The sequence below is a fragment of the Medicago sativa genome, chromosome 2 (assembly GCF_051527215.1).
Source record: "Medicago sativa cultivar Bolivia chromosome 2, Bolivia_mono, whole genome shotgun sequence".
NCBI classification, from domain to species: domain Eukaryota; kingdom Viridiplantae; phylum Streptophyta; class Magnoliopsida; order Fabales; family Fabaceae; genus Medicago; species Medicago sativa.
Window position 1 is genome coordinate 4,908,293 of NC_140750.1, and position 144,179 is coordinate 5,052,471.

At 33.1% G+C, this 144,179-nt stretch overlaps 11 protein-coding genes, 1 long non-coding RNA gene and 1 pseudogene across 15 annotated transcripts; 5 read left to right on the top strand and 8 right to left on the bottom strand.

The window, feature by feature from the left end:
* Positions 1-5,092: 5,092 nt before the first annotated feature.
* On the bottom strand, positions 5,093-15,887 carry LOC146943841 (uncharacterized). Its single transcript, XM_085742140.1, has 6 exons — positions 15,532-15,887; positions 15,233-15,384; positions 10,319-10,368; positions 9,918-9,998; positions 7,497-9,204; positions 5,093-5,849 (listed from the first exon to the last, which is right to left on the bottom strand). Exons 2-6 carry the CDS (start codon positions 15,362-15,364, stop codon positions 5,313-5,315), a joined length of 2,508 nt encoding a protein of 835 aa, XP_085598266.1. The 5' UTR covers positions 15,365-15,384; positions 15,532-15,887; the 3' UTR covers positions 5,093-5,312.
* A 22,979-nt stretch (positions 15,888-38,866) lies between these two features.
* On the bottom strand, positions 38,867-49,992 carry LOC146943842 (katanin p80 WD40 repeat-containing subunit B1 homolog KTN80.1-like). Its single transcript, XM_085742141.1, has 18 exons — positions 49,672-49,992; positions 48,996-49,126; positions 48,786-48,903; positions 48,282-48,508; positions 48,085-48,187; positions 47,143-47,213; positions 46,466-46,540; positions 46,215-46,358; positions 45,865-46,039; positions 44,183-44,686; positions 43,698-43,754; positions 42,394-43,601; positions 40,832-40,957; positions 40,508-40,582; positions 40,250-40,362; positions 39,884-40,000; positions 39,722-39,790; positions 38,867-39,399 (listed from the first exon to the last, which is right to left on the bottom strand). Exons 1-18 carry the CDS (start codon positions 49,694-49,696, stop codon positions 39,339-39,341), a joined length of 3,399 nt encoding a protein of 1,132 aa, XP_085598267.1. The 5' UTR covers positions 49,697-49,992; the 3' UTR covers positions 38,867-39,338.
* Positions 49,993-57,997: 8,005 nt separating this feature from the next.
* On the bottom strand, positions 57,998-63,916 carry LOC146943843 (protein STRUBBELIG-RECEPTOR FAMILY 1-like). 3 transcript variants are annotated; one of them, XM_085742143.1, is made up of 15 exons: positions 63,387-63,916; positions 62,916-63,045; positions 62,711-62,779; positions 62,031-62,096; positions 61,853-61,924; positions 61,491-61,562; positions 61,329-61,394; positions 61,137-61,202; positions 60,278-60,648; positions 59,819-60,150; positions 59,467-59,738; positions 59,241-59,379; positions 58,844-58,980; positions 58,574-58,730; positions 57,998-58,484 (listed from the first exon to the last, which is right to left on the bottom strand). In XM_085742143.1, the coding sequence occupies exons 1-15, from the start codon at positions 63,487-63,489 to the stop codon at positions 58,422-58,424; spliced, it is 2,115 nt and encodes a 704-aa protein (XP_085598269.1). In that variant the 5' UTR covers positions 63,490-63,916; the 3' UTR covers positions 57,998-58,421. The 3 variants fall into 3 exon arrangements, with proteins under 3 accessions (XP_085598269.1, XP_085598268.1, XP_085598270.1); XM_085742142.1 differs by having other exon boundaries at positions 59,819-60,177; XM_085742144.1 differs by lacking the exons at positions 61,137-61,202; positions 61,329-61,394; positions 61,491-61,562; ... (1 more) ...; positions 62,031-62,096; positions 62,711-62,779 and having other exon boundaries at positions 59,819-60,177.
* Positions 63,917-68,242: 4,326 nt separating this feature from the next.
* LOC146943844 (protein NUCLEOLAR FACTOR 1-like) lies at positions 68,243-76,272 on the bottom strand. Its single transcript, XM_085742145.1, has 10 exons — positions 76,130-76,272; positions 74,990-75,075; positions 74,500-74,532; positions 73,730-73,910; positions 73,247-73,385; positions 69,747-69,870; positions 69,417-69,514; positions 69,224-69,340; positions 68,962-69,042; positions 68,243-68,866 (listed from the first exon to the last, which is right to left on the bottom strand). The coding sequence occupies exons 1-10, from the start codon at positions 76,177-76,179 to the stop codon at positions 68,837-68,839; spliced, it is 939 nt and encodes a 312-aa protein (XP_085598271.1). The 5' UTR covers positions 76,180-76,272; the 3' UTR covers positions 68,243-68,836.
* Positions 76,273-80,449: 4,177 nt separating this feature from the next.
* LOC146943845 (NDR1/HIN1-like protein 10) lies at positions 80,450-82,527 on the bottom strand. The gene is made up of 2 exons (XM_085747738.1): positions 82,254-82,527; positions 80,450-80,971 (listed from the first exon to the last, which is right to left on the bottom strand). The coding sequence occupies exons 1-2, from the start codon at positions 82,525-82,527 to the stop codon at positions 80,592-80,594; spliced, it is 654 nt and encodes a 217-aa protein (XP_085603864.1). The 3' UTR covers positions 80,450-80,591.
* Positions 82,528-93,053: 10,526 nt separating this feature from the next.
* On the bottom strand, positions 93,054-94,285 carry LOC146943846 (uncharacterized). Its single transcript, XM_085747739.1, has 4 exons — positions 94,136-94,285; positions 93,482-93,746; positions 93,320-93,393; positions 93,054-93,125 (listed from the first exon to the last, which is right to left on the bottom strand). Exons 1-4 carry the CDS (start codon positions 94,283-94,285, stop codon positions 93,054-93,056), a joined length of 561 nt encoding a protein of 186 aa, XP_085603865.1.
* Positions 94,286-103,039: 8,754 nt separating this feature from the next.
* LOC146943847 (uncharacterized) lies at positions 103,040-104,715 on the top strand. The gene is made up of 2 exons (XR_015028117.1): positions 103,040-103,125; positions 104,526-104,715. It is a non-coding gene; the product is annotated as an uncharacterized LOC146943847 (long non-coding RNA).
* A 2,534-nt stretch (positions 104,716-107,249) lies between these two features.
* LOC146943848 (uncharacterized) lies at positions 107,250-108,071 on the bottom strand. Its single transcript, XM_085747740.1, has one exon. It carries the CDS (start codon positions 108,069-108,071, stop codon positions 107,250-107,252), a length of 822 nt encoding a protein of 273 aa, XP_085603866.1.
* A 9,504-nt stretch (positions 108,072-117,575) lies between these two features.
* Positions 117,576-121,235, top strand: LOC146943849 (uncharacterized). Its single transcript, XM_085747741.1, has one exon. It carries the CDS (start codon positions 117,576-117,578, stop codon positions 121,233-121,235), a length of 3,660 nt encoding a protein of 1,219 aa, XP_085603867.1.
* Positions 121,236-123,402: 2,167 nt separating this feature from the next.
* On the top strand, positions 123,403-124,917 carry LOC146943850 (uncharacterized). The gene has a single exon (XM_085742146.1). It carries the CDS (start codon positions 123,561-123,563, stop codon positions 124,383-124,385), a length of 825 nt encoding a protein of 274 aa, XP_085598272.1. The 5' UTR covers positions 123,403-123,560; the 3' UTR covers positions 124,386-124,917.
* A 4,406-nt stretch (positions 124,918-129,323) lies between these two features.
* LOC146943851 (disease resistance protein Roq1-like) lies at positions 129,324-132,692 on the top strand. 2 transcript variants are annotated; one of them, XM_085742149.1, is made up of 4 exons: positions 129,324-130,053; positions 130,242-131,349; positions 131,531-131,815; positions 131,903-132,692. In XM_085742149.1, exons 1-4 carry the CDS (start codon positions 129,539-129,541, stop codon positions 132,548-132,550), a joined length of 2,556 nt encoding a protein of 851 aa, XP_085598275.1. In that variant the 5' UTR covers positions 129,324-129,538; the 3' UTR covers positions 132,551-132,692. The 2 variants fall into 2 exon arrangements, with proteins under 2 accessions (XP_085598275.1, XP_085598273.1); XM_085742147.1 differs by having other exon boundaries at positions 131,531-132,692.
* A 560-nt stretch (positions 132,693-133,252) lies between these two features.
* On the top strand, positions 133,253-134,134 carry LOC146943852 (uncharacterized; annotated as a pseudogene).
* Positions 134,135-134,465: 331 nt separating this feature from the next.
* On the bottom strand, positions 134,466-138,118 carry LOC146943853 (uncharacterized). The gene is made up of 2 exons (XM_085742150.1): positions 137,404-138,118; positions 134,466-134,866 (listed from the first exon to the last, which is right to left on the bottom strand). The coding sequence occupies exons 1-2, from the start codon at positions 137,725-137,727 to the stop codon at positions 134,681-134,683; spliced, it is 510 nt and encodes a 169-aa protein (XP_085598276.1). The 5' UTR covers positions 137,728-138,118; the 3' UTR covers positions 134,466-134,680.
* Positions 138,119-144,179: the final 6,061 nt, after the last annotated feature.

The window sequence follows — 144,179 nt, forward strand, 5'->3', positions numbered from 1 at the left end:
ATGGTTCTGGCCATTTCTTGTAAGGTTCTATTCTTTCTCTCTACAACCCCATTTTGTTGTGGTGTTCTAGGAGAAGAGAACTCATGGAAAATTCCATGTTTTTCACAAAAAGCTTCAAATGGCTCATTTTCAAATTCTCCACCATGATCACTTCTGACTTTCAAAATTTTTGATTCTTTTTCAGATTGAATTTGAGTGCAGAAGCTACTGAATACATCACACGCAACATCTTTACTCTTTATGAATTTCACCCAAGTCCATCTGCTGTAATCATCAACAATGACTAATCCATATCTACTTCCATATAGGGATGCAGTACTCACTGGTCCAAATAAATCAATATGGAGTAATTCTAAAGGTCTTGAGGTTGAAACAATGTCTTTGGTTTTAAAAGATGATTTCACAATTTTCCCTCTCTGACATGCACCACAGAGTGCATCTGAATGATAGTCAATGTCTGGTAGCCCTTTCACAAGTTGTAACTTACTAAGCTTAGAGATTAACCTCCAGTTAGCATGTCCCAACCTTCTGTGCCACATCCATTTCTTATCATTCACTGATAGTAGGCACATCACCTTCTGATCAGCCAGTTCAGAAAAATTGATTTTATAGACATTGTCAACTCTCTTTCCTTTGAACACAATGGATTTGTCTTCCTTGTTGATTACTGTACAGTTGGGTTTTTCAAAAAGCACATCATAACCATTATCACAAAATTGACTAATGCTCAAAAGGTTATGTTCAAGACCATCTACCAACCATACATTATTAATTGAGGTAGAGGAGTTACCAATAGTTCCTGTACCTATGATCTTGCCTGACCGGTTGCCTCCAAATTTCACATTTCCTCCCTCTTTCATTGTTAGGCTGAGGAACATGGACTTGTCTCCTGTCATGTGTCTTGAGCAACAACTGTCTAGGTACCATGATCTTTGCTTTGGCACTGCTCTTAGACATACCTGCATCATTGACATTTTTAGATTTAGGTACCCATTGTTCTATGGGTCCTGGAAGGTTAGTACTTAAGGCTTTACTCTTCACTTCTTGTACCTTGTGCTGTGAGTTGGGTTGCTTCTGATTAACCATCACCTTAGGTTTTGGTACTTCAGAAGCAGTAACTGTCTTCTTCTGAAACTTAGACTTCAGAACCCCAGATTTTGGTTTCACCAGACTCTGAGGAATAGGTTCTGATCTTTTCAGGATCCTAACCTTTGAAGTTTTGGAATCAGATTTGATCATAGCCTTTGACTTAGAGTTCTTTGGCTTTGAAGTAATCTTAGCCTTAGAACTAGAAGCTTCAGGTTCTGATTGAACAACAGTTTCCAACTCAGCCCCTTCTGGTACAAAGAATGTTTTCAGACCTTCCTTGATGCATTCACAACAAGACTTTAGATTGGTTTTCTCCAGTTTCACTTCTGGAAAGCCAATTCCTCTGCCATTGTTCTTGTAAATGCTATAAATCATAGAAGCCACTCTGCTTCTGTCAATGCCAGATATAATAAAATCTTCAAGAGCAATTTCATGGTTACTTAAAGGTTTTTCATTACACTTTTCTTGTAGCTTCTGACATAAGAACCTGAGCTGATCTTCATATGTTTTACACATGAAGTCAAAGCCCCTAAGTCCTTGTTCAGAAGCTTTCAGATCCAATAAAGTTGATTTTTGCTGTTGTACCAAATCAGCATATTTTTCTTTTAAATCCTTCAACTCATTGGTTCTTACTTCAAAATGTGTAAGAAGTTCTTTAAGTGACTCAACAAGTTCATCTCTGGGAATTTTGGAATATACCTCGTTTTCATCTTCTGAGTCTGAATCTGACCCAGCTTCTGAAGTTGCTGTTGCTACCAACCCAACAGCTACCTTTGCATCTTCATCAGCTTCCTCTTTATCAGATCCAGATTCACTACCCAAATCATCCCAGGTTGCCATTAAACTCTGCTTAATCTGCTTCTTGAATTTGCTTGGTTTGAATGTAGACCTCTTTGACTTGTCCTTTGACTTTTCTCTTTGAAGATCAGGGCATTCAGCAATGAAGTGACCTGGCTTCTTACAGTTGAAGCATCCCTTCTGATCTTCTTTCCTTGAGCTTCTGGAGTTACCCCTTCTGGAGAGAAACTTTCTGTTCTTCTTGGCCAGATATTGAAGTCTGTTTGAGAGCATGGCCATTTCTGCAGCATCTGGTTCAGAATCTGAACTTGACTGTTCTTCCTCTTCAGATTCAACCACTTTGAGAGCTTTTGATGACTTGCCTTTGGATGGAAGAGCTATTGATTTACTCTTCTTAGTAGACTCATGTTCATTAAGACTTAACTCATGAACTTTGAGAGAACTAACAAGATCTTCGACACTTAAAGTGTTTAAATCTTTAGCTTCCTCAATGGCAGTCACCTTCGGTCTCCATCTGGCAGGTAAGCTTCTGAGAATCTTGCTTACATGATCAGAAGCAACATAGCTCTTCTTTAGAATCTGTAGACCAGAAACTAAGGTTTGAAACCTTGAGTACATCTCCTCAATAGTTTCATCATCCTTCATTTTGAATAACTCATACTGATGTACAAGCAGGAGAGCCTTTGCTTCTTTGACCTTCTTGCTCCCTTCATAATTTGAACAGAGAGAAGCAAACATAGCTTTAGCAGTGGATTTGTGATTCATCTTCATGTATTCTGCTTTGGGTATGGCAGTGACAAGAGCTCCTCTGATAATATGATGCTTCTTGTAAAGTTTCCTCAGTTCTGGAGTATGTTTCTTTCTATCCACAGCAGCTCCTTCTTCATCAAGGACTAAATCACCAACACCATCTTCCAGAATATCCCATAATTCTTCATCTAGGCTCATGATGTAACTGTAAAAGTTGGTCTTCCACCAAGAGAACTCTTCAGCATCTCCATTGAACTTTGGAACTTTTCCAATACTGGTTTTCTTACTATCACTATAATCATGTGAAACATTTTTATAGCTAGTATCACTAGAACCAGAACCATTAGGAGGAGGAGTAGTCATGTTTTTCTCAGATCTTTGACTGTTGCACGGTTAAGTGTTACACAACAGACCAAGGCTCTGATACCAATTGAAGGTGAGAAAAACACAAGAAGGGGGGTTGAATTGTGTTTTAGAAAAATTCTTCTTTTCTCCTAAAAACTGAACACACTGATCAGAAGCTAAGTGAGACAGCTTCTGAAGTGATAATCAGAATCTAAATGCAGCGGAATAAAACAGAGAGAGAGAGAAGAAGAACGACACAAAGCAATTATACTGGTTCCTTCCACAATCCGGAAGTAGTCCAGTCCCCCTTGCACTTCCAAGGAGATTTCACTATGAGTAATATCTGATTACAAATGCTCAAGCACACAAGCAAGAGACTTCCAATGCTCAAGCACACAAGCAAGAGACTTCCTTTGCTCAAGAACACAATCAAGAGACTTCCTGCTCAAGCACAACTGCAAGAGACTTCTTAACTAAACAAAATTACACAGAAAATTGTTTAAGGTTGAACACTTGATATACAATCAGAGGTGCTCACAATACAAATCAGATACAGACTCAATGGACTTAAGAATTTCTAAGATATGACTTGAGACACAGAAATTCTAAGTGAATGCAGAACAATTTCAGCAGAGGTTTGGTACTTGTGAAAATCTTGTGAGTCTTTCGTTCAGCGTTCTTGCATTGCCAAATCTCTAGGTCTTCACTCCTTTATATAGAGGTGTGAAAGAGACGTTGTGAAATTGTCAGCGCACCAAAGAGTCGTTGTTGAAGCTTGATCTTTCACCAATGATATATTGCCTGATTTGGTTGTTGTCCTATGAAGAACAAATTTGAAATCCATTCCTTATCCAAAGGAACATCTATGCAGGCGAAACCGTATTCTGGAGCTGTTTTCTTGTCCTGTAGCGTGGACACAAAACAGAGTAGTGGAGAACGTGGTTGTACAATTCGTACAAAGTACAATGTCAACGCTTTCGTCCAAATTGCAAACACACGCCTTCAAACACCTTTGAAATGACCGTTGCAAACTCCACTAATCCTTTGTTTGTGTTTTCGAATCCAATAGACAGCTTTTGCATTGATAATTCTTCAATTCTTGATTCTTTGCAAATCCAGTTGATATTCAGCTTCTGGTGAAATGGCTTCTGATGAGGCAGCTTCTGATGATGCAGCTTCTGATGATATGACTTCTGCAGCTTCTGATGACGCAGCTTCTGATGATGTGGCTTCTGGACCTCTTGTCTTCAGAAGCACTATTCTTCAGGAGCAGCTTACTTCAGGAGCGCTATTTCTTCAGGAGCAGCTTGACTTCAGGAGCGCTTTTTCTCTTCAGTAGCAAGTTGCCTTCAGGAGCGTCCAAGCTTCAAATTTTTGTTGTTTCCATAGCTCTTTATTTGCTCATTCAGAACCAATGATGATGTAACTTTATAATTATGGTCCTGTACACTTGAACAAATATTAGCTAGTCCAATTTACAATTTTTAATACCTTGTTATCATCAAAACCCTTTAAGGTTCATTGTTAAACACATTTTGTTCCAACAATTTCAACTGTAGTTCTATTATTGTATCCCATCGCCTTGATTTTATTAAAATAAATTATAAATATTTCTTGGCAAAAGAACACACACAACTCCTGAGAAAAAATGTATTTACCTTCAACATTTTGTTGTCTATAAAAAGTTTATCAACAAATCTATTTTGGTTTACAAAAAAACAATAGTTTCCTCTCATTTTCCTTCAAATAGTTTCCACTCTATAATATACTATGATATGATATGATTTTCAGAGAGAACAACCATTCGACTAATCATATATCCACCTAAAATTCATACATTTTATATTTCATTGTCTTAGGTTCATTAGTAACATTTGAGTAAAAAAAGGTTCATTAGTAACACTTTCCACCAAACGTACGCTGACATAAAATTTTAATCAAAAGTGAAATTATTATGCTCATCGATCACTTCCTATCACACTTTTGCAACAAAAGTAAAAGACTAAATTAGTTGATAGCAAGTCATAACCATTGCTAAAAAAAACCTTGCCTACAATTTACATCAAAGTGTAATCCCTTTGATGCTAGCAAAAACAAAACATGTGACCACTTTGATAATAAACTTATCCATATTGGTTAACTATAACTTTTCAGAACTATTTCTCATATACTTTGAAGTTAGTTTCCCTCCTGCATCTAACTCAAGTTCATTTTGTTGGTTGCATGAACCTTCCTCCTTCAATAAACTACACCAAAAAACACCTAACCAAAACGGAGAAAATCTTTGTACAAAAAAAAAAAGTACCTATTCGTTAAACCTAAAATCACTACTACTTTGTTCTAACTCTTTTCCTTCCTTTCACTGGTGTTGCAGTCTTTTGACTTGAAGTCACAGGTCCGACTTTTTTCTGTCTACCAAAAGCTTTCTTCATGACATTTAAGGATTCCACAGAATGTGAAGAATCGGCTTTAATGGGCTTCTTAGCTCCTTGTGAAGATGCAGAGTTGTCGCCACCAACAGCCTTTGCAATGATTTTTCTGTTGCCTGGTCTTACACTTCTTGGTTTCACATGAAGATTATGATGCACTGGTAATTTCGTAGACTCATTAGGCTCAGTGACTTTGTTGCTGCTACTAGTACTACCCTTGAAACTCTCCCTCATTTTTTTGGCGACTATGCCTCTTAGAAGGAGAGCAGTTTTATATTCACGAGTGATCTTCGAGTAGAAGACTAGGGCATTGTTGGTGAGTAGCAGCAAGTCTCGGTATAGTTCTCTGGTTGATTCAATTGTTCGGCTGCTAATTCTTGACCTTATAGTGTCGAAGTCCATGTGCTGCTGGATCATTTTCTTGTACTTTCCTCTTTTCTGTTGTCAAATAGGAATGCACTAGTTATTCTGTGAATGAATAGTGCCTTGTATGCATACTCTTCATTGCTGAACAGTTTCAAAATTAATAAAATGCAAAGATGCAAATTCTACATTGGCAACTTAATGGTGTGCTTGGTAAATGGACTAATGGTAGGACAGATGAAAATCGATTTAAAGAAAAAAAAAAACAAAAGAGATCAGTGAATATGGTTGTTTGAGGTTCAAACCTCAGACCTTGCATATATTATGCATTGTCCTTACCAACTAAGTTAAGCTCACAAGGACAAAAAAAAAATTAGCAGTACCATACCATACACTAAGTTAATAATGAGAACGCGACATTTAGAAAGACTTTATAATATTCAAAATATACAATAGCTCTTTGACGAAAAAAACATAGGTGAACTTTGTTTTATTTGCCGTTAGTCTACTAGTGGTTGTGGATCATATGGAGAAGTGGGAAGTCAGAAGTTCAAACCCCGACCCTTACGTAAGTTCTTCGAGAAAGAAGTTCAAGAATAAGGTCGGTGAAATTTATATACATTCTTCCTCACAGCCTATATAGTATTTAACAAAACTAAAGAATGAAATGTAGAATTCTAATAACTATTATTGATAATACATCTTCCAGTCCTTTAACTTGTTAAGTTGTTTAATTGTACCTGGTTGGGTCTTTAAGGTTTTTTTGTCCAACAACTCTTTTAAGCTGTATTACGTGTGCACTGTTACCATTTTTCACACACATTTCATTACAAAAATACATAGGTGTCTGTTATGTTACCAACATGGTAGGAACAAAGTTAGCCACTTACTGTATGTGCACGCCATTTCCATCTTCTATGGGTACCTCTAGCCCATTTTAGAATTAGGTTAAATGGTTTGGTGCAAATACTGTGCGAAAGAGAATAGAAATTGATTGTGTAGCCCCAGAGGTATTCACCTCCCAATGTACAAATTCTCAGAGGGCAATATTTGTTCCAAGTCATATAGCCTAATTCTAAAATGGTTAGAAGTTACACCTAGGAGATGAGAAAGGGGTACACGTAGAATAAACTCTGTTCATGACACATTAACATAACAAACACATGTATATTTTTGTAACGGAATGTGTGAAAAGGGTAACGGTTAAAAGGACCTATGTGGAAAAAAAAAAACTTAAAAGTACTTGTTATAAATATTAATATGTAGTTAAAGCATAAAATATTTTCTTTGAAGACTAGTCTTAAACATTGAATCTCACTTATGTTTTACTCACGGTAAGATCAAAATTATTTGATAGGACTCGAGGTGGTCAAATATTTTCTTTGAAGACTACTCACGGTAAGATCAAAATTATTTGATAGGACTTGAGGTGGTCAAATATAGTATGCTAATCACTTCATTTTCATTTTATTATGTTAATTATGTTGATTCATATTTTATCATCCGCCTACACCTCTTTTAAGGACCCTCATATTTTGACCATAACAAGCACACCCTAGAGAACATCAAACAACTATCTCTAACAAAGTAACCATCATAGGTAAAAATCAAAATCTTTTTTCATCTAAGAAACTAATAGAGCTAGCATCAAAAGCTTTATGGAGAGAAGAAAACTCAGAAACTAACTACAAATGAACAAGATGAGACTCTAATTACACATACCTGACCATCAAGTCTTCGACGGAAGGCAGATGCACCTTCAGTTTCAAAAATAGAATCTAAAATCTTAATCATATCTTCCGTGCTATGCTTTTTCAGGTTCTTACTTTTTTTATTGTCTACATGAGCAGAAGATTTGGCAACTTCACAACAGTTACTAGTAGAACTTTCTTTACGCCAGGACATAACATCAGCTGAATCTAATACATCACTTTCTTCTAGACTTGCCACTTCCATAATATTTCTTCCACAATCCTTCCTTTTTCTCTTCCCTCTCCGTTTTTTACGACATCCTACTTGTATATCATATAAAGTAAGTTCCAAATTATCTCCATTCAAAACTTTAGCCTGCTTAGTAGAATGTGAAACTTCTGGCTTAGTTTCATTATCATCGGAAGATGCAGCTGGAACCTGGGATTCAGGAGACCAGTTTGTCCTTGTTTCGTGTGTGAAACTCCCGACAGATAATCCTTCCTTTGATGTCTCTTTAGCGGAAGATTCAACTCTCACCAATTTCTGGGATGGTAAATGTGATACTGGACTTTCTAAGCCATTTTGACAATCATCTTTTTTCTCATTCTTCTCATCCATGAGGAATTCAAGCTTTGGTCGCGAAACTTTATCCTGCTCAGTAGATTGTGAAACTTCAGGCTTAGTCTCGTTATCATCGGCAGACGCAGCTGGAACCTGGGATTCAGGAGACCAGTTTGTCCTTGTTTCGTGTGTGAAACTTCCGGCAGATAGGCCATCCTTTGATGTTTCTTTAGTGGAAGTTTTAACTCTCTCCAATTTCTGGGATGGTAAATGTGATACTGGACTTTCTAAGCCATTTTCACAATCATCTTTTTTCTCATTCTGCTCGGCCTTGAGGACTTCAAGCTTTGATTGCGAAACTTTAGCCTGCTCGGTAGATTGCAAAACTTCAGGCTTAGTCTCGTTATCATCGGCAGATGCCGCTGGAACCTGGGATCCAGGAGACCAGTTTGTCCTCGTTTTGTGAGTGAAACTTCCGGCAGATAGGCCATCCTTTGATGTTTCTTTAGTGCAAGATTTAACTCTCTCCAATTTCTGCGAAGGTACATGTGATATGGGACTTTCTAAGCCATTTTCACAACCATGTTTTTTCTCGTTCTTCTCAGCTTTGAGGACTTCAAGCTTTGATTGCAAAACTTCAGCCTGCTCAGTAGATTGCAAAACTTCAAGCTTAGTTTCGTTATTATCGGCAGATGGCGTTGAAACCTGGGATTCAGGAGACCAGTTTGTCCTCATTTCGTGAGTGAAACTTCCGGCAGATAGGCCATCCTTCGATGTTTCCTTGGTGGAAGATTTAACTCTCTCCAATTTCTGGGAAGGTAAATGTGATACGGGACTTTCTAAGCCATTTTCACAGTCATGATTTTTATCCTTCTTCTCAACCTTGAGGACTTCAAGCTTTGATTGCGAAACTTTATCCTGCTCAGTAGATTGTGAAACTTCAGGCTTAGTCTCGTTATCATCGGCAGACGCAGCTGGAACCTGGGATTCAGGAAACCAGTTTGTCCTCGTTTCATGAGTGAAACTTCCGGCAGATAGGCCTTCCTTGGTGGAAGATTTAACTCTCTCCAATTTCTGTGAAGGTAAATGTGATGCTGGAATTTCTAAGCCATTTTCACAATCATCTTTTTCCTCATTCTTCTCAGCCTCAAGGTCTTCAATCTTTGATTTAAGAGACCTGAAACATACAAGTAACCACACTTTTATATAATTTTAATAAGAATGTGTTGAATTATACGGGTGGTCATCAAATGATAAAATGTTATCATGTTTATGTCATTTTCTACTCTTACTCAACTCTCTTATCCTATCGTGATGAAACGGACACAAGATGTCCTTACAGTGCACACTACACACTGTAAAAGGATTTACAAGTGTTGGTTTAGAGTTCACAGTTCTGGTTTTTGAGTTTGGTTTACAATTACCTTTGTTTTAGGTCTCTTCAATCTATTGAATTATAAACTATATCCATATAGAAATGAGTATTGAAAAATTTAAAAAAATTGTTACATCAAAAATATGTAAGTGCCAAAATTAATTTATATATGAGAAGCAGTTACAAAATAGGCTTATGTGGCGATCCAATGAGTTTTCATTGGAAGTCGGTGTAAAACTAACTTACACCACTCTGGCAATACATCACTAGTAAATTCAAAATATATTAGTTGGCTAATATTTTTTGTTTTTGTTTTGACGCAGCCAATAAAATATATTAAAGTGATAAAAGATTATAACATTATAACAATAAACTAAAGTATAAAAGATTATCCTATCATTCCTAAATTTTTAAGAACAAACGGAGAAATGTTGTAGAATTTAAGAACAAGTACGTATACTTATTGTCAACTCACAAATACTAAGCTTGAAGAGAAAGTTAACCATGAAACTAACCCAATTGAATCTCCAGAGCGCTCAATAGCTTTCTTTAGCTCTTCTACTCTTCTTTTCCTAAGCTCCTCATACAAAAAATCCCTGGCATTGCAATTTTACCATCATGCAATGAGACATAACATACAACTTCTACGAAATTTTCAAAGGGTATTCCACTGAATATAAAGCTTATATATAAATGCTGAGTAAAATCTTATAGTCTCTATGAGCATAGCTCAATTGGTAGAAACTTGCGATATGCAGGGGTCAGAGTTTAACCTCAAATTCCCCAATTATTCACCTCAAAGGGTGGATTTTTAGCCACTAGGCTACTGGATTAAAAAAAAAACTTATATAAATGTACTAACAAGTAACCAGGAAAAGTTTATAACAAAAATATAAAAAAAAAAAAATATACTCACGTGCTCCCAGAATACCGTTGTTGCAAATCTTCATACTTAGCTTTACAGACCTACAAAAGTAATATCTCTAAGTTAATTAACAGACACAAACTAACTTTCCTTCTATTATTTTTGTACAAAAGTGAGATTACAATCATACACATCATTTTTGAGTATGTAAGTCATATCCTACGCCAAAACTAGGAAACAATAAATTTCATCAGCACTTTTAGCATATGCATCATTAACAAAACATGCTCAATTTCAACAACAGAAAAACTTAAGCTGTTGTTTGATTTGTTTTTTCTATTTTTCTTTTTTAGTTGATATGTTTTTGAGAATGACAAGAAAACACAAAAGGTTTAACCATCTACATAAATTTACCAATTAAACAACACAATTTTTTTTTAATCCTATGCTTACTAGGATTCATCTAAGCCATGTGCCATTTCTGATTACCAATTTTATAAAAGAGAGGTTGGGCATTATCATTTATCATTAGAACAAACAAAGCAAAAGGAAGTGTGCCACCTAATTGACCATGTGCAAGTGATCATGTCTTAGACATTGTGACATATTTCAACTAAGTAAGTGGTCAGCACCTGTGAATAACAATTGCCAGGTGGATGCCAACATTAGTGTATATGACACATGGCATCCACTGAATCGTCGCTCTAAAATCCCTTTTTAGTTTAGTTAATAATAATATAATAATAGAGGATAAAGGGACATACACATATAATCAAAAAAGAACAAAAACATATACATATAGTAAAAATTAGTTTGATACGTCCTGTAATTGCAACTCGGTTGGTAAGATCCATGGACGTTGATATGGGGATTGGGGTTCGAACCCTAGATTTTCCACTTCTTCGCACTTATAGTGCGTGAGTCTAGCTATTAGACAACTTGACAAAAAAAAGTGGTATGATACACATTCAATGATTGTCTTTATTTTGCCATTTCATAAGCACTTATTTTAAGATTAAGTTACAAGAGCAAGGTGACGTGTCCAATGATGGATTTTCATTGGACGCACGTGTAAATTGGTTTACACTGACGTTGCATCTTCACTAGACCCTTTTGGTGTGTAGGATAAGAATATGATATGATAGTGACATGATAAACACGTATCTTAACATATGTTTGGTACACACATGATAAAAAAAAATGATTATGTTATTTACAACTTTTTTACTCAACTATTTTAAACTAATGGTTAGGAAGTTGGAGGTCCTAAATTCAAATCCGGACAAGGGAGTAAATATTAATCTAACGATAAACTACTAACTTTTGTCATTAAAAAAATTATTTACTACTTTTTTAGGTATAAATTTTTGTTTTTATCTATGACAATGATAAGATATAGATCATATTTAAATAACAAAATTACCCTAGCGAAACAATTAAATATATTTTTTGAAATCAATTTTTTATATTTTAAATTTTTTATAAATTACAAAAAAAAGATAAAAAATAAATAAGTAATTAAATAATTTTACTATTAAATTTAAAAAAAATAATTGACACTACTAAATAAACAATTTAAATCTTTTTAAAAATCATGAATAAATAAATAGTTCTTTGCATATGCTAGATGAACTAAATAAAGATATGTTATATATAAATATAAATGACAGAACTAACTTTACAAGAAAATAATATATAATTTATTAAAAAAATAAATTAAATTAATATTTTTGCAATTTATAATAATGATTTTATTAGATTTATATATCTTTTTTTTCTTTTGCTTCGGTTTGTTCATTCTTGTTTTGGATAACTTTGTAACTTTCTGATGTATCCTAAGGCCCAACTTGTACCGAAGACCTTTTGGTTTGGTAATATAATTCATTTTAGTCTATTAAAAAAAAGATTTAGGCATCTTTTTAATAATAATTCCTAAATTTTAATATTTTAATTTCAATAGATTAATTATTAATATTTAATATAATTTTTTATATATTTTTATTTTATTAGATTTCAATTTTTATATTTTAAATTATTTTTGTAGGAATAAATCAATAATTTACTTTCTTATCGTATTCTACAAGTTTCTAACTTCTAACCCAATTCATATTTTATATGAATATCCTTTAAAAAAAATATTTAGGATAAATACTTTGACAAAGAGATAAAACATGATAAGTTTAGGATTAAAACAGGGACAATTTTTATTAACTTCAATCGGTCTCAATTCAAACATTTGTTGACTAATCAGTAGACTGATAGCTACCGCGTGATGATTATGCAAAAAAAGTTTTTTATTGAAGGAGATTATGCAAAAATAGTTAAGGAACTTTATAAAATAAAATGCTATTTTTTGTCAAAAAAAATAAAATAAAATGCTATTTGTGAAAGAAAAAAAAAAAGTTATTTATTGTCCCGCTTAGCTCAGTTGCTCGGACATCATTAGGGTTACGGTTCGAAAAAAAAAGTCGGTTGACTTTTATATTTTTAAACATACCATTTATACAACAAAACATTGTTTCATTGTTTATAAAAATAATACTGATTTTTTTACATTATATCGTAAAAAAATCAATATTTACAACCATGAGTATTAATAAATTCAGAAAATTCGTCTAAAAAGTTTTCAGACAAATAAAATTTTATTTTGCCAATATTTTCAATAAATAATATTTAATTATCATAATTTGTGATAGATAATATTTTTTAAAAAAACAAAAGCTCATTTAACTATTAATTTAAAAACTGTGTGCACTAGAACATTCGAATTTTAGAGTGTACCAAAGAAATTGTCAAAAATTAAAGTATGCCTCGGAATTATTAAAAGCAAATCTTATAAAAAAAGTATCTTGTAAAAAAAATTATTTAAAGCAAAAAAAAAAAAACTAGATAATATGAATGGTTTATTTTCTTAAGCATCTCCTTTTAGTTTTGATCCTTTTTTTTTTTTTATGTATTTATATTGAAGGTCGTGAGTAACCAAAAAATATATATTGAAGGTCATGTAGGTTTCCTTTTATACCCCTTTATATGAAGCATTACCTTAAAAATATGTCTTTGACTTACTTTGTGACGCTTCAATATATAAAAATTGCGCAGAAGCTTCCGAGACTTTGCGGGCAGATTAAAAATAAGTAGGATTTAGTTTTTTCTAAGTGAACATATTTTATTCTTCCTCTCAAAAACATATTTAATTCTTATACATAGGTACGAGCAGAGATTTGTTTTTTTAATCAAATAGTCTAATAACTAGAAATTTATCAATCAAAGTGAATAAGTGTGATGTTTGAGATTCGAACCTCAACCTCTATATATGTTATGCAATGACCTAATCAATTGAGTTAAGCTCACCAGAACGTGTAAAGATTTGTTAAGGAATGTAAATTGTGTCTATGTTATGCAATGACCCAACCAATTGAGTTAAAGCTCACCGGAACGTATAAAGATTTGTTTTAGGAATGTAAATTGTGTCAGCAATGTCAATGGATTATATCGGAAAATCATTAACTATATTTAACTTTTATATATTTTCTAAAGTCTTACATTAACATTGAATTAAACCCTAATGTAGTTATTTTACATTAACATTGCATTAAACCCTAAAGAGAAAAGTTAAAGTCTTAAACAAAATTAATTTTCTCCTTTTGTGGGTTGTAAATTGTCACATTGCCGAAATCAACTACTACAAAAAACTGAAAAAGCACACAATGAATTTTTTTGACTAAACCATTAAATTGATCCATGTGTAGGCAGTTTTTAAATTAGTGTCTGACATTGTTAATATTTTAAATTAGTCTCTGAACTAATTTAAGAGTTGTTTACAAAAACATTCATCAATTTTCCTTCAAAAAAAAACATTCATCAATTTGATTGTTTACTCAAATCAATTAATCAAATAAAATACAAATCTTTCTCATCAATCCTTGTAATGATTCTTTAATCTACGAAAATCCTTGTAATGATTCTTGTAATTTTTAGAAAATTACTACTCCGTCCCACAATATATATTATTCTAGCCAAAACAAATTTAGAATAGGGTTCCATGCTCTCAAAAGTTTATATTATTCTAGCCAAAACAAATTTAGAATAGGATTCCATGCTCTCAAAGGATTGTGTATTTACGCATTTGACATATTTTTGGTCGTTGGATCAGGCTCGGATGATTCATATTTAAATTCAATATATATTTTTATTTTAAAACTGCATTAATTTTTCGATCTTAATCCAACGATCTAGATTGGTCAAACGTGTGAATGCGGCAAAATCTTGACTAGAATCTTATTTTAACAATTTTTTCCCAATTCAACAATAAAGCATTAATTTTGTCAAAAAAAAAAAACAATAAAGCATTAATATTTATTTCTTTAGTACACTTTATTATTTAGGAAAATGCTAACTTGTGCCCTAAGGGCACAATATAAGGATCTTAAAATAGAATTAAACAATAAATATTGTATTGAAAAGATAAATTTTCAAGATTTTAAGATTATGAATGCACAATTTTCAAGGTTAAATTTCTTTAATTAGTTTCTTATCTTGTGCCCTTATAGCATAAGTTAACAAGACCCTATTATTTAATACCCTCTCTTTTTCCTATTCTTTTATGCTCTCTTACCATAACACTAATCATTAAAAAAAAAAATTGTACACAAAATCATAATTTATTTTTTATACGAAATAACCATATTTTTAATTCGTAATTTGTGGGAAATCGATGATGTATTATTTTAATATTAAATATCCCAAAAAAACATTATACATGATGGTTAGGAAACAAAAGTAGAAAACACATTGGTGATATAACCACTACAAACAAAACAATAAACAATTAACGAATTTTAAAAGAGAAATCTTTTTTGAACTTTTTCATTATGGGAAAAAACAAAAAGGACAATAAAATAAAATCCAAAATCCTTCAAAAAAAAAAAATCCAAATTATTTAATTTAATTAATTAATAATAGTACCTCAGGGGTAAAAGGGATAGGACAATCAATGCGTTCTCGGAGTTCACCGGCGACGACGTTCCAGTCTCGTGTCCCGTACCGGAAAACCGCCCCACCAAGGAGGAGCTCCTCCCATGTCCCCCATCTACCCATCACCGTCCACGTGTACGTCCCTGATTATTTATAATAACATACGCACACGGCTCACGTTAGCATACGCCGCCATGTTTGAAATAAGAATATAAAAAAAATCATAAAATAAATCAACCACCATCTTCTCCGGTCACCGGAAAAGACAGAAAAAATAAAATAAGGCTTACCGGTGTCGGAAAACCGGTTTCTCTGACGTGGGTATGTCTATTTTCCGGCGAGAATTTCGGGAATGGTAGTTTTTGTTGGTTTAAGGTGGTTTTAAAGAGGTTGTTTTTTTGCTGTCGAAAAAAATAAGGTTGTCTTTTTTGTTGTCGGAAAAAAAAAAGAACAGAATGTGAAAATTAGTTAATAGAGTAAGCGTGAGAAGAGGGGGTGAGGGATTCTATTTGTAAGGTTTTGAAGAGTGAGAAAAAAAAACGATATAAACATTACCAACATGAAAATGAAAATGAAAATCAAAAGCAAATTGGAAAAAACAATGAATGGATGATGAACCAATTGACAATTGGATTTTCCTAATTACGGGTTCTTTGTTTCTCTCTCTGGAAATTTATATGAGTAATTTTTTGTGAAATGACGGTTTTGTCCTTCAGCACTTTTGGTAATATTCTTGAATTAAATAATGATTTGATTTGGTTATGGTTTTATAGATTTGGGGGCCTTTTTGGGAATGGGAAGGGTTATGGACAAATATACTTGAACATGTTGTGGTCTCATCCTCACTAGCCTCCACCATTAAGCCTTTGTATATGTTCATTCTCTCGTATTTTGGTTTACCTTAGGATGTTTGGGACACTATTCGGTTTTGTTTTAAGACTAAAAATTACTCCCTCCATTCCTTAATGTAACCACCCATTTGATTTTATTTTTGTCCCTAAATGTAATCCCCTTTTCAAATTACTAGATACATTTATTACTTTTTTCCTAAACATATCCCTAATTAATACTACTAACTTGTCTTGAAATATGAATAGTCAAATTTAATACACATACAAACAAAGGACAATTTGGTAATATTAATACACAAAACAGACACATTAATTACACTGACAACTTTTCTTAAGCAATGTGAAAAATGCAGGGGGGGGGTTACATTAAGGGACGGAGGGAGTATCTAAATTATAATACAAAAAATATTTAGGTTAGTTTGATTCACGGTTTTTTATTGGGTTTTATCGGTTTTGAACACCCTTGATCTAGCCCTTCAAATATTTTTTATCAATATTCTTTGTTTCTGTTTTTCAAAGCAGCTCATGTATATCGTTCATATTTTTCGATCAGTTTTTAGAAACATGTTTAGAATATTATACGAATTTCACGAACAGAGTTTTTAAATTTTTTTAACATAATTAAATATAAATTTTTAAGCAGCAGAAATTTAAAAATTCGTATTTTATTTATATTTTGTTAAAAAATTATAAGTTTTTACAAGTGAGATTTTTATAATGTATTAAACATGACTGCAAAAATAATTCAAATTTTCTAAGATTACACATAATTTGGTCCACAATCTGAAATATATTTTGGTCCATAATATAATACTCCCTCCGGTCTCAAATGTAAGAAACAAAAAAAATGCACACATATTAAGAAAGTGGATTGACCACATTTAAGTCATTATAAAAAGTGATATTTTTCTAATTTTACCCTTGTCTTGGAGTAGTAAAGACATTAATGAGGTGGATTTAATGAAGATAAACTTGAAATTGTGGCATTTAATAGGTTCATTTTACTATACTTTTTCTTATATTTGAGACCGTCAATTTTATTTTTTTGTTTCTTACATTTGAGACCGGAGGGAGTATATTTTTGTAGTTAATATGATATATTTTGGTAGTCAACTTGAGATATATTTGTACTCCCAAAATAATATTTGATTTACTTGTTTCTTGTAACACCCCGTTTTCCCAACATAAAAATTTCATAATAAAAATCAGAGTAATTCAACTTAAACGGAATGTCACATTCTTTTTCTAAAAACATAAACTGAATAAATAAATATTTATCCTTCAAAATCCAACAACATAATAATTAAAACTTCGCAGCGGAATTAATTCAACATCTTAAATAGTATTTGGCACAAGGGCCTCAACATAAAATCTCATAATATCTTAGTTCAACAACAATTCTTAAAAGTTTCATAAGGTAATACGTAAGGAATAGAAAACAATAGCAAAGTCCCCATCCCGTTACGTATCAGAGCACCTAAAGACACACTGTGAGGAGTCCACTCACGACCACGCCTAATCTTGATTACCTACAAGTTACCCATACGAAGAGCAACATTTTCAAGCAAAGGGGTGAGATTTCTCAAACAATAATATTAAGCTTATAAATCATAAATTACATTTAACAACTTAAATATCATCACATATCTTAACAATAATCATGTAACATCATTGGATTATCTAAACACAACATTATCATAAACATAGCATTATCATAATCAACTTCATAATCAAATTCATAAACAACTTCATATTCAAATTCATAATCAATTTCATATTCGTTCAGCAACATCACTTGATAAATCGACTTAGCACTTGACTCGACAATGCAACTCAACTCGACTATGCAACTCAACTCGACTATGCAACTCTTAATCATCTTAAATCATCTTGATATGCAAATGCATGTGGTACCAATCCAGGGCATCAAGCCCTCAACATAATTGAGCGTAAAAAGGCTCCAGGGAATCAAGCCCTCAACGTAATTGAGCAAAAGCTCCAGGGCATCAAGCCCCCAACATAATTGAGCAAAAGCTCCAGGGCATCAAGCCCTCAACTTGAATGAGTATGCAATGGACTCAACATCTTACAACTTGAACTTCTTAAACAACTTATATGATTCCAATAATTTGGACGACATCTTACAACTTTACAACTTAGACCGACATTTACAACTTTATGACATTAATGGTCAACGACAGCAAAACAGCAACATATGCAGAATATAAACAATTCTTATATCATATTGTTATACCCTAATTTTGGACCTAAAAATACTTGTTCAAATTTTTCTTTCATCTTTGATATATGTCTATTATTCTTGAACATTTACCAATTTGCTATTGTTTACACTGACATTTTACTCTGCTTTATCTCTCAATTTGGCTTTAAAAAATCTTTTCAATTGTGTATTTGTCCATGTTTTCTTGCATTTCAAGTCATCCAAAAATACTTTTCTTGCATTTTTAAGTCATTCGAATTTGTCTCTGATCAATTGCATCTTTCTCTGCATGTTATTTCAATATTGTTTGCAAAATTCATGAAAAAGGGCATTTTAGTCGTTTCCTATGTTAAAATTTCTTTCAATCTTTGAAAAATTGTTTGAGTCTTTTCAACTGGTTTGAATAAGTCCTTATTTCAATTCTATGTCAAAATCCATTTCAAAAATTGCATTTGAAGTCATTTTGAGTCAGTTTAGCTCTTAGGGGCATTTTAGTCTTTTCATGTGTTAAAATTCTGTTTAAATTCTAAAATTTGTCTCTGAGTCTTTTAATTTGCTTGTATAAAGCTCTTGCTTTAATTCCTTGTTAAAAAAATCATTTTAAAATTGCATCTGAGTCATTTTGAGTCGTTTTAGTCCCCAGGGGCATTTTGGTCATTTCACATAAAATTTCTGATTCATTTTAATCTGCTTTGTTGCTTTTAATCGTCTCACTTTACGTTAATTTTCAATTTACTTTTTCAATTCAATTTTAGTTTTAATTTTCATTTTGGTCCTTGTACTTTTGTTATTTGCATTTTAACCCTTTTTCAAGTTTGTTAGAGTCAAAGTCAAGGTTTGTTAAGTCCAAGTGCCACATGGCATCACGTCATTGGGCAAGCATCCCTTTCACCACCTATAAAAGTCAAGGTCATGGTCAATGTCAACCTCACCAATTATTTTTCAATCATTTTCACAAAAAATCACAAAGTTTTTTTCCCTCATTTTTTTTTCTTTTCCACTTTCTCTCTCCTCTAACCAACTTCATCTTCAACCTCTAATAACCACCATAACAACCTTCCTCCACCACCTATAACCACAATCTTCATCCATAACCACCATAACAACCTCCATAACTTCCAAAAAACCAACACAAACCTCACAAATTCCAAACCGGTGCGGAAGAACAACGTTCATCGTTCACGCAAGGTCACTGTTCACGCGAATTCACTGTTCACGCGAATTCACTGTTCACACAGAAGAAGAAAAATCACGAAAAAATACCGGAACCGCGTGAGGGAAGGGCATTACGGCTAGAAACGCGGCGGTTTGGAGCAAATCGGACTGGAATCACGAGGTAACCGTCTTCTCTTTTCCTCTCTTCATATATTGTGTTCAAATTGTTTCTCAAACTTCAAAGTTAGATCTACTCCGATTGGCACCTTATTTCAAAAAACTAAGCTCGGATCCGTAACAAGCACGAAAATGGATGTTTGAAACTATAAAAAAAAATTTGAATCCGAGCCGAAAAAAAATTCCGACGCGGTGGTGCCGCCACCTCACGGTGGTCGGCCACCGCGCCGGAGAAGAGGAGCCCGCCGGAGAAGAAAGAGAGGAGAAGGGAGCTTCTCACTCTAGAAAATATTAGAGAGAGAAGGATTGGGGGAAATGAACCAAAAACCGGTTCAGGCCTATATATATGGCCATGAACCGGGTCGACCCGCCCCAAGACCAGCCCATTCTCTCCCTAAGCCTTTCTGCACGTTTTTGCTGTACGCACCCCCCCCCCCTTTCTGCATGTTTTACTAATTTCTTGCTAATTGCACCCCTGCATGTTCAAAAATCCTTTAAAAATTCCTAAAAAAATTCCTATGTGTTCTTGATCATTTTCTTGATATTTTTGTGATGTTATCATGTGTTAAATCTTGATTAAAAAATGTGTGGTATTTTCTTGTCAATTGTTTACTATTTTTGTTAAAAATTGTGAAGTTTTTATATGTTTTTGTGTCTAAAAATTCTTTAAAAATTCTAAAAATTTTCATACACATTTCTTGATAGTTTTGTGGTATTTTTGTGATGATTTTTGCATATTAAAACTTGGGAAAAATAATGTGTTGATTTTCTTGCTATTTTGTGATGTTTTGTATTAAAAAATTTGTGAAAATTTGCTTGATTCTAGTTCCAATTTCTTGATAAATGTTTGTGACCCATACCATATGATTTTGTGAGGTTTTAGCTACTGTTTGTATGTGTTTCTTGCTGCATGTGAATATGGGTAATTAGTTTCTTGTTTTACAAGTCATGTAAATGTGTGTATGTGAAAATAAAGTGCTAAGTGTACCTAAAAATATGTCATGATCCTTGACTTGAATATGCCCTATAATTCTCACACTCATAAATACAATGAAGTCTTTAAAAATTGCTTATGATGGGAGAATTATAGGTCATGTACTTATTGAGAGGTTATGGTGAATTTTTACCACATTTTGACACTTTATTCTTGTCATTTTTACTACTCTTTGTTTAGTATTTCCTTGCCTATCTTTCTATCATTTCATGCCTTATTTTTACTAACCACTCTACTTCATGTTTCATACATCATGAGCATTTCATCCTCCATCCCACATTCTCATCCTTTTATTTCTTGCACTTTAAAATTCATGCAAGGCTTAGAATGTAAAGACTTAGGAATTTTGTAATATTTTTCTTATGTTTTAATTTCTTGCAAAGACCATAGAATGTATCTAGGCCAATGATGTAAAGGACAATGGACTCTAATGATGTACACCGACACAAGCACCGACACATGCACACACATCACATAGATATGTTTAGATGTATGGCTAGGATATGCATGTTTAGATGTATGTTTAGGATTGAATGTTTAGATGAATGCTTAGGCTTTACACCTAGAAAAATCATTTGTCCAAATAAACATGAACAAAATCACCCAAATCATTTTCTTAATAAACCTTGGGGCCCAAAACCCTATTGATTTTCTCTTTTATTTTCTTAATCAAAATTTCAATGAATTTTAATCATACTTGACTTTTTTTTTTCCAAAATAACTAATCAAACCTCACTTTTTTCTTCAATCTCATGCCTTTAAGGCCTCTCAATCTCCATTCTTCAAATTCTATTTTCAAACTTAAAATCAACCAACAAAAACAAAAACATTTTTTGGAAGAGAACTACGGTGGATTTGATCCCTTAAACGGGTACGTAGGCAAGGAATCAAAATTCCTTCAATTCAAATAAAATAAAAATCCAAACACTTTCTTCTCCCTCCAATTCTTCACTTAGAAAACTCTTAGGTACAAATATCACTTTTCAAATAGCATTTAAAAATAAAGCGCGCGCGTAGAAAGTAAAGACGGTTCCTATAGGATACTATAGTCGTTATGGGTGCCTAACACCTTCCCATAGCGAAAACAACTCCCGGACCTCGATTCTCAAGGGTTTTGCTTATTTTTTCCCTTCCCAAGAAAAAATGAGATATCCACGGTTAAAAAGGTTCAAACGTAATCAATGTTTGACACCCGAAAACCAATATAAAACACATATCAGCATCATGGTACAACAGCATCAAACGATAAACATCAACATCTTAAACATCGCATCAACATAAGCATCATAAATAACACATATAGTGCATATATAACAATATCACATCATTAATAATCTTAGTCATCTTAACTTAGGCTTCATGGACAGCTTCTAATAACCTAGACATCCTTCCTTTCCTACTCCAAGTTCATCTTAAAACTACACGATCTTTAAATAGTAACACATCTTTATATAACACATTTTTTAGTCACACATCTTCAAAATATCACATCTTTATATAATACATCTTTAAATCACACATCTTCAAATAACACATCAATACACATCTAAAAATAGGAGGAATAATTTCATTATAACAATTATCTATATAAAATCACTTTAAAAAAATATATTATTTTAACTAATGTAATAGAAATTCTTCATTGCACATATATACACACATTTTATTAACCTCGACAGTACCTATAAAACCAATCTAAAATTAGGATATATTATTTCGGTCCAAGAACAACAACAAAGGGTAATAAGATCAAGGAAGCAAACAAAAGCATGTCTATCATACTTAAACCAATTTCAAATTCACGTGATATTATTATTAGAAGATAAGTTACCTATTGATTTTAAATCATAACAAAATATCCTAAATTTGACTTTACAAGGATTAGATTAGCCGTGAACTCAATGAGCAATATAGATGATAGCAGCTCGGCAACAGTGAAAATAGGCAACATGAATTAAATTTGGCTTGGCAACATGGAGAGTAAACAAGCAGCAGTCGTGAATGATAGAAACATGGTACCAGCAAGCAGCAAACAATTATTTAAGTGGATTTAAATTAGAGAGATGTAGCAACAAGGAAATCGATTTGAATTAAATAGTACGTAACAAAATCACATCCAAAATAATATAAAACTAGATGAATATTTAATCATCATGAATTTATCACATCTACATCATGAAATTAGAAATAATCACATATTTATAATCGCAACAACAAATTAGAGCAAAAACTTAACATGAATTCATTAAAAGATCATGAAAAACAATGGAAAACGAAACCTTCACTACCCATATATGTTCATACAACCTTATGGTGAATAAAGACTCCCCCTTACATCAATTCAACGGTTTTTCATCACCTAATCATCAATTCTCACTCAAACCCTAATTCTCATAATCTTACAAAAGTCATCCTAAAACACGTTAGATGCAATCTAATGATCTACAGACTTAATATTAGTGAAAGATAGTCTTACCCTTACCTTAGGTTGTTTTTCTGAAATCAAAAGCAGCGTTCTTCGTTCCTAGGGTTCTCTCTCTCTCTCTGAGTTCTTCTCTTTCTCCTCTTTCTCCAAAAAACCTAAGCTTCCTTATTTATAATATTAATCACTCTCCCTAAATTTATTTAGGCCCAATAACTTATTCTTCTTTCTATTCTAACCTCCAATTCTACTTACACTAACAATTCTCATATTCTAATAAATAATAGAATAATGCCACATAATAACTCACAAGTGTGTGTCTTAGGTGCTCTGATACGTAACGAGATGGGAATTTAGTTGTTGTTTTCTATTCCTTACGTATTATTTTTGAAGTTTTCAAGAATTATTGTTGAACTAAGATTTTATGAGATTTTTTGTTGAGGCCCTTGTGCCAAAGATTATTTAAGATGTTGAAATAATTTCCGCTGCGAAGTTTTAGATATTACATTGTTGGATTTTGAAGGATAAATTATTATTTATTCCATTTATGATTTTTAAGAAATGTAGCATTTCGTTTAAGTTGTTAAACTCTGATTTTTATTAAGAAATTTTTACGTTGGGAAAACGGGGTGTTACATTTCTCACATATTAGTTGTGAATTTTCTCTAATGCATTCCGCACACCGAAAAGTATTATGAAACTTCAAATTATTTTCTTCTCTCTCTCTCTCTCTCTCTCTCTCTCTCTTTGACTTGTGTTGATGAGTCTTTCTTCTCTGTATAGTCCTTTCGATAATTTATTTTCCTTCGGAATAAATAATATTTTGAGATCATAGTACATTTTTCAGTATAATAAGAATGATCTTAAAAATATATTCTTCTTCAATTATTGAAGAAGTTAGATGTTAGAATGGTGGTAGCACCGTATTTGAATGATTGCAATACCATATTAGAGTAGTCATAATATAGTACCATAATTGATTGGTTTCAGTATTAAAATATGAGTGGTCTTAGTACCATATTATATGTGTAATTCTCGAACGATTTTCTACAGTGTAGTAGTTAATCGCACAATTGTAGCTGAACTTATGTTATTTTGGAAGCGACGTGGTTGATAGTCTGTCTTACACAATTTTTGAGCAGTGTCACAAAACGTCTTAAAAAGAGCAACCTAGTCGTGACAAATTCGGTAGATGAAAATTCTTTTTCAGAATAGATTTTGTAAATCCAAATACAACAGTTTAGAAACCTAAAACAACAATTTTAAGACGACAATTGCAAAAACAACAGATAATGACAAACTTTATTCATTGCATAAGAGATATCAATGCTTGCGGTTGCGACCTAATCGTGACAATATCGGTAGATGAAAATTCTTTTTCAAAATAGATTTTGTAAATCCAAATACAACAGTTTGAAGGTGAGAAAAACACAAGAAGGGGGGGTTGAATTGTGTTTTAGAAAAATTCTTCGTTTCTCCTAAAAACTGAACACACTGATCAGAAGCTAAGTGAGACAGCTTCTGAAGTGATAATCAGAATCTAAATGCAGCGGAATAAAACAGAGAGAGAGAAGAAGAACGACACAAAGCAATTATACTGGTTCCTTCCACAATCCGGAAGTAGTCCAGTCCCCCTTGCACTTCCAAGGAGATTTCACTATGAGTAATATCTGATTACAAATGCTCAAGCACACAAGCAAGAGACTTCCAATGCTCAAGCACACAAGCAAGAGACTTCCTTTGCTCAAGAACACAATCAAGAGACTTCCTGCTCAAGCACAACTGCAAGAGACTTCCTAACTAAACAAAATTACACAGAAAATTGTTTAAGGTTGAACACTTGATATACAATCAGAGGTGCTCACAATACAAATCAGATACAGACTCAATGGACTTAAGAATTTCTAAGATATGACTTTGAGACACAGAAATTCTAAGTGAATGCAGAACAATTTCAGCAGAGGTTTGGTACTTGTGAAAATCTTTGTGAGTCTTTCGTTCAGCGTTCTTGCATTACCAATTCTCTAGGTCTTCACTCCTTTATATAGAGGTGTGAAAGAGACGTTGTGAAATTGCCAGCACACCAAAGAGTCGTTGTTGAAGCTTGATCTTTCACCAATGATCTTTTGCCTGATTTGGTTGTTGTCCTATGAAGAACAAATTTGAAATCCATTCCTTATCCAAAGGAACATCTATGCAGGCGAGACCGTATTCTGGAGCTGTTTTCTTGTCTTGAAGTGCAGACACAAAACAGAGTAGTGGAGAACGTGGTTGTACAATTCGTACAAAGTACAATGTCAACGCTTTTGTCCAAATTGCAAACACATGCCTTCAAACACCTTTGAAATGACCGTTGCAAACTCCACTAATCCTTTGTTTGTGTTTTCGAATCCAATAGACAGCTTTTGCATTGATAATTCTTCAATTCTTGATTCTTTGCAAATCCAGTTGATATTCAGCTTCTGGTGAAATGGCTTCTGATGAGGCAGCTTCTGATGATGCAGCTTCTGATGATGCAGCTTCTGATGAGATGACTTCTGCAGCTTCTGATGATGCAGCTTCTGATGATGTGACTTCTGGACCTCTTGTCTTCAGGAGCACTATTCTTCAGGAGCAGCTTACTTCAGGAGCGCTATTTCTTCAGGAGCAGCTTGACTTCAGGAGCGCTTTTTCTTCAGGAGCAAGTTGCCTTCAGGAGCGTCCAAGCTTCAAATTTTTGTTGTTTCCATAGCTCTTTATTTGCTCATTCAGAACCAATGATGATGTAACTTTATAATTATGGTCCTGTACACTTGAACAAATATTAGCTAATCCAATTTACAATTTTTAATACCTTGTTATCATCAAAACTCTTTAAGGTTTATTGTTAAACACATTTTGTTCCAACAATCTCCCCCTTTTTGATGATGACAAACAAAAGTATTTAAAATTGATCAATTGTTGTTAATCTAATTAACAAGTTGACTTTGGGGTTCTGAGGTTTGTAAGCTCAGAATCTGAGGTTTGTAAGCTCAAACTCCCCCTGAGTCTGATAGTCTTTAAGGTGAGGTTTGTAAGCTCCCCCTAAGTTCTATCCAGGTTAATTAAATTCATTTTGCGCGCAATAATTATTATCAGAGCTTAAAAGCAAAATTGAATCATTGAAAGAATTAACTTATAGATAAGAAGAATGGTTCAATTAACTTTACTTGAATTTTGATACTCCTTCGTTCATTCATAGCTTATACCAATAAGGTAAAAAGATAGAAGTTTTTCAAAAATTTCAAATGCCATTAATGGGGCTCAGAGCCTTTAAATACTTGTCACATATACTCCCCCTTTTGTCATTATCAAAAAAAATTAAAATAAATCTAAGCACAAAAGACAAAAAGATATGAGAAAAACTCAAACGTGAGAGAGTATACTAAGCAATGAACTAAATAAATCAGAGCAAAAAATCATGTATATTCAATTGTCAGAAGCAGCTAAACAATCAGAATCAGTAAGCATTCAGAAGCAAAAGAAATAAGACAAGATGATTTCAGAAGCAAGGACTAAGAAAATAAAACAAACAACAAACAAAGAAAAACACAAGGGTGTGCAACTAAGGGTTGGTTTGTTGTTGTTTCTTCATCTCTTCCATTTCTTCAATCTTCTTCTTCAACAATTCTTCAAGTTGTTGTTTCCTCTGAAGAAGAGCTTGTTCCCTTTCTTTAGCTTCTTGCTGCTGCTGTGCCATCTGTTTCTTCAGAAGCTTACACAGCCTTGCTTCTCTGGTCAAGTAATCCGTTTCAAAGAAGAAAGGCTGGTTTGCCAGGAGCAGTGTAGAACTTCTTACTCTAAGACTCTGATTCAGATTTTCCATTAGCCTTCTGACTGAAGCTTGCTTGACTCTGATGCATTTAGCCTTGATCTCTTCAATAAGCTCAGCTGCCCTGTTCTGAAGTGATGCCCAGGAGTCTTCATATGCACCTGTGAGATCAATCGTCCTTCTTTGATCCACCAGATTGTGCATCTGACTCAAGATTGTCAGAAACTCAGAATCGATATATCCAGATTCCAGGATGTTTGTGGGTGGATGTTCAAGGATTTCAAGATCAGAATCACTGATTTCTAAATCTTGAATAGGGTTAGGAACTGGAATGGTAAGGTGTGTTTGTGTGTTAGAAGATGAGGGCTGGTCAGAATCAATGTGTGTGGTGGAGGTTGAGGCTTGAACATTGACTAGAGAGATGTCAACATCCATGGGAGTTGGTTCAGGAGAGTGTTCAGGTAAAGGTTGAAATTCAGTTTCAGATGGTGGTTGTTGTGGTGAAGTTGTTGTTTGAGTGTTGAGTTGGGGGTCAGTGATGGCTATTGGTGATTGTGGGGGTGTTGTGGGTTTATGTGGTTCAGGTGTTTGTTGATGAGGGTTTTCTGAAACAACATTTTCAGAAGCAGCTGCTTCTGGAGTTGTTTCAGAGGCTTTTTCTGAGGTGGACTCAACATTTTCAGGAGGAATCATGTTGAGAGGTTGAATGTTAAGAGGTTGAGGGTGAAGGCGAAAAATAGTGTCAATGACTCTTTCTCTCTGCTCAGCCAGTTCAGCCAACTTCTCAATAATTATGTGACCAACTGGTTCATAAGTAGTTGACTGAGAGGGCTTATCGTTGGTTTTGGATGATGTTGATTGGCTTTTTACTGGTTTTCGAAACAGTTGAGCTAAGGGTATATCATCATCAGAATCATCAGAATCTGATAATGATGCGGATGCGGAATCTGAAGATATATTAATTACCTTTTCTGGTTCAGGATCAGAATCCTCTTTAGCAGATTCACTGGACACCTGCAACAGTTGCTTGGCTTCTGAAACTACAGACTCTCGTAGCTCAGCAGCAATTTCCAGAACCTTTTCAGCGGCTGCTTTCTTCTCTTGTAACTCGTTTAACTTCAAATCAGAAGCAGCTTGAGCTCTTAAGGTGATATGAGGAAAATCCTTGGTTCTCCTCAAGGCTGGCTTTCTCTTCCTCTTTGGTATAGCAGGTTGATCAAGAGAAATGTCAACACCCATGATCATCCTGGAGTCCATGTCTTCAATGGCTTCTTCAATAGAAGGTACTGATGAACTTCCAATTTTGAGCTTGTCAGCAGCAACTTTTGCCTTTTTAGTAGGTTGTTCAACCTCTAGATATTGCTCTGCAGTCATCTTCCTTTTTGACTTTCTGCCTCTGGCTCGTGGCAGAGCACCACCATACATTTCCTCTGGAATATCTTCCAATCTGATTCTCTCATTGGTTGCCTCAAAATGTTCCTTGATATAGTACATCTGCACTTCAATGGGATCCTTCTTGCAGATGGGTGGAAAGTCCTTCATAAGATCAGACTTAACAAATGATTCACTTAAATCAGTTTGAAGTTTGGTGACTTCACTGACTAGCTTCATATTCAAGAGAGTATGAGCATTAATGAATTTTCCAGTTTTTGTGTCAAGTAGCTGATCTGTGAAGCCTTGAGATTGACTGAGACTGTCCAAGATACCTCCTTGATAGAATATCTCTGAGAGGAGTCTTCCATAAGGAACCAAGGGTTTATCCAGTAGCTGACTCTGTTTCAAACACTCTACCAAGTACTTGAACATGTATTTGGGCACATTCACCTTTTCCTTCTTGATGAAGTGCTGGAGAAGGACCTTCTGAGCTAGATTTGGCTTCACACAGTCACCACTTGGAAACAGGGTCTCATTCTGAATCTTCAGAAGCATCTTGGTTTCCATGCTCAATTCAGCATATTTCTTCTCCTTCTCAGAATTGTAAATCACCAAGTTGGCTTGCTTTTTCCAAATGCGTTTTTCAGCAGCATCTGAAAGATCAATTCCAGAGTAGTATCCAGAGGCTGCAGCCTTGAGAACATACTCTATGTGCCATTGTGCAATTCTTATTGGAATGCCACAGATGCTGGACCTGATTTCATCTTCAACAAATGGCGCAAGACCCATTTCTTCTCTTGTTTTCCCTTCTAATTCAGGATACATTAGCACTATTTGACTTTCCTCAGATAAGGATGCCGCTTTGTTGTAAAATTTTGCTCTTACCCAGAAGTGTCTAACCAGAGCTTCATATGTTGGTCCATTCAACATTCTGAAATAATCCATGAGTCCTTGCTCTTCATAGTAGCTTCTGATAGAACACCTATGAAAATTCAGAGAATCAAAGTCCACTGGATTCTCTATCTGAACTTGCAAATCCCATTCTTCCAATTTCATGCTTCTTCCTCTGTAGTCATATTCAGGGACCATTCTTGAAGTAGATACTGAATCTTTTCGTTGCGAGCTTGATGATGCCATTTGATGATTGACGAAGATTTGAAGAAGATGAAGATTTTTAGGGTTCTAAGGTTGAGAGAATGCGCTTACTTCGCAAACGGTTTGAGAGCAAATGTGTTTGTTGTGAGTGAGTAGTGTGTGAATTGACAAAGTGTTAAAAGTAAAACGATTGCAATTCAAAAGAGACAAACAAACATAACATTAATGACAAAATTGGGGGCGCGTGAAAAGTACTTTCATAGCTATTAAATCATCATTGCCCTTTTTAGTTATACGCCAACACATACAGGCCACGTAAGAAGTTCACAGAGTAACTACCAAGTTAGTGGGCCAGAAGTTACTTTAAAAAGTAACTCCCAACGTTTCCACTAATCCAACTATTCAGAAGCAACAAATCCAGCTTCTGGACTTCAGATGCTGATGTCATCATCAGAAGCGAGTTTTCCTCAGAACCTCAATAAAGAGCTTCTGATGGACTACTGCTTCTGAACTAACTTCAGAACCTAAAATCCTATTCAGGAGCAAGCAAACATTTAATCAGACACGAAGTGCATGTTCAAATTTTTCTTTATAAAATCAAATCTTTCAACAGTTAAAGGCTTAGTAAATATATCAGCCCATTGATTTTCAGTATCAATGAATTGTATATCTAAAATTCCTTTTTGAACATAATCTCTGATAAAATGGTGTTTGATTTCAATGTGCTTAGCTCTTGAATGCAAAATTGGATTTTTAGACAAACAAATAGCAGCAGTATTATCACAATAAATGGGAATACTGTTAGCAGTTATCTGATAATCTTCCAACTGATGTTTCATCCAAAGTAGTTGTGTACAACAACTTGCAGCTGAAATGTATTCTGCTTCTGCTGTAGACATAGCAATAGTTGTCTGTCTTTTGCTAGCCCAGGATATAAGATTATCACCCAGAAATTGACAATTGCCACTGGTTGATTTTCTTTCAATCCTATCACCAGCATAATCAGCATCACAGAATCCAATTAGCTTATAATCTAAGGATTTCCTATAAAGGAGTCCAAGATTAGTTGTTCCCTTCAAATACCTGAAGATTCTCTTGACAGCAGTCATATGAGATTCTCTAGGATCTGATTGGAATCTTGCACACAAGCATACACTGAATAAAATATCTGGCCTAGATGCAGTGAGGTATAACAAAGAACCAATCATACCTCTATACAGCTTCTGATCTACTTTAGCTCTTTCATCTTCTTTGCTCAGGTTGCACGTAGGATGCATTGGAGTGTTCATCACTTTACAATCTTCAAGTTTGAACTTCTTCAGAAGCTCCTTTGTGTACTTTGATTGATGAACATAGACTCCATCTTTGCATTGATTGATTTGAATGCCAAGGAAGAACTTCAGCTCTCCCATCATGCTCATTTCAAATTCATCCTGCATTAACTCAGAGAATTCCTTGCAAAGAGATGCACTAGTAGAACCAAATATTATATCATCAACATATATTTGCACAACAAGAATATCTTTCCCAAGGGTCCTTCTGAAGAGTGTAGTGTCAACCTGTCCTCTCTTAAAATCATTTTTGATTAAGAAATTACTTAGTCTATCATACCAAGCTCTGGGAGCTTGTTTCAAGCCATATAGTGATTTCTTCAGTTTAAAAACATGGTCAGGATATTTAATATCCTCAAATCCAGGAGGTTGCTTAACATACACTTCTTCTTCTATGACACCATTGAGAAATGCACTCTTGACATCCATCTGATATAATATTATGCCATGATTAACTGCATAGGAAAGAAGTAACCTGATTGCTTCCAATCTTGCAACTGGAGCAAACGTTTCAGTGTAATCAATGCCTTCTTGTTGACTATACCCTTGTGCAACAAGCCTTGCTTTGTTTCTTGTTACTTCACCTTGCTCATTCAGCTTGTTTCTGAATACCCATTTTGTTCCAATAATGTTCTTGTGCTGAGGTTTGGGTACCAGATCCCACACATCATTTCTTTGAAATTGATTCAACTCTTCTTGCATAGCTAGGATCCATCCATCATCTGAAAGTGCTTCATCAACTGTTGTAGGTTCAATCATTGAGATTAGTCCAATCATTGACTCTTCTTGTCTGAAATGTGATCTTGTTCTTCTTGGACTATCTTTGTTTCCAATGATTAGCTCCTCAGGATGTGAAGACTTGTGTTTGAATGTGTTTCTGGGAGGATCTTCTTGATGTGAGCCATCTTGTGCTTCATCAGAAGCAGTTTCATTTTGCGCTTCTGATGTGGGTTCAGCTTCTGGACTATCTTCAGACTCAGCTATCTGATCAGGTTCTGGAGTAGCTTCAGGAACCTGTATCTCTGCAAAACTTTCACCTTGCTTTGAAGTTTTATCTTCAAGCTCCTTGTCATCAAATTTAACGTGCATAGATTCTTCAACACAGAGTGTTTCTGAATTATACACTCTGTATGCCTTTGACCTTTCAGAGTAACCTAAAAAGATTCCTCTTTGGGCCTTGGCATCAAATTTCTTTAGGTAGAGCTTGTTGTTCAGAATGTAACAAGTACATCCAAATTGATGAAAGTAAGAGATATTGGGTTTTCTTCCTTTAAAGAGTTCATATGCTGTTTTCTCCAAAATAGGTCTAATATAGATCCTGTTTTGAACATAGCATGCTGTATTCACTGCTTCTGCCCAAAAATGTTTTGGTAAATTGTTTTCATGAATCATGGTTCTGGCCATTTCTTGTAAAGTTCTATTCTTTCTCTCTACAACTCCATTTTGTTGTGGTGTTCTAGGAGAAGAGAATTCATGGAAAATTCCATGTTTTTCACAAAAAGCTTCAAATGGCTCATTTTCAAATTCTCCACCATGATCACTTCTGACTTTCAAAATTTTTGATTCTTTTTCAGATTGAATTTGAGTGCAGAAGCTACTGAATACATCACACGCAACATCTTTACTCTTTATGAATTTCACCCAAGTCCATCTGCTGTAATCATCAACAATGACTAATCCATATCTACTTCCATATAAGGATGCAGTACTCACTGGTCCAAATAAATCAATATGGAGTAATTCTAAAGGTCTTGAGGTTGAGACAATGTCTTTGGTTTTAAAAGATGACTTCACAATTTTCCCTCTCTGACATGCACCACAAAGTGCATCTGAATGATAGTCAATGTCTGGTAGCCCTTTCACAAGTTGTAACTTACTAAGCTTAGAGATTAACCTCCAGTTAGCATGTCCCAACCTTCTGTGCCACATCCATTTCTTATCATTCACTGATAGTAGGCAAATCACCTTCTGATCAGCCAGTTCAGAAAAATTGATTTTATAGACATTGTCAACTCTCTTTCCCTTGAACACAATGGATTTGTCTTCCTTGTTGATTACTGTACAGTTGGGTTTTTCAAAAAGCACATCATAACCATTATCACAAAATTGACTAATGCTCAAAAGGTTATGTTCAAGACCATCTACCAACCATACATTATTAATTGAGGTAGAGGAATTACCAATAGTTCCTGTACCTATGATCCTGCCTGACTGGTTCCCTCCAAATTTCACATTTCCTCCCTCTTTCATTGTTAGGCTGAGGAACATGGACTTGTCTCCTGTCATGTGTCTTGAGCAACCGCTGTCTAGGTACCATGATCTTTGCTTTGGCACTGCTCTTAGACATACCTGCATCATTGACATTTTTAGATTTAGGTACCCATTGTTCTATGGGTCCTGGAAGGTTAGTACTTAAGGCTTTACTCTTCACTTCTTGTACCTTGTGCTGTGAGTTGGGTTGCTTCTGATTAGCCATCACCTTAGGTTTTGGTACTTCAGAAGCAGTAACTGTCTTCTTCTGAAACTTAGACTTCAGAACCCCAGATTTTGGTTTCACCAGACTCTGAGGAATAGGTTCTGATCTTTTCAGGATCCTAACCTTTGAAGTTTTGGAATCAGATTTGATCATAGCCTTTGACTTAGAGTTCTTTGGCTTTGAAGTAATCTTAGCCTTAGAACTAGAAGCTTCAGGTTCTGATTGAACAACAGTTTCCAACTCAGCCCCTTCTGGTACAAAGAATGTTTTCAGACCTTCCTTGATGCATTCACAACAAGACTTTAGATTGGTTTTCTCCAGTTTCACTTCTGGAAAACCAATTCCTCTGCCATTGTTCTTGTAAATGCTATAAATCATAGAAGCCACTCTGCTTCTGTCAATGCCAGATATAATGAAGTCTTCAAGAGCAATTTCATGATTACTTAAAGGTTTTTCATTACACTTTTCTTGTAGCTTCTGACATAAGAACCTGAGCTGGTCTTCATATGTTTTACACATGAAGTCAAAGCCCCTAAGTCCCTGTTCAGAAGCTTTCAGATCCAATAGAGTTGATTTTTGCTGTTGTACCAAATCAGCATATTTTTCTTTTAAATCCTTCAACTCATTGGTTCTTACTTCAAAATGTGTAAGAAGTTCTTTAAGTGACTCAACAAGTTCATCTCTGGGAATTTTGGAATATACCTCATTTTCATCTTCTGAGTCTGAATCTGATCCAGCTTCTGAAGTTGCTGTTGCTACCAACCCAACAGCTACCTTTGCATCTTCATCAGCTTCCTCTTTATCAGATCCAGATTCACTACCCAAATCATCCCAGGTTGCCATTAAACTCTGCTTAATCTGCTTCTTGAATTTGCTTGGTTTGAATGTAGACCTCTTTGACTTGTCCTTTGACTTTTCTCTTTGAAGATCAGGGCATTCAGCAATGAAGTGACCTGGCTTCTTACAGTTGAAGCATCCCTTCTGATCTTCTTTCCTTGAGCTTCTGGAGTTACCCCTTCTGGAGAGAAACTTTCTGTTCTTCTTGGCCAGATATTGAAGTCTGTTTGAGAGCATGGCCATTTCTGCAGCATCTGGTTCAGAGTCTGAACTTGACTGTTCTTCCTCTTCAGATTCAACCACTTTGAGAGCTTTTGATGACTTGCCTTTGGATGGAAGAGCTATTGATTTACTCTTCTTAGTAGACTCATGTTCATTAAGACTTAACTCATGAACTTTGAGAGAACTAACAAGATCTTCGACACTTAAAGTGTTTAAATCTTTAGCTTCCTCAATGGCAGTCACTTTTGGTCTCCATCTGGCAGGTAAGCTTCTGAGTATCTTGCTTACATGATCAGAAGCAACATAGCTCTTCTTTAGAATCTGTAGACCAGAAACTAAGGTTTGAAACCTTGAGTACATCTCCTCAATAGTTTCATCATCCTTCATTTTGAATAACTCATACTGATGTACAAGCAGGAGAGCCTTTGCTTCTTTGACCTTCTTGCTCCCTTCATAATTTGAACAGAGAGAAGCAAACATAGCTTTAGCAGTGGATTTGTCACTCATCTTCATGTATTCTGCTTTGGGTATGGCAGTGACAAGAGCTCCTCTGATAATATGATGCTTCTTGTAAAGTTTCCTCAGTTCTGGAGTATGTTTCTTTCTATCCACAGCAGCTCCTTCTTCATCAAGGACTAAACCACCAACGCCGTCTTCCAGAATATCCCACAATTCTTCATCTAGGCTCATGATGTAACTGTAAAAATTGGTCTTCCACCAAGAGAACTCTTCAGCATCTCCATTGAACTTTGGAACTTTTCCAACACTGGTTTTCTTACTATCACTATAATCATGTGAGACATTTTTATAGCTAGTATCACCATCAGGAGGAGGAGTAGTCATGTTTTTCTCAGATCTTTGACTGTTGCACGGTTAAGTGATACACAACAAACCAGGCTCTGATACCAATTGAAGGTGAGAAAAACACAAGAAGGGGGGGGTTGAATTGTGTTTTAGAAAAATTTTTCGTTTCTCCTAAAAACTGAACACACTGATCAGAAGCTAAGTGAGACAGCTTCTGAAGTGATAATCAGAATCTAAATGCAGCGGAATAAAACAGAGAGAGAGAAGAAGAACGACACAAAGCAATTATACTGGTTCCTTCCACAATCCGGAAGTAGTCCAGTCCCCCTTGCACTTCCAAGGAGATTTCACTATGAGTAATATCTGATTACAAATGCTCAAGCACACAAGCAAGAGACTTCCAATGCTCAAGCACACAAGCAAGAGACTTCCTTTGCTCAAGAACACAATCAAGAGACTTCCTGCTCAAGCACAACTGCAAGAGACTTCCTAACTAAACAAAATTACACAGAAAATTGTTTAAGGTTGAACACTTGATATACAATCAGAGGTGCTCACAATACAAATCAGATACAGACTCAATGGACTTAAGAATTTCTAAGATATGACTTTGAGACACAGAAATTCTAAGTGAATGCAGAACAATTTCAGCAGAGGTTTGGTACTTGTGAAAATCTTTGTGAGTCTTTCGTTCAGCGTTCTTGCATTACCAATTCTCTAGGTCTTCACTCCTTTATATAGAGGTGTGAAAGAGACGTTGTGAAATTGCCAGCACACCAAAGAGTCGTTGTTGAAGCTTGATCTTTCACCAATGATCTTTTGCCTGATTTGGTTGTTGTCCTATGAAGAACAAATTTGAAATCCATTCCTTATCCAAAGGAACATCTATGCAGGCGAGACCGTATTCTGGAGCTGTTTTCTTGTCTTGAAGTGCAGACACAAAACAGAGTAGTGGAGAACGTGGTTGTACAATTCGTACAAAGTACAATGTCAACGCTTTTGTCCAAATTGCAAACACATGCCTTCAAACACCTTTGAAATGACCGTTGCAAACTCCACTAATCCTTTGTTTGTGTTTTCGAATCCAATAGACAGCTTTTGCATTGATAATTCTTCAATTCTTGATTCTTTGCAAATCCAGTTGATATTCAGCTTCTGGTGAAATGGCTTCTGATGAGGCAGCTTCTGATGATGCAGCTTCTGATGATGCAGCTTCTGATGAGATGACTTCTGCAGCTTCTGATGATGCAGCTTCTGATGATGTGACTTCTGGACCTCTTGTCTTCAGGAGCACTATTCTTCAGGAGCAGCTTACTTCAGGAGCGCTATTTCTTCAGGAGCAGCTTGACTTCAGGAGCGCTTTTTCTTCAGGAGCAAGTTGCCTTCAGGAGCGTCCAAGCTTCAAATTTTTGTTGTTTCCATAGCTCTTTATTTGCTCATTCAGAACCAATGATGATGTAACTTTATAATTATGGTCCTGTACACTTGAACAAATATTAGCTAATCCAATTTACAATTTTTAATACCTTGTTATCATCAAAACTCTTTAAGGTTTATTGTTAAACACATTTTGTTCCAACACAGTTTACAAACCTAAAACAATAATTTTAAGACAAAGCAATTGCAAAAACATAAGATCTGACAAACCTTTCATTGCATAGAAGATATCAATTCTTGGAGTTATATTGTAGCATACTAGAAAGCACCAAATATGGAACGCAAAAATGTTCGGGATCATGGACATTATTGGAGCCAAATTTTGATAAATATGAGCCCATGGGTGACACAATGCCTTTGGCTGGCATTTGCCATATTTTACCTAGTTAAGAGACCCTGTATGCACTTTAATTGAGACAAGTAGAACCATTGGAGACGTGTTGTACTTCAATCTCCAAAAGATAATCCACATAATAACAATGATTCTTTAAATAAAAAGTAGAGTTAAGTTTAGTGTACAATTGTTGAATTCAATACTTTAGAGATGCTAGTAACAATGATGTATCAACATAAATATGGACAAAGATGCACTGATTTTAGTCTCTTAAACATGGCACTTGGATCTTATTTTAATCCCTATAGAGCTTTATCGAGATTTAAAACAAGTGAAGAATTGAAATTCTCAAATCCAAGGGGTTGTTAAGGAATTGTTAATGTTCAATTTTGAATCACCTAATAGTGAAATACAATAATGTTAATGAATTGTTAATGTTCAATTTTTGGTATTTGAGTGAAGAGAGGGTATTTCCAAGCTACGTGAAATTGGAATGACCTTTTTTTTATAAATTAAATCATGTTTTTGACAGATGAAAATATCTTTTTATATAAATATCCTATTTTTAAATTATGGACATGTCTTTTTTTATAAAGTGAAAAAATTTAAATGAGTTGGATTCAAGAGACGAATTCACCATGACAAAGATATGCAAAAAGACTCGAATGACATCAATAAAAATACTTATAAATTGTTCACTAAAGACTAAATAAGTCTGCACGTTCATAATGAAAGTTGATTTCATTCCTTTAAAATATGAATCAACTTCTTATTAGTTGCATCAATCTTTATTAAAATACCATCGAGCATAAAACAAACCAAATATTAGGCAAAGAAAATGTTATGATGTGACTTTATTTTACGGGCCACATCCCATGCCACAATGGAACGTACTCATGTGTTACGTGGCCTCACATATTCAGCAGCATCCATATAGGATTTTAGCCTAAGGAGTAAGTATCATATTGTGTCATTTTCTTTTCCTAATGAGAACAACATTAGAAGCAATCTTGACCAAGAAATAAAATGAATTGGCTATCACTATCAAATGTAAACAAAAGTTCTTTTGCTTGGCTTTTGCAACTCACGCAATTCTTAGGGAACTACGTAGACTCATACTTATCCAACCAGCTCCAAGTCAGTGGCTAGTACTTACTTTACTTACAAAGACCAAACCATAAACCTAAGACCAAACATGCTTTTCTCACTACTAACACCAGATTCTTCCAATAAATATTAGTTAGAGTTTGTTTCCTTTCGTAGGGCTTTTGTTTTTTACTTTCTCTTATATTTTTTATTTTCTATACTTACCTTCTACTTAAAATGATATTAAAACATAAATAAAGGTGCTGGTAGAAGACATAAATTTTTTATTTATTAGGTTAATTTATGAAATTTATCCATACTTTAAAAATTTTAATATGCTAATTCATGTAACTAATTTATACTGCAAAAAATTATGTACTTTAAATATTTCATTAGTGTGCGTTGATTTGTAATAAAATTAGAGCTTTTAGCTTAATAATTGCTAAACAATTTTAGCTTAATTTCCGAAACTATTAATTTTAACTTCAATTATAAAATAGTAACTTTTATGCCTAAAAAAAGTTGGGCCAAACACTCAATTACTTTACAAATTATCTTTTTCCCACTTCAGCCTTTGCTATGAAACATCAGGAAATTACATATTTACCCCCATCAGCAGTTAATTGCCGCCAGATATACAAAAAAAAAAAAATGCTACTTCGACAGTTAACTGCCGCAGAACAAGAAATTTCGACAGTTAACTGCCGTCGGGTGAGTTTTTAAACAAACTCATAAGTGGAAACAACAATATCAACAAATCACACTATAAGTTTAACCAAAGTTCTCACTAGTTAAGAAACACTCGATTGTTAAAAAAAAAAATTATTACATTCGTATTGTTAATTCAAACATAGATTTGAAAACATAATTATTCATTTAAAAATGCATAACCGAGTCTCGGATGCAAAGATATTTGATGTGCTGGGACGTGGGTACGAACCCATTAATAAAATAAAAAACATATTCGACAAAGTAACCCTACATGTATGTAAATAAAAAATAATCATAACACAGAGTAGTTTAAACAAAAAAATCGAAAATCCATTTCATTGAACAAAATATGAGATACACATTGAAATAAGCAAGCTACTACATACATCTAATATATTTGTTGAAAGCCAAGCCCCCACTTGGCGTAATCCAATACATAGGGGTCAGCATCACTACCACTAATAACAAGAAGCAACAACAAATTGAAGAGAAACAAGATTTACATACAAACAATAACCATTGATCAGTGAATTGAAGTTAGGACCACAAGCCTTCAGAATTGTTGAAGACAAAGATCCTTGGATGACTGATTCCACCTTCAAAAGAACTCGTTCAACTCTCATAAATGTCTCATTCCATCAACAAAGCCGATGATGACAACAACTAACAGAGAAAATCACCAAGACAAAATTGTAGGTTATACGCTACGATAATAACAATCTGACATGAAAGCAAATTGCTCTTTCACAAATTGAATGGTCATCAAATAAACATCTTCTGTTATGATCGTTGAAGAACAAGATTTAGTTCCATGGAAGATTTAGCCAATATACCACCCCTCCTGCATCAAATAATCAAGAGAAAAAATAGAAGCTAAATATCAATTTCTGCATCAACACGTAAGCGAATTAAAATTTTGTTCGAAGGTTTACTAAGCATCATTTTACTCAGCTCATTCACAGGCCAAATAAGTTGTTGAATTAACCAAAAGAAGATAAGAGGCAACAAAGAATGAGTCCCTTGATGGGATGGATATAATACTTTGTTTCTTAAAACTTGCATAAAAAAATCATAGGAAATTTATGCGAGAGACATGAAGGGAAATGCAAATATATGATTCTATGTTACATATTAGTTGGCAACACCAAAGACTACAAGATTACCGTATCAGCATTGGAAGAATCGCTTGGACTTTTTGTAGTTCCATAAAGCACTCATTGCAGCATTCCCTCCTGTCCTCAAGATTTCAAACAAGTTAGATTTGTTGACATATAAATAAACTACATAAAATAGAGAATGGAAAATTATGTGAAAATGGGGCGCACCTTTGCTCCCGATGCAGATCAACCCCAACAGAGGGAGGTGCTGAAATGGTTGCAGTTATTGTTGAACCAAAGACTGCCACAAACTTTAACAACATATCCAGTGACACCTTTACATGTCTGCACAGTATGAATAGAGTAAATGGACTCGCAAGCACAACTTTTTTTTTTACGATGGTGGCCTTCACATTTTTATTTTATTAAAACCACAACTAACAATTATGTAATTATAATAATTATTTGTGAAATATTGATCTACATCTGATTGAATGATGTTTGTATGTCATCAACACTGTTGGCGTAAAACAGTTCCCACCACATTCAATTCCTATCATGAGTTTCAAAGTCATCGTATTAACGAAAAATTACCTTTCTGTCTTGCTATCCAGCATGCCTGTGAGCACAGGAAGTAAGGAAGCAAGTAAATCTAATGTAAGAATCTCCATCTTTTCCATAAGGACACTAATAACATCTGCTTGAACCTGCATCAAGATGAAATTATTATCAAGATTATATTCAATAAGAAAGCCATTAATTTCTAGTTAGAAAATAGGAAGCACTCATACAGAACAAAAACAAGCCAACAACTGGCACACAACAAATACAACAACTTCAAGAAATACTCACAGATTGATCTGGCAGCTTTCTCAAAGCATTGATAGCACCTTTGATATCATTGCGTTCCCAAAAATGTCGTACCACCTACAAATCCACATTACAATCACTAACCAGTAAGTGATATTAATTGCAAACAGTTTCAATTTCTATCATTTTTTTTTTCTTTTAGTAATGCCAAAGAGAAAATAATAATAGTTACACATCAGCTTATAGCCAAACACAACACAGAAAGTTCCATGGCTAAGGATTATAGAGACTGAAACAGTTTGAGTATATTAAATAAAAAAGACATGCAAACGAAAAATATTAATATTAATGACTTGCTAAAACTACCTGTAATTTTGTCAACCGTGAACGGAGATTACTTAATGTTGCATCATGAGTTTCCATCAGACCTTCAATTATTGCCATTTCATTTGGACTGCTTGAATCCCTTTGAGAAACTTGAGATTCAACTTTCTGAAAAAATTATGCAACAGAATAAACACGACTAGTTGAACCCAAAGCAAAAATGTGTGAAAATGAGAGAACCTGATTGTGTCACATCTCTCACATTCTCTCAAATTGATATTTCATTTTCTAGTTTGTACATTATAGATGAAAAAACAGTGAAATTCAGAGAAATAAAAAAAGAAAAGCAAGACAATTGAGCAATTATCTAAATCCCACTAGGATGTTTCATGCAAGGATTCAAGAGAAAAGACCTAAGAGGCTAATTCCTAAAATAGAGGTATCATGTAAAATTATAGAGCTTGTTTTAGTAAATAATATTTTTATGTGTAAGAAATTAAATTTGAAGTACCAACTTAAGCAATTACTTTTTATTTGGCTATGTATAATCAATTAGGAATTGCTCAAAAGTGTATACTGGCAAAATATAGTATTTAAACTGCAGTTCAATCTGGATGCACAAAGTAAACTTGTTTGTTGCCAAAATCCATTTCTGGATAGGTCTAGTTTTTAAGCGAACCCCAAAAATAATCTCTAAATTGTATGGTGTAATAAGATTAGTCCCAGAAACACTATAAATTTTAAAAAGTCCTAGAAATTGTAATCTCTAAATTGTATGGTGTAATAATATTAGTCCTAGAAACACTATAAATTTTAAGAAGTCCTATTGTAACTAAGCTTCCAGCTTGAGGAGTGTTACGGAGTAAAGGAGTGTTAAGAAGTAAAAAGTAATGATGAAAGTCTCCAGGAGTAAGAGGTGATTCATTGTACTATACTTTCAACTAAAAAGCATGATTTCTCAGGCTTGTATGAATGGTAAATACAGAGAGGTTTAGAGTTGCTATATATAACCCAACAACTCTGAGGAATGTGACCACATACAAAGAATCTTCAACATCCTCTCTGTTTAGATTTCAACCTTTCCATTGCTTCCTATCTTTTTAACATGGTGCCTGACCAGCACCATAGGCCTAAAAGCTTAAGCCCCAAATTTGAAGGAAAATAATTGGTAAAACATGTCCTATCACCTTAGAGGAGGCTAATCTCATAATTCCATTCCACTTTCTTTCTTTGTTTAAACAAATAACATGAATTTCATTTCTGTTGCAAGACAAGAAACCCCTCTCTTAAACATTTAAGACCATCCTAAATACTTATACTATGCAACAGAACAAAAGCAACCAATAATATATGCACAAGAAACCTAAAGAACCAAGAAAGATACATATTTTATTGATATCATGTTAAATTACAGAATTTAAATCTTTTGGGGTAAAATAAACAAATGACCAAAATTATATATATTATTATATCAAATTATCAAGCCTGCCAAAATCTCAATTGGATAGTTGCAGGCTAGAAGCTATAAACTTGGATCTACATATAGTATACAGATTTTTAACTAAAACGTACAAGCTACAGTGAAAAGTGAGATAAAAATTTACCGGTATGTTAGGGCTAGGAGATTCATCAATGTCAGATGGTGTGTTAGGAATGGAGGGAAAATTGTTTCGATCTTCATTGCGGGGAATTCTTTCTTTCCTCTCAGATACCATGGCAAGGGATGCGTTAGTTTGAACTCCATTGCGGGAAATTCTTTCTTTCCTCTCAGATACCAAGGTGAGGGATGCGTTAGTTTGAACTACATTGCGGGGAATTCTTTCTTTCCTTTCCAAGGATAGGGGTGCATTAGTTTGAACTTCATTGCGGGGAATTCTTTCTTTCCTCTCAAATACCGTGGAGGGGGATGCATTAGTTTGAACTTCACTGCGAGGAATTCTTTCTTTCCTCTCAAACACCATGGAGGGGGATGCATTAGTTTGACCTTCACTACGGGGAATTCTTTCTTTCCTCTCAAATACCGTGGAGGGGGGTGCATTAGCTTGAACTTCATTGCGGGGAATTCTTTCTTTCCTCTCAAACACCACGGAGGAGGATGCATTAGTTTGCACTTCAATGCGGGGAATTCTCTCTTTCCTCTCGAATACTGTAGAGGGGGATGCATTAGTTTGAACTTCATCACGGGGGATTCTTTCTTTCCTCTCAAACACCGTGGAAGGGGGTGCATTTGTTTGAACTTCAGTACCGGGAATTCTATCTTTCCGCTCAAATACCACGGAGGGGAGTGCATTAGTTTGAACTTCAATGCGGGGAATTCTTTCTGTCATCTCAAACACTGTAGAGGGGGATGCATTAGTTTTAACTTCATCCCGGGGAATTTTTTCTTTCCTCTCAAAAACCGAGGAGGGAGATTCATTAGTTTGATCTTCATCGCGGGGAAGTTTTTCTTTCCTCTCAAATACCATAGGGGGGTATGCATTAGTTTGAACTTCATTGCGAGGAATTCTTTCTTTCCTCTCAAATGCCGTGGAGGGGGATTCGTTAATTTGATCTTCATTGCGGGGAATTTTTTCTTTCCTCTCAAATACAACAGAAGGAGTTTCACTAGTTTGATCTTTGTTGCAGGGAATTATTTCTTTCCTCTCAAAAACCGAAGTGGGGTATGAATTAGTTTGATCTTCATTATGAATATTTACCCCTGCTTCATTTATTGTGGGAAGGGGTGCATTAATTTCATCTTCATTGACTTGAACTATTTCTCTTCTTTCAAATCTCTCAACCAGAGAACGGGTTCTTCCTCGTACAACAGCAACTGCAATAATAGAATATAAAAAAAATAAAAAAATAAAAAAATCTGTTTTCCTTGGTTCTCTACATTTCAAAACTACATGTTTAAAGAAAAACAAACCTCCATTGACATATTTAACTGGAGTAATTTCTTCATTGCAAGTAGAGGACTCAACACCTGAAACAAATCAGAAGTCAAAGATGCGACAAATCACCGATTGAATGAACTTATGCATTGGCCGTCCAGCTCGTTTACTAAACAAGCTATACTTGTTAGAATATACACTTGTTCACATCTCTAAAAGATCTTATTTTTTAAGAGTCTTGGATAACATTGTGTAAGTTGAAAGATTTCATAAGCAAGGTCTTAGTGTAAATATATGGTATTATAATGAAAGGATGTGAAATAAAATATGATTAGAACTTGGCTATTATGGGAGAAATGATTTCAAATAACAATCTACACATGATATAACTGAGAGAGAACTCATTCTATAAGAGGAAATGTAGACTACATAAAAGAGACAAGAAGTATAGGATAAGGAAATATAATCAGTGGTTACTTGCATTTTTAATCTGCCAAGTTGTTTAACACGAAAAACTTACGTTTTGCCAGGTTGAAAATTTTGTATGGAGACACAGTTTTGTTTGACTTGTCTGTGACATTCTTGATAGGATGTTTATCTTCACAAGATTCTTTGACTTCATTCTGAGATCCAATATCAATTTCAAACTTAGGAAATTTCGCACTGTCTAATTTACTTGCAGTATCACACAAAGTTCTAGAATTCACATCAGAAAACTTATCAACATCAAATCTGCCCGTGGATGCTCTCCGTACATGAGCTGGTTTAAGTAACATCCCGGGTTTTGTCTTTGAAAAAGTGATGGTTTCTTTTACAGGTTTAGCAGAGTCCTTAGAATCGGGAATGTTTGCCACAATTATAGATTTTCTAGTTTCTTGTTCATTTGATTTTACATGAACTTTTGTTGCAGGATTCTGCTTCAACGTTTCCAAGTCATAAATTTCCTTGGAGTCCTCTGCGAGATCTACTTTTGCAGAATGATAAGATGCTGATCTCTGTAAAGAAACAGGCTTTCCACCAGAAGCTTTATACATAAAAAAAAAAATTAAAAAAAAAATAAAAAAATTATTAGATAATCACCTAAGTAATCAGAATCATAAATGCATAGACACCAGAAAAACATGTATTGTACGTATCCCCTTGAAATGCATTCATCATGTCAAGAAATTCATTAGTTTGCTTGCAAGTAAATTTAAGTTTCCAGATTGAGTCACTTCAAGAAAATTGTTTGTACATCGTTCCTTAAAACAACCCATTGATGTAATGGTAGAATCCTACCAAGTCATCTTTGTTAGGAATATCCCATATTCGATAAGGTCTGAAAATGAGTTTATATGTGGGAGGCATCCCTCGCTCTACAAGCCAGTTTTGTAGGAGTTGAGTTAGACTCAACCCAAATTTTAAGATGGTATCAGAGCCTATCCAAAATCCACTTGGGTCATGCTTCAGATGTCCACTCCTGGGCGTGATGGGGTGTTTGTTTTAAGAGTCCCACACTGAGATAAGGCCTGAAAATGACATTATATGTGGGAGACATCCCTCACTCTACAAGTCGGTTTGTAGGGGTTGAATTGGACCCAACCCAAGTTTTAAGATGTTATAAGAGCCTATCCAAGATTAGTTGGGAAGGCCCACGATCGGGCTACTCGGGTCACACTCCAGATGTCCAATCCTGGGCATGAGGCGTGTGCACTAAGAGTCCCACATTGGATGTGATAAGGCGCGAAATTGAATTCCTCGGTGGGAGATATCCCTCACTCTAAAAGCTAGTTTTGTAAAGTTGAGTTAGACTCAACCGAAATTCTAAGAATCTTCATCCGTACTATATGGAGCAGACTCTATTGAACTTCAACAAATCCAAATTTCAACCAAACCTAAATCAACATCATGAGAGGTGGCACATACAGCTTACAACTAAACCATTCAAAAGTCAATACAAGTTAGGCTTATGAAATTAACCAACACCAACATGGAAATTAGAGACTTGCAAAATATAGCAGAACAGTTTCAGTAATGAAATTTAGAAGACAATTTGAGAAATTATTTATTTTTACTGTGACAATTGAGAAATTAATACCTTTAAGTGAAAGAATATAGTGGGATATAATACTCTCACTAAATGCAGCAATAACACAGATAATTAATACTGAACTTCAAATTTGAAAAGCAACTTACGAAAAACAAAAAAAAGCAGTCGCTTACAGTCTATATATATATTCTTTATCTCTTTTGACTCATCAGGAGATATGCTGCGAAACCCAGCAGTTGGTCCTACATCAACCTCTACTTTTTCCAATTTACTGCCCTTAAGAATGTGTTTCTGCTCTGTGCCTATATCTTTCTTCAGATCCAAGCCATCCCCATACGGCTCAATAAGCTGACACATTGAAACTACCACTCAGAATAAGGGATAACAGAGAAGAGCATGTGCATCTCAAAACATTCTTCGTTACAGAATAATATGTATGCCAAATATATAATTATAGCAGAAAGATGATGCTTTAAGTTAAAAACTAAAAGCAAGAACATATCTAAATGATAATGGGTCTCACCGATATATCTGCTACCCAAACTCCAACAGAGTTTCGGTAGTATGAGCACCCTAAAAGTTTGCCATCGTGAATGCAGAGATCGCCAAGTTTTGTCCACCCCATATCAACAGTGTCATGACAAATAACGGGTTCCCATGAAAACACCTGCAATATATGAGTTTTGCAAATGACATCTTCATCTTTATCCTGATACATGTCTGCCATATAGAATATAGAATAAATATAATAAATATTTTGCAACAATTTTTTACCTTCAAACCATCTTCATGTCCGCTAAATAGGGTCCTTCCATCAGGATGAAAAGCCATTGAACGTACACCTGTGGCCTAATAATAAGTAATATAATGTACTTCAGATAAGTAATAAGAACTGTCACACAAAAAAAAAAAAAAAAAGTAATATCAATTAAAAGCAATGCAATTTATATTTATCGATGAAGTTTATTGTTTATGCCTGTAATGCCATGCATTTGGGAGAATAAATGTAAAAGCTTCCATTAGAAGAAAAACCATATAAGCCAATTAAAGCACAACATGGATTCGTGGACAATTTAGCCGGCTTCAAATGCAATTATGTTGATACATCATAATATTTATCGTATATCATAAAATGTAAGAGCATTTTAGGCATCCATATGTTCAAAATTAAGAAAATGTATTGTAGTATCAAAATGTATAAAGGAAAACTTGAACCCTGACAATTTCAGTAAATAGAGTGATGTTCTTGACCATTACGATAGTGTAAAGTGACAAACTGAAAACAAGTGTCAAGAATGGTACGAGTTAGCACTCAGGTTGTACTAATAGTAGTTTCAAATTTGTCTATAGGTGTTGTGGAGAAATAAAAGAGTAGAACAAGCAAAAGATATAGCATACAATATGTGAACATAATAGTTTTCTCAAGAACAAAGATCAGCTGGTTAAAATACCTCACGTCGGGCAGATCCAATCAGTTCAAAGGATTCTAAATCCCAGAATTTTACTGTTCTATCTGCTGAACCTGCAAAACAGTTTGAGAACTTGAATAATAGTTTTTTCAAAAACTTCATAGTTATATGTGTATAGAAAAGATGTTTGTGGCATTTTCAAAGATAGAGAAGGCACAGCTATAAAAAATAACACATTGACATATTACTATGGGAGATAGAGAAGGATCTTTAATGTTTATTTTTACATGAGATCAACCATATTTATCCTCATTCTTTAAGTTTGATTTTTCTATTAATTTCTAGGCAAGATAGGGTTGAGGATTTGATAATTAATTAGGGAGAGAAAGCACAGAAATAATTATAGATAGGTTTTGCATGCATAATTGTTGCGGTTAGATAGTCATAAGATAATCGATATGTGAAAGATATAATCGACCTAGGTGAAGTTAGAATTAATGCAGGTTGATTCGAAATCTCAGGAAGTTCAAAGTTTTAGGTTTAAGTTATAAATACAAGGCTGGAAAGGAGTGAACAAAAAAGTGGTCCTGAATAAAATGAAGAGTGAAACTTTCCCCCATTATTAGATCTTGCTGATATTAAGCTATTTTGAATTAAATTTCCATAAAACTCTTGCTGTTTTTGATGGCCCTAAGCTGAGCCATTGGACCAAAGTTTCCATGGTAATCCTTGATTGAGATGTCGTTTTGTCTCCATAACCCCCCACATGTGAAGCATGCTATATATCACTCATTAAATTTTCATTTAGAGAACTAGAATTTATATTATATATCACTCATTTATAAGAGATTTCTTCTATGTATCAATACTCAATGCTGTTAAAGAAGTATGTGATTATTAAATTATATATGTAGATATTGCACAGACATAAACATCTACCACTCTAGAGCGTCCCAACCAATTGTTCAAAAGTCGCTAAATCACCTGTAGCCAGAAGAAACTCAAGCGGATGAAAATCTAAGGACGTAATGTGTCCGTCATGGAAATTGAAGTCATGCAAGAGCTTTCCAGCAGTTAGATCCCAGACCTGTAAATTTGTGATGTGGTTTATTAATACGAAAACTGTAATAAATCTATTGCAAGGTGTACTACAAAGGACTTATAAATTTATGTAGTATTACCTTTACAACATTATCAAAACCACCAGATACTACCCAACGGCCATCCGGAGTGAATTTGATGGTACTGATACCTTGGCTATGACCCTTGTATGTATGAATACATCCTTTTTTTCGGTTGTCCCAAATCTTTAGATTAGTATCCATGGAACCGGATGCAAAAAACTCACCGAATGGGTGAAACTCAACAGAAGTGCAATTGGATCTGTGCCCGGCAACAGTGCGAACCACTATACTTCAAGAACAATGACAAATATTAAAGCATATTAATAAATTTTGGAAACTGAAACTTAAAATGGTACTTATGGGTTCCCCTTTTAAGGTTATGTATGCAATGTAGATAGCTAAATTCATAGTTCTTGCATCAAATAAATGTCTAAGTTTATGATCGGCAAGTTTTCATTTCTCTAGCTTACACTCCAATGCTCCATAAATAAACATCATTCTAGGCTATTGTACATCCCAAGATCATCATGAAGTCGTAGACTAATTAAACATTTAACTTACTCTTTGATTCTTCCAAATCCCAGAGCCTTATCACACCCGATGTTGATCCAGCAAGAACTAACACTTCTCCTGAATCAAATGCAACCGATTCAACTGGGCTAGTATGACCAGACAAGCTCTGCATATAATCACACTAAGTCAGCATTGTTATTAGGTCACACTAAAAATGATTGAAATGCTCGAAAAAACAAAGGCAGCAATAGCACTGACCGACAGAGAAGTTGGTTTGCCAATAGTCCACAAATTGACCTTGTGATCATCCCCTCCTGTAACGAAAAGACGACACGCCTTCTTCCCAATATTTAAGCAATTTACATTGCTTGAATGAGCCACAAATTCCTCTGAAGTTTATTGGCTCAGGAAATCACATTATCAACAAATACACTCAACAACTTACAAAATCAGATTAACATAAAAAGTCAAAGACTCAAGACCCTCAACAAACTGAAAATCACTCTTTTAAGCTTAACCAACAAAATTCACATCATTGTAAAAAAAATTATGATTTTCAAATTTAAGATGAAAAAAAAAAAGCTGATAAAACCAGAAATCAAAGGCAAAATCTTCAAGCTCCCATTAACTTCTGCAACAATTTCCAGATATTAAAATATAAAAAAAAATTTACAGCATCTTCAAAAAAAATCTTCACTGATTTTCCCAGAAAACAAACAGATTATATCCCCAACTTGTACTTTCAAATCAAAAAGCCAAAATATTTAAAAATAAATAAATAAATAAACTAGATTTCAAAACGAAGTACCTAACTTTATTTGATTTAAACTTTTTCTTTACAAAAAAAATAAAATAAGAGTTGAATCAGTTCCAGATAAGCAATTTCATCAAGCATAACACATTTATTAATCTTTAAGAAAATAAAAAAGGATACGAATTTTGTAGCCACGTTTTGCCATTTTTTGATGGGCACTTATGAAACCAGCTTCTTGAGCTGAAAAAAACCTCCTTTCTGAATCAAATCAGCAATTGATGACTTGGGTCGACTTCAAAAATGAGTTTTGTGGTGCTTATGCTTCTGCTTCTTGAAGAAGCACGTTTGAGAAGCAGTTTTGTTTTGTTAGGTGGATGGAAAATGATGAAATCCGAAGCAGAAGTTAGGAATTGGATTGTATATGTCAGAAGGAAAAATTGTCTGAAAAATATTTTAAAATATTGATTTAAAAAGAGAATAATTCAGATTCAACTCTGAGATGAACTTAGAACTACTTACTCACAAAGAATTTATTTCTCTTTCCTTTTTATTTTTCCAATTGTAAATTATTAAATGTTTTTCTGTCTGTATCAACAAATATTAACTAAATGGTTTTGTTTTCTTTAAACATTTTAAATTAAGTAATTACTTTTTAAATAGGGAAAATTACACTCACCTCCCCTGAGTTCTATCAAAATAACACTGATACCCCCTCTAGTTTTAAAACTTACACTAACCTCCCTTGAGTTTTCATCAATTAGACAAACACTTCCCTTCGTAGTTAACACCGTTAAATCTCCGTTACCTTTAAACAAATTGATACATTATCCCATGGTACAGATCCAACTCTCCAACAAAAAAGGGAGAGGTGTCGATGCCCAACAATCTCTCATAATCCAGTGACACACAATACCAACATCTCAAAATATATATTACGAAAAATTGAATAATTTATCTATTTAGAACCCATATATCTTCCTTCATTATTTGTCTCCAGTGTTGCGCAGTTGTATCCCTTGTGACTCTAATAATTCCAGGCCACCAACAAATGATTTGACTCTAGTCTTATAATCATTTGTTCACATTTGAAGATACACTTAAATTCTATTAAAACCTATGCATTCTCCTTCACAGCCAAAATTGGAGCCATTTGAGACATTCTTGTGTGTATATTTTGACTGGTCATTCTTTAACACCAATTGGATTGGCTTTATTCAATCTCCCTCTCTCTATCATCTATCTATAAATAAACATACATCTCCTTGTTTCCATCGTGACTCTCTCTCTGGAATTAGCAAAGTCTCTCCCATCGTCATCTCCTTGACTCTGTCTCTTTGGAATAAGCAAAGTATGTCCCTTTACACACAATCAAGTTAACATACATATCAGTTTGTAAAAATTAACGGAATATTAACACTGTTAACTCTGTTAGTTTAGAAGGGAGGTGTTTGTATAATTGTTGAAAACTCAAGGGAGGTTAGTGTATGTTTTAAAACTAGAGGGGGTGTCCGTGTCATTTAGATAAAACTCAAGGGAGATGGGTGTAATTTTCCCTTTTAAATATGTTAAACTTTTTAATTTTTGTTGAATTGATTACACAAACTTTTATAAAAATTTATCATTAAAGTCATTAACTAGTGCGCACTAGTTGGCAATTCTCTTATATTTGTCATAAATTAAGTGACGCAGATGACTTTATCACACATACTAATGTATATTTTTTATTTTTAATATCTTTAATTATATATTTGAAAAAAATATATAAAAATCTAATATTTAGAAAATTACCATTGAGACGAATCCATTCAACATCTTATATGAAGCACATTTTGATTTATTTTTTTTTAGATTCATTCAGTTAATGGTGTATGTGATATATATTATAAATCACATACATCATTAATTGAATGAATCTAAAATATCAAAATTTACTTATAATTAACAACAGATGAAATATTATTTATCTTTGTATATTAGTAGAAAAATATGATCAAAGATTAGGTCAGTAATGCATATTGTCGAATAGATCATCTAATATAGGACGGTGGGAGTACATTCATCTTGATTTAAGTTTAGAATTTTATCATATGTGAATTTTAAATGGTCATTATCCATTTAAAAGTTTTAAATGAGATACATATGGATTCGAATTCAACTTTAGACATGCAACGACGTTAAAACTTTTAGACATTGTATATCGTTGATTTAGATCTTACAAAGCTCGAAGGATTAGACACGAAGGACAACCAATTTACACCAAAAAAATATTATAAGAGATTTTTTTCTTAACTTAATTAGATATTGAGGGTTTGAATATAGCTTTGAAAATGTAGATTAATCTATAGTTGCACGCATGGATATTTGATATACACGAAAAAAAAAAAATATGACTGTCACCTTGTCCATAGAGGTAAAAAGAAATTAAATATACTACTTTTTCTCTATGTTTTTATTTTATCATTATCTCTCAAAAACATATTATTATTCTTATTTTCATTTTTCCTTTTATGGATTGAATGTGTGGAGGAACGACACGTTGAGTTGCAATGAATCTCTCTTTCAAGTGATACACAAACCAACGGTAAGTCGGTAAGCAAAGAAAAGAAAAAATTGATTGTGTAAAAAAAGAACAATTTAGAAAAATAATTTTTTATATATAATATTGGAAAAACATAATCTGAATGTATTTTAAAGGTAAAATTGCATTTTTAATCTCTTAACTTAATTTCAGATAACAATTTGATTATTTATCTTTTTTAATTTCAATTTTGTCTTTTTAATCCATTTTTATATGAATTTTCAAACTTCAAATCTAATATTCTTATGCAAACATAGATGAAGACTATAAAAATACTTTGAATTTGTACAACTCAATTGATAATTGTACCACAACCTATTTAGTATTGTTTGGTGGTGCAACTTAGAATTTTGATGCGTGTTTTTCTTAATTTTCAATTTTAATTCTCTTTATTGTTAATTTCGGTAGCCAATTTGATTTCTTAAAAAAAGTTATTGTGCAAGTCAATTCGTAACTATAAGATATTGATATATGTACGTCTGAATTCAAATATGATATAATCTCCTTCTTTGCACTTAAGTGTACGAGTTTACCGGTAAAAAATTGTTTTATTTTTTCTTTGTTTCAAAATTTCAAATTACTTCTTGAATATATTTGTTTTATTGTATTTTTTGTAAATAATTATCTAGTCATTGTAAATCTTTCAATAATTTAAATTATAACTTTAAAATTGTAATTTACTTAATGGATCAAATTCACCTAATGGAAAACTACATATTACCGAAAAATGCAATAAAAAATATTTTTTTTGAAGAATTGCAATAAAAAATATTGACGGACATGCCCTCAATTAAATGTGTTTTAGGTATCGTTTATTTCAGCTCATTGAAATTATTTTTGGGGAATTAATTACTTTAGTCTCTGAATGACAGAGGAGTAGTCACTTTAGTCACTGATTGCAGAGAAATTACAAAACAGTCCTTGAATGTAGACAAAGTTGCTCAATTTCAGGGACTAAAGTGATTAACAGAGTCTACATTCAGGGACTAAATTGACTAACAAAGTCTACATTCAGGGACTATTTTGCAATTTATCTGCATTCAGAGACTAAAATGACGACTCTTTCCAGGGATTAAAGTGACTAATCTCCCATTATTTTTAATACGTTTTTACTTTTGTTAAGGAAATATGTTTTTACTTCTAAAAGTAATATTTTATTATTATTAAAATAAAAAAATAAAAAAAATCGATCGAAAAAGAACTCTCTTCATTTCAGATTTCATGGCTACTGTTTTTCCTGGACCCAAGTACCATTTATTCATTGATGTTGCCATTGTGAATTGCTAAAGTACATAATATATCCGGTCTATTCGTAGGTGACGTGTCATTTCTAGTGGTATTACCTTTTTTCAATGGATTTTCATTTGAAACAATAATAAGGAAAATGTTTTTTTAAAGAATAATAAGGAAAATATTTTTTTTGAAGGAAAATATTAACTAGTGCTTTTAAAACATTTTTTTTAAAGATTATAGATAATAAGTATTTGTAAAAATAGGTGTATTTAATGTATTGAAAATTAAAATATTTAACTTTTTCTAAAGAATGTTAAATTTAAAATGCTTAAAGAATACTCAAAAATACTCATTAGTAAGACCTTAATAATAATAATAATAATAATAATAATTAATATCCCTTCAAAATATAATTAATATTTTGGTCAAAATAATAATACTTCCTCCTCCTTCATAAATTATAAGTTTTCTGACCATTTCACATAAATTAAAGAATTTAATTAATCTTGACCCTAAAAAAATTAATTAGTTACGCATGAGAAATAAAAATTCTGATTTATTTTACATAATTATTTTTCATCGTTAATATGAGAGATAAATTAAATAATTAAAATAAATGAGAGTAATAAACCATTAATGGTATAATAGGAAAATACTAACAGTAATGCTTAATTGATATTGTAAACGACTTATGGTTTAAAGTTATTTTTTTTTTCTTCTTAAAATGATTTATAATTTGAAACCGATAAAGTATTTTAGCATTTGATTACATGAGGAAAGAATAGCTCGGTTGCTTGTGACTTTTCCTAGTTAATTAATGGTGTCTTGTACGTGTTAGTATCAATGGAGTATATAGAAATGGTTGTATATGCATGTCAGCATGTATAAAGGAACTCTATACAAATTAAATCCATAAAACTTACCGTTGAATATTAAACAAATATATTTAGGAATAATCTTAATCTATCCGATATCTACCTAATTATTTAATGAGTAATTTAACTAACAATCGAGCATGGAGTAAATTAAAGAGAATAAAATGCACGAAAATGACTTCTGTCGAACAAAAGGAGATTCCTTGTAATACAATCTTCGTTTATTGGTCTTCAATTATTCATTGGTTCTAGAGAAAAACACTCAACGAGATATCCCAAATTTCAACATCCTTAGAATCATGGATGGAGATATATCAACTGCATTAAAATAGTTAGTTGCATGAACAATCCGACTCTAGTAGATATATTGTTTTTTTATTTTTTATGGAACACCGTTCTTGTTCTTTTGTTGGCTAGCGGGTAAAAAGACAATTTCAAATCATGTGTTCTAAGATGGTAGCTCAAGTAATTGAGTTGGAAGATGAGACACACAAAGGAATACTAGTATGTAGATTTCAAATTATGAATACGAATATAACATATCGGATAATTAATGGTTGTCTACTTAAAGAAGTATATGTGTCTCTATAAAGACATGTATCAATTGAGTTAAGATATTGCAGTTGGTGTCATCAAATTAATCGGTTCAAGGATATATTAAATGTCTTTTTAAATCAAATCCAAACGTTTAAATATTCGTGTCTTCAAATTAATCGGTTCAAGGATTAGGATATATACAATGCTTTTTAGTTAAAAAGTCCATGTTGTTACCGTGAACCATAATGTAGCCTAAATTAAGTACAATTATAGTCCCTTTTTCTCCATCTTAAAAAAAAATAGTCCCTTTTTCTCCCATGTCTAGTGTGGCAAAATAAGAGGTAAAATAAATCTATACAATACCAGGTTTCAATGCACTCAAAAATCGGTGCAGTTATGCGGTAAGCATGCTTGAAGTTGTTCAATTAAGATCGGACAATGTAGATTTAAATCTCAGAAAATTTTTATTTTTAAGAAAAATTGAAAATGTCTTGAAACCCTTGATCAGGCGGTTCCCAAGTGCTCAGTGGATATAATCATGACCGCATCCAATTTAATTCAGATTGCATGATACCTATACACTGAAGGTTGGTAGATTTAGGCTGCATTCACGCACTCAAATGTGTATTTAAAAGAGTGTAAGAAGCATCAACGAGTTATTGATCATAATACCATCGAGAAATTTTGACATCATTTCTTCTTTCAAAACTTTAGAATGCTTAGTATGTATGAGTCATTTTTTTTAGATATCATCCATTTAACTTGATGTGGCACTAACGAGTCGCTTGAATTTCAACTATTTCTCTTTAAATGTGAATATCTCACACATTACTATAAGTGTATTTTCGTTACTAACCAACAAAAAGTGTTTCCTAACTCAACCGTCGAAAATACTTTTGATGCAATTATCTAATATACTTGGATCTAATTTCATTGTACCATCAAACTGAGTTAGGGCACTGATATCACTTGCTGGGTAGCCTGCATTGGGTCATGAGCAGAGTCTGATGGATCATAAGACAAGAGCAACCACACAAATGAGTTTGACACTGCTTGTTAACCCAAAACCTTAATGCATTGGATTCATGGGTTTTCTCACTTATGTTGTTTAACCTCAACTATTTCATCTAATGTGGACTTTAACTCATACTTGACATATCACAACAGACTAGGGAGCCCGAGAGCAATAACATACAAAAGTCACCTATCTTATGTATCATGCATTTTACATTCATCCATTATAACGTGGACAAAACAACACGTACTAGTATAACAAAAACTCTCCAGGTTAATATTTGTTTAGGTATTGGTAAGTACCTTGGCTTTCCTTCCATGATTGTATTAGGAAAAGGGATTAAGCTCAATTCATTAAAGATAGAGTGTAGAAGAAGACCTAGTAGGGAGGGGGGCAAATCATTATCTAAAGCTAGTAAAGAGGTCATGATCAAAGTCATTCATCTCTTGGAGACATATATGATCAATTCCTTTTGGTGGTACAATGATGGGAACAAAAATAAAGGTGTGAAGTGGCTATCTTGGGACAAATTATCCATGAGCAAGAAAGATGGATATGGGGGATTCCGAAACTCTAATACTTTTAATGTGGCACTTCTAGAATAGCAAGATTGGTGTTTAATGTGTAACATGAATTCCCTTGTTGCCAGGTTTTTCAAAGCTATGTCTGGAGGAGTATTTGCGAAACAATCCCAATTTTGAAACGAAGATTAAGGTGGAAGACTAGGTTTAGAAGTGGAATCCGATTGTTCCCAAGATCATTGTTGGTAACGTGTATGGGAATATATGGAATTAGTAGTTGTTTGCAAAATAATGACAAATTAGAAGTAGAGGTAAGATATACTGGTCGTGGTCGGTCTGTTATGTTTAATTTGACCTGCCAAATTTGCACATTAAACGAACCATATTGCTAATGCAAAATAGTCACATGCAAATTGATATAATGTAGTATAATTGTATGTCTTATTTTACATTAAACACGTTATTCTAGTATGACTTTATAATTTTTTAAACAAGTATTAATAGATTATTTGACAATTATACATGATATCAATTGAACATCTTATAATTTAAACTATATTTAATTAATTAAAACAGATATGATATGATTTTAGTTTTTGAATTAAGTGGTTTAAAAGGCACTCGTTAACTATAATTGATTTGAACTTCACCGTAAAAATTAGTTTAGTTCATCTATATTTTTTAGACTGTCTGAAAATTGTAGGACAACTCGTGGCACAGTCATACAAGAAATTGTTTGTCGTTTTCTGTCTTGTATATTTTCACTTTTGTCTTTAACCTTTTTTCGAAAAACACGAACAGAGCACCATACACATACGACAAAAGAAAATAACACGTACGTAAAGAGGGGTGTTAGAAACGACCTTGTTTAGGACATGACCATGTGCACCTACGTACGTAGATAGAATAACGGAGAGAACATTCATCACCTCTGGTTCCAACTACGTTTTTATTTTTATTTTATCTTATTCTATTCATTCTTAAATACAACAAATTGCTACCTTCGCTTTTTTCTTCGAAGAGCTTACCGGAAAAATTTATACACATTAAATATATGTTTGGTTAAGCTTTTATAAGAATTGATATTGAATTTCCACCAAAAAAAAAAAAAAAGAATTGATATTGAACTAATTGATTCTGGATAAAAGTGAGTTAAATGTAGAGAGTTTTATAGATGTAAGTGAATTTGACAATAAATTAAAGTTAAAATTAATTGTAGAAGCCAAAAGCTATGGATTATAACTTCAAGGAAAATCAATCGAACAAGTAAAATATATAGTCAGAGGTAAGCACACTTGGCTGATTTACTTTTCTAACGAGGTTTTTAAATTATTTTCATACATTTGGTTCAGAACGCTACAAAAATAATAATTTTTCATACGTAGATTTTAAAAATAGATAATGAGATTAAAAAACATACTAGTGTGCACCAGTTGTATGCTTAAAAGTGGGAGAGAAAAAAAAAAGACTTTTGTAATAAAAATCTCAAAGTGTTGTCTTTTCCATTCTACATTTAAGTGGGAAAATCTAAAGGTTATGTCTTTTATAATTTTCCATGTACTAATTATTTTTAAAAAAACACAAATGTAAAACAAGAAAAAGTAAAGGATGTCTTTATAATTTAGAAGACTTGAGTGCTTCAGCTTTTTTCACAAAAATAAAACATGCACTTAAATACACAAAAATATAGTATGGTTGATTACAAAAATTAATTAATCAAAACTAAAACTAGCTCATAGCCACATACTAATTGAATAACCAATATCATTAAAAACAATAAAAATCAAACCAATATCTCCAACAACAAAAATGACCAAAAAATCATTTGAAGGGTGGTGACATATTGTTGTTGATTTCTACTCATAGCCCAAAATCATGTGTGTAAAGTACCAATTGTTGCAAAAGATGGATGACATACCCAATATTATGAACTGAGGCATGCCATCTTTGACTTACTAGCATCAATAATGAATAATGATGCATAAAACTACCCCACATAATTCCCGTCAATAATTACATTAGTAAGCAGAATTTCTGCTTAAGTAACCTAATAAAAAAAGATTAAGATATCACACCAAATTAATGAAGAATAGATAGGTAAAGGCCAGAAAAGTTGTGGGAACAAAACTAGGCTAAGGTAAGGTAAAGGAGTTCATGATACGCACATCCTTTTACATCGTTAGCAAGAGATCCTGAACTATTTCAGACATAGCTGGCCGGAATTCGGGTTCACGCTGAAAATAATAAAATCATAAAAATGAATGAAAGGTGAGTAGGTGATATGTAATAAGGCGTTACCCAATATCCATGCATCTTAGATTACCTGAATACATGAAGAAACAATATCTGCAAACCGTGACAAGGATTTCATAGAATAGGATCCATTTAAGCGGGGATCAACCATTTTCGACAAGGCATCAATGTCATGGAGTTGAGGTATTGCCCATCTGACCAAAAACTGCTCTGCACGAGGCCGTGACCTAAAAGCATGTATGTTGCCTTAGTCAAATCCAGTATTTTAAATATGGTTTCGCTTCAGCGGGACTGTAAAAGTAAAAAAAAATAAATGCAATTACAAAATGGGATTGATCACCTGTCGTAGGATTTTCTTCCTGTGAGGAGTTCTAGCATTACAACTCCAAAACTGAAGACATCACTTTGCTGTGTATAGCTTCCCGACTCAAATTCTGGAGCACTGTAACCGTAAGCTGTGAGGAGGCGTCCAGATAACTGAAATTGATGAAATGTTAGTCAGAAATGTAACAGAAACGGAGCAAAAGATAAACATATAATATAACAAAACAAAAAAAACTAGTTTTCTTTTCAGTCTATCAAAAAATAATATGTAATTGTGACTCGGTACTTGCATTTTATTATCATGTTTTTTTAGGTCATATTTCATAACGTTCAATAAAAGCTGAAGATTTATTTTGAGCCAAAACTAAAGATAAGTTGAAAATTTAGAATTTGAGTTAAAATTAAAGACATACCTGACCAGCAGTGCCAGAAGATAGCAAATGACCTAATCCACAATCAGAGACACGTACTTCGAACTTTTCATTCAGGAGAACATTAGCGGATCTAAAATTTCGATGCACAATAGGCGGCCGAAAATTCTCATGCAGATACCTGGTCCATTGAAAGAAAAAAAAAGTAAAAAATTAATCATTGTTAATATAAAATAGCATTAGATATTGAATTGATCACTAAACTCACTCTAAAGCCCTTGCAGCTCCAAGTGCGACCTTAATGCGTACATTCCATGGAAATTTAATACAGTGTTCATCGTCTCCTTGAAGTGCATCATGTAGTGTTCCATTATTACAATACTCATATACAAGTAATCGTTGGTTATACTCAGCACAGTAACCAACAAGTTTTGCAATATTGGCGTGCTTAATTTTCGAGATACTGGATACCAATTGAAGAAACTGTTCGTCATTCTGGTCCTTGAATGCGGTAGCATCCAGCTTCTTCACTGCCAACATCTACAAAGATCATTCAAAAGATATTAAAGAGTTCTTTGTTTATAAATAAAAAACAAACAAATAAACTGGAAGAATACTACCTTTCCATCAGGGAGCTCAGCTCTATAAACGGATCCAAGAGTGCCTTCCCCGATAAGATTTTCTTGGGAAAAGCTATTTGTATATTGCTGAAGTGATGCGACAGTATATATTTTGACCGAACCTGTCATAACTTGTCTTTCAGTTGCTTTGCTAGTTGCAGCTGGATTGACAATGACCTTCTCACCAGAAATGCTCGGCAGAGAATGTGGTGGTGGTTGCAGGAGTGAAGGTTTGGAAACATTATTGTATTCTGAAGTCGCAGATACTTTGTTGACATATACTTCTTGTTGATCTGGAACCTTTGGAATCGAATTTGTTCTTCTATTTGGCACTTCATTTAAACGATATGTTTTCTCAGCTGTGTTATTTGGAATTGCAAATAAAGTTTCACAAAGTAATTTAGAATCGATATATTTTTTTCTAAAACAAAATCTATGACTAAGATGAATCGGAATTACCTTTTCCATCTTGATTAGTAGTTTCGAAAACAGTGTCACCACGTGTAGGTTTATGCAAAGTTTTTGGAAAAGCCTCCACATCAAGCTTCTGAGGATTTTTATTTTTTGGCTTTCTCTTACAGCACCATACCATTAAAAGACAAATTCCCAAAGCGATAAAAATTAATAAACCGGCACCGGCAATCCAAATGACATGCTCAGCTAGGAAAGACTTCTTAACATTTCCAGGCATGGATGCTGTGAAGTCAGCAGGACTATATGCCACATGCCAAGGTGATTCTTCCGGGGATCGACCGATAGCTACAGGCGAAGGGGCTGCAGCAACAGGCGGAGATGGAATAATAGTAGTATTGAACGGATTCCCATTTTTACTGCAAGGGACATGGACATGCTGCTATGTTATAATTTGAATAAAAAATCTTGAAATAAAGTAATGAGTTCATGTAGCCTAAAGCCTTATGGCAAGCAACTCAACCAAGAAAAGTATGCTTATAAGTGTTGTCAATCGCAGATCACGGCGAATAGCAATTTGTTTGAATTTGCTATGCCACAGTGCTATAGCGCCGCTATTGTACAACACTTTGTACTAAATAGTGTATAGGAGAACAATAGCGATTTGTTAAAATTCTGCTTTGCTATTGCGCTATAGTGCCGCTATTTGACAACACTGGCATAAAACATTTGGAATAAAAGACTTCTAGTGTGGTGTTACAGGTTTTAGTGTTTTTTCTCATTTGTGATAAAAATACATTAGGAAATTACCCATGCGACTTCTCCTGGAAGGTTCGCAAAGATCATACTTAAACCGGAAATGAAAGCAAAACAGAAAAACAAAAAATCCATTCAAACCATCGCTCACCTGAAATTAGGGATGCTCAACAAATTAGGAGGAATCGGCCCGGAGAACAAATTATTCTCTATATTCCTACATACCAAAAAATTTGCAAATTTAATCATAAACTATATTTTCTACTTTCTATGAATTGTTGCAAAATATAAATAATATTTAATTATATGTTTGTAAAAAGTATTTGGGTAGTAAGAATCATACAAATCCTGAAGAGGAAGGCCCTGCAAAACAAAAAGTGTCCCTACAAGTTGATTGTTCTGCAACAGTCTGCAAATGCAAATGAAATACATAAATAAATAATAACACATTCTCATTGAATTATGTAGGAAAATTGAAACTATTCTTAGCTAAAAAATTGCTCACAATGTCGTAAGAGATGATAAACTCCCCATTGAGGAAGGCAGCTGACCGGTCAGGTTGTTATTGGCCAAATCCCTGCATCATAGCACAAGAGTTTCATAAAAAGTGTATGCCAAGATATAAGAAATATTAATATAAGTAAACACCATTTATCTTACATGTTAATCAGGCCAGTAAGTTTAAAAATGAAGCAATTAAAAGATTTTTTCTTAATACTCTAAGGAAAATGCTAACAAGTGCGCTTAGGGCATTGTTTAAGCATCCAAAAGTAGCATATTCTATTTCAAAATTGAGAAAAACATATCATGGCAAATAATAACAAGTCAATGAGGTATCACGAAGTGCAGATATATTTTTGCACTCACAAATTTGACAATTGAGTCAATAGGGATAAGGCATCTGGAATACTTCCGTTTAACTTATTTCCTGACAGAGACCTGCATGTTAAAAAGCAATAAAAACAAGGTTTACTCAGTACATATGGATCTGGCAACAGACATATTACGAAATATTACGAATTTAGAGATGATAAAGATAACATACAAGGTCCTCAGCGTAGGGGGTAAAGTGAATGGAATGGCTCCTCCAATGTGGTTGTTGCTAAGATCACTGTGCAATGCAAAATATAAAAATACTATACTATAGTTACACAATTACTAGTCAACAGTTATGTTTTCCCAATTAGTCAAAACAAAATTGACTCCTCTAATCACCGGTCGCTTTGAACAAATACGAGCCAATTTACATATTACATACCTTCAGTATTTCAATTGTTAATGGAAAACAGATGCAATATGGTAAATCAACACATTTTTAAATCATAGTGGACAAAATTATGGCTGAATTTATTAGGGCTTTGTCCTTATTTGAGCATATCTACTAACATAAGCATTCGTGAAATTGTTATGAAGAGCTTATGGAAACAACTAGCGACGGGTTCATAAGCTGATTTCAGCTTATTTCCATAAACTTTTCAAGACAGTATATATGAAAACAGCTTATAGTTTATATGAAAATAGTTTGACTTTATCTTTCATTTGTTATAAAAATAGCTAATACATAAGCAATTATATATGATAATTGATAAGTGTTTATGCTATAAGTGCTCAATTAAGTTTTTTATCCCGACAAGGCCATAGTGATTATGACAGACAATAAATTATTAAAAGTGTATAAAAAACGACGGCAACATGTACCATAACCTTGAAAATTGGCACACTTACATGTCTATAATTGATGGAAAATCCAAATTACTGCCAAGCTCTCCACCCAGATTCAAGCCTCCTAGTCGTCTATCAACAGAAATATAAATTCTAATGAGTATTATTATCCCAATTGCATCATATGTACATTTGAATAAATAAATAATGTAACCAGTAACAAAAATATTAACAAAATTATAATTAAAGAGAGGGAGAATGGATATACATGGCAGTTATGTTGGTGAAGACACAGTCCACACCTTGCCAAAGTTCTAAACATGGATCCCCTCCTACAGGCTTCCACCCTTGAAGAGGTGGTGAGTTCATAGCAACATATAGACTATTGATAGCTGCAACTGTGACCATAACACATATTAAGATACATTAGTTGGTTTGAAGTGAAAAATACTAACATAACAAAAGATGCATTAGTTTACAGAACTTTTGAACTCAAAAAGGTCAGATACAAGCATCAATATTGAAAGAAAAAGACAAAAACATCAATTTTTTAAACTAATCAAAGAATCCATTATACCTGGTCACTGCAAAAATTCAAATACTGGTATATTATAAAATAAAGGGTATCACTGTATCAGCTAAAATAATGAAGAAAAACAAAGGTTTTATTTTATTATTTTATTTTGGTTTTCATAAATTTGAAAACTGAAATAAAAGGAGAAAGAAGTGTATAGTATACCATCAACAGGGTCAGTGTCTGCAACACAGGAAGTCGCCATTAGAATCAGGATCATGGAAGTGACGAAGATTTGCACATGCAACCCCAAATTCAAAAACCCCATTTTCTCAAAAAGGAAAAAGCTTCAACCTTTGAACCCACAACAACTATACACAATCAAGTGAAGCTCAAAACTCAGAAAATAACAGAACAAGACAAAGGTAGAATCTTTCACAAGAATCTGAGATAATTCTAAGAAAGGAAACAAACCCAAATACAAGAAAAAATGCAAAACGGCGGAGAAAATTTGACCAAGAAAAAAAAAGGGTTTATGTGTAATATGAAGAAAGAAAATCAGAAAGAATGGAAGTTTGAATAGGTATAAGAAAATTAAGGAAATACAGTTAGAAAACCTCAACACAAAGCTCTCTCTAAAGTGTGTTATAGTGTTGTAGTGCTAAGTACATTCACCAAAGTACATAGATAGTGTTACAAACTCTCTCTCTAGTGTTTTTGCTTTTCTCTCTCTCTCTATTGTTAAGTGTGTTCTCAAAAGAAGAGAGAGAGTGAGGGGCCATAGATGTTATTTATATGCAATCAATGGTTGATGTGGATTGTGGGGTCCACATAACAGAAGTTGGTCAGGAACAGAATGATGGGGAGGGGAGTGTGTTGTACAGATTCTTGCTTCTTGATTTCCATGTATATATTTCTTTCAATTTTGTCATTGGTTGATAGAGTTTATATCCTTAATATCTAGCAATATTTGTTTCAATTTTATCATTGGTTTTAAATCTAAATCAAATCAAATTTGATATGATCTTATTTTAAATTAGATATAATCATTAATCACTCTTTAAGTTGCAAATTCGTTAAAAATCAGTTACAAAAATTAAATCTAAACTAATTCCTAATTCAAATTCAAATTTAGATTAAAAAGATACTAATTAAAATTAAAATAATAATACTAAATACTATAATTCCCTACTAAATTTCAAATCTAATTTCGTTGTAATAGAAATTGAATATGATCCTCGTTAGTGAAAAGCGGATAAAAACACGTTTGCATGGTAGTATATGCTAGTTGGAACAAACGTGAAATTTTGAAGATTGAAAACTAAATATTGAGTGTCGCATCCAGTAGAATTATTGTTGTGCGAATTGAAATTTTGTGTAAGTTTCATATCCAGATAAATCACACATATTGATAGTGTTTATATAATATGGAATATACATCAAAGGGGTGCATAATTTCGTGAACGAAATAAGCACCCGTGATATATATATATATTCAAAAATGTTAAGTTAAGTAATCTGGAAGTGCTTTCTTAATTCCCAAATTTTGCTCAAATATTTTGAAACTGAAATATTTTGATATGCAATCTAAAATATCTTGATACTTTGATATGAAATATTTTGATACTCAATCTAAAATATTTTGGAGATATTTGGATACTCGGTCTGAATTTTTCTGCTGCTAGATCTAATAAGTGGGTTACTTGTTCTCAAATTTCTTACATATTACTTGTGAATTTTCTCTATAAGTAGGTCACATAGTTCTTTTCCACAACCAAAAAGGATTTTTGAGTTATCAATCTTCTTTCTTCTCTTATTTGATAGCTTATGTTGACAAATTGTTCTTCTATTCATCTCCTTCTTTTCAGTCCAATAATAAGTTCGGTGGTTGAAGTTATTATAGGTTGAATAAAAGGTGATAAATTTTATTTAAAAAAAATAATAATTCAGCGACCGAAGTTATTACCACCAAAACGACTCAACCCAATAATAACTTCAGTGGCTGAAAATTTATTTTTCAAAAATAGAATTTGAAAATCCGAAATAGAACAATTTGAAAATTCAAAACAAATAATGCTCCATCTGAATCAAAATAAAGTTTTGCTTTAATAAATGTTTTTATACTTTCTCTATGCAATATTAATTAATTTTAATTTTACCCTAAATTAATATTTTGAACACAACTTTCAAGACATTTTCCTAAAAAATACTTCCAATACAGTATATTTCACTATACGTTTATGACAATTGTTAATAGTCGATAGTTAGTGGAAACAATTTTGTAAAATTGTTAAACTTATTCCTTCATTTTTTTTAAGGAAAACTTATTCATTCATTCATTATTTTTTCTTAATCTATGCGAATAAAAATTAAACGATACTTATTTTGAAATTGGGAGAGTATATATTGTAGTGTTTGTAAAAAAATTGGTCAAACATACTCTTTTAGACTCGTAAAATTATGAATTTTTCAAGTTTAATTTCTAACATAAGCCAGTTTTACTCTTTTAGATTGTGAATTATGCTCTTTCACACAATGTCAAACGATTAGGACTACATTTCAATGGTGACATTGCTCAACTTCCGTCAACCATGTTTTCATGTCAAGCTTTAACACATCTTAAGCTTTCTATTTACAATGGTGGTAGAGATCACAAAACACAAGTTGGATAGTTTGCTCATGTGCAATTGTGTTGTAAGGGGTGGAAAAACACTTCGCATATCAAGTGTAACACTTTGGAAGTTTGTTTTTGCCGGTACTCCTTATCTGGGTCTATCTGGGAGCAGTATTTCTTCTCTTAAACTGGCTGGTAGTGTTTGCTAATATAAAATCATTGCAACTACTCTTCAGGTACCTTACCTTGACATGTTTTGAGGAATGTAATTTTTACTTTCTTCTTACAATGCTTTATTATTTTGCCAAGCTTTTTACTAACTAAAGTGGCACTATGGTTCAGTGGTTGTATCCTTTCAAAAAGCTAAGGGACTATGGCCGTGGGTGGGTTCAACTCTGAGGCGTGATGTTTAATAGTTTATGATAGAACATTATGACGTAATTTGATCCATGTAACCTACTTCAATTAGTGGGATAAGGCTTGGTTGTTGTTGGTGTATTAAAGTGCCACAGATGACTGCTTTACAACAGTCTCCGTGGAGATTCGACTAATTCACTTGCATCCCCCATTGCCTAGGTTCTCTCCTTATATCCTGATGTTTTGAAGATTAGATTACCTTCCTTGCATAACTTGAAGTCATTGAAAGTGAGAATGGAAGAACTTTTGTATGGATTTCGCATGACACTGAGGGATATCAAGTTACAGAAAGCCAAGTCAAAGAGAGAAGCTGCTAGGATACGAAAAGCATTTAAAGAAGGGTTAACAGCATCTTTGCCCGTACCTGATGGAATAGTGGACTTCTTGTGTCAAAATTCACCCTTGGCAGAAGTTGACTACATAAAATGCAGAGGGAGACAAAGATACTTATAATTGGTTTGTTTCTGATTTCCGAGGTCTATTGGGTCATAACTAATTATTAGTAGATAAATTACAAGTCTCTTTGGTAAAGAATTTAACTGGACATACATTATGGCATGATTGTATCTAGTCTCAACTTAAGTGGTTGCTCTATTGCTACGATTATATTGCTTGTTGATATTATGCAAAAATGTATTTGTATGCATGTGTGCATGTGCGCATTTCTTTTTTACTCATTTGTAGCAACAATTTGAATTAACTTCTAGCGGATAAACATTAGCTATTGACATGTAAAAAAAGCTTGTGCATTTGGATCACATATATGACCATTTTGAATTAGTATTTAGCTTGCAGGAACATTGTGATAGAAACTGGTACCAAAATTCGAGAGTCTTGGATCTATCCCTTCCCGAATGTTCGAGTGAAGTTTATATACGTTTATTGATGCTCACAGAGAAGTTAAAGGACAGAACTTCTGAAATATTTAAGGTGCACAACTGACGTAAGTGTTGTTGCATTGTGCGTAGAAGTTATTCAAAATTTCAGTCATTTAAAAGACGACTTATTCTAACATGCAGAAGTAACATAAGCGTTGCACTGTGCACAACCTTTCCCTACCATTAGATCAATTTGACACTAGATCTTTCTCATGCACTTTTTGGTTCCCTCATATCTTTCCTCCCACGCTGCATCTTCTCATGCAATGAACCTGTTTTAGGATCCAATAAATCCATGTGCCATTGTCATTAGGAGGCGAGGTGGATTTGGTGGAAAGGTAGAGTTAGGTATTTCTTGGAAGAACGATTCTTTGGACATTTGCAAGGTAGATGCAGACGTTTGTGTTGATCCCATAGTGTTGAGATTTTAACCTGACACAATTGAATGACCATGGAAGTCATGGGGAAGTCTCAATAACCGCCAAAGTTGCAAGAATCTCAACTTAAGAAGATCATCCCTCTGCCGTGTCATTCATTAAATTCAATTTCTATTACCAATGCCACCTATGAAATGATATCTAGCCATGGTAGTTTGTCTACCGATTGTGCCTCCTTGAGCCGTCCACAAGATCCAAAACCCCTTACTGAAGTTTTGCTTCATGCAATAAGATGGATAACGGTAACATGACTCAACCCCTTAGTTTTGAAATTTTAGGCAAATAACTAGTGTGCAGGCTTAACAAAGCTATGTATGGGATCAAACAGGACCCTCATACTTGGTTTGGATGTCTGTTCTACATTACTTCAGTTTGGTTTCGAAGCTAATGTGGTCCGTCTCTTTTCATCTATTCCAAATTATCTGTTGTGGTTTATTTTGTAGTTTACGTTGATGACATTATTATCTCGGGAAACCCTTCACTAATTCAGCAAGTTATATCATAATAACTTCAGTCTGCTTTAAAACTGCTCAGGACCTATAACTTTAATATTTCATTTGATTTATGGTTAGATCTTCCCCTCATGCTCAATGCTACTTCGCAAAAAATGTATTCGAGATCGCTTGGCGAAAGCCAACAGTCCAACATGATTGAAGCAAAACCAATATCCTATGGTTGCAAGATGTAAACTGTCAATAGCAGGGGTTGATTATGTTCAGGATTATTTCTTATATAGGTCTACTGTTGTGCTTTGCATTTATGCTACCATCATCAAATATGAAATTAGCTTCTCAGTAACTGTCACAGGCTCACAGCTTCTTGACTCTCATTGGAAGGCTGTTCAACCGGCTCCTGCTCTACTTCAGTGGCCTACAAATCTTAGTGTTATGTTGTGGGCGGGGATAGAACCCTCAACTTCCTTATCAATCCACTCCTTAACTCCCTCACCCAAACCACCGAGCCAATCTTATATCCCCACAGTGTGCAACAGTTATATACTGCTAGAACTGTTGTAAGAATATAACTAACTCTAATTGTCTTGTAACAGTTCAGTAGGTAGATTAATCTGAACCAGGACACCTATATATATTCATATTGGTGAATTGTACTCTTTTAAATAATAAAAATTAAACTTGAGTTAACTCCTCTCTTTCTCTCACAACTACAATATTTCATTACAATAACAAGCAGGGAAAAACATTTTGTATCCCGAAAGAGATGCACAAATAAGGATAACTGACTGAATTCTATAGCATATCTAACCAGTGTGACATTTCATTGAAAAACATGATGCGCGGAAAAAGGTCAACCAAATGTCCAGCTTAAGGGCTAAGGCAACACCTCGGAGTCCAGTACAAACTACAAGTATTGATATTATGTCGTGATCGAGAGTCCAGAGCATGGTTAGCTGGACTGCATTAGAAATAAATTAAGAAAATAGAAAACTAAACTACCTTGTAAGCCGAAGGTGTAAGTTGTATAAGCCTCTTTACAATACGGTACGCAATATTTGCCAATGCCAACAAAATTAAAACCTGGATCATGCGACAGAAAAATATATTTGTTAAGTATGCTTTACATTTCTTAAGTAAATCTTTTATGTAAGAGTTCATTTCAAGGGAATATCAAGTGAAAATTTCAATTATGGTAGAAAAACATCCACCATAAGTAAAACCTTAGGACGAGTAAAACCAGTCACGACGAAAAATTCATTACCTTAGGACGAGTAAAACCTTGATCTCGGAATCTCTCAGTATCAGCGCCCTCTTCAAGCCTAGCCAGTTTGGAATCATTCTTTTTGACACAACCTCTAGTTTTGAAGACGTGATTGAGCTGTGCAAAATAGCTATTAAGCAATTTTGTAAACAGTTCTCATATATTATATAGAATAAAATGAAAATTTGCTTACAGAATGCATTATGTATGCATCCATGATGCTTGTGTCTTCAAGGCCTTTTAGATAGAATGGTCTCTTGTTACAGTGAAGTATATCCCGATAGCTGCTGCCTGGAACCAAGTCAATGATGTGAATTCCCGTATAAGGATTACAAAAATTAAAGTTAAAATTATGCAACTGAATGCCTGAATCCCCTATAACAACAGACAACCAAAAACATAATGCAAAAAAGAAACACCAACTCAACTTAGTGAATCTTGCTATAATAATAAAGAGCACAACAATACATATAATATTTCAACAACTTAATTATTTATACATTGACGATTTCAAATAACTTACAGAGGGAGAAAAACATCTTCTGTTTTGGTGAATTAATATCTTTGCCTCCAGATGTCTTGGAGACATCCATCCAATGCTCATATAACTTCTCCTTCAGACCGGGACAAGAGTTGATATTAAAATCCTACAAGAGAAAGCAGCGGAGAATGTTATATGTACTTGTGGCGCAAGTTGAAAGAAGAACGTCTTTTATAACACGACGTAAGATTATAATTTTTCTTTGATGCGTAAAGAATTGCATAATATAAAAGTTTACCAAAGCCAAGAAATGCATAATGTTAATGCCAGGGGACAAGGGAAAAATTAACATTAAAGGAAAGTAGTATCCATCAAAAGATGCTTATTCCATTCGAAACAAACCACTGCACGCTTTATTTTTACTGCAAGGACAACCAATCAAAATCTCTAAGTAGACAGTAAACAACGCATCATTGGCTCAAGTTATTGTCAACTTGAAAACTTATCCCGCGAAAAAATGATCAGGATGTAATCAAATAGTCAACAGTTAGTGTTGAAATATATAATATTTCCTTTTATTATTATTCTATTTTAATACTCCCTCCGTTTCAAAATGAGTGTCGTTTTAGACAATTGCACACAGATTAAGGAATGGATTAAAGTAGTCAAATGTCATAGCAATTTTACCAAATTATCCTAATCAACTATTGGTTTGTTTTTCATTAAAAAAAAAATAATACTTTGGAAGTAGTGTAGCATAGTATTAATTGAAGGGTACAATTGAAAAGAAAAAGTTATTATTGCATTGAAAACCGAAAGTGACATTCATTTTGAAACAATTTTTTTTGGCTAAAGCGACACTCATTTTGAAACGGAGGGACTAGTTGTTTATTTTTCCTTATATCACTCCTTAGATTAAGGAGTTGATTAGTTGTATTCTCTCCTATAAAAGGAGCACCGTTTTCATTGAAATAAAATAACTCAAGTTATAGAGTAATTTCTACATGGCATCAGAGCCCCCGAATTTTTGGGGCTTTGCTTCCGCATAAACCCTAGCCGCCATCATTACATTTTTTTTTCTTTTCTTTTCTTTTCTGGGTCAGATCAAACAGTGAAAATTAAGGGGATGAATAAATCAAAGACCCGAAGAGAGAAGGCGCGGCAAAGGGTGATGATGGGTAAGACAATTTTCAACTCGTCAACCGAAGGACGTGCATTCCAAGCTACTTCTGATCAAGGCCAGCAGTCTTCCTCAAACTCACTTCCGTCCACCAATGAACAACTGTACAATCTTCTTGAGTCTCAAACTACTTCCCGTATGTTTTCTTTCGGTTCCATTGCCCAAAAAGGTAATTATTTAGAGTCCGCCCTTCTTAGTGTCAAGCCAAGTCGTACTTGGATTGTTGATTCCGGTGCTACCGATCATATGACAGGAGAGTCCAGTTTGTTTTCATCATATAGTCCTTGTGCAGGTAATTTAAAAATTAAGATTGTCGATGGTTCTCTTTCAGCCGTGGCAGAAAAAGGTTCTGTCATTATTTCTCCATTATTAACTCTTCAAGATGTTTTACATGTCCCAAAATTGTCGTATAACCTATTGTCTGTCAGTAAATTAATCCGGGATAAAAGGTGTCAAACTCATTTTTTTGATACAAGAAGGAAGTTGTGTTTGAGGAGATGAGAGCTCTTGAAAAGAATAACACTTGGAATGTTATGACTTTACCGATTGGAAAGAGAACTATGGGTTGTAAGTGGGTGTTTACCGTAAAATACAACTCTGACGGTTCAGTAGAAAGATATAAGGCAAGGTTGGTTGCTAAAGGGTTTACTCAGACATATGGCATGGACAACTCAGAAACTTTTGCTCCTGTTGCAAAGTTGAACACCATTAGGATCCTCTTATCTCTTGCTGCGAATTTGGATTGGCCTCTACATCAATTAGATGTAAAAAATGCATTTCTTAATGGTGATTTAGAAGAAGAAGTGTACATGGATGGTCCTCCAGGCTTTGAAGAAAAATTTGGGTCAAAGGTGTGCAAATTGAAAAAATCTCTTTATGGTCTAAAGCAATCTCCAAGAGCTTGGTTTGAAAAGTTTACTCAATCAGTAAAGAAACAAGGATACACTCAAGGGGAATCAGATCACACTTTATTCGTAAAGTACACTCCTGGTGGGAAAATTAATATTCTAATTGTTTATGTTGATGATATAGTTCTTACCGGAGATGATGTGACAGAAATGGAGAGACTAAAGAGAAACCTCGCAACAAGGCTGAGATATTTGAAGGCTGCCCCCGGAAAAGGCCTATTCTTTGGCAAAACCAATGATAGAAATGTGGCTATTTTTATCGATGCTGATTGGGCAGGATCCATTACAGATAGAAAGTCGACTTCAGGTTATTGTACCTACGTGTGGAGAAACTTGGTAACTTGGAAAGTAAGAAGCAAGGTGTAGTTGCAAGAAGCAGTGCAGAGGCTGAGTTTAGATCAATGGCCCAAGGAATTTGTGAGGGTCAAGTTCTAAAGGAGCTAAAGATGAGAGTAGAACTTCCATTGAAATTTATTGTGACAACAAGGCCGCGATAAGTATAGCTCATAATCCAGTTCAACATGATCGAACAAAGCATATTGAAATCGATCGTCACTTTATAAAAGAGAAATTGGATTCTGGAATACTCTGTCTACCTTTTGTGCCTTCAAATCAGCAAACAGCTGATATTTTGACCAAGAGCTTAGCAAGGACAAGTTTTGAGCATCTCATAAGCAAGTTGGGCATGATTGATATCTGTGCACCAACTTGAGGGGGGGTGTTGAAATATATAATATTTCCTTTTATTATTATTCTATTTTAATAGTTGTTTATTTTTCCTTATATCACTCCTTAGATTAAGGAGTTAATTAGTTGTATTCTCTCCTATAAAAGGAGCACCGTTTTCATTGAAATAACATAACTTCAAGTTATAGAGTAATTTCTACAGTTAGTTATATTTACTTCAAAAACTTTGGGTAAAGGGCATCAAATACAGTTGATAACCCTCATGCAATATTCCATCTAACACGTAACATTAACTATTCTAGGGCATCATTGTACAGAGAAAAAAGAAGTTCCATTGTTGTGTGTCAAGGACAACCATTCATTAATGGTAAGGAATATTGATCAGCATGTGGTTATAAAACTATACTAAATTTTGAACTTACAAAATGAGGCCAGAGACAAGAAATATTGGATATACCAATACCACTATACTGTAGTGGAAGTTTTTATAACTACAGTCGTTCAGTTTAACCAGCTAACCATATTGACTGAGATGTATTTTTATAATATGTTATACAATCCTATATCTTTCCCTTTATATCTGTATTGTATCTCAAAGTCGAGAGGCGGCAAAATGTTTTGAAGTTAAACTGTTCATATATTTTTTTTCCCCAATGGCGCAAAGCTTAAAATAAAAGCTCTCGCTTTGATATTGTGTAAGTTTCGAAATTTTAAAGGGAAACTGAAGGGAACACAATTACTTTGTGTGTTCATCATAACTAGTATACCTTCAAGATATTTTGGCCAGTTCCTCTCCATGTGCAATTTGAGACACCAATAACTGGTACATCCCAGCTGAATTTCAAATTCTTTTGGTTGTCAATCTCTTCTTTTGATAAATTATGTTGCAAATGTAAATCAAAAGAGCTGCGTGAAAAGGAAAAGAAAAAAAGTAAAAATAAATGTTAGATTAAGCAAGCTAAGAGAGCATAGTGTTATGATGAGCTATGTATGTATAATGATCAAGTAATACAAGAGGTCAAAATCATACTGATGCAATTATGAAAGTATTTAACATGGAAATCAGTTGGAAAACTTGTGATAAAAAAAGTATGAACGGAAATAGCAAGATTTTCATTTCTAATTGGTATAAAGATTGGAGAGCTTTGGTGCATCTATTAGCTGCTTAGCTCTGTTAACTTTGGTTGTTCTCTCAAGTCAGAACTTTTCTATCCAATGTGTGAAAGAAAATATATTTAACGTTAACAAACCTCAAATCCACTGAATCCTCAGATGTGGCTCCACCATTTGTCCTAATATCTTCTTGATCTGAATGAGAAAACTCATTGTCCTCTTCAGTCTCAGAACCTTCTATTAATCCAGAATCATTGTCATCAGAATTTTGCTGCAAGCTTCCCGCAACATTGCTTATAGGAGAATCAATGTCAAACCCTAAGAACAAATTTTTTTTTACAAAATCATCAAAAAGATATCCCACAAATATATAACTATCGTATGCTACTGAAAAAAAGGGATGAATGCAAACGATTAATCATTATTCACAGCGCAACAAAGGGTTTTACTTGGACTTCTATGAGGACGAACAACAACCACTAAACCCTTTTACCACTAGGTGATATCAGCTAAATGAACTACACAATGCTTGAATGTTTGATGATAAATCATGTCTAAAAATAGACCACTTAGCATAGATGTCTTTATGGATTGGCCTATAGTTTTCCTTAACCCTTGTCTCAAACTAATGATCTATCCCCCATCTAATATACCCTCTTTGCACATATTCAATTCAAACTGCCTAAGACAAGACTCTTCCACTCCATTGTATTTAAAATGGGTGCTGCCCAGTCTTTGTCTCCAGTGGCACTGCTCTTTATTCATAATCATGTGACCAGTCCTATTATTTCTATGACATCTCTATTTTTTGTGAGCTCATTTCTATAACATCTAATCGTTAACCTGATCACAAACCCCATACGGAAGTCCTAGTAAACATGTAATCTACAAGCATGACTAATCAAACCTTCTCCATCATGGTCATCCTCCAGCAAGTTCAAAGATTTAAGGCTTAATTGCATGTTTGGTCCCTTATGTTTATTTTAGTTTTCAAGTTGGTCCCTTATGTTTTGAAAGTTTCAAGTTGGTCCCATACGTTTATTTTAGTTTTCAAGTTGGTCCCTTACGTTTTGAAAGTTTCAAGTTAGTCCCTTATGTTTATTTTAGTTTTCAAGTTGGTCCCTTATGTTTATTTTAGTTTTCAAGTTGGTCCCTTATGTTTATTTTAGTTTTCAAGTTGGTCCCTTATGTTTTGGACCGACTTGAAAACTAAAATAAACATAAGGGACCAACTTGAACACTAAAATAAACATAAGGGACCAACTTGAAACTTTCAAAACGTAAGGGACCAACTTGAAAACTTTTAAAACGTAAGGGACCAACTTGAAACTTTCAAAACGTAAGGGACCAACTTGAAAACTAAAATAAACATAAGGGACCAAACATGCAATTAAGCCAAGATTTAATGATGTCAACATTTGTCTTTTTCTCCACCCTTCTACCTTCTTTCTTTTTTTTCATACCTTTATCTTCTTTCTTTTTCCTGTAAAGAGGGGCAGAGCAATGTGAATTTCAAAACAATGTGTTACTATTAAATCATTTAACAAGGTAGTAAGTAAATTATTATGGACAAGTGTCGCTTGAATTTGACAAACACACATAAACAGAATTAACATCGAGCTTTATTATACAGAAACCAATGGCAGAAAGAATTCTGCACAAAATAGAATAATTTGAATTTACATTACATTCTTATGCTATGAAAAAAAAATGGACACGCCTAGGATCGTGACACATGTCTGACAAGTGTCTAATAAAACAAAACTATTTTCAGTGAAAGCCGCCAAGCCTGTCTTGTTATAGAAATCTATACATCAGTGTCAGTGTCTTATGTTTTTGACATTAGCGGACTCAGCATGAGTCTATGCATGCATCGTGTTCAACACAATTCACTATCAAAGCTTCATACTTCTTATGTTCTTTCTTATAATCTGTAAAACATTTGCACTGAGTAATTAACAAACAATAATCAATACCAAATGGTAAACGCAATAAGAACAAAAAAATGTACAATAAAGCCAACCATTACTATTAATTAGGCATGGCAACGGGGCGGGGCGGGGCGGGTTCAAGCATCACCGTCCCCGCCCGAAACCATATAACTGGGTGCGGGTGTGGGGAAATCTGGGTTTTTAGTATGAGGCTGGTATAAACATCCCTCACCCGCACCCACATCCAGTTAAATTAGCTTTCCCGGTGGGGGGCGGCCGGCCAGACCTAAAAAATCATTAATGGAATGAACCTAAAAAGTCGAATTTGCTTATAATTAGTAACGGAGTATTAATTAACATTATTGTCAGTACTATTAGACTATAGGCCTATTTGAATGAGGTTTATCTACGCATATAAACACTTGTGAGACTGTTTGTGAGAACTTATAAAAATCATAAATTGTTTTGAGCTTATTTCAAAATCTCTCCAAAATAGCTTATGAAAACAATTTAACTTTGTTTTATTTTTTATTATAGAAACAGCTTATACACATGATATAAGTTGCAAAGTAAGCAGTTTATGAAAACAAGGCCTGTTAGTGTTACCTTTTCAAGTTAGACTCAGAAGTAGGAGCAACAAGTTGACGCTTCTTCATAATGTTAGGGTTTGATTCGAACAACTTCTCTGCGTACACAAAAAAAAAATTAGAATTAAAATTTGTATTAAAGTACAAGCACCGTTGCTGTTTCCGGTATAACACGTTGACGACGTAAGGGGCGGATATATGCACCTGTTGTGCACATGCAAACCCTGAACTTTTCAATATACACGTAAAATCTTATAGGCTTAACTATGAAAATAATCCCTACAAAGTCTCTGCAAATATACATTTTGATTTTAGTCTTTGCAAATATAAAAAATTTGGGTTTGGTCTTTAGTATTTTGTTTTATTCCTTATAAAATTGATTCATATTGGATTTGGTCCTGGTAATAAGTAGAATATTTGATTTTATATTCTTACTAATATCTAGCAATATTTGTTTCAATTTTATCATTGGTTTAAATTTAAATCAAATCAAGTTTGATATGATCTTATTTTAAATTAGATATTATAATCATTAATCATTCTTTAAGTTACAGATTCGTTAAAAATCAGTTACAAATTAAATCTAAACTAATTCCGAATTCAAATTTAGATTAAAAAGATACTAATTAAAATTAAAATAATAATACTAAATACTATAATTCCCTACTATGTGAAAAGCGAATAAAAACACGTTTGCATGGTAGTATATGCTAGTTGGAACAAACGTGAAATTTTGAAAATTAAAAACTAAATATTGAGTGTCGCATCCGGTAGAATTATTGTTGTGCGAATTGAAATTTTTTGTAAGTTTCATATCCGGATAAATCACACATATTGATAGTGTTTATATAATATGGAATATACATCAAAGGGGTGCATAATTTCGTGAACGAAATAAGCACCCGTGATATATATTCAAAAATGTTAAGTTAAGTAATCTGAAAGTGCTTTCTTAATTCATAAATTTTGCTCAAATATTTTGAAACACAAACTGAAATATTTTGATATGCAATCTAAAATATCTTGATACTTGATATGAAATATTTTGATACTCAATCTAAAATATTTTGGAGATATTTTGATACTCAGTCTGAATTTTTCTGCTACTAGAACTAATAAGTGAGTTACATGTTCTCAAATTTCTTACATATTACTTGTGAATTTTCTCTATAAATAGGTCACATAGTTCTTTTCCACAACCAAAAAGGATTTTTGAGTTATCAATCTTTTTTCTTCTCTTATTTGATAGCTTATGTTGATAAATTGTTTTTCTATTCATCTCCTTCTTTTCTGTCCAATAATAAGTTCGGTGGTTAAAGTTATTATAGGTTGAATAAAAGGTGATAAATTTTATTTAAATAATAATAATAATTCAGCGACCGAAGTTATTGCCACCAAAACGACTCAACCCAATAATAACTTCAGTGGCTGAAAATTCATTTTTTAAAAATAGAATTTGAAAATCCGAAATAGAACAATTTGAAAATTCAAAACAAACAATGCTCCATCTGAATCAAAATAAAGTCTTGCGGCGTTTAACGTTGCAATGCTTGGGAAACAAGGTTGGAGGTTTCAAACTGAACCGGATTCTCTTGTGGCTAAGGTGTTTAAGGCTAAGTACTACCCTAGTAGTAATTTTCTTGGTTCAAAGCTGGGACACAATCCTAGTTTTGTTTGGAGGAGTATCTTTAGTGCGAAGCTGATTGTTGGGAAAGGTGCGAGATGGAAAATCGGTAATGGTTTTGATATTCCAATTATAAGTGAACGGTGGCTAGGAGTTGGCTCTAGTATACTTCCTGTAAGTCAAGCAGCTATGTCTTTAAAAGGATACACGGTTAGTAATGTAATGCAGCAGAATTCAAAGTCTTGAAATGAAGAGATAGTGCGACATATTTTTACAGAAGAAACAGCACAAATTGGTGTGGAATCCGGAAAAGAATGGACATTATTCGGTAAAAAGTGCGTATCGCTTGTGTGTGGAGGAAATTGTGGATAATTCGCATTTACGGAAAAATGGATATTGGGGTGGAATCTCGAAGTTAAAAGTTCCTCTGAAAGTCAAGAGCATGGTGTGGCGTGTTTGTAGAGATTGTTTGCCTACTCGCGTCAGAATGAATCTGAGAGGGGTTACTTGTCCGTCTACGTGCGTGTTATGCAATGATCCGCATGAGGACAGTTATCACATTTTTTTCCACTGCTGTACAACAATAGGTGTGTGGCGTACATCAGGATTGTGGCACTTAATTGAGCCATTATTAAACAAGTTTGATGACACGCCGGAAATCATTTTTGAGGTTGATTTGTAACGAAGAGGGGCGATTTGTACGCGCAAAAACAATGTGGTTTTCCCCGGTTTGCTCGGTAGATGTTGGTGAAGCTTTGGGACTGTTTTATGCTTTTTGATGGGTTCATGAGCCAAGACTTCAAAATGTTAATTTTGAGGTTGATTCGAAACGTGTAACAGATTATTTTAACCGAAGCAACAGAGATATCACTGAGTTTGGAAACATTATGGATAGTAATATTTATTATTGTCATTCCAATTTAGAAAACTTTCATGTTGAGTTTATTAGGAGGTAAGCGAATGCGGTTGCCCATGAATTAGCAAAGACATCCACTTCCTTGACTAGCTTCCGTATTTTTGATGATGTACCGACATGCATCCATGATTTGATTTTTAATGAAATGTTATAAGGTTATTGCTCTCAAAAAAAAAAATTACCCTAAATTAATATTTTGAACACAACTTTCAAGACATTTCCTAAAAAAAACTTCCAATACAGTATATTTCACTATACGTTTATGACAAAAAAAAAAAATTGAGGGAATTTATGACAATTGTTAATAGTCGATAGTTAGTGGAAACAATTTTGTAAAATTGTTAAACTTATTCCTTCTTTTTTTTAAGGAAAACTTATTCATTCATTCATTATTTTTTCTTAATCTATGCGAATAAAAATTAAACGATACTTATTTTGAAATTGGGAGAGTATATTGTAGTGGTTGTAAAAAAATTGGTCAAACATACTCTTTTAGACTCGTAAAATTATGAATTTTTCAAGTTTAATTTCTTTTTTTTTTGAACAATTTCAAGTTTAATTTCTAACATAAGCCGGTTTTAGTTTTTCCTCTCTAAATCTTTCTTCCATCTTCTTTATTAAGGGGATGGTTTTGAGTCAATTGTTGATCTGAAATCAATCATCTTCATCTTTTTCTCTTCGTTTCAATCCAAATAAATGATTTTTTTCCCACATAGGATTTTTTCTTTGTAATTTCGTCGTATAAATACAGTTTAAAATGCAAATTCAAAGTCCTCAAATTCTCTCTTTTTAAATGCAAACCAGTTAAATCAAATCAGCAAAAACAAAATAATCGATCATTATGATACCCACTACTTCGTAGAATGGATTATGTACGGGTTCAGCTAACGTGATATATATGAGCAGAAAATCATGAAAATGTTATATATTTTTTTCCACCACTTTCAATGTAATTATGTAACATCTAAACTTAATTTTGTAAAAAACAAAATATACACGTATCCACCTAAACGTATTATCTTTTTATTTGAAAATTGTAAGCGTTCTCTATTGTCTTACGTTGCCTTCATAATCCTATAAACATTTGCCTTCATAATGTAAGTTGGTGCATTGATGGTTAATCAAGTAAGGATAAAAATAATTAATCATGAATTTAATACATCTAGTGAATCCATTGTACATATAAGTTTTGTGCAAAGTTGCTAGCGTGGAGATTACAATTCTTAATTAGCCTCTTATTGTGTCCTTTTAATCCAATAAGAAAAAAGAAATAGATTAACTAGTGGTTAACTACTGGTTCAATACTTCAATTTTTATCTCTGCACATAATTGTGAAAAATAATATCCCAAATTGGATAAAACTAGATGAGCGTCAGTTTTTTTTTTCTTTCTAAAAAATGTATCATTTACAGAGATCCAATGCTCTTTTTTTCTAAAGGAAGAGATCCAAAAGTTTTTTTTTAGAGGAAAATAACATACATATAAATTCACGGCTTAAATATATATAATAAATATTTCATTCGCTATAATATAATGTACTTTGCAAATCAAATTTGAATCCTCCAAAGACACTAATCGTTCACAACAAACAAACCGAATAATGGATGTGATATACACCTAACATGAATTTGAGATTTTTGTCTCATTTTTCTATGCCAAGAAATGAATAATCCACAAACATAGCCCATATACAGAACATAAATCCATAAATCAATTTAAAAAAAAAAAGAAGAATCACATAAAAAATAACATCAAAATACTTTTAAATTTTCATTTCACGGTTCATCTGGAATCACAATTCCAAAGTAAACAATCCTAACATAGGCACATAGCCATATACACACATGTAGCACAAGTTTATACAACTCTACGAATCGAAAACTAAACAAATTCTATATCAAGAAACTAAAGAAATCCATAGTGCTAACTCATATTACATGGCTACAAAGGATTATTAACGTTACGTCCACGATTTGTAAAGAAAAAACCAGCATCACATTTAGTGACATGAAAATAAGGTGGTGATGATGATGAGTTACCATTAGAAGTGATCAAAGAAAGACTCAAAGGACTGCAATGCACGATTGGTGGTTTGAAGCGACTAGTCTTGTGAAATCCAAACTTATATTTGATTGTAAAATCCAAATCAATAGCCAAGTGATGATAGATCCCTAAACGTGTCTCTTCATTATACTCACCAAGTTGTTTAGGTTTGAGTTTGATCACACTCTTCCCTTCAAACTTTAGATTAATAAAAGTGGTATTCTTGTGCCCTTGATCAAAAGATCTCAAATTCAAGCTAGCAAACTTAGTCTGTTTGTGTTGGAACATGTGTGGAAATTGAGTAAAAAAGACTAAACACAAATTCCCATGTTGGGTAGAACTAGTGTTGTGTGAATTGAAAAAAGTGGAAGTCCCACATCGGATGGAACACACACATTAGTAGTGTTTATATAGTGGGGGTGTACCTCTAATTAATGGGGGTACATAAGCACTAGAGAAAAATATATATTGATATATATTTTATTATTTGGAAATGATAAATTAAATAATTAATTTAATCATTATTAGAAAGTGCTTTCTTAGTCCCCAAGTTTTGCTAAAATATTTTGGTACATAATATAATATATTTTTGTACTAAATTTAATATATTTTAGTACTCAATTAAGATATTTTTGTACTAGATCTAATATGTGAATTACTTAATCGCAAAGTAATATGTTACTTGTTCCCAAAGTTTCTCATATTACTTGTTCCCAAAGTTTCTCACTTATTAGTTGTGAATTTTCTCTATAAATAGAGAGCTCACACAGTGCATTCCACACACCAAAGAATTTCATTGAGTTGTCGGGAACTCTTTCTCTCTTCTCCCTTTCTTGACTTGTGTTGACGAGTCTTTCCTCTCTTCTCCCTCCTTCGACTTGTTCAACAAGTCATTCTCCTTTTTCTACTCCTTTCTGTCCCTTCGGAATTAAGAGTGTTCTTAAGACCATAGTCCCTTTTCGGTTTAATGTCCCTTCAGAATTAAGAATGGTCTTAAGTTCATAGTCCCTTCGATAATATATGTCCCTTCGGAATAAAGAGTACTTTTAAGATCATAGTCCCTATTTGGAATAAACAATGTCCCGTTGGAATCAAGAATGATCTTAACGGTATATAAAAATTATTCAATATTTTTATTTGAGGAGAAATGGTGGTAACACCATATTTGAGTGGTCATAGTGCCATATTGATACTTTGGAGAACTTAAGGGTTAGAATGGTGGAAACACCATATTTGAGTGGTCTTAGCACCATAATAGAATGGTAATAATACCATATTAAAGTGGTTTCAGTATTAAAGAGTGGTCTTAGTACCATATTTGAGGGTGTAATTCTCGAACGGTTTTCTACAGTGCAGTAGTTAACCGCACAGTTGTAGCTGGGCTTGTTTTATCCTGGAGGCGGCGTGGTTGATAGTCTACCTTGCACAACTTTGGGTAGTGCCACGAAACGTCTTAAAGAGAGCGACTTGGTCGTGACTCAACCTAGTAACAACTTCGGTAGATAATAGAATTTGGAAATCCAAATACAATAGTTTGGAAATCCAAAAACAACAGTTTGTACCTTGCATTTGCAGTGATGACCGGATAATGCACAATGACTTTATTGTTAGGGTTTCTTGATGCAATCTTGGCTTCTAACTTGTAAGATAAGGTATTGTTTCCTATGAGGTTGAACTTTGTGAGGGAAGCTTCATTTACATGGAAGCTGGGATTAGAGGGTCCATAGGTGATGACAGCTAAGGAGATCAACCAGCTAACAATTGTAACAAAAAGTAGCCACTGGATTGTGACCCTCACTTGCTCAAATGTAGGAGGATTGCAGTTGAAGACCATGGTGACTTCTTGCTATGATCTGAGTGATGAGGTTATGAAATCTTTTAACTCTTTCAAATTTTCATTCATAGATAAATTGGGAAGATATTAGGAATATATAAAATAGTTGGTTAGAGTTTGTTATTAGGTGGTTGGTTGGTTAGTTATTGTTGTTTTTGGATTTCCAAACTGTTAAATTTGAATTTCCAAATTCTATCATCTACCGAAGTTGTTACTAGGTTGAGTCACGACCAGGTCGCTCTCTTTAAGACTTTTCGTGGCACTACCCAAAGTTGTGCAAGGTAGACTATCAACCACGCCGCCTCCAGGATAAAACAAGCCCAGCTACAACTGTTCGATTAACTGCTGCACTGTAGAAAAATCGTTTGAGAATTACACCCTCAAAATATGGCTCAATCGTTTGATCGAAGCCACTCGATACGGTACGTAACCGCTCTATTCGAAACCGTTCAAATTAATATGGTATTATTACCATTCTATTATGGTGCTGAGACCACTCAAATATGGTGTTATCACCATTCTAACTTCTCCAAAACATGAATATGGCACTACGACCACTCAAATATGGTGATACCACCATTTCTCCTTAAAATTATTAAAATAATATATATACTGTTAAGATCATTCTTTAACATGATCTTAATAGTACTCTATATTCCGAAGAATCATATATTATCGAAGGGACTATGAACTTAAGACCAAGGGACTATGGTCTTAAGAACACTCTAATACCGAAGGGACAGAAAGGAGTAGAAGCAGAAGAAACTTGTTAAAAACAAGTCGGAGGGAGAAGAGAGGAAAAAACACAGGAAGCATCGACTGTGAATTTTCGGTGTAAAGAATCAAATGGGGCGAGCTCTCCTTTTATAGGGAGAGTTTGTAACAAAAAACGAGACTTGGGGATTAAGTCTGCTTAATCCTTAAGCAAACGCGTTTTGTTTCTTAATTTGATATATCCGGAAGTTTCTGGATATGCTTTTGGATCGGGTCGGGTCGTAACAAATTTATTTGTTACGCGTAGCGCTTACGGATAATGATTAAATTAATTAATTAATTAATTTAACATTTTCAAGTGACAAAAAAATATATATTAATTTTTTTTTTAAGCGTTCACCCGTTCACAAAATTGGGTACCCCAAGGGCACAACCTTGGAGGTCACTTTTCTCATATATAAACACTTACTAGTTGGGGTGACCCTTCAATGTGGGACATTTTTAAGTCACACCCACACACTAGTTTTTTTTCATAGTGTTTTTCTTTCCAATTTTCTTCACTAGAATTAACTAGTGTTCAAACAATCCCCCACTTGACTTCAAAATGGTTTCGAGAAATAACGTAAAACGTTTCCATAAGATTTGCTAATATACAAAGGTGTCGCCAACAACTTGAACCTTTGCATAGTGGAAGGTATTCTGATTTAACAAGAGTTGCTTACAGCATTGAACTCTATCTCAGACATAGAATCCACACACAAACCTTTTCATAGGTGTATTCTAAAAGCCCGTGCGTTTTAAGGCCCTGCACGTGTATCCCGGTTTTAACGAATGCTCTAGGAGTTCTGCCTCGAAATTCCATAGGATCGGCCTAAGTTCCACATTCGTATAGGTGAGTCTATCAAGGGTACTCCTGTAGCTGTGTACCCCACTCAACATAGAGTATAGATCTCATTAAGAGTTACTATTACCTCATCCTTCTTTCGCTGCAGGATCATGCTTTCTATATTCTTTCTCTCATAGCATGTTCTACCACTTCATGACTTGTTTTTACCCATTGAACCTATTTCTTGGGATCTCCAGTCATGTAGGTCGGGTTACCATCACTTGTGGGCTATAGGCATTAGTCCCATCCTACTGGATGTTTCTTGGACTTTCTCTCTATTAAGTCCTTTCGTCAAAGGATCAGCTAAGTTTTCATTCGTACGTACAAAATCAACTCTAACCGCTCCATTTAGAGATACACTCTCTAATCGTGCTATGTTTTCGCCTTATCTGTCGTCTCTTACCATTGTAATAACGATTCTTAATCTTTGCAATAGCCGCGGTACTATCGCAATGAATTAACATAGCTGGTAACGGTTTCTCCCGTGAAGGGATTTCAGCTAGCAAGAATCTTAGCTAACTTGCTTCTTCACTAGTTTTCTCTAGTGTTCTCATCTCAGATTCATTCCATAGTGGACTGAGTCAATATCATTTGTTTTAACAAACAACTCCTCTAGTGATGCTCAATGTGCAAACACTAGTCACTAAATATTCATCTGAAAGATGTTCAATTCTATATCTTGTACCATTTAAGTACAATATGTTACTCCTAGTGAAGTAATCTTAGAGTCATAGTCTTCTTAAGGCACCTCATGACTCTTTCTATAGCATGGCAATGCTTCTCATCCGTCTACTAGTAAACTTGCACAAGAGTTTCACGACATCGACAATGTCGGATCTAATACATTCAGTGGCATACCTAAGTGCTGCCAATGATGCTCGTATATTCTGTTTTTCTAATTCCATCTCAAGTGTTCTTACACTTGGATCATAATATGTGATTGCAAGTTTACATTTCTTTAAGATCTTCTCAACTTTGTGAGAATTATCAAAAAAGTTATCTTTTCTGATCTAGTAATCTTGAAACCAAGAATTACTTCAATTTTTTTGTTTAGGTCTTTCTTATCAATGTTGTTGATAAACAATGATTTCACATAATTCATAACATGAATCTTTCAATATGAGCAAGTCGTCTTCATAGAGATATATGATCGTGCAAATATTATTTGTCACTTTCATTCACTTTATACTCATTCGATAACATTAGAATGTCAAATTTTTCATGCCATTCCTCAGGAGTTTATTTTAGACCATTCAAATAATTATCTAACTTATAGACCTTGTTTTCTTGTCCATGAATTGCAAAATTTTTCAGGTTGTTTCATATAGACTTGTTCTTCTAGTTCACCATAAAAAGGCAACTTTCACATCCATTTGGAGTACTATCGAGTTATAAACGACGGCTAAAGGGACTAGTACTCTTATGGATATGATTTTCGTGACTGGTGAATGAATGTCGAAGAAGTCTATATTTTTCTCTTTTTCTAAAACCTTTGACTACAAGGAAAGCCTTGTATTCATCAACCGTACCATCAGGTTTTAGTTCCTTTTTTTTTTTTTTCAAAAATCCAAATACAACCGATTGGTTTTGCAACTATGAGACAAGTCAACTAAGTTTCATGTTTTGTTAGACTCTAGAAAATCCATTTCATCGTTTATTGTTTCTTGCCATAATTCAGCATCCATTAAGGATATAGCTTTTTAAGGCTTAATGGATCTTCTTCCATTGTATAAACCAAGTTCATACTCTTTAGCAATTTTAGCTTTCTTACCTCCTTGAGGTTCTATAACATCTCGTATGATGTTTTCATAACTATTTCTAATTACATGAATATGATTAGATATAGTGCCCCCACTAGTTCTTAATTTTTAAAGGGAAATTTATTTAGCCCCTACTAATGTCGGGCTCCCATTAGAGCCCCCACTAGTGCCCCCACTATTCTTTAGTTAAAGGGGTAAATATATACATAGAATTCGACATCTTTTAAATTATATGATCACTTTAACATTTAGGTCATAAAACCTATATGTTTCGTTATTTATCGCATACCCGATGAATACATATTCATAGGCTCTACTAGTGAGTTCAACTCTCTTGGGGTCCAAGATCTAAATATAGTCCAGACAATCCCAAGTTCAAAAATAAGACAAGTTGGATTGTCTTTTCTTCAAAAATTTCTTAATTAGAATTTTTGTTCTTAGACTTGGGAACTCTATAAATTTCAATTTTCGTTATAAAAATTGAACATTCAAGCTCATCAATTTTATTTTCCAAAATTCACAGTCATCAATAAATATGATAAAAATATCATTTTTATCATTTCTAATTTATGTGTCTTCAAATTAACACATATCATAATTTATTATGTTTAAAGATTCAATTCTCTAAATTCTGATTTATATGAACTTTTGGTTCATATATCTTGACTGCAATAAATAAAATTGTCTAATTATATAACGTTGGAATTAAGTCCAAGTTACTCAAAAATTAAACTTGTTCATGATCAATTTTGATATGTCAAATATTAAAATCACACAACTAATAAAATAGAAGGAGAATTTAATATTTAACATACCATCAAAGTGCAATCTTTTTCCACAAGAATGCATGGTACACAAGTTTCTCTTTAAGTCTGAGTCAACTCAGTCTTATTCGATAGAAATCTGAAATTCAGGTTCTTTCTTAATTTTATATGAAACATTTAGAACAAGTTTCTCATATAAATTCTAGTTCATCAAAAAACCTTTTCAATTTGGTCCATTCTTTGATTTTTCAATGTTGATATTTTGTACATATAAACATGGACTGTTTAGATGGTAAATTGTCCTTTTTTCCTCGGTACATTACATCTATTAACTTTGGTTATAGCTGGACCATTAGCTACTCCACGAGGCTACAGAAGCAAACTGCTTTATACTCACCAAGTTAACAATTGATTGCATAACAAACAGAGAATGAGGTTTAATTAATCCTTTTATTAAATAAAGAACATTATGCCAAACTAAGTGGAAGTGCCGAGAGACAATTTTTCTATCCACAATAACTTCACGTTTTACCATTAAAAGTGATATTTGGATTTCTTAGTGTTTGTTGTTATAACAACAAACACTTCATTGTTTCAGTTGAAAGGTGCATTTCTATAGCTTGATTTATCCTTAATCTGTTTAGGGACAACTTAACCTCAATATGTAACTTCTTCGGTAGACATAGCAAATCGAAACGTCTTAAAATTGTTGTTTTTGGATTTCCAAACTGTTAAATTTGAATTTCCAAATTCTATCATCTACCGAAGTTGTTACTAGGTTGAGTCACGACCAGGTCGCTCTCTTTAAGACGTTTCGTGGCACTACCCAAAGTTGTGCAAGGTAGACTATCAACCACGCCGCCTCCAGGATAAAACAAACCTAGCTACAACTGTTCGATTAACTGCTGCACTGTAGAAAAATCGTTCGAGAATTACACCCTCAAAATATGGCTCAATCGTTTGATCGAAGCCACTCGATACGGTACGTAACCGCTCTATTCGAAACCGTTCAAATTAATATGGTATTATTACCATTCTATTATGGTGCTGAGACCACTCAAATATGGTGTTATCACCATTCTAACTTCTCCAAAACATGAATATGGCACTACGACCACTCAAATATGGTGATACCACCATTTCTCCTTAAAATTATTAAAATAATATATATACTGTTAAGATCATTCTTTAACATGATCTTAATAGTACTCTATATTCCGAAGAATCATATATTATCGAAGGGACTATGAACTTAAGACCAAGGGACTGTGGTCTTAAGAACACTCTAATACCGAAGGGACAGAAAGGAGTAGAAGCAGAAGAAACTTGTTAAAAACAAGTCGGAGGGAGAAGAGAGGAAAAAACACAGGAAGCATCGACTGTGAATTTTCGGTGTAAAGAATCAAATGGGGCGAGCTCTCCTTTTATAGGGAGAGTTTGTAACAAAAAACGAGACTTGGGGATTAAGTCTGCTTAATCCTTAAGCAAACGCGTTTTGTTTCTTAATTGGATATATCCGGAAGTTTCTGGATATGCTTTTGGATCGGGTCGGGTCGTAACAAATTTGTTTGTTACGCGTAGCGCTTACGGATAATGATTAAATTAATTAATTAATTAATTTAACATTTTCAAGTGACAAAAAAATATATATTAATTTTTTTTTAAGCGTTCACCCGTTCACAAAATTGGGTACCCCAAGGGCACACCCTTGGAGGTCACTTTTCTCATATATAAACACTTACTAGTTGGGGTGACCCTTCAATGTGGGACATTTTTAAGTCACACCCACACACTAGTTTTTTTTCATAGTGTTTTTCTTTCCAATTTTCTTCACTAGAATTAACTAGTGTTCCAACAGTTATTTTTTGGAGGGATAGTTAGTTATGTTTTTGGATAGTTAGCTTTTTAATTTCTCACAAACTCCATGTATAAACTATAGAACACCCTATGTATTATTTACCATATGATACTGACCAAGTAGATATGGATATGGTATGATCTTATTGTCTGCTCAATGCCATAAGTAATGAAATTATCAATCAATTTAATAGTTATCATCCATGCTTATGTAGCAGGTGCTGAAAATCTTATTTTACTCGTATTAATTTGATGTTGATTAATCTGGGTTGTTTTTGTGCATGTAAATATAATTTTTATGATGCCTTTTTGATTGCATGAATGATTATGTTTATTGTGTACAGTAAGAGTACAGAAGTATTACACTCTTTTGTTTAACTGTTGATATAGTGGTTAGTGTGAATAGTGTTTGTTCACAAGTTGGAAATATATATATAGATGCCAATTGTAGTGAACCGATATTGTAACATGTTTTCATGTATGTGTTGTTCTAGGTTGCTGAAAAGTTTACAGGCAAGTTTTTTACTAAATAGTTTAACGACTTAATAAATGTCTCTATGAATCTAAGGCTTTGTCAGGGGTTTGGAGGAAAAGGGAGGCGAGGGATTGAGAAAAAAAAATAGATGATAGTGCGAAGAGAGGATTTATGGGGGTTTATTTTTCTTCAAAATATAAAAATCTCCTCACTTAGGGAATTAAATAATTGCATTGGAGGAGGATTTTGGGGGTTTTAAAAGAGTTTATATGAATTTTTCAAATTTAATAATAGTGCGAAGAGAGGATTTATGGGGGTTTATTTTTCTTCAAAATATAAAAATCTCCTCATTGAGCAATGCTATATCTCTAGAAAAATAACATCAAGAATTCTTCAAGAATAAAGAATAGCCAATCACAATGCACTATTTGCCACAATTCAAGGAGGTGTGGCTGAAAAATAGGAAGTGAACAAATAAATCATCCAATTAAAATTTGCCAACTATTTCTTGAAAAATTCTTGAAGCTATTTTTCTTGAGAAGTAGCATTTTCCTTTAGGGAATTAAATAATTGCATTGGAGGAGGATTTTGGGGGTTTTAAAAAAGTTTATATGAATTTTTCAAATTTAATATATGTTGATATAATATTCTTAAAATTAAAAATATATTAATAATAAACATTAATTTATTACTCTCTACAAAAATACTCATTCAAAAAATGTGAAAATTTTCTCAATTTTCTCTTTATATTTCTCATCCCCCCAAAGCCATTTCTTTTCCTCCCCTCCAAACTCTCAAACAAAGTCGAAGGGTCTCCTTGTTAAGGGTTAAAATAAAAGTGATTTTGACATAAAATAATTTAGAGATTATTTTAGTGATTTTTCATAATCAAAATTTCTTTTGTGTTTGTTTATTGTAATAAAAATTATTATTTTTAAAATAAAATTAGTTTGTTTAGATACAACTTTATAAAATGGATTTTTTTTGTTACAAAATTAGTTCAATCTTTTGACCCATATTTTTTGTCTCCTCTGGAAAAAAAAATTGAGAAGTTACTCTCAAGAGCTTCTCATTTGAAGCAGATTCTAGATTATTTTTTTTTAAATATATAACAAACATATGCAATACTCTTAAAAGTGATTATTTTTTTTTTGAAGAAAACAAAAGTTATAACAAACGGACTCTAAACCATATAAGTAATTAAACAAGAGAAATGCTAACTAGTGTTTCTGGGGAACTAATTAAGAAAATAAAAAAGATAAGTTTTGCATTGAAAACAACATTTTATACACATTTAAGTATTTAATCACACAAATTCCAAAAAATTCTAATTAGACGTGTTTCCTTAATTAGTGTCTCGGGACAATAGTTAGCATTTTCCATTAAACAATTATTCAATTATTTATCTTTCATACTACTTCATGTTTAGTTCTTGTTGATATTCATAATATATCAGTCTCTCTCAAAGGTAGCAGATGTCACCCATAGTATCAAAGATACTCTAAATTCATATTCAAACTTGATCACCCTTAGCTAAGCTAAAAGAGATGCGTTCCATCTCAATCTAACACCCTTATTAAGCTCGAATTCCGATTTGTTAATCATGTATTTTTTCCTTAGATTAAAAAACCTATTTGTACATCTTTTTCTTTTTTTAAAGTAAAGAGGGCTTAAGCCCATTCATACTTCCTTTTGGAAAAATTGTGGTTACCACATCAAAGTTTGCTAGAAAACACCAGAAAATTAACAATATAACCTTATCGACAGTTAACTGTCGATGGATTTTAACCGACGGTAGTTAACTATCGATGAAATTTAAGGTTAAATTTGTTATTTCATGGTGTATTTTTTTTAGCATTGTGTGAAGTGTGAAAGACAATTTTCTCCTTTTGGATGAATAGAGATATTTCAATTAACTGCGGTTGGTGTAGGAGAGATGAGCAATTTTGTTGGTGAGATGAGAAATCATGGAAAGGCTAAGCACAACTTCTTGTTTGGACTCTAGATGAGCTCTCTCTTGTTCAGTCCAGTAGGCTTTCCGTTGTTCTAAAAAATTTCGAGGTTTTGCTTCTTTTTACTCAGTTCTTGCTAATCAAACCACATGATTTGCATTGAATTATCCGTTCTCTTTGATAATCATTTAGCTATAGCAAAAACAAGTTTAGTATTAGATCCCCTCACCAAAACACGTGAAAATAGAAGAAAAAAAACTTGAAAATAATATTTAATTCGTTAAATTTTAATTATGGACTTGGGATATTAGTGCACCCTTTGAACCTATTTTCAGCGAATAAAATTATTTTAACATAGTTGCTTTTGTTACGTCTATAATCATGATTTGTGTGAATAACTGTCTTTGGAAATGAAACATCTTACGTAAAAAAAAAATCTTCAAGAACACCATACCAAAAAAAGTCTTCAAGAATTGTTCTTCACCCCCTTTTCTTCTCTTCAACAAAAAATTTCAAACAACAGACCTTCAAATATATAATTTAATCCCTATCACCTGAACTCAAGGTTGTTAAAGTTGAGTTTTAACTTAAATTTAGAGTTAAATTGCATGAAAATAAAATTTGGATAATATCTGAGTTGAACCCAATTTTATTCAAGTTAATGTAGTAAAAATCGAAGTTAATTTATTTTGATTTTATCCAATTTTGAAGAAATTAATTTTTTGTTTGTTTTTAACGTTAGTAACTTTAGAACTTTATTAAACTCTTGTTTTTTAATGTTTTTTTTCATTTAATAATTTGGTGGGGTAATTTATGTAATTTAGATACAAGTTTATTAACATAACTTTTTTTTGTCAAGTAATCTAGTGCCCGAATATGAAGAATTAGGGAGTCTAAGGTTCAAACTTCAACATCTATATATTAATATCCTTACAACTCCTAACTTAGTCGTGCTTACACTACATGAACATGGTCTTTTATTACGATGATTTGGTCTTTTTTTTGCTTTATAAATTATACTCTCTCCGTTCCTTTTTTAAGTGTCACTTTTGGAGAAATTTTTTGTTCCTATTTAACTGTCGCTTTCAAAGTTCAATGCAACAATAAATGTTGTTTTACCAACATTATCCTTAGTTATTTATTGTGGAGAGAGAAATATATGAAATAAGATATTAAATGACTAAGGCTATTATAGTAAAAGTATAGATTATTGTATAAGAAAAAGTAACATTTATTGAGTGTCTTGGTTTGTGTAAAATGTTAAAAAGTGACATTTAAAAATGAACGGAGGTAGGTTAAAATTTTGAATTATTGATGTATATACGGCATATGTCATGTATATATAATAATTTTGATATTATTTTAATATTATGTAAACTTATAGGAGTTTACAAGTCAATTCTATCTAAACAAAACTTAGTTGACGAAAAAACTCAAGTTTGACAATGCTTAAACTTTCTATTTCAACCACACTGCTAATAACAAACACTAACAAGTTTTAAAGAATGTTAAGGACATTTTTTCAACGCTAATTTTTTATTGGATGAAACTGAAGTATGACCCACCAATTCATGAATAACTTTTGAATGGACACAAGAATTTGGACCCTTTATTTGGCCACACACACAAAAAAGTGGACATGCCATAATCATTTGAAAATTAATTATTATTTAATTATTATTTTTTCTACTTTTTCTTTTTTATGTGTGTGACCAAATAGAGGGTCCAAATCCTTGGGTTCACCCAAGAGTTTCTCCCAATTCATGTGAAATCCATTTTTAATTATAGCTCAACTAGCAAAATGCCGAAATTGTTAGGCCGGATGCCATGATCGGGGTTCGAACCCCGGTACCTCCACTTGTGTGTGTGAGTTTATAACTAGACTCTTGACCCGTGCTACCGCACGGATCATACCACGTAGAAGTTAATCGTATCAGTCACAAAAATGTAAACATATAATAGAAGTTTTATAACAATTTAAAAATATGTTCCCTTATAAGACAACAATAGCAACAAAATGAAATGGTAGCATACAAAACAAAAAGGTTTGAATATTAACCATCAAGATACATTACGAAAGACTTCGTGATAAACAACATTCGAGATTGTATTAGTGTTCTATCCATCTCCATCAACGATTAGTATTTTCAAACCTTGTTTTAAAGTGACTTTGGAAATTGCAACGTGCAACTGATCATGCGAGAACACAGGACTCGGCAAATAAATTCAAACATTTTTAAGTGATTGCCCATGACTGTCATGGAAAATGAAACAGATATTGGAAATTGTTTTCTTTGAAATTTGAAAGGAATTTTAACATCAGACGGTGAAAGAGATAACATGGGTATGAAATTTTTTTCACCGATGTTACTTCCAGATATAACCTTTGCTTCAAGTACAAATTTTCCCTTCTCGATTTCTCTTACACTATCTTTCTCGACTATATGATCAATGACATCTACAACAAAAAAATTGCATTTTCATTTACATAAACAGAAAAAAAAAAAAAAAACAAATTCGTATAACTAAAAGGTAGGATTTCATACCAGCAACCACATCCTCTTTCGGAGAGATCAAAATGTCTTTGAAATACATGAATTCAAACACGTTCCGAGGCACATTGCTTGCAATCACCTTAGTAAATCTTGCATTTCCCATCATGTTAAGTTTGTACTTGTGTGGCAAGAGTTTGTAATTCCTCTCGTTAAATCCTACCATGACATTCTTCAGCTTATATGTTCCTCCTTCTTCAACCATTCTTTGAATCGTTGACACCAGGTATTTACGAACAGTGACATGGATCCGTCCTCGCTAAACAAAAATAACATGTCATTAACATAAACCAGAATATATGTAATCGTAGTGGCAACTTGAATTAGTGTTCGTGGTTATACATGAAGTTTATACTCTCTCCGTCCCTTAATGTAGGCACCCATTGCCTTTTTCACATTTCTTAAGAAATGTTGTCAGTGTAATTAATGTGTCTGTTTTGTGTATTAATATTACCAAATTGTCCTTTGTTTGTATATGTATTAAATTTGACTTTTCATATTTCAAGACAAGTTAGTAGTATTAATTAGGGGTATGTTTAGGAAAAAATTAATAAATGCAACCAGTAATTTGAAAAGGGGTTTACATTTAGGGACAAAAATAAAATCAAATGGGGGCTTAGATATAGGGACGGAGGGAGTATAATATACCTTCTCATCAACCAATATCATGTTCATGAAGATGATATCGTCTGGATTTTCCTTATCACGGATCAGCCATATATGGGCCACACGTACAATCAACTTCAAATCCTTCTTCCCACCTGTCACGGCTGAAATGGGGGTGAAAATGTTTGTCATCTTAGCAATTGAAAGAAACAACTATTTTTGCTAAAAGAACAGAATGGTTGCATTCTCAAAACTAAGTGGTATTTATATACGTAATTGGTAAGTTGAATTTGAAAATTTTAAATGTGAATGACCATAGTCTTCTTTGGTATAATTACTATTCATTGCAGCCATAAAAGCAATTACTGCATAATGCTTTGTAATGCATTATGACGTTTCCAATTTCAAAAGATGTTAGTGTCAATCATAAATACCACTAGTTGACATTTGGGCGTGGACATTGGTTTACTACTTTACCATCTATTCATGACCTGAATTTTCGATTAACAATAATGAGCAATAAGTTTCTTTTATTCACAATGAAATATCATTAAGTTTAATAATATTTGAAATTTGACTTGTAACATGGATGAATGACAATTTCAAATTCGATTAGCAATAACTACGTGTTAATTTTTCTGTTATTCTTCATGAAATATCATTAAATTCCATAAAGCTCATTACCTTTTTCTTTTATTCGATTAGCATTACTAACCTCTTCTATTTCGTATGAGCAATAAGTTTTTTTTATTCACAATGAAACATCATTAAGTTTCATAAATGTTTGAAATTTGATTTGTTAACCATCATGAGCATACAGGTCAAGATTTAACACATTCGATTAGCAATAATTACGTGGTAATTTTCCTTTTATTCTTTATGAAATATCATTAAGTTCAATAAATATCATTACTTTTTCTTCACCAAATGCATTAATTGAGATGACTTTGTATATACTAACAATACTGCTATTTTGCACAATTAACGTGACTCAATAAAAAGACATCCTTTAATATTGGCATGAGTATTTAATTGCCAATAACACATCTGTTTTGATATGATTAAACGCTATTAAAAGCAGACAAGGAATAATTAAATGATATTATTGGTTAGTTTTCCTGAAATGCATACATGTTGACTTGCCTTTTATGTGTTTACTCGATCATTATTGAAATCCCATTTTTAGGCATACCAGGCGCACCAACATTTATGACATAGAGGGAATTGAAAGTCTGTTTTGATTTAGGGCTGAAATCATGCATCTCTATAGTCTTAAGTTTTAGTTGAACTTTCAAATCTCATGGAAGGTCAAGAGATCTACAGCTGAGATGTAGAGGGTGGTTGACTGAGTTGATTAATATTAATACATGAAAGGTTATGAGATCTACGACTGAGATAAAGAGAGTGGTTGACTGAGTTGATTAACATTAATTACGTATTAGGGAGGGAAAATGAGTATGATTAGCACAGTTTTCAATTGCCATTATGACGTTTTTGTATGAGAGAGAAAGTGAGGAGTTTGAAAATAGAGTTTGAATCAACGGTTGTGATTAAGTGTGTGGTTGGAAGATTAGATTAGCAATAATTACATGCTTAGGAGGGAAACATGCAAGGGATGAAGGCAAACAAGCTAGCTCATCAAGTCTAGCTTTTATAATAAATGATGGTTTTGCCATTTCGTCTACCAAAAAAAAAGTATGAGATCTACCATAATTTAAGCTAATAAAAAAGTAAGTACTGGAGAGTGTTAAAAAGAAAATGTTGCTAATACTATAATTGCTCATTATTCAATACTATGAGACACATCTTCATTTAGTACAGTCCTGTCCATTTTGTCCTGCAATTCAGTTTTCGACCTTTCATCAATATGGATTTGTTTATATATTCTTATAGGATGGACCATGCTATTATGATAATCTTTTTTTTGTCCAGATTTAAGATGTCTTTGAACGCAGTCCATATAGGACAAATTCTCAGTTGCATAATTTAATTTGACATGGTCGAAAGCGTGGGTTAACAAATGTTAAACTTAGATTAAAAAGAAAAGTTTACAAATGTCAAGCATGTGAATTACAGATTTACGGCTTTGTAATCAACTAGAAAAGTAAATAAACTATCTGAAATTTTATTAAATGGAAAGATGTCTATTTCACCACAGCTGAATCGTTCAAATACTAAAGTAAACCCTAATGTGTCAAATATCCAAACAGAAGATGAAATAGAAAGTTATTAAAATGTGGCTGAAATAGTAAAAGCTAATTTTTAGTCTTCAGACGAACTCGAATGACTTGAGAAGTCCATATTTTGTGGCAAAGTCATGTGTTCTAATTGTGGGTCTTCAAAAAGGTATAATAATAGTTATTCTGATGTTAGACGATAAATTCGCGCAATTCATGTCCAACCTTTCTTACGCGTAACTTCTTTTTCGATACGAACAATCCGGCTCCTACCGCCTTCCTACATCACAATTGGACTATATTAATAACCATCATATACTAGTTAACCACCGCTTTGAGGTATCACAACAGTTGTATTTAGTATTGAGTGAATGATTCCACTTAGATGTAACTTTGATTATATTTTTAGTGTACGACTTTAATCTGCTGCTACCCATGTGGTAGACTAATTATGCAACGTTCAGAGGCCAGAACAGGTCTTATAAAAATGAGTGCAGATAATTTGATCTAATAAAAGGACAACTTTCTTTCTATTATTGAAGAACCGAAGTTTCATTAAAAGCATACTATAATTGATGAAAAAACGTAGTAGTACTAGTAATTTACAACCACTAAAAAATATGAATAGTTCTAGTTAGTCAATCATATGTATGTTTTTATATCACAATTTATATGTCAAAACTACGATGGATCAATCTGATATCAAACATGCACTATATTTTAATTCTTAGACGTTAGTTTTACATTGGACGGTTAAGCCGAGTAACCGAGTCAAATCCAATTCCCATTAGATAATTTTCTCAGTATATTTAAATTAATAATTTTTTTTTGAAATTTTTTATAAAATACACTATCAAACGTGACTTATTAATTTATATACATATTTATTAAAAAAAAGGCAATGAATCATTATAAAATATCCATGGATTCATAGGATTCACTTCCAGTGTTTCGGCTAACCCGCAATAATTTTATCTATGTCTGTACCACGGGGTTCATATTTTATAAGGTGATGCAGATTTATCCATGAAGCCAAAACCAACACGTTTTCTACTGCCATATGCTTCTGTTCTCATGCATAAATGCTTTGGTGGACCAACAAATTAGCTTATATTATTACATAGAACTATAGAATTGACAATGCCCAGGTTCACTCTTTTTTGGGTTGGATTATATTGAAATTCTTAGATTAGCCCTCCCTTTTGCTACCTGTTTCAAACTTATGGCATTTGCTTGTGTCTATTTCACGGGCTATCAAATCATTAACTTTTTCAACATGGTTTGTTTCTTCATGTGGCCTTTTTCTATAATAACTCACACCCCAACCGTCAAAGACATTATGATGGTAAGGCATCCTTGATAAATAACTGTCATGGATCTTATTGCATGTATGTATATCGGCCAAAAATAATAATCTTATTGTATGTTTTTGTGAAAATATATTCTTATTTATACGTTAAACTAGTTTTCTTCTTATTTCCATGTTAACGAATGTACATAATAATGTTGACGCAGTTGCGAAATTCACAAAGTACTCTTGTCTTATATGGGACAAATTAAATACTCCCTCCGTCTCACAATTATTGTCTCTTTACCATTTTATTTTTTTCTCAAAATAATTGTCACTTTACAATACCAATGCAGCATTTATTATTTTTTTTCCACTATTATACCCTTATTTATTGAATTACATCCAACTAACTACTCCACTAACTGCAATTAATAAGGGTGTTTTAGTAAATGCTACTAATTTTACCATTGAAATCAACACAATTAATCATTTCCTTAATAACCGCGCACAAACCTTAAACGACTAATATTACGAGACGGAGGGAGTACCATAGAAATGGATTATGTTCCCTTATTAATGCACCGGTCTCTCATTTATAGGACCAATCCATTTGTCTTCCACTCCATTTAATCGAGATCACTCATTATAACTCCATTTAATCGAGATCACTCATTATAACTTAGGTGATTGAAATTCACTCAATTTTCTTCAAAGACGATGTCCTAATATAGTAAGCTTGAATATAAACCATTATCTCTACCACATCTCCTGTGAAAGAAAGAAATAATTAAAATACACTTTTGAAAGGGTTGTAACAGGCCACGGGTAAAGATTGCAAGGTGGAAAAAAACAAACAAAGTAGTAATTTTTCCAAAGGGTTGAAATATAAAAAAATTCTTTTGTTTCTTTTTCAACCAATTTAGACAACCTTCTAAAATATGAACCAAGTTACTTCAAAAAAAAAAAAATGAACCAAGCATCTTTCACATTTGACTTGTGATATACAAGCTACTTTGAGCATGATCTCTATTTTATTATTTTTTATTCTTTTTTCATCATACATTTATTTTCTTCTTTTTCCATCCCCTTTCTTTTCCTTTTTTATTGTTTCATTTTTTACTTGAAACATCAAGGGAAAATTTCAAATGAAGCTTAAGAGACTTTTATATATCACGAGGCAAACAAAGAAAGAATCCTATAGTGCTCATTTTTCATCACAACATGCTTCAAGAGTAAAAATTAGCTTCAAAATGGTTAAGGCAAGTTCTTGAGAGTCAAAGTCAATGATGATTTATCACTCAAATGGCACAATCCTTTTTGTTTATCAAGAAGGAAAAAATTTGCAAAAATATTAACAAAAATACCAATTACAACCAAAAAGAAATAAGATAGAACAAAAACAAGATAATGTTAGATAGTACTTCCCTTCATTGGGGTCATCGCCATAGCTTGAAGGACAAAGGCCAAGTGACACTTGCTTCACGAAATTCCTCTTGAAAGTTGGTAATGGCGGAAATAGTGTGAACCCATCATCAATTCCTCTTGGATCAAATGTAATTTTCATAAAATAAGGTATGAGAAAATATGTAAAAGGAAAATTTGTAGCATCCACTCATGCATTTGAACCAATAAACTTAGATTATATGTTTTCACAATTTTTAACATTTATGGTGAGAAAAAAAAATTCAAATGAATTTCCGCTTCACTTGTTCATTTCAAAAGATCAATGGAAGACAGAACTTTCATGATATACATTTCTTTTTCTTCTTCATGTGACTCATCCTCCACCATCTTTTTACAATATTTTTTTTGTCCATTTCCTATCGATGAGGTGTGCACGGTTTGTTGTAAGGCATGCCATGATGCTTTTGGGGAGCATGCAATTCATTGTAAGAAGTTTTCTGGCTTTAAGTACAAACATGACTTTGTTAGGGATGTCCTTTTAGATATATTCAGGCGGGCAGGAGTATCAGTGAAGAAGGAGACCCATTTAAACTTCTCGACTAACCCACTAGATAGAAAATCAACACTTAGACCTGTAGATATTATGGTGTACGGATGGATAGGAGGAAAACATGCATGTGTGGACTTGACCGAGGTTTCACCACTCGTGGAAATAGGGGTCAGGGCTTTTGCGGTAGGACATGCAACCCTAAAAGTTGCGTCAAACAAAATGACCAAACATGAGAAAACGTGTTCTGACAACCAACATGCTTTTATACCATTTGCTTTTGACATTTTTGGCTTCCTAGCACCATAGGTAATTGAATTTTTACATAGAGTTCAAAGGGTCATGCACATCAGTGTCATGACTCATAGGTCCATAAATATTATGTTTACGAGAATTGATTTTGCTATCAAAAAAGAGCTAGCCGAAGAGCTTGTTGACTGTTTGCCTTCTATTCATGTATAATTAATCATTGAATAAATATAATGGCTGAAACCAAAAAAATTATTAAATTGTCAATTTACTTTTATGTTAGTTCAAAAATTTCCGCTCATCAAGTTCAAAAATTTCCGCTCATCATGTCCGATTCTACACCAAGGTGGTAAATATCTTGTGAAATTTTTTCTAGAGCTATTTGCAAAGATTTGGGCTCTTCAAGTTCTATTTTCAAAGGTTTTGATTCTTGTAACCGTGGTGGTAAAATTGAGCCAAGGAATTGCCATTTATTTTGGGTGACTAACTATGATTCCATGCTTCCTCATTTTCGAATAAAAAATAACGAAAAAATAATTAAAGTAAGGATTAAATGCATTTTTTACTCTTATCATATGAGCGAATTATGATTTACCTTCGGTATTTTTTTGTTGTTGAGAATTAACCTTGTAATTTAAAAACTCTTGGCTTTTAGATCTTCATGGTATTTGACTGTATAAAGTAGATGATGTGGCATGAGCTAAATCAAAATTATTTCAAATAACATGTGGTGTAAGTACCTTTAAAGCAAGAATTTGATATCATGAAAGTCTAAAAAAAGAATCTTCAAATTAAAAGGTTGGAATATTTACGCACACCATAGAAAACTCGTTTAAAGGTTTTTCTGTTTTAATAAAGTTTCTTTGTTTTTATCTTTTTATTTTATTTTGTTAAGAAGCTCATCACTATGATGAGTGAGTAGTCTCTCTTTGTCTTGAGATCATGGAAAGTCTTAGGACAAACTTCCCATAACAGTTCTCTTTTATTGTGTGAATTCAAATTCCTAATCTAGCCTTGGTACTTCTCAAAACGGATTATGGTATGATTGTTAGAACTTAGATGATCAAGAGACTAATATAAGCACAACAATGTCAAAATAATAATCAGTCATAATCATTAAAAAGAAATGTTATCGGCAATGTAACGGAAGTTTGAAGTTGATAACAAAGGGATTGAATGTGACACCATAATTCACTAAAATCATAGACATCGACTGAGGTACCGAAAGGTTAAGGTAATTGCTGGAATTATAAGGCCATACAAAGGTCTTGAAACAAGAGAATAGTCTAATGACATTTTGGGATGCAACGAGTAATAGGGCTTAATGGGACTCACCAACTTAGAAACCATGAGAATATGGAGCTACAAAGGTAAGACATTTTTTTTGTTACTTGTAAGAGTATAATGAATATTTTAGAGGTACATCATCCTTAAGGAATGTTTTAGCGTGACACTAGAAATGAATAGGATTTGGAGTGGTTCATTATTGTGATGAACTCCAATGATTTTAAGGCGTTTTAAATTAACTGTATATTTTCAAAACCAAAACAATCATCAACTTTGAACACCCAAAAACAATTTTACTTAGGATAAGAAATCACCTTGAGATTTATGAATCCTTGTGGATACGATAATTTTTTATCACAATGATATACCCATACATTTTTGTGTGGATACAATGCTCTTTTTATTACGAATATACTTGCAGTTAGTACAATGACTAAAACTATGGTTTAGAACCGTTTAGGTCATGCCTTGAGAATGCTCTCAAGGGGGCTATTTATAGCCTTTCTTGGGTTTGGTTTTCCGGGCCCCAAGTAACTTGGGTCGTAAGTCACGTTTAAAGTATTTTAGTCGCTTCTAGAAGTTTTCTGAGGCCGCGCCCTCAGAAGGACGCGCCTGAGGTTGCTTTGGCCCTTCTGGAGGGCGTTGTGCCCTTAATTATATGTTGACGATCCACAACCCCCTAAGTACGAGTCTTGACACAAGGTGAAGTGATTAATTATGAATTTGATAGTCCACAACCCCTCAAGCACGAGTCTTGGGTCAAGGCAGAGTGATTAATTATGAAGTTGATAGTCAACAACTTCCCAAACACGAGTCTTGGGTCAAGGCGAAGTGATTAATTAGAAGTTGATAGTCCACATCCCCCACACACGAGTCTTGGGTCAAGGCGAAGTGGTTAATTATACAGTTGTTTTTGGATATTGGAGTATGGGAGACATATGCATTTTACATGTCCTTTGGCGAGTTCATTGTTGTATGACATATGTGAGGTCTACATTTTGCATGATAAGATCTAACAGTTGAAATTCAGCAACTTTTCATTTCTAGTGACGTGTTCAAATCGTGGTGTTTTTTGCCATGTGTCGCCACTCAGCGACGAGGTTGTCAGGATTCCCTAGGCAACATTTATGACCGGTCTTTCAAAAGGTCACGTCTTTTTCATTTCTTCTTCATTTGGTCAAGGTTGAAGCGGCGGAGAGTTTTGATAGAGGTTTCAATCGCGCCAAATCACAAGTCGTCTTTCTATTTCCCGAGCTTGATTATTGTTCTACTCCTATTTTATTTTATTTTTTTATTTTATTAATCCACCGATCATATTAAGTGAAGAATATTGTTGCTAAAATTAAGCTTCATAATACTATTGATTTTCAAAACCCAATTCAAGGTTGTTCGTCACACCAAGGCTATTAGTGTTTAGGGTTAGCTAGCTTTTCCTTCCTAATTAACTTTTCTTGCTATGCGTGTTTAATTTTCTACCTATAAGAATTAATTGGTGCATATTTTACAACCGTTTGCGGTGGAATTTGAACTCTTAACCTTGAAGTTAAAAAGTTAAGCTCTTACCACTAAGATAACATCTCAAGTGTGAAACATGTAAGAATTATTGGTATTTACGAATTACATTTTTTTTTTATTTTATATATGTACTAATTCATTGAATTTCTCTGTTTGACAAAAAATAAATTCATTGAATTTCTCTTTTAAAGTTGATAAGTAATTATTGTACCTTATTGGAAGAATTCAGTCAAAAAAAAAAATGAATTAAAATAATAAAAAAATTAATGTAATAACTTATTTGGTAAGATATTTTATTTTGACTAGACTGTTAGATATGGAGTAAATAATCCTTTTTAAAAAAACATTAAATACAGTCAACACCATTTATGATTAAAAATCTAAAAAATGTTACAATAAATTAGTAGCTAACCGTCAATGATTATATATTGAACACTAACATATAGATCCCAAGTCAATTTCATATTTCAATATGCTTTTCAACGTCGGTTCTAATTCAAGAGATATTCAAAAGGCCCGTTAACAAGACAGAAGTATGAAAATTTTCTCTTCTAAAGTTTATGTAAGTTTCATGCCTCATTACTTAGTACTTATCTTATAGTTTTATTTTATTTTTCTTATTGTTAATTGAGTTTGATTTTAATTTATGTTTAAAATTAGTATAAAAAGCTTAACATCATCAACAAATTACAATCAATTATATGCATAACTTTAAAAATACTTTTTTTTACTCACAAACAAGTAGCTTCAAAGAGGATGGGTCACCCCATACTTAAGAAATAGTTAGAATTAATGTCAGTCTTTTTTTATGATCAAACAGTAATGATTGATGCAGTAATGATTGATTGCAACAAAAAAAATGGTAATGATTGATTGACGGTTTAAAAATATTTTCAATTATGTATATATGAATTAAATCCTCATTAAATTAGAGAGTAGAAATGTTTCTTTAATTTAAATCTTACAAAAAAAAACTTGTAAAGCAGTGATAAGAAATTCAATCTTTCATTTCTCCAATTTAATATTTTTGTCGTCATTACTGAATTTTAGTCTATAAAACCAATGACCCTACTTTGTTCACTCATCACATAGATCTTTTTGTTTTCTTTTGGCCACTGGTTTAGGGACAAAAGAAAACACTGAAGAAAGTTTGATTGTATAGACTGAATTGAAAGTGTGATGAATGAACAACGTCAGATCAATGAATTTTATAGACTGAAATTTAGTAATGACGACAAAAATATTAAATTGGAGAAATGCATGATTGTGTTTCTTATCATTAATTTGCAAGTTTTATGTAAGATTGGAATTAAAGAAATATTTTTTACTCACTACATTAATAAGGATTTAATTCATATATACATAATTGAAAATATTTTTTATATTATCAATTTATTTTTACTGTTTGATCATAAAAAATATGTTTGAATTCAAATCTATCTATTTATAAAGTATGGGATGAATGGTCCTCTACGAGGGTACTTGTTTTTGTATAAAAAAAAATATTTTTAAAGTAACGCATATAATTGTTTATAGTTTGTTGACGATATAAACCTTTTTAGTATATTAATGGTATATATAAATTATATTAAAATAACAATAAAAAAATATAAATAAATAAAACAATGAAATAAGCACCCGGTGTCGAGGCATGAAAATAGATGTACTTTAAAATAGAAGGATTTTATAATTTTGTTTTGTTCCTAAAAAAAAATTTGTTTTGTTAACACACCATAAAAGGATTTTATAATTTTGTTTTGTTCCTCAAAAAAAAAAATTGTTTTGTTAACACACTGTATAATTTTGTTGACATTTTTCTAGTATCTCTAGAACTAGAATTAATGTTGGAAAATATGTCGGAATTTGAAACTGACTTGGGTTATGTCTGCGAGTCTTCAATGTATATTCATCCATTGTTAGCTACATACTCATTTAGTATACTCCTTTTTAACATTGATGTAGCATCCTTATTTACAGGGAAATGTTAACTAGTGCTCCCGGGGCACTAGTTAACAAAATTTACAGCTTTCCCTTATCAGTTTCATGATTGGTGCCAAAACCCTATGTTATGCTTGGGTGGTGCTTAATCTCTGTTATTTTTTTGTTTAAACTCTCAGTGTAACTTGTGTTCTATCTACTCTGGTACACCTTATGCTGGAAGGATAGTTTGTAGTTAATATAATTCATTTTGATTTCTTCAAAAAAAAACTAGTTAACAAAAACTTCGTTAACATTTTCCTTAAATCATATATGCAGCTAAATGATTATCAATTTTATCTTGGAATGTATTGAGAAATGCACCAGAAACATCTGCTTGACAATTGCAATCACAAATTTACACAACTCAAAGTTGAAGTGCTGAGAAGTTTAAAGTTTCTACCTTCTTAGCTTGAATTAGTAAAAATCATTTTGCAAAGAGCAACAAATTTGAAGACGTTGATTTTCGTTCCACCAAAGATTAAGGGTCTGTTTGGATGATCAAAGAAAGTAAAATGAAAGAAAATAATAGGAAAGATTGTTTAAGGAATGAAAGTGAATAGAAAGAAGGTAGAATGTGAGATGATTGTTTGGTTGTTTGGTACAAGTGAAAGTGAGAAGAAAGTGAAAGGAAAGAATGACACATATTTTAGTAAATGACACAAGTACCCCTCATTTAAAATATAACATTTTATTACAACTATATAAATATATAATATAAATGGAAAAAAAAATATGTCCTTGTAAATAAAGAAAATAGTGGTATAAACATTACAAGAAAAATGGAAAGGTAATCAAGCAATTTCATGAAGAACGGTTGAGTACGTAATAGTGATGCAATGCTCTAAAATAAGGGCTATTTGGTCTTTTTGCTAAATTCATTGTTCTCTCCCAACTTTCTTCTCAATCTGGTGCGGAAAGCTTTCAAGGGATGGGGTCCACAAAAAGTGCACTTTCTTTCCTCTCTCACATTCAAACCAAACCATGGAATGAAAGTTTTCCATAAACTTTCTATCCTCTCTACTAGGGATGGGAATAGGCCAGACCGGCCTAGCCTATGACAGACCAGACTTTTTTCTTAAATAGAGAATGCCTAGATTTTTTTAAAAGCCTATTTAGATTAAAAGACCAAGCCGGAGGCCATTCAAAAAGCCTCTTAGGCCTATTAGGTCGGCCTATTTAAGTAAATATGGATAATTTTATTTATTATTATATTATATTTTGTACTTTGAAATAAAATAAAAATATGTTAATTGTTTCAGTAATTTAAGCTTATTAATCTACATTATTTTTTTGCATATTTATATGTATTATTATAAACTAGAATTGAAATATGATACAATATATAGTCAAATTCCCTAAAAATTCATGTTGATTATCAAAAGAGAGTTTAATCTAATTGATATATTAATTCTCTAGTCTATTTAAACTTAGATCACATTGCTTATTTAAAGATGTTCATATGAAACAGGCTATTAAACAGGCTAGCAAGCCGTATCAGGCTTTCAGAAGGCCAGACTCAGGCCTAAAAAGTAAGTCTATGACAGACCGCAGACCAGGCTTAGGCTTTCAAAAAAATTGGCAGGCCAGGCTCAGGCCTTACAAAGCCTAACTCGGCCTAGCCTATTCTCATCCCTACTCTACTATCAATCCTCTCACAATCAGTTGAAACAAACAGCCCCTAAAGGCCGTTGCAAGTTCAAAATAGAAGATGCACTAAAATATGACAAGGGCCATAATAAAGTTATATGAAAATTATGTTGAGAAGATGCACTAAAATTTTTGCATATTTATATGAATATTGGATCTAGATGCAAATTGAGTTTGGAATTGGATGGTGATTTTAAGGATGTAGTTGTCTATTAGTAGTATGTGTTCCTTCCTTAGTTTTGTGATGTTAAAACGAAAATGTACCAATTTTTAATTATTTGTACTTGTTTCTTTCGTGGTGTCTTTTGTGTTTCCAACAATTCTATATTACAATTTTAATCTTGATCGTGTGTTCTCCTTAACTATACTTTGATGTATAAGACATGCTAAATTTGTGGACATTTTCATAAAAAAAAATAAGACATGCGAGAAATCAATAAGGTAGAAAAATTGTAGCCAATTTTTTTTTAAGAACCTAAAATAAAATATATTACCACATCAAAACGTTCTCTCTAACACAAGGTATGTCAAATAGATAGCCAAATTATTATTGTTTAGGACGAAGAGGACGAATATTTTTCCCCCCCAGGAGGCCCCTCTCGTGTTAATTTGAATGCCCATAAATTTGAATAGATTATATATTAAGTCAACAAATAATGGTGGGTCCTGTCAATCTTCTTCATAGATCCCACATGATTCAAGTGCAGGTCGCCATTCTCATTGGTTCATACCTCATATTTCCGACCAATAAGTAAATAAATATCTGGTAGATTTTTCTTTATAAATAATTTATTGATGAAACACACAGAATAAAAAATTATGAGATGGAACTCACATCTCATCATATAAAATGTGTATAATTGTTATATGAATTGTACTTAAGACAACAACTTCTCATAACTTTTTTTTTTTTAACAAATCAAAATGGAATTTCAATAAAACCTCAATGATTCATCCTGCACAAGGTGTGCAAAAAGAGAACCATTGGAAAGTAATTACAGAGTCAAAGTGCCAAAAATAAACAGCGGCACCCAAAGTACAAAAAACAGAAAATTACACCTAAACACCCATACAAAGCGTTGGATATTTCCACCAATCCGTAAAGCTATAACAAAAGGAAGCTTCCTTAGATTTCAGCCATAAGAATGTATACAGCTTAACCTTTTCAATAAGATCAGCAGAAGTAGAGAACGTATTTTGGAAAATACGGTAATTTCGTTCCTTCCATAAAACCCAGACTGTTGCAAACCAAATTGTCGTGAAAAATAAATGGGAAGATCTGTACCAACCTGCCATCTTAGTGAATTGCATGAAGTGATGTCGCAACAATGATGGCATTACCAAAGAGATACCTAGCCAATGAAAAACATTATTCCAAAGCTCTTTAGATATGTCACATTGCAAAAATATATGTTCAGCATTTTCTGTATTATCACAACCAGCCGCCGCACACAATATATCATTGGAATTAAGAATACCCCTTCTCAACAAATTGTCTTTTGTTGGAAGTCTGTTACGTAAAAGACGCCAAACCAACAGAGACACTTTTGAAGGAATCTGCCGATGCCAGACATCATCCACGAGAGACCTATCAACAATGTCGCCTGTGTGAGTAATGAATTTATAAGATTCCCGCACTGTATAGCCATTAGTAGGGTCCAACAACCATCTCCAAGAATCAGTAACATTTTCCTGCAAAACAATGTTATGTAATAAAGAAATACATTCCCTAACACTATCCTCCTCCCAAGCTAACAAGCGGCGTCGCCACACCCACGCCCGACCACCTTCCATCCAACCCAACCTCCACATCTCCTCCACCGAGCACTCCTTACTAACAGCCAAATCAAAAAGGCGAGGAAATTTCAATTTCAAAGGCATTTCTCCCACCCAACAGTCAAACCAAAACAACGTATTACGACCATTACCCACCACCCTATGAAGATTCTCCTCAAACCAACTCCCTACACCCTCCCCCACCCCATCACGGACTCGACAAACCGTTAGAAAATGCTAACACATACCCAAAACATTTGTTAAGCAACCAAATACAGTAAAACTATATTGAAATTTGTTTCATTAACATCTTAAAAGTATAAAAAAAAATATTATTTTTAATACAAATATTTGTTTTGTTTTTTTCACAAATGCCTTAGAGACATATTAGTTAATAGAGCTAAAAATTAATATTATTTGATTTGATATGACAATGAGAATATACTAAAGAGAAAACAAAACAATTAAGGGTCATACTAACAGGTAAGGACACTTGTTAAGAAGAAAAAAAGAATCATAATATTTTTGTACAATAAATTAATTTTTAAAACTTTGAAGTGTTAAATACAACATTCTCAATATGTAAGATTCTTTTTAGAATTTTGAACATCGACATTTCCCTAAGTTTAATAATACATACATCACTTGATATCAAAACCCTCTAGCTCTCCTCTCTCTAGCTCTCCTCTCTTTCTAGTTAGTGAGATAAATGAAAATTCGAATGAGGGTTTGTTGTTGCGTATGTCTGGAGTGTGTAAAGGGGAAATGAGTTGTTTCACTTAATTTCGAAAACAAGCTGTGTGGGTACTTCATGGGTCTAAATATGGTAATTTCCCATAACTATTTCTTCGTCTCCTTATATGACAACTAAAATACTTCAATAGTTAAAAATGTAATCAATGAATTGATAAATATACATTCAGCATATAAATTATTTAGCACAATTTAAACAACTATTAAGGGGTATAGTGAGAGATGTTACAAATTCTATGGAAAAAAAAAAATCGGTTTATACCCATAGAGAACGATTTTAGTTGATTGAAGAATGATAAATGTGTATTCTCAGTTTACTAAGGTCACACAACAACATATGGAATTCAAAACGACGAAGAGATGAAGATTTTGAAGCTGTTTTAAATGTTTTTAAAGAAAATTTGCTCACAAATTCAAAGTACCAAAATAAGATTAGTGGAGTAAAGTAAAATTGCTTGGTAACAAACTCACGTATTAGCTAATGACCTTAACAAACTAATCGATTAGTTCATTCCTAATTGATTACAATAATAATTCTAACCAATTAGTTATCGTAAAAAACTACTAAAATATCTCTACCTATCCTATATTAATGTCTAAGATCTAAATATCTACCAAACTAGTTTGAGACCCGTGCCCTGCACGGGAAATGTTTTTCCAAAAATTATTTTGTATATATTGAAAAACATATTTTTTTTAGGCTTAAATATGTCTTTAGTCCCTGCACTTTCATCAGATTTTGAAATTGATCCTTGCACTTTTTTTTGTTTGGAATTGACCGCTGCACTTTGTAAAAATATTGGTATTGGTCCCTCTGTTAATTTTCTGTTAAAAAAACACAAAACTATTGGTATTGGTCCCTGCACTTTGTAAAAATATTGGTATTGGTCTCTGCACTTTGTAAAAATATTGGTATTGGTGCCACATGGCGTGAAATGATTGGGCCACGTGGCACTCTGTTAGTTTTGTGTTTTTTTTAACAGAAAGTTAACAGAGGGACCAATACCAATATTTTTACAAAGTGCAGGGACTAATGTCAAACAAAAAAAAAGTGCAGGGACCAATACCAAAATCTGATGAAAGTGCAGGGACCAATGACATATTTAAACCTTTTTTTTTTAAATATTTCCTGTGGGCCATTATTATAAGAAAATCTTTAAAAAAAATTGTGGCCTATTTATAAGAAAATGTCACATCTTTTAAGGTATAGTTATTGCTTAAAAAACATTTTTATCATTCATTTAATGATTCTCTTTTCAATCTTAGTGGGTGTATTTTTTTGAGGGTATATTAGTAAAAATATCTAAAAAGTTACATTAATTAATGATTATATTGGTGTTGGCCTAGTGGTATTGGCTTGGAATCTGAGAGTGTGCTCCTCCTCAAGGTCTCAGGTTCGATTCTCTCTGGTGTCAATTTCGATGGTCTAATTTAGTTTCTTCAAAAAAAAAATTAATGATTATATTGGTTTTGATGATTTTTGGTTTTGTTTCTTATGTTAAGGACTGGAATGGGTACATAAATAATACCTTAAAATTCTAGGGAAACCAATATAATCATTAATTTTTTTTTGAAGAAACTAAATTAGACCATCGAAATTGACACCAGAGAGAATCGAACCTGAGAAAAATTAATGATTATATTGGTTTTGATGATTTTTGGTTTTGTTTCTTATATTAAGGACTGGAATGGGTACATAAATAATACCTTAAAATTCTAGGGAAAAAAAAAAGAGAACATTACAATTAAAGAAGTCTTATTTTTATTTTGTCATTTTGTGTTCACCTAGAAGGTTTAGACTTTTTGTCCCCTTCTTCTTTGTGTTACTATAAAAATAGATCAAACACTCTATTTATTTTTTCACCCAAAAACTCAACCCTCTGATATGTGCATATGAAAGGGAAAATTAAAGCTAACCGAAAATACGATTTTTTTTTAAATATTTTGGAAATAGAATCAAATTTTAAATAATTGTAACGGTAACTCATGTGAATTGATAAAAAGGAGGATTATGATTGAAGTCTAGCGAACCCGCGTACATTAATCGCGGGCACAAACCAGAAAACCCATGTACGAAAATGAAACCATACAACAAGAAAGGTTACGTGTGCATGATTGATTAAAGTACCAACACGGGTCTAAAAATGGAAAATGATAAACCATGAATTTTGTTGTATAGAAAAAACATGAATTATCTCAAATAGTAAGAAATCATTGTTAGTAGAAAAAATACAAACAATCAATTATCCCAATAATAAATTGGTTCAATGGTAAGTTTGATTCATGTCTCTTATTGAAAATATTTTGTTTTGGAGAGGAGAATCTACACCATTAAATTCAAACAATGTAGATCAACTCTACATAATACATACATGCATAATATAACAACCTAGTTAATTTAACCCTAATAAGTCCTAACAAATAAATGAAAAATCATTAATCACGGGCACAATCAAATGAACCCGTCTACGAATATTAAACCATATAGCAGAAAAGTTTATGTATGGCCCATTAAAGCACCAAATCGGGTCTAAAACTGAAAAATGAACTGATCAATTCATCAACATAAAAACGGTCCATATACTATCAACTACTTGAAGCAGGTTGAAAATTAAATGTAGAATGAATTTGCTAATTTATATTTTTATTAAGCGATAAATAAGTAATAACTCTTCCAAAAAAAAAGATGCTCCATATAGTGCAATATTGAAGAAACACAATTGCATAGGTTGCAAATGAACAGTTTTTACTCCAGTCATATATTATAAATAATAAAAAGCGATGTTTCATCCCTTTGCAGAAAAAATGCATAACTGATCCTAGTACAACAAAAAAGTTAAGAAATCGTGAAAATAGTGTTTTGACATGAAAAGTGAAAATTTGAGATTATGGAGATTGTTTTGAGAGTCTAAAGAATTATCTCTCTCTTTTTTTTCTTTTTTTTTTTCATTTTCAAACTTCAATTTTAAAGTAGAAAAGGTAAATTTTCTCCTACCACAAACTTATTAGTTTTAGTTGGTTATTTATATAGTTTATTTTAATAATGCAAGCATATCATGTCTTTTATTTTTAAAAACATGTATTATCATTTTTTTTCCCAATCAAAATAGAAACTGTTATTGTTAGAGAATGTCTTGGGGATTTCAGTGTAAAAAAAATTCTTTGATCTTGGAGCCCTATTTTTTCCAGAAAAAAATAGGAAAGAATGAAAACTATTTTGTATAAAAATTTACAAATAAGATTTAGTATGATCTACCAATGTATGATGAGATATTAGAAAAATGAATAAAATAAATAAGCTCCATAAGTTTTTTTGTTAATAAAGTGAAATATAATAGCTTATGAGTGATATACATCGTATTAATTTTTTTGTTGAAGATACAAATATTGTTATTGATTTTTTTTATTCATATACAAATGTATTCATGTTTATACATCGTATTAATTTTTTTTTGTTGAAGATGCATATATTGTTATAGATTTTTTTATTCATATACAAATTTATTCATGTTAGAAGTTCAAAATCATAAGTTTTTATTTAAACTTATACATTTTATATTAAATATATAATTATTTAGTAAATAATTCCTCTTTTTCAAAAAAAAAAAATTGTTACTTTCAATTGCTTTAACATATGAAATATTGCAAATATTAAACTAACCATTATTAATTAAAGAAAAAAATTAGAAAAACAATAATTAACTTTTTATGATTTGTTTTTAATAAATAAATAAGTTTTTTCTGATAAAAATAATAATATAACAATTATTGCAGAATAAAAAGAGAATATAAAAACATTTTGAAGAAAAAGTGATCAACCAAGTTTTATCACCATTTAAAAAAGATCGAGACCGAGTAACCTGTGGTTAGAAAAGCAAGAAACAATTCTTTTTTCTTGTTAAAAACAAAGAAAATGTTGTTCTTGCATTTTGTTATCATACTGATTTGTAAGAATTATCATTTCCCTAAACGAAATACCGAATAAATAATTAAATGTACTTTTGAAAACAAAAACACTAAATTTTAAAAAGAGACAAATTGATAAATAAAGGAGAAAAAAAAAGAAGCAAAAAACACAACTTGATAGCAAACAAAGGATAAAAAATAGGCAAAAGTGTGTATTTTTTCACATTAGAGTTTTACATATTTATAGGAAAAATAGACCACTCTCATCAGTGCTCCCATTTGATTTTTCAAAAGAGCATCAATTTCGGAAATAAAAAGAATTTATTTTTTTTGGTGTTAAATAAAAAGCATTTAATTTACCAATAAATGACGATCATCGGTCAATCCTTGTATTAATACATCTTTTAAATTGCATTAACATATGATTATTTTTTTGAAGTAACATATGAAATTATTCATGTTGTATATTATTATGTCTATATACACCATATATCTTTTTTTTGTTGCTTTCGCACTGGTTTCTGATCATATATTATTCGGCTCATGCGTAGCACTGGCCAAGCGTTGTTCCTCCTGGGAATCGAACTCAGTATTCCCCGAGTATGTCCTTGGAAGGAGCTCATTGCCATTGGAACCCAAGCAACTTGGCTTATATACACCATATTTAAAAGTTTTTAAATTGCTAATATTAGTTGGTGATATATGATCCTTTTTATTAGTGAATGTCTCCATATTTTTTTTTATATAAAATATTAATTTTGAAAAAACCACCGATGAATTGATCCGAATGCTGAGAGATATTTGTAAGAAAAAATATCGTCTCAGAGAGAACCTATCATGTGTAATTTATAGATTCTTCGATGAAGATTAGTCTCTGTTAAATGACAGTAGAAACTTCTTACCGATAACATGGAAACCAAAGGAAAAATGGTAATTTAAAATCATTAAAAACTTTTTTTGTTGACTGCATGTGCTATTGATATATTTCAAGCTCAAATAACATTTTATTTGTTTGTTGGTTTGCACATTATATTTCAAAGGATATCTCATACATAAACTTATAATGAGGACAATGTGATATGTAATGACATTATAATTCAAACGACTGCAACCAAAGTTCCTATATATGTAACAATGCGAAATAGAATATGAAGAAAAATATCAATACATGTCGCAAACCCTATGGAAACACACAATAGCTTTTAAATGAATCGGTAAGTAATTCTCATATCAATTAACTTTTCTTTGATTATATACATATAAGGATAATTCATACAAAATTAAGCTCTTGATACATCAATGAATAGTAACGTATCCACAAATATATAATGGTATACCCATGCACATGAGGTTAGGAAAAAACCAATACATCTAATATTTAGTTTCAAAACAAATCAAAAGATTATGACATATCAAAGTATAAGAATATGATAGCTAGTTTCACCCCTATGCTTAGTAAAAGGAGAGAAACCCTTTGCTTCAAAATCCCATAAAAAAAAAAAAAAAAACTTCTCCATACATTGTTGAGTATATTTTGATACTTTTAAAAGCTTGCATCAAATCAATGATATTAGCATACTTCTGAAAAAGAGAAGGAAGAAACGATGTGGCGGAAAGTGGCTGCAAATTTAGCCTATTTATAGGACAATCATAGAGGTAGTTTTGTTAAGTCAATTTTTTGTAGTAATTAGATTTTAATGAAAATGAATATGCATTAAAATCACATCATGTGACAATTTCAAGTCAACACAATTCTCTCTCAAAAATATTATGCTACATAGTTTTATAATAATTTTTACTAAAATTTTGCTGCACTTTTTTTCTTTAGAGTCATTTTCACCAAATATTTCACTACACGTTTTTCTAATAATTTTTTCTAATATTCTTCTACATGTTTTTTGTTAGTCATTTTCACTAATAATTGGATTCATTCTAATTAATATTTCACTAATATTCTCTCCTTAATTTTTTTGCTGTACACTATTCTTCTACACGTTTATTTGTAGGGTAATTTTTTTTGTTCAAGTGACCCTCATGGATTGTTAACTTTTATCCACCTTAAGAGTTATTTAATTTTTATTTTGAAATAAAGAACCAATTGCGAAATAATTTTCACAACCATTAAACTCTCTTTTTTTTGCGACAAATCATATTTATTATTTTTTCGTTTAGAATGATTGAATGTGACTTTTTTGTTGTTGTTGTGTGTGCATGTCACATATATCAAATTTTCCAATCGGAGAGGATCACGCCATTTAAAATTTGATAAACAAATGTAAAACAACATTAATGGTAGAATCAACTTATTGAAATTGAGAATAAAAAAAAAATTAATGTTAAAATTGGAGAATCATAAATTATTTATGTAGAAATTTGTGTACCTTACAATAGTTTTTTTTAAGGCCTTACATTAGAGTTAATGTAAAAATTAAAAATCCGTGTAGGCTAGTGATATAAAAAAATCCGTGCAAATTTTTAAAAGAAGTGTTTAGTTTGAATTTCTTAATACTAATTTTTCAAATTGAAATTTTTTTTTACATAAATTCAAATTGAAAAACAATCATGTTAGTAATTTTTACCTTAATCCGTGACAATCATATGACCAAAATGAATGTCATTTATCATTAGTTTTGTCAAAAATAGAATGAGACAATGATGTCAAAGTATAAGAAAAATGTGTGATGCAATGTTTAATTGAAAGAAGTTGTGTGAATTATTTTTTGTTTGATCAAATAAAAAAAAAATTACAAATTTAATCTTGCCAATTAACATTGCCTTATATAGTTTTATGAAAATTGGGAAATTTAATCATCATTTGCCAAGTGGCACAATGCATATGTGGAGAGCCTAATAGATTTTAGCTTTTTAAATTGGTCGAAAAATTATAATGTGCTCAGGCGATTTTTGGGCGATTCTTAGTACGATCTACTACTGTTCATACTTTACCTTTCCCTCCCACTTCTAAAATCTGTTTTCGTTACCTTCAACCATGACCACCGTTAACTCCACCGCCAAACCCTTTATTCTTTCTTGGCCTTGCCTTCAAGATGATTCACCTCTTCCACCACCGCAAGCTCCTTTACCCAACCTGAAACCTTTACCTCACACAAAAACTTTTGCTCAAGCTGTAAACAACATCTGTGACATTCCGGTGAGCCAACTACCCAAACCTTGCCTAAAAGGTGATTACTTTGCTATAGATATCCCAGATGAAGAATACGAGGCTGGATTGGCTGATTGCAAGCATAACCTACATGGCAGAATCATTCTCCCAAAGGGCTCTTCACCAATCAATGTTGACGAATTGAGAGCTAAGCTAGCAGGAATCTGGAAATCAATAGGAAGATGGGGGATAACATCTATTGGTAAGGGTTTCTTTGAACTTTCTTTTTCTTCCTTAGAAGACTTAAGAAGGGTTAGGTCTGTTGGTACTTGGAATGTCAAACCTGGTATTTTGAAGCTTTTCACCTGGACCAAAGATTTTAGCACTAAGAACCAACACCAAACTTCTGTGCAAGTTTGGATGCGTATCTATGGCTTATCTCAGGAATACTGGAGGAAAAACATATTGTTTGCTATTGCAAGCAGCGTGGGAACCCCTATTTGTACTGATAACATTTCTTGCAAACCTTTGATGGAAAGATCATTTGGTCACTTTGCTAGGGTTTTAGTTGATTTGGATTTGTCTGACCAGTTGAGAGATGGAGTGATGGTACAAAGGAAGGGTTACGCCTTCTATGTTGACTTTGAGTATGAAAATCTCCCTGACTTTTGTACCTATTGCAAGAGTGTTGGCCACTATGTGGATATTTGCAGAAGAAGGAAAACGAATGAGTCAGAAAAAGTGGTGCAACCTAAAGCAAATGTTGATAGAAGGGTTGCGCAAAACAAGGTGTATGTTGAAAAACCCAAGGAGACAGCAGTAAGGCAACTTGAACCATCCCCCAAACCTGTAAATTCAGGCAGAAATCAGGAAGATGTAAACTTGGAAAATGAAATCAATGATGAGCTGCAAGCTACACAAAATGTTGAGAAAAACAGGGTGCATAATGAAAATGTGGAAGTTGAAGATGCCTCTAGCTCAGATGAATCAGAGTTTGTGGATGCTACACAAAGGCAGGATGAAGATATTGGTTCAGATTTGCCTGAGTCAGTTAATACCACCCCTGAAGTGGTTTTGAAAGATGTCCACCTTCTTAAAGAAGCATGGGCAGACCTAGCACATCTAGATGAGAATGAAGTAAACAAGAATCCAACATCAGAACATGAAGGAATTGATGATGCATCCTCAGGTACTTCTACTAGTTTGACTAAAGTTCAGCAGGTGAACCAAGATGCAGATGCAGCAAATCCTAGTTCAGCTGACCAAGGTTTCCAAACTGTGACATCAAAAACAAAGAAGAAGGCTGAGAAGGCAAGGATGGTAAAACAAGGAATCTATACTACCAGATCAAAGGTTGGTAACCCCAAGCCTTTTAAATGAAGTGCTTTTATTGGAACTTGAGAGGTTTGGCCAATAAACCTACAAAATTGGCTCTGAAAAAATTAATTTTTAAGCACAATCCAGACATATGTTTTTTGGCTGAACCATGGATACATGTTTCTAATCTTTCTCAAAGATGGCTCAACAATCTAGGGCTTAAGATTTTTGCAGTTAATGATAGAAATAACCTTATACCTAATCTCTGGTGTCTCTGTAAACTCTCTTTAAGCCCCACCCTGCTTGATACTTCTGACCAATCCATTTCCATAAAAATTGATGTTGCTGGCAAGGATTTTGGTTTAACTGCTGTATATGCAGCTACCTGTTATATTAGAAGAAGAAGACTTTGGGCAACCATAACTCACCTACACTCTCAACATGTTTTACCCTGGAGCTGCATAGGAGATTTTAACTCTATTTTAGGCTCTCATGAGCAAAGAAGCCATTATTCTCCTTCAAGGTCAGCTATGGAAGAATTTCAACAATGGTCTGACACCAACAATTTCATCCATCTCCACACTAGAGGAGCTTCATACACATGGTCCAATGGCAGGAAAGGAAGATTCAATATTCAAAGAAGGCTTGACAGAGTGATAGTCAACCAGAACTGGATCAATGCAGCTTCATCTTCAAATGTGACCACCCTCACCAAACTCAGGTCTGATCATTATCCACTTCTCTTTCAATTCAATAACCAAAACATCCAACACAACTCAACTTTCAAATTCTTAAAAGTTTGGACTGAACACCCTGAATGCATTAACATCATTCGTCAAACCTGGAACACTCAAATCATTGGCTGCCCCATGTTTGTTCTCTCTCAGAAACTGAAAATCCTCAAAGAGAATCTCAAAACCTGGAACCATAACACCTTTGGAAATATTCATTCTCATGTCAACAATGCTAACCTGTTGGTGGATGAAATTCAAGATCAAATTGATAGAACAGGTTACACTGATGATTTGTTGGAACAAGAAAAGAATGCTCAATTAAATCTTGAAAATGCTCTCAATCTTGAAGAATTATTCTGGCAAGAGAAATCTAAGGTCAAATGGCATTCTGAGGGAGATAGGAACACAGCATACTTTCATAGAGTTGCCAAAATCAAACAAGCCTCCAGCCTCATCACAACCCTGAGGAGTGGTGATGTCTTACTGGATGACCCTGAAGATGTTTCTGAGCACATTGTTTCTCACTTTACAAATATTTTCACTCAAAACTCAAACACTGTCAATGATGGTATAGTAGAGGAAGTTATTCCAAACTTGATCACAGATAGGATAAATAGCATGCTCACTTCTTTACCTAATCCTGATGAAATTAAATCTGCAGTTTTTTCTCTAAATCATGATAGTGCGCCTGGACCTGATGGTTTTGGTGCATTGTTTTTTCAAAGATATTGGGAAATAATCAACCATGATGTCATAAAAGCTGTTCTTCAGTTTTTTAATTCTGGTTGGTTATTGCCAAACTTTAATTCTAATACTCTTGTGCTTATTCCTAAGACTAATAATGCAGATTCAGTAGATCAATACAGGCCTATAGCAGTTGCAAATTTCAAATTCAAAGTGATTTCAAAGATTTTAGCAGATAGGTTAGCATCAATCATGCCAGCTATTACATCAGTGCAGCAAAGAGGGTTCATCAGAGGTAGGAGTATCAAGGACTGCATTTGTCTTGCTTCTGAAGCAGTCAATGTTCTTCACAAGAAGTCATTTGGTGGGAATCTTGCAATTAAAGTGGATATTGCAAAAGCTTTTGACACCCTTGATTGGAGTTTCCTCATCAGAGTTCTCAAAGCCTATGGTTTTAATGATATGTTCTGCAAATGGATCCATTCAATTCTAGCTTCTGCAAAAATTTCTATCTCAATTAATGGTAAGTTGCATGGCTTCTTTTCTTGTTCTAGGGGTGTGAGACAGGGAGATCCACTATCTCCTTTATTATTCTGCCTTGCTGAAGAAGTTATTAGTAGAAGCATCTCTAAGCTTGTTAGAGAAGGTAAGCTGAGTCTTTTCTTTGGTTCCAGAAACAACCCTGTTCCATCCCACATTCTTTATGCTGATGATATTTTGTTGTTCTGTAAAGCCACAAATCCTAATATCCAAAATCTAACTGAGCTCTTTAAAAGATATGCTCATAATTCTGGCCAGTTTGTCAACCCAAGCAAATCTTTCATTTATGCTGGATCAATTAATCATCATAGAATTCTCAATATTGCTGCATCAACTGGTTTCAATATTGGGTCTCTTCCTTTTACATATTTAGGGGTGCCTATCTTCAAAGGAAAACCCAAAACTATTCATCTTCAACCTTTTGCAGACAAGGTAAAAATGAAGCTTTCATCTTGGAAAGCATCTTTACTTTCTATTGCTGGTAGAGTCCAGCTGGTTAAGAGTGTAGCTCAATCAATGCTCCTTCATTGCATCTCTATTTATGCTTGGCCTGTCAAATTAATAAAGGATGTGGAGAGATGGATGAGGAATTTCATCTGGAGTGGAGATGTGAACCAAAGGAAACTGGTTACTGTTCCTTGGAAAAAAATGTGTATGCCTTTGAAGGAAGGAGGTCTTGGTATAAGATCCCTAGCTAGTATCAATGAAGGTGCAAACTTAAAACTGTGTTGGGAGCTGCTCAATTCCAATCATCATTGGGCAATCTTTCTGAAGAGTAGAGTTATCAAAAAAAGGAAACCAATAGCTTATCATGTTTTTTCCTCTATCTGGAGCAGTATCAAACACAAATTCCCTGACATCCAAAGTAACTGCTTTTGGAATCTTGGAAATGGGCAAGACATCAACTTTTGGATTGACAAGTGGTGTGGTGAACCTTTGGTGGAAGCCTTGCAGATTCCTGAAATTCTTCATAACTCTTTAACATCAACAGTGGACAAATTCATTGTTAATAATGAATGGTATATCCCTGATTGTGTACTTCAAATTTTTCCAAATCTTCATACAATCCTAAACAAAGTCACTATTCCTCTTTGTGAAAAGGAAGACAGTCTTGTCTGGAAACTTACCCAAAATGGGGAGCTTGCTTTTAAGGATGCTTATCTCTATCACTCTCCGTTAACCAACAACTTATCTTGGACCAAGCTTATCTGGAGCCAGAGTATTCCTCCCTCAAAAACTTTGTTACTTTGGAGGTGCTTGCTGAACAAGCTTCCAACAGATGACAATCTTGCAGCTAGAGGATGTCATTTTCCATCTATGTGTAGCCTCTGCAACAAATCTGAGGAAACTCTTTATCATCTTTTCATAGATTGCACTTTTGCCAGAAATATTTGGAACTGGTTGAGTTCAATTACAAAAATTCACTGCAACTTTTCCTCAATTTTGGATGTTTTGGACCTTTGTAATAGAGGCTGGTCACCCCTCTGCAAACTGATTGTTCTTGCAGCCATAACATACTGTTTGAATATTATCTGGTATTGCAGGAACCAAAGAAGATTTTCTGATAAAACTGTGCAAAACAGGTCAGCTATCAACCTCATTATTGCTGGTACTTCTCTATCAGGCAACTGTTCCACTCTCAAAGCAAATTCAACCATGACAGATTTTGTGATGCTAAAAGCCTTCTCAGTCAAAATGAACTTTGGGAATGCCCCAAACATCAAAGAAGTTCTGTGGCAGCCTCCCATTATGCATTGGCTTAAATGTAATATTGATGGAGCATCTAATGGCAATCCTGGTCCTTCAGCTTGTGGGGGAATTTTCAGGGATTCTAATGCGGATTTCATTGGTGCTTTTGCTTTCAACTTGGGCACTACAAACTCTCTATCTGCTGAGCTTCATGGAGCTATGTTTGCAATTGAAATAGCAGCTCAAAAGGGATGGAACAACCTCTGGTTAGAAACAGATTCTTTGTTAGTTACTTTAGCTTTCAAATCTTCTAAAGTAGTTCCTTGGTCTCTAAGAAACCGTTGGGCAAATTGCATGACCAAGGCTGCTACAATGAATTTTTTTGTCACTCATGTATATAGGGAGGGAAATTGTTGTGCTGACATTTTGGCAAACATAGGTTTATCTTTACAATCTCATGCCTGGTGGGATCATGTTCCTAGCCAAGTTGGTTCTGAATTCAATAGAAATAGACTAGGTATGACTAACTATAGATTTTCTTGATGTTTTGAGGGTTTTGGTTTGGTCCCCCCTCTCTTTTTGGTATATATATACATCTTTTGTGGGGCTTGCTTTTCTGGCAAGTTTCCTTTTCCTTTAAAAAAAAAAATGTGGAGAGCCTAATAGAAAAGCAACATTTAATAAAGGTCAATGTAAAACATTTGCAATTGTATATAATATATATATATATATATATATATATATATATATATATATATATATATATATATATATATATATATATATATATATATATATAGATAACTCGTAAGACTCACAAATGACTAAAAAATAAATAACAAAACTTAGTGTGTTAAAAGACAAATACACATTAATCCTATTTCAAGGCCAAGAAGGAGGAGTCCAAGTAGAAGGAGAAATGGGAGTTTGAGAAAGAGCTAACAATTCTTGAGATTTCAACTCCTTCAGGAAAAAAAACACTTAGATTTCAACATTAAATCATGCTTACCAATAATACTCAAAGCTTTGCAGACTATCTCATCAATAGTCTCTTATAATGAAGAGTGAATAACAAAATGTGAAAACCAAGTAATGAAAGCAATAGATTAATCCTTAAATCATTACTGAAAGGAAAATGAAACCAACCATATTTCTCCAAAGTGTAATCTTAAAAAATATGATCAACACCCTCTCCTTCCATCCTACACCAAGCACAAAAAGGATCCACTATTGTACCTTTGTGGATAAGCTTCTATTAGGTTGGAATACTATCTTGCAAAATCCTCCAAGTCAAATATACATGTTTTGACGGTAACACAGATTCATCATTCCGAAGATAAATATGAGGTAGCTATGATCGTTCCATTTTCTAATGCATTGGTAAACACATTATACAAAGAAAAAACATTTCTTGTTAGGCCCCCGAATCCAATTATCTGAGCGATGATTTTTGAACATTGTTCAAAAATCTACACCCATTTTACAACTTTTATTTCCCTATCTCCCTCGATCTTCTACGAAGAATAATATTTGTATAATTATTTTTAGACAATTTTTGTGACAATTTTTGTTCTCTCTTCTTATTAAAAATACCAATAGAGAGAGCGATAAAGAATGAAAGAGAGTAAAAACACAATAAAAGTATAAAAGAGAAAGATATTACAAAAGTTGTTCAAAAATAATTGTATAAATATCATTTATCATAATCTTTGAATCATCACTTATCTCTTTATCCCCCGCTCTCTATCTCTCTTAAGTTTAGAATAATATTGAGTGTAAAAAAATTTCCAAAAATTTAAAAGAAATATTTGTAAAATCTGATTGACTTCAAAAGACATAAAACTGTCATTAACTAAGTGGAGTATTTTGTATCCTAAAATTTAAAAGTGTGTTTGGATGAAGGATTTAGGAGGGGAAGAGATGAGAGGGTTTACTTTTCATTTTTAAATTATGGACACTATGAAATCTTTTTAAAAAAGTTAACATATTAACATGATAAACAATTATATAATACTTCAATCACACTTAATTTATTTTAGAAAAACATGTTATATAATCCATAATTTTAAAAAGAAAAGTAAACTCTCTACTCCCTTCCCCTCCTAAACCCTCAATTCAAACACACCCTAAAAGGATGAGAAGCGACACTTGAGAAAACTTAGTTTAGGAATACTTTGAAGACCAAACCTATATCCATTTTACAGTAGAAGCTAGTTATCCTCTCAAATGTTAAGGAAGTGAACAATCCTCACTCTCCAAATGCAACCATGATTAAAAACTCATAAAACTTAAATACTTCTCCATGTGTAACTAGAAAGGTAACCTTACCGAGACTTAAAGTATACTCCAAAATTAAATTTAGTTATAATATCTAATTTTATTTTTAGCATATTTTTCATTTCAATTTTGAAGGATCAAAAATGATTCTAAATATCTAATTTTGTTATTTAGTTATAATATCTAATTTAAGTATATTTAAATCACTTTTGTCAAAAATCAGTTCATTCAAAATCATTTTTTGTCAACGTAGAACCAAACATAAAGTTAACCAATTTAATGTTTACTACTTGTCAATGTATGAAGTAGTACTTGTGTGAATGTAGTAATAGAGATCTTACAAATTACAATAAATGCCTTCCATCCATTGACCTGTCCAATTTTTAACTACCATTTGTTGCTTTTTATATCTCATCTCTCATTTCCTCTTCTTGTTCAACTAGTCACAACTTCGAGACTCTATAGTGTAAACTTCCTTAGTAGAAAAAACTACCTTTTCCCATGACACACCAACCAAATTTTCACAACCTATGATAATATCTATGTTTTCAATGAAAACAATAACATAGGATATAGTTTTACCAACACAAAATGGGTTGTTGTGCTAGTAGTAACAGATCTTCATCAACAACAACAAAACACAATGATTTTCAACCATCAAGATCTAGCATTTCACAAGTGAAAGGTTCTGAAAACAGAGCACCACCTTGTGTTCCTGTTGAAGAAGAAACAGTGAAGGAAGTGTTGTCGGAAACACCCAAATGGAAGAAACCAAATGAAAGGTTTAGATATGAAGTTGAAAAACCAAAGTGTTTTGAGAAATTTGATAGAGAGAATAAGGTTGAAAAACAGTTCTATAAAGCTGATGAGATCTCTGAAGTTTCTGAGGTTTGTAGCTTGAGTGAAAGTGTTTCTACAATCACTTTCACTGATAAGAGAGAAGAGGAAGAAGAATCTTGCAAAAGGGTCAACGGATCTCCCGCGAAAATGCGCAAAAATGGTTCCTTTTCCGGTGAGAGAAGAGAGTCTCCGGCGAGAAAGTCGCCGGCAAGAAGGTCGGAGCAGTCTCCGGCGAAAAGGAATGTTGGGTCGGCGAGGATTGTTCAGAGGAGAGATCAAATGGGAAATGGAGGAATGAAGAATCAGCCTCACCGGAGAGACGCCGGCGAAGTTTCCGGCCGACGATCTAGGTCGCCGGCTACTCGTACTGACAATGGTTCAACGAGATCTGTCGTGGGTCGGAGCTTATCTGCAAGGAAAACAAACCAATCGCCGGGAAAGGGAAGAACAGCCTTGCCGGAGAACGGTGGCCGGAAAATGGAAAATTCAACAGTGGAGAGTAAATGGCCATCTACAGCTAATGATGAGTCACTGGAAAATCCACTTGTGTCATTGGAATGCTTCATCTTTCTCTAGTTGGTTAATTTGCTACTAAACATCACTGAAACACACACACACGATTACGAGGTTTCTGATTCGAATCGAATCAAATCATCAAGGTGTACAACTTAACAATTTCGACATTTCCACTTGAGTTAGACATTACATAATGATAGTAGCTGGTTATTACTAGTATGAATTAGTAACAATTCATAAATTATTATGTACTTTGTTTAGTTAATTAATAGTGAGTGATATATGAAGTTAATTATAGTTGAAGTCAAAGGTCAATATTTGTGACAAAGTTATAGGAGGGTAGAGAGAGAGTGGCTGGTTTGTTCCAATTTCTAAACATAACCATTTGGATAGTAGAAAACGTAAATGCAAAGTGGTGAAAATTGATGTTTGCAGTGCAGATATCTTTTTCTTCTGTGCCAGTGGATTTCTTCCACTGCACTGATTTGGCTTGCACCAAATTATTTACATAAGGTACTGTGACAGTGAAAGATTCAATTCAACTGATATGAGAATATGAGATGATGAGAATAAAGACAAATTGTATGATAAATGTTAGTACTATTCAGCTAGTATTTTATTATTATAAGTTGTGTAAATTGGTTTGCACAAGGCTATTTTAGTAACCTATGGCAACATATCACACACAAGCTCTTAGTAACCGTATGATAATCAATAAGTATGTAATAGTGTTAATGGTAATGAATATGGGACAAATTAGGTGTAATTGATATCAGCATCAATGCTGGATTAGTTGGACAGTTACAAAGCAAAATCAAATTATGGAGACGCAAAGCAAGTGGATTAAGGGTTGATTGAAGGAGAAAAGGTTAAAAGTAAGGATTCAATTTATTTGCAAAGTCGATCACTGTTTTGAAATATTTAGAGTTTTAAGGACTAATTTGCGGAAATGGATTCTCTCCACTGCAATTGCTAAAATAAATTCAATGGCTACATCTCATCTACCAACTCAATATCCTCTTCTCTTTTTAATTTTATGTCTCTTTTTCTCGCTCATGTTTAATGGTTTTGATGTAACAATTGAGAAAAAATAAAAGACTTTCACTGAAGAATTCATTCCCCTTGTTTGCTGGTGATATGTAAAGTTAGGGACCGTTTGAAACTCATGCATTTTATTCTACATTTCACTCTTTCTATTTGTGTTCGACTTCAATTTCAAATACAATTTTTTTCTATTATATTAGTTAGTGGTTCTTTCTGAGATAGATTGTGCCTCTTAAGTAAATTTGTTTCTTGCCTAAATGGTCTTGATTTATTACAATTTACACCATTTAGTAAGTTTTCCAGAGTAAAAAAATATTATATAGAGTCGTTTCTAGTGTAATTTTGCAAGTACAATCTAATTTAAGGGCAGTTTCTTTCTGCAGAAAAAGAAATTGGGCGTCTTAACATTTTGGGTCAAAAGAGAATGGATTCAAAAAGGAGGCACATAGGCCTCAAACATGCATAGAGAAACCTTGCAACAGAATCCAGGTTAATGAGGCCAAGACAAAAATATGCCACGTCAAACGTAATTCAACACAAACTAGACAGACATGTACTACTTGGGTTAAGAAGAAAAACATTAACATGCACTTGATTAAAGAGACAGACCTAAAGGAAATATCTATATGCAAAAACCCTAGATTTATTAAAGAGAACAAACTTATGTAGCACTAATACTTATTGAAGGGGTGTTCAGACGCCCAAAAAACGTTTTGGTGCTCGACACTAACATGACATCAACGAATTCGACCAAAGAGTCAAACGATACAAAAAAGAGTTTGATGTTTCAAAACAAAAGTTTTATCAAAGGAAAAAGATTTCCTGCCATCCAAGAACCTTAATTGTTTATATTTCTTTTCTATTTTGCATAATGTGCTCGATACCCATCTTTTCTTTCATTTTTGTCTACATCTTGAAACTTAATTTTTATCGTGATAGAGTATGATTATGATCTTCATCCGAGAAAAACGAACTGATACACAAAGTATAAGCAAATATTCTTTTTATAAGTTATTGAATGATTGATGTATGTGATTTATAAAATACTTCGGATACATCATCTATTCAATCAATATCAAAATGAGAATATTTGCTAGAAAATATGTAAGTTATTGACTATAAAACACATCACTTTAGAGATCTCTTTAGGTCTCAATGTGTTGGACCGGCTTTAAACACCAACATATATGTATTTATCTTTAATCACTTCTAATTTCTAATATTATCGTTTAATTAATATCTACGTTCATTGTTGTGTTACTGTCTGTGTGGTACATCGTAGGACTGAACAAAGGGTAGGTAAACACAGGACACCCTTCTCAATTTTTGCTTCACCTTCGATTGACCATCAAGCACCATCCTTCTTACCAAATCTCAACTACTGCAATTGCTCGCATCACCCTATCCGTCCTTGTTTGCTATGTATCTTTTTTTTTTAGGAAAAAAAAGTTCAGAAGGCACTGTATTTTGATAGGCCCATTGAAAAGAAAATCATAAGGCCTGTCAAAAAGAAAGTACAAGAGCCATATGAAATTGCATTTAGCTTGTCTTTAAGGCATGAGAAGATTACTCACAAGTCACAATTTCCAAAAGTAGTCCCAATAATAAAAAATTCATCCGAAAATTGTTTTGCATTTCGTGTTTACTCCCACAAACCTCAAACCTTAAACTGACCAAAATACCTCACGACAATTAACTACCGTTCATTTAGAACGAGAGTTAATTGTTGTTCGCTTGCACACAATAATTAGAAACCATTCAAGACTCACTCAATCATGTATAGGAACGATAATTGAGTGCCGTTCAAATACATTTTCTGCATATAGAGCAATTTTGGCATCACTGCGTAGTTTTTGTGATCAAGTTCGGCATCCAGATTCTGAAGAGGGTGGGTTTATGTATTTATTTAGTGGTAAAATTGCTTCCTTTTATTCGTTAAAATGTTAGCAAATAATTTGTGCATTCAATATATGCTACCTACTCACAATATCTAACTACATGTTACTCATTTAGACATGTTACTCAATCTCTAGCTACATTTAGACATATATCCAGTAACTTGCAGTTATCCTTATTCAATCCAGCTATGCATAGGCGTCACCTTATCCCAAAAACCGATAAAGTCTTCATTTCCGTAAAGGATGACATCCATAAAATGCTCAAAAGACTTTGGTAAAAAAACATAGTAACAACAAAGCTTTGTCTTCATCGTCCACCTTCACTTCAATGTTCACCAAGTCATCAAGAATTTTGTTGAATTCTGTCAATTGTTCCTTGATAGGTTTAGACTCCACCATCTTAAATGAGTAGAGTCGTTTTTTAAATAGTTTCCTATTAGCCAAAGATTTAATCATGTATAATGACTCCAACTTAGTCAACATTGGTGCCGCGGTAGCTTCCCTCACGACATATCTCAAAACCTTATCTCCGAGACATTGTCTACTCAGTTCTGTCCAAAATGACCTATTATGGAGGAGAGAGCATATCTTCGATCCACTATGATGAGAATGATACAAAGAGGTTACAAGAAATTAGCTTAAAACCTCACAAGAACAAATCCCGATTTCTTCTAATTTTTCAATTCACTCACACTCACAATGAATCTTAAGAGAAAACACTAAATGAAACTTTTTGATCCGTCCTATAATGAAATATCTCTATCCAAGGTGTTTACAAATATTTTCCAATCCAAGAGAATCTCTCATCAACGATACTCAACCCTAAAGTTACCTCATTTAATTTATTAGATTTCTCTCCCTTGAAGCTCACTCAAAAAAGTGAAGAATGAAGCCTTATATGTAGTTCAGATCCTGAGGAATCATGCCACGATTCCAAACCATCGTCCCGCGATTGCAAGTTTGTACGTAGTTCGAACAAACCATTATCCAACTATCGTGCCACGATTTCATGCAAACGTGCCATGATATTTCCAGAGACTCACTCATGCTGCTCAGCACGAAATCGTGCCATGATTTCACATATTCTTCAATACCAATTTTGAGTCAAATTTCAACACACCTAATTCGTGATTCGTGATAGTATGCGGTATGGCTACGGGTTCGCTATACGTGACATTAGAAGAATATGGTATGTATGGAGGTATAGAGATTCAGTACGCGTCGATTTGTACTAGAAGTACTACCTAATTAAGTATAGTAAACTATCTTAATATTGTGAAAAACTAGAAAAATTATAGTAACCCGCCACAACAAACTAGTGTTCACTTTACAAAATATTTTTATTGTATTTTTTTTTTATCGTTGTTATTTTGCAAGAGACATTATCTTTCTCTATTCTTCGAAGTGGTTTTCCTGTAAGATTTATTTGCTAAACCAAAGGTTATTCTTTCTGTTTTATCTCTTACCCAACCTCTTCTTCATCTTTCTTCGATCTTCACCCATTTGTCTCGGTTCGCCAGATCCGTCAGCTTTCATGAATTAATACATATGGGAGTTTATGTGACTAATTCGCAAAAGTACCACGAACCTGTACCAATTCGTAGTTCGCTTCATGTTAAGAAAATTGGGAAACTATGCCTTTATATTCCTAAAATGATAAGAGTCTGCTTAGTTATCTCTAGGGTGGTAGGTTGATAAGATGAGTGGAGAAATCAAGATTGCAATAGGAGGTTCCAACTGGTGCATGTACTGCATGAACCAAGCCATATCTGTTGAAAAATCATAACAAGTAGTATATAATAATAACTTAAATTCAGATTTCAATTTTGTTACATATATTCTATCTACTAACTAAAGCATGCCATCTTTGACAATTTGGAATTAGAATAACTTTGTTGACTTTATTAAGTAAAGCATGCCATCTTACGAACCAAATTTCCATTATATTTCCTGTTATTGTTAAATTTTTGTTGCTTTCTTTACCATAATGGAGAGCTCTTACTATCGGTGAAGTTTTGAAGTTGTTACACATCTTCTTTGGTTTATCACATGTATTTTTTTAATAAAGAAAGTTGACTTGTCTTTTCTTTCGTATTTGGTAGCTATAGGAAATGGGAAGGAAGTTTCACTCACATGTTTGTTTGATGAACCAATTTAATTGCAACCTTGTTGCCATTTTCATCAGTTACTCTTCTTAACTTATTTTGAGACCCTAGACACTCATTCATACTCAAACTTCTCATACTTTTGTTCCATTTCTTTTCTATTCTCATGGCTATGCCCCGATCATCTTTCTTTTCCTTCTCTTATGGATTCACCTATGACGTATTCTTGAGTTTTAGGGGCACCGACACTCGCTATGGTTTTACTGGAAATCTCTATAGAGCTTTATGTGACGGTGGATTCTGCACCTTCCTTGATGATAGGGAGCTTCATGGAGGTGATGAAATCACACAATCACTTGTCAAGGCCATCGAAGAGTCCATGATTTTCATTCCGGTCTTTTCTATCAACTATGCTTCTTCTATGTTTTGTTTGGATGAACTTGTCCACATCATTCATTGCTTCGACCAAGAGAAGGGTCGCAAAATTTTACCTATTTTCTATGATGTGGAACCTTCCCACGTGCGACATCAGACTGGGAGTTATGGCAAAGCCATAGCTAGGCATGAAAAGAGGTTCCAAAATAACAAAGAAAAATACAACTATAACATGAAGAGGTTGCATAAATGGAAGATGGCTCTTAACCAAGCAGCTAACTTGTCCGGCCACCATTTTAATCCTAGGTACCCACATCACTCCTATTCTGCATTCATTTTAGTTTATATCGTAGGAAATAAATTTTTTTTTTTATTCTTGATTAAATATTAGTTATTTGCATGTCAAAAAGAATGAATTTGATTTGTAATAATAAAAAGTATAATTATCTACATTGAATGTCTTATATTTACAAAAAACTTATATGATTGGGCAGGAATGAATATCAATACAAGTTTATAGGGGATATAGTCAAAAATGTATCCAACAAGATAAATCGTGCTCCTTTACATGTTGTCGATTACCCGGTTGGCATGCAGTCTCGAGTCCTTAAAGTAAATTCACTTCTAGAAGTTGCATCTAATTATGAAGTCAAGATGATAGGTATCTATGGACTTGGAGGAATGGGTAAGACAACTCTTGCAAGAGCAGTTTATAATTTCATTGCTGATCAATTTGAATGTGTATGTTTTCTTCACAATGTGGGAGAAAATTCAGCAAAACATGGTCTAGAGCATCTCCAAAAGTATTTTCTTTCCAAAACTGTTGGATTGGACATTAAGTTAGGAGATAGTAGTGAGGGAATTCCAATCATAAAGCAAAGACTACACCTAAAAAAGGTTCTATTGGTTCTTGATGACGTTAACGAATTGAAGCAGGTGCAAGTCTTAGCTGGAGGGCTTGATTGGTTTAGTGTTGGTAGTAGGGTGATCATTACCACTCGAGACAAACACTTGTTATCAAGTCATGGGATTGAACTAACATATGAAATAGATGAGTTAAATAAGGAAGAAGCACTTGAATTGCTTAGGTGGAAGGCTTTTAAAAGTAAGCAAGTTAATTCAAGTTATGAGCACGTTTTAAACCGCGCAGTAAATTATGCTTCTGGCCTTCCATTGGCATTAGAAGTATTGGGTTCCAACTTGTTTGGAAAGAATATAAACGAGTGGAATTCTTTGTTGGATCGATATGAAAGGATTCCTAATAAAGAGATTCAGAAGATACTTAAAGTGAGTTTTGATGCTTTGGAGGAAGACGAGCAAAGTGTTTTTCTCGACATTGCTTGTTGCTTTAAAGGGTATAACCTAAAACAGATGGAAGATATGCTTTCTGATCATTACGGTCAATGCATGAAATATCATATTGGAGTTTTGGTTAAAAAAACTCTATTAAGGATTTGTCGGTGGAATTACAGTGTCACAATGCATGACTTGATAGAAGACATGGGTAAAGAAATTGTAAGACAAGAATCAGTAAGAGAGCCTGGAAAACGTAGCAGGTTGTGGTTCCATGAAGATATATTTCAGGTCATTGAAGAAAATTCAGTAAGACAATATACATATTTTTTCTTTTTATCTTTAACCTTGATTTAGCTCTTCTAAATATTAGTGCTACTAATGATCATGTTAGAGATTTTCTTCCCTTTTATGACATGAAAATTTCTTATATGAAGTGTGTAAAGTTGTAACACATACATGTGTTTTGGTTGATTTGTCCTTTTTGTAGGGAACAAGTCAAATTGAAATCATACATTTGGATTTTCCACTACCTCAAACAATTGTTGAGTGGAAAGGAGATGAATTCAAGAAGATGAAAAACCTCAAAACACTTATTGTTAAGACTAGTTCCTTTTCCAAACCTCTTGTACATCTTCCTAATAGTTTAAAAGTACTTGAATGGCATGGTTTACAGGATATACCATCTGATTTCCTTCCAAAGAATCTTTCCATATGCAAGTTACTCAACAGTAGCCTTACATCATTTAAGTTGGCTAACTCTTTGAAGGAAAGGGTAATGATTTCATCTTCCTCGTCGTGTATACAAATACATTACCTTCTGACTATTCACTTTTTCCGTTTTGGTTTATCTGTTTTGCAGATGTTCTTGGGTATGAAAGTTTTACATTTAGACAAGTGTTACGGGTTAACAGAAATAAGTGATGTATCTAGTCTCCAAAATTTAGAAGAATTTTCATTTAGATGGTGTAAAAATTTACTTACAATTCATGATTCTGTTGGGTGCCTGAAAAAACTTAAAATCTTGAAAGCTGAAGGTTGTAGTAATCTCAAGAGTTTTCCACCAATTCAATTGACATCTCTTGAACTACTTGAACTTTCATATTGTTATAGGCTTAAGAAATTTCCAGAAATATTAGTAAAGATGGAAAACATAGTAGGAATTGATTTGGAAGAAACTTCCATAGATGAATTGCCAGATTCATTTCAAAATCTCATTGGGATTCAATACTTAATACTAGATGGACATGGAATTTTTCTTAGGTTTCCATGTAGCACTCTCATGATGCCAAAACAAAGTGATAAACCAAGTTCCATGGTGTCCTCAAATGTACAAGTTATTGTGCTAACAAGTTGCAACCTAACAGATGAATCTCTTCCAATAGTTCTGAGGTGGATTGCTAATGTGACATACTTACACTTATCAAAGAGTAATTTCACAATTCTTCCAGAATGCATCGAAGAACATCGCTCTTTAAGAATCCTCAATCTTGTTTGCATTAAATTGTGATCCTTGAATTTTATTCTTAAGACAGTTACTCATACTGACATATCTTTGTCGGGAGAATTCTATCAAATTATCTTTCCTGTATAATAAGTTGTTTTGGATGTGCTATTCGTATTTTTAATACTACTTTGGGTTTTCATTTCAATCATTATTCATTTAGGCATACAATTATATAATTCTGTGAACTTATTTATTATGTTATACATTATCCTCTTCGACTACTATCAAGCATCAATATAATTTATAACTAAATATGATTGCTTGCTCATTTATACATTTATGATGTGATACTTATGAACTGCTTTGAGTCTAAACATTGTTGTCATATCATAGTGTTACTTGTCTTCTCTATGGTTGGCTCCAATGTTTGTAGCAATGCAAGCTACCGTGTAGGATTGCACCAACCTGTGATCCATGAACAACCATTCATGTCGTGATGTACATGAGAACGGGACAGTGTGATCGCCGAAAAAATTGTGAAAATTGCTAGGATTGTGAGTTCGATCGCACCCGATTTTGTCCAATCTGAGCCGGTTTAAACAAGATCTGGGTTCCTTGGCTCATCACCGTTGAGGTTATTTATTGATTGCACCAGTTGTCATGTATTGATGCCACAGGTTGCCTATTGAAAAAATAGGATAATAGACTAAGTTCCATTGCGTCTTCAAACATTGATCGTCTTGAACTCCAACTGTAACTTGTAAGATGGATTTCTTCCAACACTTCTCATATGGTTTTGCTAATGTAGGTTATTTAGAGCTGTCTTGGAATTATTTCACAATACTTTCCCAATGCAAAAGAAACTTTTGCTTTTTAATTAACCTTGAATATTTCTCGATATTTTATATCTCAAAGTGTAATTTATATCATGCTAAACTACATTTCTATGTTACTTATAAGTAACAGAAGCTGCATGAGGCTGGAGGCACCATGTTTTGTTTTCCAGGAACTGCATAGGTTCCAAAATGGTTTGAGCAACAAAGCAAGGGGCCGTCAATGTCTTTCTGGTTTTGTAACAACATCCTGATAGTGAAATTCTTCGCGTATCAACTGTTGGTCTTATCATTAATGGCTATAAAATTGATCTTCAAAGTCGGTTTGATGGTATTCCTCACTGGACCATACATATCTATTTGATTTGCATCTACAAGACATTGAACTTACCGCAAAAGGCTTATATACACCGGAGGAATACCTAGAACACAAATATTAACTGGACAAAGCATTTTTTTTTTTAAATGAATGGAACCATGCTGAGATTAACTGTGCAAATGAGGAGACAACCACTCCTTATAGAAATTGGAATCCATGTCTTCAAACAGAATAGTAGAATGGAGGATATTCAATTCCCCAATCCTAATAAAAACAGAAGAAAATTAGATCATGGTGTTGATGATTTCCATTCACCACTTTTGATCAAGCACACCAAGGGAGGCTAAAATAGGAGTATCGGTATCCAATATGTATCCGATACAGGTACATCTCCATTTTAGAGTATCCGAGCTTTATAGGAAGCAACACAATCCTTTTTGAAGAGCATTTTCAGAGGGGAAGCAGCACAATCCTGTTTGATCACATACAATGATACAAAAGTTCATGACCATGAAGCTTAATCCATTATATGATACTCTGGTGATGGAATTGGATTACAAATATGCTCTAAAAGAAATGAATTTTGTGGAGAGATACCCTAATTTAGTTTTCCCTATTAATTTCTTATCTTGAATTTTAATTACAAAATCATCACATTTCTTTATTTTTTTTCTTTTCAAATGGTCGGTATTAATATTGTTAGTAATTGTTAGTATCACGATGAGAACATGGTTTGATCCTTGGACCTCTTTATCACTCAGCTTCTTACCTCATCACATAATTTTCTTGTATAATAATTTCAAGAAATTATAAAATTAAAATAAGATGACAAAATACTAGGAGAAAGCTTACATACATACTAGAAGAGCACAACAATTGATTGTCCATTGCATTGACAACCCACTAAACTAAATCCTATATACATTCATGACATAAGCTATAAATAGAGCTCATCTGGATAAAATTTGATGAATGATAAACCTCAAAGACAGTGTATTCATCAACTCATTGATTAGATATTGATATATTCAATTCATTCATTCATACTTGGTTGATATTATTGTTACTAGGAAGGACATTGGAAGTGGAACAAGACAATGTTGTATGCTGATGGGAAGGCCATGAAATTTGTTCCGGACAACACGGAACCGGCGCAGGGTGAGCAATGAATGTTGGAATCTCATCTCCAGGCATTAAAACCGAAACCCAGCTAGTAAAAATATTCATCTGCATAAAAAAATTAATCAAATTCTGCTATCTAACAATGCTGAAATGAATGACACATTTAATATTTTAGACCAAAAGACCGCATAGGACATGATAGTAATATTTTGAAGTTTAAAATACAAGATTCATAAGGTACAAGGAATCTTTTCCCAGTGGATCTCACTTGTGCATTAAATCAGATAAATAAAACTTGCAACAGCATATTCATACAACCAGACATTTCAATTTAACTTTTCTTTAAGTCAGGACATGTTAGATAAGGCACCAACATTGTCCAACATCTTATCAAATATTTGACTTTTAATGTAGATATATAAAGGACATTAAATATGTCCACCTAGACATAAACACAAAATAAGGCATTGGATCCACAGAAAACAAAGTGATAAAAGCATAATAGTTGGCTTTGGATTTAAAAAGTATATGTTAGCATATATATATATATATATATATATATATATATATATATATAGAACAATAGAACATGTATAAAATCATTGAAAATCCTTGTTGTACATTTTTAACACTTGAGTATTGAAGTTGATAAGCTTGAAATCACTTCCTTCTCAAGATAACTAAAAAGGAAAATATATGCTTAACATGAAATGTAGATTTTGGTTCACTTGGTATTACAATTGTTCAAGAATGAGGATCTATATTTTTACCATATGTATGGCTTAATTAATATCCAATCCAATTTACTAAGGTTGTATCTCATTCGATGTGAGACCCATAACACACTCACCTCAAGCACAAGTCTAAACATTTGTAGCATGACTTGAGTGACCCGATAGCGAGTAGTTCAAAGAATTTGGATCGGACCTAACTCAACTCTTCAAAACCGACTTATAAGGTAATGATACCTCATACTTATATAAAGACATTTTGAAACAATATCTGATCAAAAGTGGGACTTAATCGAACTACAATGAGAAATTGATTTTTCTATCACAAAACTTTGTTAACAATAATAATTTTCCTCACATGAGGTGTCTGAGTGGGGAATGGTAATCTATCATTATCATAAACAATAAAAAGAAAATCCAAAGTGAAAGCCAAGTGCAAAAGCATGTTCTCTAATCCCATATTCTCAATTCCATTAATGTGATAAAAATGCCAAACATATAAATTATTAAATTCTCTATAATTAGATTAGTGGGGATTAGTATTCAAAGTATCATTGCTGCATTGCTAATACTAGAGGAATCATTACTACATTTGTTAAAGTTGAGAGAAACAATTCAAGAGACAATGTCCCAATCAAATAGTGGGTGGGCCTTTTATGTTCCTCCAAAGAAATGGCACAATGTAGACATCACAATTGTTGCATGGTACTAGCTCATCATACAATACAATAATAGTACATTAAACACTAAGTCTAAAATAAATATAAAAAAAGTATTAGCCATGAAGAGAGGATAAGAAAGAGCATAAAATAAGATTAAAATGTCCTTGTACGGTATCCTTAGAGATTTGAGGTGATGTAAGGAAGCACATGAACATCAAGGACAATGTGTGGGTCTCAACTTCCACATAGATGAATTTTTAAGTACAATACAAATACTCAAGGTTAGGGACCAAACTTTCAGCAGAAGAAATGTATAGAGGACCATGTGATCTCTACATAAAAATCTGAAGACCACATAGTTCACTCGGTACGACCTCTTTGGATCGACTTATTTAAACTTATGTACTGACATAAACATTTGTGATACTATTTGAGAGAACCTACGAAAACATCTCAAAACATGTTCATGAGATGTTTTCATTCAGCTTATTTCTATAAACTTTCCGGGATACATTATGAAAACAACTTATAAATTACACGAAAGCATTAAACACTTATCGTACAAGTGTTTATGTTATAAGCCGCGAAATAAGTTGTTTATCCAAAAAGGACCTAAATGAATGCAGGGGAAATGAAATGGAAATTTGGTGGGGTTATTTATGATAGAGTTTTTATTTTTAGGTTCAAATAATCATGACAAATAAAAAAAGTTGGTGAGATACTAAATTCAGATTTGACAATTGACAAGGTTTTAAAGTTTTAACTTCTTCCATCAACCAATTGGGATTTGTTGAATAATCATGAATAGAATCTAAAACACATTAAGTTACTATTGCATCTCTTTGCCAAAATGAAGAAAAGCTTAAACATACTAGTATGAAAGTTTGACAAATTTAAGGATCAAAGAAGAATACACACCCTTAAATAATGGAACAGTAAAATACACATTAAAGGCTTTAAGAAAAGAGATCAAGAAAGAAGAAATAACACTGATGAATGAGAACAGTGAAACTTTCTTAATTAGACATGACAGAAGAATTCATCAGAAAAAAGAAAACATAACAAAACATGGAAAAACAATTAATAAGATGAGAAGTAAAAGCAACCTATAGAAACAAACAACAAAACATTTTTGTCAGATAAATAAACAATCTTCATTGTTTAGCAAAGTCACATTACTATTACCATGAAATTGGAACACACAACAAAAATCTCAAGAAACATTTTTTATAAAAAAAAAAATACTCACTTTAGGTGATTGGTGGTGACCAAGTTTTCTGATCGGAGAGTCACCGGTACGACGGTTCCGGCGAAGATTAGGAAACAAAGCTTGTGAAGAAGGTGCAAGAAACCTTTCAAAAATAGCCATGAGTAAGAACATTGAAATAAGAACAGCAGTAGCAACAAAACCAAAGGAGACAGCATTAACAGAACTATCAAAGTTGTTGCTGTTGTTGTTACTCCAATGTTGTTGTTGTTGTTGTTGATCATTTCTTTGTACATTTAGTGGGGCCCCTATTGGACTCCAACCATTCTCAACAACATGCTTCTCTGTTCCTAGTACCATTACCATCACTGTTCCTTTGCTCTTTTTTCACCTTTTCTAGTTTTACCTTTCTTCTCTTACCATAATAATTATGATTCTCTTCACTCTTCAGTGTTCACCTTTGAGATCAATCACAATTTCTCACTGCAATAACAACACAACACCTTCTTGTTCTTCTTCTTCTTCTTCTAGTAAACAGAACAGAGTAACTCTGTTTCAAAAACAGAACAGAACAGAACAGAACAGAGCAACTCTGTTTCAATTATTCTATGAAATTTTTCACCAACTAGTTGAGGTTATCACACTATTATTAAAGCGTATTGAGAGAGAGAGAGAGAGAGAGAGAGAGAGAGAGAGGAGCATGTGGGTTTGGGAGGTGAAAAAAAGAGGAACTTTGGAATTTGGATAATAGGACCCTGTTTGTCCTCTGTTTTGAGGAAAACGATAAAAACTGAAAAAACAATAAGGGTTGAATTTTTTTTCATCTTTTGCTTTTACTACTTTTTGGAATAGTTTATTTTCAATTATTGTTTTTATTTTAATCTTGAGTTTATACCTACGAGGGAAGGGTAAAATAAATAAATTGTGTTGTAGTACAGTTGAAATATTGAAAATGTAGTAAACTATTTAGAGGGAGACAAAAGAAGGGTGACTTTGTGCTCATTTGGACATTGGAAAATGGAAAGGGTAGTTTAGTAGCTTATGCTTACCATTTGCATGGTACTACCTTCCTTGAGTATCTCCAATGCCAGTTGTTTGTTTCTTAGTTTTATTAATTGCATCTACACTTCTGATAGAAAACGTGTTCGGTGTTCAAAAGTATCTAACGCCGTTATATCTATGATTAATTACTTATGCTTACTGTTTGCATGGTACTACCTTCCTTGAGTATCTCCAATGTGAGTTGTTTGTTTCCTAGATTTGTTAATTGCATCGACACTTCTGATAAAAAACTTGTTTGGGGTTCAAAAGTATCTGACACCGTTATATGTATGATTAATTATCTTATGCTTACCGTTGGCATGATATTACCTTCCTTGAGTATCTCTAATGTGAGTTGTTTATTTCCTAGTTTTGTTAATTGTATTGACACTTCTGATAAAAAAAAATATGTTCGGTATTTGAAAGTATCCAACACGGTTAATATGTATGATTAATTACCTTATTTTTTAAAATTATTTGGTGTTAGGGTTGTGTTTGATGTCGTGTCTATTTCAATTTTCAATACTTCAAAAGATATAAAGATGGAGTAGTGTTATAATTACTTTTTACATGTGGCTTGTAATTTTGAGTTATATGTTTATGTCCTCTAATATTGTCTTAATTTTGTACTTAGAATAAGACTCTTCCATTGTACCAAAAAAAAAAAAATAAGGCTCTTCCACTTAATAATTAGTCTTAATTTTGTACTTAGAATAAGGCTCTTCCATTGTACCAAAAATAAATCAAAAAATAAGGCTCTTCCAGTTAATAATTAATATTTTGAGTTGGACTCCATTTATAAGTTTAAATCTTTACAATTGATGTTTTCTTTGTAAGTTGAACCACAAAAAATGCAACTTATAGATTTGATTAAAGTACACAGTCAAATATTGATAGATGAGTAATGAGTCTCTCATTTGAGTAAATAAAAAAGTTGAAACCAATTTTTAAATTTTTTACAAACAATGGAAGAGTATATAATATCATAACTAAAATTATTTATATGTCATATATGAACAAGTCTATTGGTAGGAATAAATCTAATGAAAATAATATTATAGAGAGCAATATGAAAAAAAAAATCACTTGGTATGAATATTATTGAAGAAAAAGCTAATGGAGCTCTTTAGTCTACTAATTAATTTATAAACTCTTCTACTAAAGATGGGTCCATAAATTTACAAACTTGTCCTAAAACTGATATATGTAATATCCAAATATATATTCAAATAATCGGGGCCCCTGTTTACTAAATTTTTGGATCGTCTCTGAGTCATATGGCAATCAATGAGCATGTTTTCATGCATGAACATGTGAAGGATTTATGGCATAGAATCATTAGCAACATGATGACATACACTTTTATCTTCATGCTAATCTTAAGATGACATATTAGAATGTGTAACATGTATTGACACTTAGACAAGTAGTATGTGAGGCAAATATAGGAACATGTGAGACATTTAGAAACATGTTGTAACGTCTATGAAGCATGCAAAGACATATAGGGGCTTGTTAATCATCTCTAACATTTATACAATAAACATAGCGTGGTATTCAAGATACAATACAAAAGAAGTTTGTTAATGAACAATCTTAAGTTATCATGTTATAGGCAAAGGACAAGTTGGCATATTATAAATACACACGGGGTAATTAGAATTCATCCCCATGAGATAAATCGCATAGTCATTCACAAACTTGGTTCATTTCAAGAATCCAAGCATGTCACTCACACAAGTTATGATACATGGAAACTTTCACATGAACACGTTCACTCTCTTTCTCTTTGATATTTTCCTCAAACACATGATCATTTGACTCCTTACAATACAACTCTCATTCATTTAGTATCACTACTTTGAACATTGCATAAGAAACAAGGTTTATACTCTTACGAAGACGAATACATCTAAACCCTTGTAGACTTGCTCGATTTACATCAAAATCCATTTAGACGACACATAAAAGTACAAAATAGTTGCATGGTAGCTACTAACAATCAATTTACTCTCTCAATATCACTTAAAAAAACCACCCATCAACATACTCTCGTAGTCTCATCAAGATAGTTGCATGGTAACTCCTAACAATCAATTTACGTCCTTGTTCATTCTATACACACACTACATGTGATTATGACCAAACAACCTCACTCCCTACTTGAGGATTCAAATATTTACCACCTCAAGTGGGTCTTTTAGCATGAAAGTGAAGGTTCACAAACATAGCTCCGAGCCAAGTACCAAATCTTATGAAATATTTTGGTCAAAGAAACCTTCAAGGACTGATAAATGTTGAACAAGGAGTGGTGAATATTTGGTGTTTTAGAGGTTAACAATGGTGTATTTGGTCTCAAGAAAGTTTTTAATAATTAATGTTTGATAACAAACAGATATGGTTTCAGTGAGTTACAAAGAAGAAAAAATAATGGAAATTGACGGTCAATAATTTATTAATTTATCATTTTTCTCACCTACTAAATCTTCTATTATATTTTTTCCCACATAATAATTTTTTTATTATAATCAAATATATTTTTCATAATACATAAATTACACTTAAATTTTTATGATATATGCGTGTGTGTCAACATAAGATTAATTTCGACGAACTTAAATTATTGATTAGTTAAATTTTCGGTAAAAATATATTTTCAAAAATTATTATATATTTTAAAAATTTACAACATATTTATCTATTAATTTTGATGACTTTTGTATGGTATATATTCCTTTCTATTATTTCTTTTACATATGTTGGTTCTGATATTTAAAATGCTGGAAATTTAATAGAAATTTAAGATCTGATCTTATCCCTCCGAATCGCAATGGAATAAAACTCTCGTAATCTAAAATTCAGTTTCAAAATAAGTAAAATCTGACCAGTATTGTTTTATCCGAAGATGAAGCTCGGTTAATGTTGGCTGAAATATATTTTTCAATTTAACTAAAATTAAGAATTTATTTTAATTTTGAAATTTAAGTATTACAAATTTTAATTAAGGAAACAACAGAAAAAAAAAATCAATTTAATAGATAATTAAGTTGAACTTAAAACAAAATTAATTTTTGATATTATATAAAACTATTTTGTCTTTCAAAAATAAAACTATTTTGTGTCTTTTGCATCAAACTTAATTCAATCTATTCTTCACACGTATGTTAAAGATTATTTTTAACAACCACTTTGATTTGATATGTATTATGAAAATCAAATCTCCACAAGCTTCATGTGTTAAAGATGACCTTGAAGTTGAAGACATATCATGTGAGGATGAATATTATCAATTTTTTTACCAATGTTGTTGAACACGTCTCTATCAATATAAGTCATCAGACAATCGTTTATCTGTTCATCTCTCATTTGATTATGCAATATAGTGTTCATATCTTCAAAGCAGAAAATGATAGTTCAACAGTTGTTGTGACAACAACAAAATTATCGCTAACTTCAAAAGTTGGCAGACTAACGGATACAAAAAATGCCTTTTAATTAGTTTCAATCAATTCAAGTCCATTTTATTCCTTTCAAAATGTACATTCAACACTCATGCACGTATCAATGATGTAATAGAAATATCATTAATATCAAACAAGTAATTGTCTCTATAGAACAAATAAAAAATTGAAGAAAAAAAATATAAGGATGAGAAATAGTAAAAAGAAAATATATATATATATATATATATATATATATATATATATATATATATATATATATATAAGAATGTTGTGCAATATATGGCTTGTTTGCAAGCTTAATACATAAATTTTAGTTTGATGTAGTGGTTGAGTCATTTTAAAATACTCTCGTTATCCTAAATTAAAAGTCATTTTGAGAAATAATTGTCCCATATATCAAAAACAAGTTTAATATGCTAATAGGAAGATGGAATGGACCATGCGAGTCTCAATTAATCTTTAAGCTATACTGCAATAGTTTCTAATTCAAAGACAATAAGAGTACTTAGGTTTTGTACTTTTTTATGCATGTGTAACCTATGAAATTGCTTCTTTAAGAACAACCGATTTGAGATACTTTTTGCTTAATAAAGCCCTTCAAGTTTATCCCAAAGTTCCTTGGCTAATGACGTACCAAAAACATTTGCAAGATTTTTTTTAGCCAAAGACATGTAGATTGTACTCGAACTCTAAAATCTAGTTCTTCCCTCTTTCGTTGTTCATGTTGGAAATATTTCTTTTTTAGTGTCTTGCGTAATCATGATTGTATTAGCACATCTTCGACTTGTATTTTCTACAAGCTAAAATTGATTCTTCGATCAAATTTCTCTATGTCAAGCTTCGCTACACTTGAAAAATTTGACACTGCCGCAAGCGAGAATCTCTTACAATATAATTTTTTTTCTGATGTGGACGATCAGACAGTGCTGCAACCACATAACATAATAAAAATTATATATCGCACGAAACCGAAGCCACTGATATCGATTTGTTGAGAAAAACAGAAATAGAGAATAATAAACGAACATGAGAAAATAACGTGGTAACTCCAAAGGTGAGAAAAAATCACCAACGTTATCTGTTGGAACAAAATGTGTCTAACAATGAACCTCAAAGAGTTTTGATGATAACAAGGTATTAAAAATTGTAAATTGGACTAGCTAATATTTGTTCAAAGTGCACAGGACCATAGTTAAAGTTACATCATTAATTGGTTCTGAATGAGCAAATAAAGAGCAAATGGAAATGAAGCTTAGACGATTCTGAAGGCAATACGCTCCTGAAAGTGGAAAGCGCTCCTGAAGTCAAGCTGCTCCTGAAGAGAGTAAAACGCGCTCCTGAAGAATAGTGCTCCTGAAGACAAGAGGTCCAGAAGCCACATTATCAGAAGCTGCATCATCAGAAGCTGCCTCATCAGAAGTCATTTCACCAGAAGCTGAAGATCAACTGGATTTGCAGAAGATTCAAAGATTGAAGAATCTACATTGCAAAAGCTGTCTATTGGATTCGAAAACACAGCAGAAAATTAGTGGAACATTGCAACGGTCATTTCAAAGGTGTTTGAAGGCATGTGCTTGCAATTTGGACGAAAGCGTTGACATTGTACTTTGTACGAATTGTACAACCACGTTCTCCACTACTCTGTTTTGTGTCCACGCTACAAGACAAGAAAACAGCTTCAGAATACGGCTTCGCCTGCAAAGATGTTCCTTTGGATAAGGAATGGATTTCAAATTTGTTCTTCATAGGACAACAACCAAATCAGGCAAAATATCATTGGTGAAAGATCAAGCTTCAACAACGACTCTTTGGTGTGCTGGCAATTTCACAACGTCTCTTTCACACCTCTATATAAAGGAGTAAAGACCTAGAGATTTGGTAATGCAAGAACGCTGAACGAAAGACTCACAACATTTTACAAGTGCCAAACCTCTGCTGAAATTGTTCTGCATTCACTTAGAATTTATGTGTCTCAAAGTCATATCTTAGAAATTCTTAAGTCCATTGAGTCTGTATCTGATTTATATTGTGAGCACCTCTGATTGTATATCAAGTGTTCAACCTTAAACAATTTTCTGTGTAATTTTGTTTAGTTAGGAAGTCTCTTGCAGTTGTGCTTGAGCAGGAAGTCTCTTGATTGTGTTCTTGAGCAAAGGAAGTCTCTAGCTTGTGTGCTTGAGCAAAGGAAGTCTCTTGCTTGTGTGCTTGAGCAATTGTAATCAGATATTACTCTTAGTGAAATCTCCTTGGAAGTGCAAGGGGGACTGGACTACTTCCGGATTGTGGAATGAACCAGTATAATTGCTTTGTGTC

Coding starts and splice junctions, on each gene's coding strand:
- LOC146943841 (XM_085742140.1), bottom strand. CDS start 15,364: ATGGGTAGATGGGGGACATGGGAGGAGCTCCTCCTTGGTGGGGCGGTT. Junction 10,369..15,232: donor CTATCCCTTTTACCCCTGAG/GTACTATTATTA, acceptor TTACTTTTGTAG/GTCTGTAAAGCTAAGTATGA. Junction 5,850..7,496: donor GTCGAAGACTTGATGGTCAG/GTATGTGTAATT, acceptor ATTTGACAACAG/AAAAGAGGAAAGTACAAGAA.
- LOC146943842 (XM_085742141.1), bottom strand. CDS start 49,696: ATGGCAAAACGTGGCTACAAAATTC. Junction 43,602..43,697: donor AGTTAAATATGTCAATGGAG/GTTTGTTTTTCT, acceptor CTATTATTGCAG/TTGCTGTTGTACGAGGAAGA. Junction 40,363..40,507: donor GAAAGCTGCCAGATCAATCT/GTGAGTATTTCT, acceptor ATCTTGATGCAG/GTTCAAGCAGATGTTATTAG.
- LOC146943843 (XM_085742142.1), bottom strand. CDS start 63,489: ATGGGGTTTTTGAATTTGGGGTTGCATGTGCAAATCTTCGTCACTTCC. Junction 62,097..62,710: donor TTTCCATCAATTATAGACAT/GTAAGTGTGCCA, acceptor TGCATTGCACAG/TGATCTTAGCAACAACCACA. Junction 58,981..59,240: donor CTTCTGGCACTGCTGGTCAG/GTATGTCTTTAA, acceptor CATCAATTTCAG/TTATCTGGACGCCTCCTCAC.
- LOC146943844 (XM_085742145.1), bottom strand. CDS start 76,179: ATGAAGAAGCGTCAACTTGTTGCTCCTACTTCTGAGTCTAACTTGAAA. Junction 74,533..74,989: donor TGTTGACATCATTAAATCTT/GGCTTAATTGCA, acceptor GCCTTAAATCTT/TGAACTTGCTGGAGGATGAC. Junction 73,386..73,729: donor GAGGATTCAGTGGATTTGAG/GTTTGTTAACGT, acceptor CTTTTCACGCAG/CTCTTTTGATTTACATTTGC.
- LOC146943845 (XM_085747738.1), bottom strand. CDS start 82,527: ATGGTCTTCAACTGCAATCCTCCTACATTTGAGCAAGTGAGGGTCACA. Junction 80,972..82,253: donor CATCACTGCAAATGCAAGGT/ACAAACTGTTGT, acceptor ACATGTTCCAAC/ACAAACAGACTAAGTTTGCT.
- LOC146943846 (XM_085747739.1), bottom strand. CDS start 94,285: ATGACAAACATTTTCACCCCCATTTCAGCCGTGACAGGTGGGAAGAAG. Junction 93,394..93,481: donor GAAAGAGGATGTGGTTGCTG/GTATGAAATCCT, acceptor TTTTTGTTGTAG/ATGTCATTGATCATATAGTC. Junction 93,126..93,319: donor AATTTGTACTTGAAGCAAAG/GTTATATCTGGA, acceptor TCGCATGATCAG/TTGCACGTTGCAATTTCCAA.
- LOC146943848 (XM_085747740.1), bottom strand. CDS start 108,071: ATGCCTTTGAAATTGAAATTTCCTCGCCTTTTTGATTTGGCTGTTAGT.
- LOC146943849 (XM_085747741.1), top strand. CDS start 117,576: ATGGAAGAATTTCAACAATGGTCTGACACCAACAATTTCATCCATCTC.
- LOC146943850 (XM_085742146.1), top strand. CDS start 123,561: ATGGGTTGTTGTGCTAGTAGTAACAGATCTTCATCAACAACAACAAAA.
- LOC146943851 (XM_085742147.1), top strand. CDS start 129,539: ATGGCTATGCCCCGATCATCTTTCTTTTCCTTCTCTTATGGATTCACC. Junction 130,054..130,241: donor GGCCACCATTTTAATCCTAG/GTACCCACATCA, acceptor ATGATTGGGCAG/GAATGAATATCAATACAAGT. Junction 131,350..131,530: donor AGGTCATTGAAGAAAATTCA/GTAAGACAATAT, acceptor TCCTTTTTGTAG/GGAACAAGTCAAATTGAAAT.
- LOC146943853 (XM_085742150.1), bottom strand. CDS start 137,727: ATGGTAATGGTACTAGGAACAGAGAAGCATGTTGTTGAGAATGGTTGG. Junction 134,867..137,403: donor GTCACCACCAATCACCTAAA/GTGAGTATTTTT, acceptor TTTTTTATGCAG/ATGAATATTTTTACTAGCTG.